Here is a 123,000-nt window from a genome sequence, read left to right as displayed (position 1 = left end):
ATTTAATTATTTTTTAGAATGAGGCTGTAACGTAACAAAACGTGGGAAAAGTCAAGGGGTCTAAATTCTTCCTGAATGGGAGAGGGGATACCTAGTCAGTTGTACAACTGAATGCATTCAACTGAAATGTGTCTTCCACATTTAACCCAAATCAAATATATTTATATAGCCCTTCTTACATCAGCTGATATCTCAAAGTGCTGTACAGAAACCCAGCCTAAAACCCCAAACAGCAAGTAATGCAGCCCCTCTGAATCAGAGAGGTGGAGGGGGGATGCCATAATCGACATTCACATCTTCGGTGCCCCGGGAACAGTGGCTTAACTGCCTTGCTCAGGGGCAGAATAACATTTTTACCTTGTCAGCTCGGGGATTCAATCCAGCAACCTTTCCTCCACTCACTATCACAAGGGTTAGTAACGACACAGACTCATTTCATAGAACTTTAAAACACTGCCAGTTTGACCCCTTCGCTTCTTTAGTCTCCTCTCTTAACACTCCAGACAGCCCAGTTAATAAAACAAATGCTGGCAATACTGGTGTCAAACCATGCAAGTGTCAGTAGTAGTGATGCACCGATATGACATTGTTTGCCCATTCCGATATTTTCCTTGACAAAAAAAACAGCTACCGATACCCGATAGACATTTTTTGCAGCCTTTTATGCATTTTAGTACAGTTAAATAGTTAACACACACACAAACACACACACATGGACGCAGCAGTCTCAGTGCAAGAGGCGTCACTACAGTCCCCGGTTCAAATTCTGGCTGGATCACATCCGGCCATGATTGGGCGGCGCACAACTGGCCCAGCGTCGTCCGGGTTTGGCCATCATTGTAAATAAGAATTTGTTATTAAATGACTTGCCTAGTTAAATAAAAGGTTACACAAACACACCAAAAAGTTATTTTGTTGGCATTTCCATATGTCCCCATTACCAGTAAAACATCATCAAAACCTATTTCCTCACTTACTTGCTGTGCTGTTTCCTTGTTCATTTGTTCCGTTGTTTCATTCTCAACCAGGATTTCTATGGAACGCCGTTTGGGTCTTTGCGTGTCAAAAAACAAGCTTGTTGACCAATCAGGACCTGAATATGACTGCCCGTCAAAATTTTACGCGTTCATATTTTTTTTACGTAGTTATTACACATTGATTACACAATCACTCGAATTTCATATGTCAACGATTCATCAAAACGGATGCTCTGATGCTGGTCATAAAAAAAGCTAGCTAACTCATGGATGCAAACAATGTTCTTCCCCAAAAACTTCGCAAACCGACATAATCTGTTTCAGTAGCTTTAGTCAGGTAGCTAACTATATAGCTAGGTATCATTATCTAAAATAGCCCTAATTTATAAGAAGGTTCTTATTTGATTAATGGTGGTTGGACCCATCTATGTGAAACTAGCAACAATAAGGATTAGCCACAATAGTGGAATTTGCAGTTAGCCTTCAAAGTAAAGGTAGGGCATAATTCTACTATTTGTAATCATTTGCATCACTATCAATGACATACCTTTATTTTGAAAACAGCCAATTCCACTTTTGTGCCAATCCTTATTGTGGCTAGCTTCACAACACATACCCTGGTCCGGTCGAGCCTCACTAACCAGATGAAGCTAGTTGGCTGCTTATAACAGAAGCTTTGGGCAACAGGGTTAAGTAGCTGGCTAACTGTTTATTTTCATGAACTGAAATTCAATTTCAATAGGCGAACAACAAGTGGCAACCTAGCTATTGTTTTCAGGCTGGTTGTATTGGTGCTAACGTAAACTCACGTAAACTCGTACATCGCCTTGGTCCGTACAATTACCCTTATTTTAGCGCCCCAAAAGCGTAATACTTCCAGATCAACTGTAATGTCAATACCATTGTAAAGCACAATTTCTCCCCTTTCCAACATTACCAATTACATGGCGTAAACGCTGCCCGTTTCTGCATAATTCAAGCAGGCAATGAGCCCTGTGGGGTCTTTTTTTAAATGGCGGGTGGGGAAGCAAAACTAATGCGTGATAGTGAGAAGGAGAGATGTTGTGTGGGAAAATTGCTTTTTTTTTTTCACTCGATCTGTCCAACTTATCGCCTCTAAAATGTCAATAAAACACAATAAAGAGTTTATATAAATGTTTTATTACATTCCTATTTGAAGGTTTGTGTCGAATTTGAATAGGGTTTTTAGGGCAGTGCTAAAGTGATCTTAGAAGTAAACAGCGCCTTTGAGAATGCTGATCGCATGCAATGATGACACAAAAAATGACTAGGTATCCCCTCCTTACCCCCATCACTGTCCATTTCTTGTTTTTAAAACGATGAGAGAAGTGCTACACCTGGTGGAGAGAGATTGTAAGACAAAATAGTTGCTTTATGCATGCTCTTCGTTACAGCATGACACATCACGATGTAACGGAGGGTCCGTTTTTTCAGCTTTTCTCCAATACTATGGAGCAATTACCATGTCTATCAACGCTTACATAGAAACGTAGTTCACACCCCAGAATTTGAAGTCAACACAGTCGCTACAGTCCCATTAGTTTTCTTTGCAGCCTCGTTTGAATGTTGCGGTTGCGCACATTTGTACGGAATGGGGCGAGTTTACATTAGTGTGTACTGGTGCTTGACCAGTCGGCGAAAGCCAACATCACCCACGACAGAGAACGGTTGATTGTCAAGGGCAACGAATTCCATTTCTTGGCTTTAACAGATTTTACCTTCGAGTTGTCTCAGCTGAAATGTTCTTACTCTTTCAAATAACTGCTCGATCCACACAGCAGACATGGTGGGCTAGGATGGGAATGCTGTGTCGCAAATGTTTACGCGAGTTCATTACGTCATGTACCTACGTTATATTGGTAGGTATTTACGTCAGCTTTGACATCGGTTTTGCACATCAGCGTTAAACTAGACACCTGATATGTTCACCGATATATTGTGTATCCCTAGTCAGTAGCATGAAACAACATCTACCTTTTCATTGAAACAGTTCATAATGAAACAGTTCTACCGCAACTTTTCATGCACAGTGGGAAGTTGACATAAACAACACACACTTAGAACCTGCTCTTACCATGAGAAACAGATTTCGCAATCTTCTCCTCCTCTTCTTAATCTTTAATGTTGGCATTCAGTTCCAGTGTTTGACTGCAGTCTTCCAGCTTCACTGATGCCATCTCTGGATCCTGCAATTCAAAATGGGCTCCACTGTCACAATCAGGACCCAGTGACTGTAGGTTTGGACTCAGTGTGGAAGGAGAGTGTCGTGGAAATACCGGAGCCTGTGAGTTCAAAAAGACTTTATTACAAAGTAATAGAACCCGAGCTGGTTCATGAAGCAAGTGTCTTTCCAGACTTGGCATACACTTGTTAGTTTTCCTCCTTACGTAACTCCTCTTTATGTTAATGATTCATCCCCTCGGCCATTTAGCCACCATTATCTTTTTGCCTTGCACTAACTTTAGCTTGGTTTCACATTAGGGCATAGATTCCATTCATAGCAATGGTACAAAAATAGACAGATATGCACACTCCCAAGACAGGTGCATGTAGGGCATAGATTCCATTCATAGCAATGGTACAAAAATAGACAGATATGCACACTCCCAAGACAGGTGCATGTTTAAAAGTGCCTAATGACCTAGACACACATATAGAGTGCACTTATTCTGCTGACTACTCTAAGATGTATAATGTGCACACATTTACTGGTAAATTCCCAATAAGAGGCAGGCTGGGTTTGTCCTCACTGTTGATGTTACCAGCCTCAGGCTTAATCTGAGTCGGCCAGCAGTAATAAATAGAAACGGATACAAAAGTTACTCTTGACAGTTCTGGCACTTTATTCTCTAGAAGAGGAACATGAGCTCAAGCGGTAGAAATTTGAGGTGCTGGTACTCAGCTCCTGTCCAATTCAAGCACTGATCTCATTTCAATAGATCTGGTAGCTAAGCATTGACAACAAAACACAAGTTCATTCACATTAGACAAAGTATGCACTTTATATTAGGCTACAGAACTTAAATCTATAGTAGATTTCTGAATTGACATAAATGACTCAAAAAACATTTAGTATAAGGTTGCAGTATGTTTCAGGCAGCACTATGTACTATTTTCCTGAATAACCTTGTCTTCACTGTATTATTTCAATCAAAAAACAATATTATTTCCGTTCACACCATAGTAACATTTATAGACGGACAGAAACAACTGAATGTCTCAATATTAGTACACGTGTAGAAAACTGATAATCATTACATTTATCTCCAAAACAGTAGTGGAACCGTAAAATGGTCTCTGCTGCACCCTCACTGCCTGAACTGAAGTCCGTTGATGCAGACCGAGAGGGAGCCGCCATTTTACCAGCTCGTGAATTTTAACGTTACACAAAACCAAAAACGACATGTTAAACGAACCCAGAAATCTCAAATTATTTGATCCTTAATGAGATTACCTTGACGAGATACATCCACTCAGACAAACCCAGAGTATCTATGTCAATTGTAAAAAAAAGTGATCACGTTCACTCACGCGGTTTGGCACATTTTTCTTCTTCTACCAAACGTGATAATAACTTGACGTATTTGTTACCTAGCATGTTATGACGTGTTCTTAAGATATTAAAACGTGCTATTACATACCAGTAGAAATACATTTGAAACGTACACAAAAGTTGTGGTCTCGACTGCACAATTCTGGCGTGTCCTTTATTGTGAAGAATGATGTGCGCCTGCGTGGAACTTACTGTTTCCCCACTACCAGTTTCTAAACCCAGAGACGCAAACAACGCGAGACTTCAGAGAACGCTTGTGAAGCGGACCAAGCCTGGGTTTGAGAAGTCAATGAGAGAAGTGGACAATTTTGATACTTTTGCAGTGGTTAAATGGGGATCCTAATAAATACCAAAAAATATTCCGTCGGTACACACTTGAAACATGGCCATTATTTTATCAATTTCATAACTGCAGTGGTTTATTCACAATCGCTCTCACTGCGTATCTTACATATCGCAGCATCACATGAGTAGGCAGACACTCTTCACTCTTCCACCGAAACTCCAGATATAACACATTTTATCGGTGCCCTGCTCCAAAAAACAATGCTCTCTCCTTCTGCTCTTCTGAGACGCATGAAATCAAAACCACTACTGGTCACTCTGACTGACTCTACCTTTCCTAATGCCTCCTTTACCATCTTCCTGACCTCAAATGATCTCCCAACAATACACACTTGTTGATGAATCGCACTCCATAAGAAACCGATGTTCATTTACAACTTTTGGCCCGTTTGATCCATTTTTCGTCGTCTCTGTCTTCCATTCAATTCATTCTTACCAATTTTACTCAACTTGGAGCCACCAGACTCGAACAGCACTTCGGCTTCGCCATATTTCCCTCCCCAAAACCAGACACACCACGCTACCGACTAACTCCTGCATGTAGAATCCTGCATTGAAAAAAGCCAACATCTACAGGTTAAATGGGAATTTCACGCTGGCTTTGCCATTTTCCGCGATATCAGGTCCATCCATCATGGACTTTATTTCGCCCAAAATTGTCCGTCTGTTTTGATCCAAATATAACTAATGTTTGTATACTCCATGTTTCATATGTTGGTCATTTTTGCTACCATTTTCTCTCCGCTTACTCTTGTAATTAGTATGTCCAGATGTCACAAATGTAATTATGACCTCAGCTAATGTAGTCATGTACATTAACTTAATGTAATCATTGGCATGTTGTTTTTCCCTGAAGAAACAAATACACTAGATTACATCATCTCTACATCCTGTTAATGTAATTATTGTTCCTATGTTTTCTCAGCATTACATGACATTAACTCCCGCTTTAGCGGGGTGCGCGCAGGCGACGCGAGCGGTTTAGCCAGCCTGTAATAACCCAGTAACTCCGTAGTGAGTTGTCATGTCTAAATGTTGATATTTAACCCGAACCCAGTAATAACCATAGTAAGTCACAGTAAGTCACATGAATAGACATCAAAATCACTCAACCATCCTAACATAATACATCATGTAATGGTCTTATTTAGTGTTCAATTTCAACTGAACCATGATCATATATGTCATTTGTTTGTCTTCTCAGGTCTTACAGGAAGTAAAAATGTATGAACTAAAACATTTAGTCATTACCACCAGATTCTGTCCTTACAATCACAGTTCATTATGTGGTAGTAATGACGCGGTGGGAATAACAATTTTACGACATTTGTTCATAAATAGCAGGGATTCTAGCATGCTAACTCCAGTTGAACAGCTAGCATACAATGTACCCTAAATACACATAATTAAAACAATTTCAAAAATTAACATAATTTGATGAAATTATAGCCTATTGGTAATGACCAAATAGACTCCATGACATCCATGTGCTCCACTGTCACTATTCATATAACCAAGTACAAACGTTTGAAAAAAAAGATTGTCATGTAATTTACTTGTCTACTTAGAGATGACTGTATTTTGTGTAAAGAAAGTATCAAATGGCTTATGCACATCTAATATATATATAGTTTCCATGTATTTGACTCTTTAAACAGGTGCATTAAATATTTTGTAATTATCAAGACTTTTTAAAAGTGTAATATAAAGAAGAATGTCAAAATGTGGTGTGAGACAGAACAAAAACAGACTTGACAAGCTGAAGAAAAAGAGTTGAAGGTTATTTTAGTATCTACTTAATGAATGTGAAATAAACAAATCTAAATTAGCATTTTATCTTAAAATCGAACCCTGAGACACAAAGGCACTACAGAGGGTTGTGCGTACGGCCCAGTACATCACTAGGGCCAAGCTTCCTGCCATCTAGGACCTCTATATCAGGCGGTGTCAGAGGAAGGCCCTAAAAATGGTCAAAGACTTGTGGGAGTTAATGTTACATAAAGGGACAGATGTACACATGTCCTTGCTAATCAGACCACAGGAGGAGAAGGCGCCACTTAAGTGCATTTGCTAATCTGGAAAGGGCAGCATACCAAAGATTAGATGGAACGGAACATACAGATGTACAATGGCCAAGGCCATAAGTGCTTAGGATAAGCTGTACATACAAATGTCAGAGGGACACACAATCTACTAGTCCTAATAAGGGCAACATACCAAAGAGCACACCAAGCTAAACATAAGTACAAAGGCCAAAGACATAGGCCCATAGGACAGCTGGACATATATTATTTTTAGGACATGAAAGGGTCCCGCCACCATTATAACCTAACCGAAAGCAGATATGGGCGTTATTGGGCGTGAACAAACAGGAAGCTTAAACTAAAAGGTAATGGTGGCAGATGGACTGAGGAAAGTAACTTCATTTGCATGTGGGATGGACTCATATGCTGTATGTGTATAAAAGCAGAGCCAGTGCTCAGGGAAGTTGGCTGTTCCGCGGACCAGCACGGCTTATTATATTTTGAATTAAAAGCCTTTATTGAATTCACAAGTTCTTGTAAGTGTTATATTTCTAAGACGATTTTCCACCACATACTCCAGCCACCCAAGTCATAGACTGTTCTCTCTGCTACCGCACGGCAAGCAGTACCGGAGCACCAAGTCTAGGTCCAAGAGGCTTCTAAACAGCTTCAATCCCCAAGGCATAAGACTCCTGAACAGCTAATCAAATGGCGACCCAGACTATTTGCATTGACCCCCCCCTTATTTTATGCTGCTGCTACTCTCTGTTATTATCTATGCATAGTCACTTTAATAACGCCACCTACATGTACATATTACCTCAATTACCTTGACTGGGAATGGCAGTCAAGTGCCCCTGCACATTGACTCTGTACCAGTACCCCCTGCATATAGCCTCGCTATTGTTATTTTACTGCTCTTTAATCATTTGTTACTTTTATTTATTATTTTTCTTCTTAAAACTGCATTGTTGGTTAAGGGCTTGTAAGTAAGCATTTCACTGTAAGGTCTACTACACCTGTTGGATTTGATCACCCATATTCATCGTACTTCTCCAATTTCAAACCAGTGTGTCTTCTTTGTAACGAGACTGTTGCTGTTTGCAAAGAGTTCAATCTGAGATGTCATGATGAATCTAACCATGGTACTTTCAGAAGTAGATGTTCCACTGCAGACATGAGGCTGGAGTCTGATTCAGAAAGGAAGGTGGGCCTAAAGAGAGAACACCCTGTGTGCTTTACAGTGGTGATTTTACCATGTACATATTCTATTGTTATTTAACCTTAATTTAACTAGGCGGTTCTTATCGACTTACACAAATCCACAAGGAGTCTGTAGAAACCATATTTGTTTAAGCAAGTCAGCCATATCAGATATGTTTTTTTAAAAGGCAGTAAATGAGGGCGAATTAGCTGCCAGACGAGGCTCCTGTGGCTGATAGCCAGGTGCAGCGTTAGTAAGGATTCACTCCAAGGTGCTGAAAGCAAAGCTCTATGCATAAAGCATTATGTTGGACTAACTAAAATTCTGTTACAAATGGTTTATTTGAGCTGTTCTTGCCATAATATGGACTTGGTATTTTACCAAATCTTCTGTATACCACCCAGTGGCGTAGCTTCAGCCGGTGTGGTTGCACCAGGGCCCGTGTCGTACATGAGCCCGGTGACGGGCCCGGATCTGCGGAGCCACAGGCCCCCTATGTAATTTTAATTCCACACTACCATACCACATTTATACGGAGACTTGATTACACACAGGTGGATTGTATTTATCATCATTAGTCATTTAGGTCAACATTGGATCATTCAGAGATCCTCACTGAACTTCTGGAGAGAGGTTGCTGCACTGAAAGTAAAGGGGCTGAATAATTTTGCACGCCCAATTTTTCCGTTTTTGATTTGTTAAAAATTTTTGAAATATCCAATAAATGTCTTTACACTTCATGATTGTGTCCCACTTGTTGTTGATTCTTCACAAAAAATACAGTTTTATATCTTTATGTTTGAAGCCTGAAATGTGGCAAAAGGTCGCAAAGTTCAAGGGGGCCGAATACTTTCGCAAGGCACTGTATATGTGGACGTAATGCAGCGCGTGGTCAACTTAGTCTGATATGTAAATTCTTAACTCATGTTTTATACCCTGGAGTAGAAAGGGGCGTTTCCATCTTTATGACACACTCTCTGGGTTCCCTGGGGCGTAGCTTGTTACAAGGTATTAGGATTCTCTATGATCTCGTTTAGACAACTAAAATCAGTCCTATCATCACCAAAACATTCTCTTTCATATGCATATTTTCTACACAAAGTATGTCAAATCACATTATGAAAACTCTTCAAGTTAATGTTTTCATTATAACATCCTCAACTAAACTTAAGAACATCATAGAATAGACATTCATTTTCATATTCCATCCATCATTGTTTCCACCATTTGGCTCATCAAATATACATGTCCATTTATTTGATGTTGTGTAGTTTTGGGCTGTAAACTCTTCCTAAGGCACACAGACATTCCAGTCTCACACATTAGAGAACAGAATGGAGTTGGGCTGTTGCATTATAATTTACGATGGGCGTGAGGTCATAAACCCCCCCCATCAATCCCTCTATACTTCTCCCCCTCTTCGGGAGGGAGGGAGAGATCTCTCTGTAGAACCGGGATCCACTGTAACCTGATCCTCACAGGACCGACATGACAGTCCCCCTCTGGTGGGTTCAACTTGGAAGGATCCTGCATCTTGCAACCCACCATAAGAATGACCATCGGACATCAACAATTATATGTACACAGTGTGGGCCATTTGTTTGTGAGAATGTGAATGGGATCAAATTTGGTTCATATATAGACACCATATAATTTAAAACAGTTTGTTTCATTTACAACTATACACAAGAGAAGATGTTGCCCAGAACAAATAAATGTACAAACATAGCATTCAAAAAGTATTCAACCCCCTCGACTTTTTCCACCTTTTGTTATGTTACAGCATTATTATAAAATGTATTAAATCGTTTTTTCCCTCATCAAATTGTTAGGCATTTTATGAATAATGACTAAACAATATCTACATTTAAATAAAACTAGAACTAATTAAACTCTACCATGTTTTACAATATGTGATTAATAACCTCTTTCTTTGGAACTAAAATTATGTAGCATGGGTAAGGGGTAATTGGAAATGATAACCATTGTGTAGGAAGGAATGTGTGTGTGTGTCTTAAGTAAGCAAAGAGGGTTATTAACCTTTGAACCGACTCAACTATAACTCTGTGGCGATCAAATAAGACAGCGAGAGCCTCTCCAGGTTTATCCGTTATCTGGAACTGTCAAGTAGTGATAGATAATGGTGAGACTTCGGAAGCTAATCTAGATATAGTGTGTGTCTTGAGTGTGCGCTTAGTAGGTTGGAATTAACTTTTGAACCTGCTTTGTCCTGGTCGAGAGGAGGAAAGACATTTGAAACCCTATGACGTCATAGGTTTATATAAGCTGTTATACATGGTTCTATGGACAGCACGCTCCGAGAATAAATGCTATTGGCTCATTTTTGATAAAATAGACAGGGACCAGTCTATGAAAATAAGGATCTTACAAATTCTTAGAAACCAACAGTGATTTTAATTGAATTGGTTAATGACATCAATCTACACAAAACACCCCAAAATTACAATGTAAAAACAGTTTTTTTTGCAAACATTGTCTTAGCTGTGTGCTTAGAGTCATTGTCTGTACTTTGCTCCGTTCAACTTTTCCCTCGATCCTGACTAGTCTCCCAGTTCCTGCCGTTGAAAAACATACCCACAGCATGATGCTGTCACCACCATGCTTCACTATGCTCTGAAATGCACTGTCAACTGTGGGACCTTATATAGACTGGTGTGTGCCTGTTTGAATTGAATTTACCAAGTGGACTCCAATCAAGTTGTTGAAACATCACAAGGATACTTAATGGAAACAGCATGCACCTGAGAACAATTGAGTCTCCATAGTAAATGGTATGAATACTTATTTATTATTTGCCCCCCAAAAATCAAACTGTTTTCAAATGTGTCATTATGGGCTTTGTGTGTAGATTGAGGAATTTTTGTAACAAAATGTGGAAAAAGTCCAGGGGTCTGAATAATTCTTTGTCACTGAGTATACAAAATATTAGGAACACCATCCTAATATCGAGTTGCAATCCCCTTTGTCCTTAGAACAGCCTCAATTCGTCAGGCCATGGACTCCACATGGTGTGGAAAGAAACCCACAGGGTTGCTGGGCCATGATGACTCCAATGCTTCCCACAGTTGTGTCGGGTTGGCTGGGAGTGGATATCTACTCCGAATAGCTCGTTCCATCTCCTCCCACAGATGCACAATTGGATTGAGATCTGGTGACTCGACAGGCCACTGCAGTAAACTGAATTCCCTGTCATGGTTCCCAAGGAACCATTCATGGACAAGCCTTGGGGCATAATCCTGCAGAAAACATTCATTTGCAGCTGGATACATTGCTGCCATAAAGGGATGGACCTGATTGGAAATGATGTTTAGATATCCTGTAGCATTCAAACATTGCTCCACAATTATCAAGGGGCCCAATGTGTGCCCTGAAAACACACCCCACAGCATCACTGCCAGCCTACAATGCTGACACATGGCATGGATGCATGTACTCATGGTTTTCTCCATACCCTAGTCTTCCCATCAGCATGACACAGCAGGAACTGGGATTATCTAGACCAGTGGTTCCCAAAATGTTTATAGTCCCATAACCCTTCAAAACATTCAACCTCCAGCTGCGTACCCCCTCTAGCAACAGGGTCAGCGCGCTCTCAAATATTGTAAGCCTGTCACACACACACACACACACACACACTATACAATACATTTATTAAACATAAGAATGAGTGTGAGTTTGTCACTTTACACAAGCCTGGTTGTGACAAAAAGCTCTTATAGGACTAGGGCACAAATAATAATAATAATAATCAATTTGTCTCTTTATTTAGCAATTTTACATATAAAACCTTACTTGCTCATTGAAAATTGTGAAAAACTCACCACAGGTTAATGAGAAGGGTTTGCTTGAAAGGATTCGCATAACTCTGCAATGTTGGGTTTTATTGGAGAGAGTCTCTGTCTTAAATCCTTTTCCACACACAGTCTGTGCCTGTATTTAGTTTTCATGCTATTGAGGGCCGAGAATCCACTCTCACATAGGTATGTGGTTCCAAAGGGCATCAGTGTCTTAACAGCGCAATTTGCCAAGGCAGGCTCCTCTGAGCACAGCCCAATCCAGAAATCTGGCAGTAGGTTCTGATTAAATTACATTTTCACAGAACCGCATGTTGCAATTTTGATGAGGCTCTCTTGTTCAGATATCGGTAAGTGGACTGGAGGCAGGGCATGAAAGGGATAACAAATTTAGTTTGTGTCATCCGTTTCAGGAAAGTACCTGCGTATTTGCACACCAAACTAAATCAGGTGCTTCGCTAGATCACATTCAACATTTTCCGTAAGCTTGAGTTCATTTGCACACAAAAAAAATCATACAATGATGAAAAGACCTGTGTGTGTCGTGGAAAATCGGTTCAAATATGACACTTGCAAGAACTTGTGAAATCAAATAGGCTTTTAATACAAAGTATAACAAGCCGGAATGGTCCGCGGAACACACACCGCTTCCCAGAGCCCCGGCTCCTGTCCAACCCATATGCAGATAAACATACTTCCCCTAATTCTTCTGCCTACCATTATCTTTTTAGTTCAGGCTTCCTGCTTGTTCACGCCCAATAACGCCCATATCTGCTTTTCGTCAGATTATAATGGTGGCAAGAACCTTGCTTTGTCCTAAAAATAATATACATTACTCTATTCTATAGGCTTGCTTTGTCCCTGCACTTAGCTTAATGCATTCTTTTGTATGCGTGTTCTTATCTAGGATCAGCAGACTGTCTCTTCTGTTTTTAGTGTGTCCGGCTGTACTAAAAATACTATACATTCCTCTATTCTATAGGCTTATGCTTTGGCCTCCTGTCCTATACAATAGACAATGCATTTTACCAGAATGGCAAATGCACTCTAAGTGTATCTTTCTCTTGTGTTACAGTATTATGTTCCTCCCTATATGTACATCTTTCTCCCACATGTGTTGTTCATGTTAACAAAAGGTCCCAATTTTCACTGTAGTAGTGTCGGGAGCAACAGGTTGCACGCACGTTACCACTCCACTATGTCTCCCTGTCATGGCTTTCGCGCCATCAGTACAGATACCAACACATCTTGACCACCTAAGTCCATTTGATGTCACAAAACTGTCCAGTACTTTTTTAAAGATATCCTGTTGTTCTGGTTTCCAGAAGAGGATGTCTTCCTTAATTGACCCGCCAAAAATGGAACAGACATACAGTGGGGAGAACAAGTATTTGATAACCTGCAAAATCAGCAGTGTTTCCTACTTAGAATGCATGTAGAGATCTGTATTTTTTATCATATGTACACTTCAACTGTGAGAGACGGAATCTAAAACAAAAATCCAGAAAATCACATTGTATGATTTTTAAGTAATTAATTAGCATTTTATTGCATGACATAAGTATTTGATCACCTACCAACCAGTAAGAATTCCGGCTCTCACAGACCTGTTAGTTTCTTTAAGAAGCTCTCCTGTTCTCCACTCATTACCTGTATTAACTGCACCTGTTTGAACTCGTTACATGTATAAAAGACACCTGTCCACACACTCAATCAAAACAGACTCCAACCTCTCCACAATGGCCAAGACCAGAGAGCTGTGTAAGGACATCAGGGATGAAATTGTAGACATGCACAAGGCTAGGATGGGCTACAAGACAATAGGCAACAGCTTGGTGAGAAGGCAACAACTGTTGGCGCAAATATTAGAAAATGGAAGAAGTTCAAGATGATGGTCAATCACCCTCGGTCTGGGGCTCCATGCAAGATCTCACCTCATGGGGCATCAATGATCATGAGGAAGGTGAGGGATCAGCCCAGAACTACAATGACCTGAAGAGAGCTGGGACCACAGTCTCAAAGAAAACCATTAGTAACACACTACACCGTCATGGATTAAAATCCTGCAGCGCACGCAAGGTCCCCCTGCTCAAGCCAGTGCATGTCCAGGCCTGTCTAAAGTTTGCCAATGACCATCTGGATGATCCAGAGGAGGAATGGGAGAAGGTCATGTGGTCTAAACTCCACTTGCCGTGTTTGGAGGAAGAAGGATGAGTACAACCCCAAGAACACCATCCTAACCGTGAAGCATGGAGGTGGAAACATCATTCTTCGGGGATGCTTTTCTGCAAAGGGGACAGGACGACTGCACCGTATTGAGGGGAGGATGGATGGGGCCGTGTATCGCGAGATCTTGGCCAACAACCTCCTTCCCTCAGTAAGAGCATTGAAGAATGGTCATGGCTGGGCCTTCCAGCATGACAACGACCCGAAACACACAGCCAGGGCAACGAAGGAGTGGCTCCGTAAGAAGCATCTCAAGGTCCTGGAGTGGCCTAGCCAGTCCAGACCTGAACCCAATAGAAAATCTTTGGAGGGAGCTGAAAGTCCATATTGCCCAGCGACAGCCCAGAAACCTGAAGGATCTGGAGAAGGTCTGTATGGAGGAGTGGGCCAAAATCCCTGCTGCAGTGTGTGCAAACCTGGTCAAGAACTACAGGACACGTATGATCTCTGCAATTGCAAACAAAGGTTTCTATAACAAACATTAAGTTCTGCTTTTCTGATGTATCAAATACTTATGTCATGCAATAAAATGCAAATTAATTACTTAAAAATAATACAATGCGATTTTCTGGATTTTTGTTTTAGATTCCATCTCTCACAGTTGAAGTGTACCCATGATAAAAATGACAGACCTCTCATTATTTGGAAGTAGGAAAATCTGCAAAATCGGTAGTGTATCAAATACTTGTTCTCCCCACTACACTGTATGTATATACTGTACTCTATACCATCTACTGCATCTCGCCTATGTCGTTCTGTATCATCACTCATTCATATATTTTTACGTACATATTCTTCATCCCTTTACACTTGTGTATGAGGTAGTTGTTGTGAAATTGTTAGGTTAGACTACTTGTTGGTTATTACTGCATTGTCGGAACTAGAAGCACAAGCATTTCGCTACACTCGCATTAACATCTGCTAACCATGTGTATGTGACAAATTCAATTTGATTGGCAATGATGTTTAGATATCCTGTGGTATTCAAACATTGGGCCCCTTGATAAAAGTTGAACAATGTGTGCCCTCAAAACACACCCCACACGCCTTCACACCACCACCCTGCAATGCTGACACACGGCATGGTGTTTTTGGGGTATCTGTACTTTACCATTTATATTTTTTGCCAATGTTTACTTTTATTTAACTAAATTCCTAAATAAAATGTACTTTTTCCTCCATATATTTTCCCAGACACCCAAAAATACTAGTTACATTTTATGATTACCAGGACAGAAAATGGTCCAATTCCCACACTCATCAAGATAACATCCCTGGTCATCCCTACTGCCTCTTATCTGGCGCACTCACTAAACATTAATGGTCCATTTGTAAATAGTGTTGGAGTGTGCCCCTGGCTAGCCGTAATTTAAAAAACAATTGTGTTATTTGGTTCACCTAAAAACCTTTTAAGGATCTTACCTTAAAATTTTTTTTTTTTTTTTTACATTTTCACCTAAAATGACATACCCAAATCTAGCTGCCTGTAGCTCAGCGCCTGACGCAAAGAGACAGCAGGGGTTCAAAATGTAGAACCCGGTACCTACATTTGAACATAAACTAATTTTATCAAACTAAACTATGCTACATTTTATCTCTAGGACCCTCTAGATGACAAATCAGAGCAACATTACTGAATGTAAGTATACTATTTACCTTCAGGGGTGATTGTATCAACCTCTCCTCAAACAATAGCCTGCTATTTTTTTCACTAATAGCTACTGTTAATTGGACAATGCAGATTAACAAGAATTTAAGCTTTCTGCCCATATAAAAGACATGTCTATGTCCTCGAAAATCTGTTGTTTACAACGTCATTATAGTCACAGTTTTAGGGACACCCAACCCGTAGAGGTTAATTTAAGAAAATTGAAATGATTCATACTTTTAGATTTAATACTTAAGTATATTTACAAGCAAAAACTTTTACTCAAGTAGTATTCTACTTGGTGACTTTCACTTGAGTTACTCTTGCCACATTAAGAGCAGAAGTAAGGATTCTCTCCTGTGTCTGTTCTCTGATGAACTTCTAGCTGACCTGATGTTGTGAAGCATTGTAATCAGTCAGAGCTGGATTATGTCTACACTCCTGTATGCATACGTTCATGTCTTTTTAAGGGGCCCGGTTGAGAGAAAATCCTTCCACAGTCAGAGCAGCAGTAAGGCTTCTCTCCCGTGTGTATACGTTCATGTTGTTTTAAGGTGCACCGTTGGGAGAACCTCACCCCACAGTCAAAGCAGGAGTAAGGCTTCTCTCCTGTGTGTGTTCTCTGGTGTACTTTTAGCTCAGTTGATGTCGTGAAGCATTTTACACATTCAGAGCAGGGGAATGGCTTCAGTCCTGTATGTCTACGTTTATGTGTTTTTAAGTTGCACAGTAGAGAGAAACTCTTTCCACAGTCAGAGCAGGAGTAAGGCTTCTCTCCCGTGTGTATACGTTCATGTTGTTTTAAGGTGCACCGTTGGGAGAACCTCACCCCACAGTCAAAGCAGGAGTAAGGCTTCTCTCCTGTGTGTGTTCTCTGATGAACTTCTAGATGTGTAGATGTTGTGAAGCATTTTACACAGTCAGAGCAGGAGTACGGCTTCTCTCCAGTGTGCAATCTCCGATGAACTGTCAGAGACCCTGCTGTTGTGAATCTCTTCCCACAGTCAGAGCAGGGATACAGATTATTTCCTGTGTGTATTTTCACGTGTATTTTTAGCTTTGATAGAATTGGGAAAAGCTCCTCACAATGTGGGCAGTGGTGAGACCTCTTAGCTCTGTGATCTTCCTGCTGCTGTTGCTCTCTGGATGTAGAGAATGTCTCAACATTGTCTCCTGTGCGAACAACATCAGAAGAACCAGTCAGTTGATGTGATATACATGTCAATAATATGTATTTTATGTAGCCATTATTACATCAGCAGTTATCACAAAGTGCTTAACAGAAACCCAGCCTCAATCCCCAAAGAGCAAGCAATGTAGATATAAAAAGCAAAGTGGCCACGAAAAACTCCCCAGAAAGCAGGAACCTAGGAAGAAACATAGAGAGGAACCAGGCTCAAAGGGGTGGCCAGTCCTCTTCTGTTTGTACCGGGTGACATACACGACTCAAAAAAATAACATACACGGCTCAAAAAAATAAAGGGAACACTTAAACAACACAATGTCAATCACACTTCTGTGAAATCAAACTGTCCACTTAGGAAGCAACACTGATTGACAAGGAGGAGGAGATCCCTCAGGAGACCATCCGCCACCTCATCAGGAGCATGCCCAGGTGTTGTAGGGAGGTCATACACACTACTGAGCCTCATTTGGACTTGTTTTAAGGACATTACATCAAAGTTGGATCAGCCTGTAGTGTGGTTTTCCACTTTAATTTTGAGTGTGACCCCGAATCCAGACCGCCATGGGTTGATACATTTGATTTCCATTGATGATTCTGTTGTCAGCACATTCAACTATGTAAAGAAAAAAGTATTTAATAAAAATATTTCATTCATTCAGATCTAGGATGTGTTATTTTAGTGTTCCCTTTATTTTTTTGAGCAGTGTATGTATTCATATCAGTAGGCTGTACAATACAGGGGAGTATTATTATTATAGTACAACTATTCTAAAAGTGGGTAAGAGTTGAAAGCTAAAAAGGGGCTTGTCATCCTCCACTCACTATCACAAGGGTTAGTAACCACAGACTAATTTCATATCATCCTCCACTCACTATCACAAGGGTTAGTAACTACAGACTCATTTCATATCATCCTCCACTCACTATCACAAGGGTTAGTAACTACAGACTAATTTCATATCATCCTCCACTCACTATCACAAGGGTTAGTAACTACAGACTAATTTCATATCATTCTCCACTCACTATCACAAGGGTTAGTAACCACAGACTAATTTCATATCATCCTCCACTCACTATCACAAGGGTTAGTAACTACACAGACTAATTTCATATCATACTCCACTCACTATCACAAGGGTTAGTAACTACACAGACTCATTTCATATCATCCTCCACTCACTATCACAAGGGTTAGTAACTACACAGACTCATTTCATAGAACTTTAAAACAATGGCAGTTTGTCTACTTTACTTCTTTAGTCTCCTCTCTGATCACTCCAGATAACCCAGTGAATAAAACAAATGCTGGCAATACTGGTGTCAAACCATGCAAGTCTCAGTAGCATGAAATAACATCTACCTTCTCAATGAAACAGTTCATCATGAAACAGTTCTACAGCAACTTTTCAGACACAGTGGGAAGTTGGAATGAACAACAAACTTACAACCTGGTCTTACCATGAGAAACAGATTTCCCAATCTTCTCCTCCTCTTCTTCATCTTTAATGATGACATTCAGCTCCAGTGTTTGACTGCAGTCTTCCAGCTTCACTGATGTCATCTCTGGATCCTGCTGTAAAAACTGGGCTCTACTGACACAATCAGGACCCAGTGACTGTAGGTTTGGATTCAGTGTGGAAGTAGAAAGGCAGGCTGGGTTTGTCCTCACTGTTGATGTTTCCGGCCTCAGACCTGAGTCGGCAAGTAGTAGAATAAAAACAGACACAAAATATATCAAATCAAATGTTATTTGTCACATACACATGGTTAGCAGATGTTGATGCGAGTGTAGCGAAATGCATGTGCTTCTAGTTCCGACAATGCAGTAATAACCAACGAGTAATCTAACAATTCCAAAAGTACTACCTTATACACACACAAGTGTAAAGGGATAAAGAATATGTACATAAAGATATATGAATGAGTGATGGTACAGAACGGCATAGGCAAGATGCAGTAGATGGTATCGAAGTACAGTATATACATATGAGATGAGTAATGTAGGGTATGTAAACAAAGTGGCATAGTTTAAAGTGGCTAGTGATACATGTATTACATAAGGATGCAGTAGATGATAGAGTACAGTACATACATATACAAATGAGATGAGATGAGTAATGTAAACATTATATTAAGTAGCATTATTTAAAGTGGCTAGTGATATATTTTACATCAATTCCCATTATTAAAGTGGTGTGTTGACAGCAGCCACTCATTGTTAGTGGTGGCTGTTTAACAGTCTGATGGCCTTGAGATAGATGTTTTTCAGTCTCTCGGTCCCTGCTTTGATGCACCTGTACTGACCTCGCCTTTTGGATGATTGCGGGGTGAACAGGCAGTGGCTCGGGTGGTTGTTGTCCTTGAGGATCTTTATGGCCTTCCTGTGACATCGGGTGGTGTAGGTGTCCTGGAGGGCAGGTAGTTTGCCCCCGGTGATGCGTTGTGCAGACCTCACTACCCTCTGGAGAGCCTTACGGTTGTGGGTGGAGCAGTTGCCGTACCAGGCGGTGATACAGCCAGACAGGATGCTCTCGATTGTGCATCTGTAGAAGTTTGTGAGTGCTTTTGGTGACAAGCCAAATTTTTTCAGCCTCCTGAGGTTGAAGAGGCGCCTTCTTCTCGACGCTGTCTGTGTGGGTGGACCAATTCAGTTTGTCCGTGATGTGTACACTCCTCTAGGCATTCCTCTTGGGTTAGGGAAGTGTGCTTGCGATTGCGTCGTCTGTGGACCAATTTGGGCGGTAAGCAAATTGGAGTGGGTCTAGGGTGTCAGGTAGGGTGGAGGTGATATGGTCCTTGACTAGTCTCTCAAAGCACTTCGTGACATTACGTCACATGAGCAAGGAGCAATTGAAATGTAAAATGTTGAAAAATTCATGTAAAACCATGTGAGATGAAAATGGACAAACTAAAGGGTGTGCAATGTGTGTATATATAACATCGGGTTTGCTACAACCCGTTTTGAAAATGTTAGGAGTATTAGTTAAAGAGCTGTTGAAATTTGAACATTTTGATTTGTCACTATGTTGACGGTCCCTAACTGCTGTTGGTGGACTAAGGAAAACTACAGGCGAATATCCGACCCGAAACTGTCTTTACCTCGGTGTGCATACATGACTCAAAAACCATTTAGTACAAGGTTACAGTTTGTTTTAGGCAGCACTATGTACTATTTTTCTTAATAAACTTGTCTTCACTGTATTACTTCAATCAAAAACCAAAAGTATTTACTGTTCACACCATAATAACATTTACAGATAAAGACAGTAACAACTGAATGTGTCTGAATATTAGTACACATGCAACGTTAGAAAACCGATAGTCATTACATTCAATGCGTAAACAGTCCGTTGACTCCGACAGACTGGGGACCGCCATTTTACCAGCTTGTGAATTTTACAGAAAACCAATAATATGCTAAACGATCTCAGAAATCTCAAATAAATGGACTATGTGAAATTTCCTTGATAAAATGTACATCCATTCAGACAAACCCAGAGTCCCTAGCTATGTGACTTGTAAAATGGTTTTTAATCACGTTCTTCCCTCGGTTTGACACAAAAATAACACATCAAACCTTAACCAAACGTGATAATACCTTAATGGATTTGTTACCTAGCATGGTATGACATATTCTTTCGACACTAGAAAGTCTAAACGTGTTACTACATACCTGTAGTGATAAATTGAAACGGACACAAAGGTTATCTTCTTGACTGCACAGTTCTGGCGCTTTCTTTAAACCGAAGACTGGTGCACGCCCGGAACTTCCTGTTCCCCCACTAACACAGTGCAACAGTACTGCATTCCAGGATCCTTGGCATGACCCTACCCCATTACATGAGAAAGGGGTAGCTGCCGCTGCCTCCTCCTCCCGGACCCTTCTCCTTTACATAGAGTTGATCAAGCTGTTGATTATGGCCTGTGGAATGTTGTCCCATTCCTCTTTAGTGTGCTATTTTTCTTTTTCTTACGAGGTATCTTATATGTAACGGTTTTATAACCGTGTAAATCTCTCTAGAACAAGGTGACTGATCAATATATTCGCCTGTATTTACCCCCCCAAAATAAAATGCGAATTAGCTGCTAATGTGGCTATCCTAAAGAACTACAAATACCATGACGATCTGGACAAGACTGCCGAATCCAGTCAAAGGTCAGGATCTCAGAATTAACTATATAATGTTAGCTAAATGTAGTAATGAATAAGTAGACTACATTTATTTAAATGGACAATTCTGTTAACTGTCTTGTGCAAGTTTTAAATTGACACAATACCTATTAGCAAAGGTGTCAGCTAGAGATGATGTGCAGGAGCTTGCAGGGATTTGTTGTTTGTACATAAATGTTTGATGCTAATTAGTGTTTTATAACGTGAGATGAAATAAAGCCGAGTATATTGATAAAAGTCACCTTGTCCGAGAAAAATGTACATGGTTATCAAATCGTCACGCCAGTGTAACCATACACAAAACATAGCCCTTATTTTAAAATGAAAAATGATTGGAACCATTTCCCTTTTGACCGCTAGATTTTATGACACCGTTTTTGCAAATTTAATAAAGTGAAATATCACATTTTTTAAATTATTCAGACCCTTTACTCCGGACTTTGTTGAAGAACATTTAGCAGTTATTACAGCCTTGTCTTCTTGGGTGTGATGCTACAAGGTTGCAACACCTGTATTTGGGGAGTTTCTCCCATTTTTCTCCGCAGATCCATAGAACTTTTGATATAGAGATATTTAATCTAAACGATTTGGTGGTAAATTTATCACATTTTTGAGATGTAATTTTTGAGATGTAAATATTTTTTATATATATATTCCAATGAAGTTAGATCTATAATTGTTTTTTACAGTCTTAAGATAAATAGTAACTTGTTTAGAGAGAAACATTTGGATAGTTTTTGAGTAAAGTAGTAATATGTTGGATGAGTGTGTTGGGGGCAACTCGCCCTACTTGGGGGTAACTGGCCCCTGGGGGCTAATTACCCCCGACGTGCTTTCACGTCAGAGTCGACAAAAGTCTCCAATAACACCAGAAAAAGTTAATGGTTTAATGTGTTTCGACCTGTCATTTAGACAATGACTAGCCCAGTTAGCTAGTTTATGCTAACTTGCTAGCTAACAACTTCACTACCGGTAAAACCAGCTAGCTAGTTAGCATAAGCCTTACTTCCAGATCGTCTGAGGTAAAATACATTAAAAAGATAACGTAACTTAATTGCAGTTGTAAATATTTCCACTAGTGACTGAAAGCTTTACAGTTAATGTCACGTTATAGCCTTTTAGCTTTTATGTCATATAACTAGATAGCTAGCTAAGTGTTTAATAATATAATATAATAATAATATATGCCATTTAGCTGACGCTTTTATCCAAAGCGACTTACAGTCATGTGTGCATACATTCTACGTATGGGTGGTCCCGGAATCGAACCCACTACCCTGGCGTTACAAGCGCCGTGCTCTACCAACTGAGCCACAGAAGGACCACTAAGAGAGGGATTATAAATTGGAATCTCTCCCACTGTTTTCAGTCACATGTGGGGACTGGATTAGATGGGAGCAGTGTAGGAGTGGAACTCATGAGTGAATGGTGACCACAGCCCTTCCAACAATACATTTAAATCATGTTTTACTGTGATTGAAAACATTCAGCAGGGTGGAAACAATGTATTCCATTTCAAATGTGTCTCCCAGTGCAGCTTTACTTCCAGGCTATTATGACACATCTGGCAGTTTCTTCTATGTTCCTGGGTCCAGTACAATGGAAAACATGTTTTTTTGGTCACTACCATTGCAGGAAAAAAACCATGCTACTGGTGCAAATACCAAAACTAACAACATGATAGTACATACATCTACTATCATCTATTTTTTTTAGTCACTACAGTGTCATGATAGTACCATGGTATGTATTGGTTTTCTCAATGTACTACAATCGTACATTTTTGTAAGGGCTGTTCTTCACATCAGGGTGCTGCTGCAGGTTCTCTGCGTCTCTTGACCATGTAAGGGCACAAAGCTCAAGACACTGTCACAATCAGGACCCAGTGACTGTAGGTTTCTACTCAGTGTGGAAGGAGAAAGGCAGGCTGGGTTTGTCCTCACTGTTGATGTTACCGGCCTCAGACTTAATCTGAGTCGGCCAGTAGCAATTAAGAGAAACGGACACAAACGTTAGTCTTGACAGTTATGGCACTTTATTCTCTAAAACTATATTAGATCAGGTCGCTAAACATTGACAACAAACCATTTTTAAAATGTCCCATTAGACAAAGTACACACTTTAAATTACACAACGTAAGTACACAGAACCTATAGTAGATTTCCCGAATTCACATAAATGACTCAAAAACCATTTAGTACAAGGTTGCAGTTGTTTTAGGCAGCACTATTCACCTGAATAATCTAGATGGTGGGATTAAAGACATTTACAAACCATAGAACCCAATTTGAAGAAGGCAATGCTCTGATTGGCTGATTGCTGCTAACCCATAGGAAACCCCATGTAACAGGGTTATATTGGTGATTCCCCTTGCCACTTTATTGTTAAGCCAATGGGTTTTTGGTTTTAGGTTTTAGTTTTGTCTTGCCTTCGCCTACTCAACATGGCATCTTATTGGCTGGTTTGCGTAGCTTGCTTACGAGGGGGGATGTTCCAGTTAGAATCGTCCCAGTGAACAAGCACCAAACCAGCGGTAAGTTGTTGGTTGCAAAGCACTGTACATCAAAAGTGATTTTATACTCCCAAGTGATGATTTAAATGTACAATTTATATCAATTTGTTTGTAAATGTTATTTGAACATCACACATAAGATGCAGCGTTTTTGGTGCATATTTGTTATGCATTTTGTTGTAGAGAATTCCAGCTAATACTAGTTAGGAACTTACTGTGTCTGGAGGGGGTTGTATATTTTGTACAGTGCGTGAGTGCAGAGTTGGATGGTGAGCTGTGCATTGCATGACGTGCAATTTTGTGCTGTTTCTATCAGAATAAAGCTCCCTGACTGGTGCTGTTGGAGCTCGTGTCGATGATTGATTGTACACAACACAAGAAGAGTACTGTTACACCCACACAGTTGACTACTTTAAAATGGTAGAAGCCCTCAGTGGCAATGCCCATCCTAAAACGAGGAATCGTTGTCCCAAAGGTGGGAAGGCAGGGGACAAGCTTAGGTCCAAAACAAGCCAATAGAAAAGCATTGGCATTTTCCTCTAGGATTTACACACACCAAGCACCTCCCCCTACCTCTCTGGCAAGCGGTTTCAACTAGCTATTTACATGTGTGGTTTGGTCCAAAATAATGGTTCATATTGACACCAAAACACATTGAAACATTATTTTACTGTAATAGAGAAGTTACCTTTTCTTTCAATGCCCTTTTTATGTCTCAACTACTCAGATTGAGAGCAGAGTTACACTACTAAACGGGAGTATCAATGAACATTTATTCTGGATAATGAATGCTAGAATTAGTACTGCTAGCAGTATTTTAGCCAAATACTATTATAATAGTTCTCTAGTCTGTTTTATAAATGTGCAATAAGCATAAAACAATTATACAAAAGCTATTGGCAACTCGTTCTCATTTTGAGCTACAAGGTTGGCCACTTGATTTAACATCTGAACAAAGTGGACAGGCTAACATGCTTTTCAAACACTTGGAGACTGTCGACAGAATGGTGTGTTCATAACAATTCAACTGTTCAACCTTGTTAGCAAATAGATCCAAGTTGACTAAACTTGTTATATAAAGATTAGCTGGCTAATCACTAGCACGTGGGCTTGAGAGACTGTTGATGAGACAGACCTGTGTTCATTTTCTATAGGCTAATGCCTGCTACAATAAGTTAGTACATTTTTAACAAAGAGTCATTTTCATAGACAGAATTGAAAGCCAGATCAGTGATTATTGCAACAACAAAAAAGGTTCAACTATTTTGATAGCTTCGATCACGTGGACTGGGATATGTTCCGCATTGCTTCCAACAACAACATTGACGAATACGCTGATTCTGTGAGCGCGTTCATTAGAAAGTGCATTGACAATGTCGTTTCCATAGCAACGATTACAACATTCCCAAACCAGAATCTGTCGATTGATGGCAGAATTCGCGTGAAACTGAAAGCACGAACCACTGCTTTTAACCAGGGCAAGGTGCCCGGAAACATGACCGAATACAAACAGTGTAACTATTCCCTCCGCAAGGCAATCAAACAAGCTAAGCGTCAGTATAGAGACAAAGTAGAGTCACAATTCAATGGCTAAAACAAGAGTTATGTGGCAGGGTCTACAGTCACAGATAACAAAAAGAAAACCGGCCCCGCCACGGACCAGGATGTCTTGCTCCCAGGCAGACTAAATAACTTTTTGCGCCCGCAACCAAAACCTGCAGACACTCCTTCACTGCAGCCGATGTGAGCAAAACATTTAAACGTGTTAACCCTCGCAAGGCTGCAGGCCCAGACGGCATCCCCAGCCGCGTCCTCAGAGCATGCGCAGACCAGCTGACTGGTGTGTTTACGGACATATTCAATCAATCCTTATCCCAGTCTGCTGTTCCCACATGTTTCAAGAGGGCCACCATCGTCCCTATTCCCAAGAAAGCTAACGTAACTGAGCTAAATGACTACCGCCCCGTAGCACTCACTTCCGTCATCATGAAGTGCTTTGAGAGACTAGTCAAGGACCATATCACCTCCACCCTACCTGACACCCTAGACCCACTCCAATTTGCTTACCACCCAAATAGGTCCACAGACGACGCAAATCTCTACCTGCCCTCCAGGACACCCACACCACCCGATGTCACAGGAAGGCCATAAAGATCATCAAGGACAACAACCACCCGAGCCACTGCCTGTTCATCCCGCTATCATCCAGAAGGCGAGGTCAGTACAGGTGCATCAAAGCTGGGACCGAGAGACTGAAAAACAGCTTCTATCTCAAGGCCATCAGACTGTTAAACAGCCACCACTAACATTGAGTGGCTGCTGCCAACACACTGACTCAACTCCAGCCACTTTAATAATGGGAATTGATGGAAATTGATGTAAAATATATCACCAGCCACTTTAAACAATGCTACTTAATATAATGTTTACATACCCTACATTACCCATCTCATATGTATATACTGTACTCTATATCATCTACTGCATCTTATGTAATACATGTATCACTAGCCACTTTAAACTATGCCACTTTGTTTACATACCCTACATTACTCATCTCATATGTATATACTGTACTCTATATCATCTACTGTATCTTGCCTATGCTGCTCTGTACCATCACTCATTCATATATCTTTATGTACATATTCTTTATCCCTTTACATTTGTGTGTATAAGGTAGTAGTTTTGGAATTGTTAGATTACTCGTTGGTTATTACTGCATTGTCGGAACTAGAAGCACAAGCATTTTGCTACACTCACATTAACATCTGCTAACCATGTGTATGTGACAAATACATTTGATTTGATTTAAATGATTAGTGGGTGTTATGGTTGTGGAAGGCTTATATTTAGCCTCTGTATAACTTCACAAGCCCTGAATTCATTAGATTATTGACTGTTTGAAATGCAGTGTTTTCAACCTTTAATTGTACAAGGCTCATTTATAGAGAAACTAAACTGAGATATTTATGGTGAATCACCTAGAAGTTTGAAAACTCAAGATAAAGCTGTATGATTTTTTGGTCCATATCGTCCAGCCCCAATGGAGAACATTAGAGTAAAGTACAATACTTTATACTGTACTATACTCTGTACTGTTGTACTCTACTGTACTGAATTAAACTTTACTTTCCTGTACTCTGCTGTAGTGCTTTCAAATCTTGTGAAATTAGCTGATTTTTTTGGTCGCCATTTAGAAAAAGTAAATACAAAATAGATCCAACAATTTCCCGCTCGGGTTTGTTAACATTTAACTAAGTTGTGACGATAAAAAACAGCTGTGCGTAATGACGCACCGGGTATTCAGCAATCATCAATTATTCAAAAAACACTTCCTATCCTCACTTTTCGGGACTAAAGAAACTTTGACAAAAACATCTTTGGTCAGATGCGCCTGGATCAATGGAAACCTGTCTAATGAGGTCTGAGTGATTGGTTCAGATGTGGTGTATCCTACAATGACGTCGACGTCGGTCCGTGTTTACTGGGGTGTATCCTACAGCGTCGGCCTATAACTATATTTTATGAATGTCCATCCATGTGGAAGGCCTAGCGTTTGTAAAACAGCCAGTTGCATTGGCTTTATTCGTCCTGGTTCCTGTGACTAATTATTTAGTCTATTTAAGCACTGAATAGGCCCATCAGCTACCCAACTTTATTAGGAGTTATCCTGAGCCTTTTGGCAATGAGAATCAATGCAGTAACACAGCGGGAAATGCAAAAATATGTAATTTTCACTATGATCATCTCGTCAAAAATGTACAGAGAAACTTCAAACCACTGATGATCACGGCAATTTAGCTGACGGGGTTCAACTCCCGGACAACAGAGGTTTCAGAGTCCTGCAATAGAGCTGAGATGCTAATATTTGTGTAAACTCTACATAGTTGTGTTCTGTGGGTGTCACTGAGTAGGCTGAACAATCCATAGGTAAGACTGTAGAGTGCAATATAATATAAAAATATATGCCATTTAGCAGACGCTTTTATGAATGTCCAACACAAACAAAAGACCCTCCATACTCAACTGGTGGACCTCGGGCCGGATCGAGAGTGGGTCAATACGGACCTCGGTCTAGATCCAGAGCGGGTCAATACGGACCTCGTCCGGATCCAGAACGGGTCAATACGGACCTCGATCCAGAACGGGTCAATACGGACCTCGGTCCAGATCCAGAGTCGGTCAATACGGACCACGGTCCGGATCCAGATCGGGTCAATACGGACCTCGGTCCAGATCCAGAACAAGTCAATACGGACCACGGGCCAGATCCAGAACGGGTCAATACGGACCACGGGCCAGATCCAGAACGGGTCAATACGGACCACGGACCGGATCCAGAGGGGGTCAATACGGACCACGGTCCAGATCGGGTCAATACGGACCACGGTCCAGATCCAGATCGGGTCAATACGGACCACGGTCCAGATCCAGATCGGGTCAATACGGACCTCGGTCCAGATCCAGATCGGGTCAATACGGACCTCGGTCCAGATCCAGAACAAGTCAATACGGACCACAGAACCCAGAATATATATAATAATACTTTTTGGTTGGGCTTCGACCCCTGGTATCATATAAACACACATAAGAAATGGAAACGTGTAGAATTGCTTAAAAACAGCAACAACAAAACATCTCAGCCCCGTCGTAACGTGTAGAATTGTGGGATATTAGCTTTTAAACTGCTTAATGTTCTCTCCGCCAACAAGAGGGTTGTTTAGATTTTGGTATTGCAAGTTAGGGGTTTGTTACAACGCCAACAACTGACAATATCCATCCGGACCTTTGCCACCTAAGGATATGTGTGTGACTGGACCTTCTCAAAAAGTACTGGAGTACCCCTGTAATAGACTGACTGGGAAGGTGATTTTTCACAGAAAGTCCTGCAATAAGAGCTAAGAAGCTAATATTTGTGTTAATTCTTGATAATAGTTTTCTGTTGGTGTTAACTGTTTCATGGGTGCACAATCCAACTCATTTCATAAAGTCATATAAGAATACAATGATGTGGTCTAATACTTTTTTTCCTGTTTACTTTCTAAATAATTCGTTATTGTAATTGAATGTAAATTAAGTAACAACATTCCAACCATGTTTAGCGTTATCTTGTCCAAATATGACATGACTCCACTATTTTGAAATCAGTTTATTACTTTCAAAGAGGGACTTTTATTTTGAGTGCGAACCACAAATTCCACTATTGTGGCTAGCTTCACAAGCGGGTACCAGGCCTATGTCCAGCTGGAGGACGGAGATGTTGGCCACATTCAGATAGAAATTAATTATGTTGAACAAACATAAATATGAATGTCAGTTCTATTCAGAGGATTTCTATCTGCAACTTCCCACAACGTTTTTGTTCTGAACATCCCCAGGCGAAACCCACTGAGCTAACGAACCTGTAAAGCCTAACAAATTAACTTGTTGTGGACCCCGCGCCGTGTGCTTTTTTAAAATCACATTCTTCACTCACTCGGTTTGACACAAAACCTTTCCCAAACGTCATAATACCTTTAATGGTTTGTTATCTAACATGTCATGACGTTATTTCGATATTAAGACTTTTAAAAGTGATATTACATACCTGTGAAGATAAAGAGAAAAGGACAGTACAGCTCAGGCGTTTTGTTTACTCAAAAGAATGGTGTGCGTCTACCGGAACTTCCGGTTCCCCCCACTACCACAGTGCAACAGCGACATCTATTGGACTGATGGACTAACTACTGCTAAAGCATGTAGAATATAAGTGATATTGATTAGCTAGACAAAAAAAAATGGTTTTAAAAAACTAAAGCGGTGCCTGTTTTCGTGTCTACGTTTTTCAACTCATTACATATGCATTGTAGATGATCTCTGTGTAAGGCCAAGAAGATCATCAAGAACCTCAGCCACCAGAGACACGGCCTGTTCACCCTACTACCATCTATCAGGCGGAGACAGTACAGGTGCATCAAAGCTGGGGTAAGAGAATGAAACCCCTTCTATCTCCAGGCCATAAGACTGTTAAACAGTCATCACTGATTTGATTTAGAGAATATTGGTGACGTGCAACTTGGCTTGTCCCAATGTGTGACATGTACTGAGTAGATAAATACATATATATATTATTTTTAAATAAAATGTGATAAACACATGTACTTTTGTTTATTGATGTACAGATTATGTAGTAAAAAAGGTCCCTCCCCCAAACGAATGGTAATAACTGATAATCCCACCATCTCTATCTGATACTACATGCAGTGTCTGTCTGCTGCTCATTACCACAGAAAACTGCAGACGGAAAAGGCAATTGAAACCTCTTTGCAATAAGGAATTGAGACCAAAAGCTTGAGAAGTCTAAGAGAGTGTTTAATATCAAGGATACAGTCAGCTGAGTGGATGCATTTAGAAAGCTCACAACACATTTTATACTCTTCCCTTATGGGGTCACCTCCCCAGCTATACATTTATACTGATAACACTCTTATCCCTTGCCTGCTAGCTAGCCAACTACTATTAACAGTCACATCAAACCATGCAGCTAGAATAACAGCAAAGTAACTACTTTTAATTTCCTTTGACCTGGTTTTAAATTGACATTTCTTTGTATATATCCATAATGATTTTGCAGATTCATGAATTCAACTGGCTGAGACAAGATGTCAGTCTTGTCCTGACACGTTCATTCTCAATAGGATAGTGCATATCGAATTTCAATATTGAAACGATGTTGCAAATGTTGAGAGAAAGACAGCAACGTTTGTACAACACCCCCCATTGATGCAAACAAAAATGTTAGGCTAGAAGCAAGGGGAAATAATGTCTAGATGCCTTTTACAGTGGAGATCAAGTTAATTAATTGGCTGGCTGGGCTGATGGGCCAGTGGATGAGCAGGGATCTGTCAGACAGAACAGAAAACAAGATTCCCATTTTTGCATCATCTGTGCTAAACAGTGTTTTTTGAATGGCTTAGAACACGTCTCAACCAATCACAAAGCTTGTTTTGACCAACCCGTTGTAGAATATTTTTTAACAATAGCCTGTATAGAAATCAAAAGGTATTGGGTGCTGCAGTATGCCTCATTCATTATCATGCACTGTTCTGAAATAAAAAATTATATTCGGTGTTCTGGGAATCCACAACCTTTGACATGTGACGCTTACAAAAATAATAACTGTTTGTAAAACTGCGTATCTAAGGCTCTGGTCTGTTCTAGGAGTGAGGGTAAACAATAGGCATGTTCTCTGCTATCCACTTTATATTTCATTATTATTATGGAAAGAGGGGAGAGTCACTTGTTTTTCCTCAAGCGTTCAGGGAGGGTCTGATGAACATTTAGCGCAGATGATGTTGGGAAGTATTTTCCACAGTCAGAGCAAGAGTAAGGCTTCTCTCCTGTGTGTGTTCTGTTCTCTGGTGAACTGTTAGGTCAGATGATGTTATTAAGCATTTTCCACAGTCAGAGCAAGAGTAAGGCTTCTCTCCTGTGTGTATGCATTGGTGTGATTTTAAGTTGCTTCATCGAGAGAATCTCCACCCACAGTAAGAACAGGAGTAAGGTTTCTCTCGTGTGTGTATTTTTTGGTGTATTTTTAGCTTTGAAAGATTTGGGAAAATCTCTTTACAATGTGGGCAGTGGTGAGACCTCTTAGAACTGTGATCTTCCTGCTGCTACTCTCCGGATATAGAGAATGTCTCAATGTGACCTGTGTGAACAGCATCAGAAATAAAAGTCAGTGTGATAAACAGTGATTATACAAAATATTATGAACACCTGCTACTTCCATGACATAGACTGACCAGGTGAAAGCTATGATCCCTTATTGATGTCACTTGTTAAATCACTGTAGATGAAGGGGTATAGACAGGTTAAATAAGGATTTTTAAATATTGAGATAATTTAGACATGGATTGTGTATGTGTGCCATTCAGAGGGTGAATCAGCAAGACAAAAGATTGAAGTGTCTTTGAACGGGGTGTTGGTAATAGGTGTCAGGCCCACCGGTTTGTGTCAAGAACTGCAATGCTGCTGGGTTTTTCACTGAACTTTCCCTTATGTATCAAGAATGGTCCACCACCCAAAGGACATCCAGCCAACTTGACACAACTGTTGGAAGCATTTGAGTCCACAGGGGCCAGCCTCCCTTGTACAGTCCATTAGGGCTGTCCCTGACACCAAGAGTAATCTGTTCTTCCCACCAATCGATTGGTTTAAATTTTTAAACATGCGTTTGATGCGATTGTGCTCAGACAAAACAAAATGACGAGCACCTGTTGTCTCTCTCTCTTCCCTGCTGCAGCGACCACCACAGAACATCACGCTGTCCATCGTCCTGAAGCTGCAACATAATCACAGCCATTTCTGACTGAAAAGTTCTGTTGCTAAAAAGTTTATCGATAGCCTAGCATAGCATTTTGTCCAGCTAGCAGCAGGTAAATTGGTCACGGAAATCAGAAAAGCAATCAAATTAAATCGTTTACCAAGACTCCCAGTTAGATATCCAATGTTCCTTTTTTCCCTAAATATTATTTTTGTAGGCGAAATAGCTCCGTTTGTTCTTCACGTTTGGCTGAGAAATCGCCCAGAAATTGCAGTCACGAAAACACCGAAAAATATTCAAAATTATCTCCATAATATCGACAGAAACATGGCAAACGTTGTTTATAATCAATCCTCAAGGTGTTTTTCAAATATCTATTGGATAATATATCCACAGGGACAATTGGTTTTTCAGTATGACCGATTGGAATAATGGCTACCTCTGTATTTTACGCAATAATCACTCTGGGAGCCATCAGGTGACCAGTTGCGCAATGTAGCCGCTTCCGGGTATTCTTCAACATAAATGCGTAAAATCACGTCACAATGCTGGGGAATACGGAAAAAAGTAATCTGGTTGATAGCCCATTCACTGCTCAATAGGGACGCATTGGAACGCAGAGCTTTCAAAAGATGAGTCACTTCCGGATTGGATTTTTCACAGGCTGCAATATCAGTTCTGTTATACTCACAGACAATATTTTTACAGTTTTGGAAACTTTAGTGTTTTCTATCCTAAGCTGTCAATTATATGCATATTCTAGCATGTTGTCCTGACAAAATATCCCGTTTACTACGGGAACATTATTTTTCCAAAAATGAAAATACTGCCCCCTAGTCACAAAAGGCAGCTTCTACCCCCAAGCCATAAGTTTGCTGAACAATTCATCAAATGGCCACCTGGACCATTTGCGTTGTATTTGAATGTGATTGCTTTTATCAAATATGTTTATTTTGTTGTCTGCTGAATTATATTGTTTTGTACACATACAGTACCAGTCAAAAGTTTGGACACACTTCCTCAATCAAGGGTTTTACTTTATTTGTTCTATTTTCTACATTGTATAATAATAGTTAAGACACCAACACTATGAAATAACACATGGAATCATGTAGTAACCCAGAAAGTGTTAAAAATATCTATATTTGTTATATTTCAGATTCTTCAAAGTAACCACCCTTTGACTTGATGACAGTTTTGCACACTCTTGGCATTGGCTACTAACAACAGCAACTGCATAATCTATTTTACTATGACGCCCTACCAAGTAAAAAGGCAGTAACTGAGAAAAATTTATTTTATTTACCTTGTTTTCACGGGAACTTTATGCAGTTACTGCTAACATGACCCCCATTTTCTCCGAAACACAAGAGGCAAGACACTTGTTCACATGATTAAGCATGTATTTAATGTAGCAAAAATGACTAACTCATTTTCTACCAAATTAGCAGTTACTGCTGTCAGGAGTTCACCTAGGGGTCATGATTGGGGCTGTATTAGAATAATTGATTATGCTTATGTTGTATTGATAGAAGGGGAGGGGTAATAAGACCCCACCCTCTTTACATTTATAGAGTCCTAGACTACAGATTTACAATATATATACACATGAGGTTTGAATATTATTCCACAGTGGTTTTCTAGTTCTCTCCCCCTTATAAAGAGACCCCTCTGAGAAATGTGTGACTGAGACAGAACTCTGCAGGGGAGTGTAGGAGATAAGACAGGTCAGACATTCCACTATAAATCAACTTGGACATTTTACTGCTAAGCTTTTAGATAACACACTAAGAGCCTTGTTTATATAGCTGTGTAGGCATTGTTTTGGTATCATGAGTAAAAGATAACGACAAAAGGCAGTGACATCACTTCGGGTTCGATAAAATAACACGGGACCTTTTCTTTGATGCAGAACTTACTGGGAAACATGCGTGCTATGTTCCTGATTGTCAACTTCTGTCTGCAATTGCATTAATAAAGGTTTTTGAATAACAATTTTTCATGACATTTTTGTAATTTAGCAGTCCTCCCATCAGCATGACACAGCAGGACCAGTGTTTTCATTCCTTAGCTCACTGCAACCGCACTTTGTTTTTTTGCTGGAACCTAATGAGGATCTATAATAAATACACAAAAACTACATCACTGAGGAACAGAGCTTTCACCTGAGTTCACCTGGTCAGTCTACATCATGAAAATAACAGGTGTCCTTAATGTGTCTACCAGCTCATTCCCACAGAAAACTGCAGATGGAAGCAGTACCACCCAGTCAAGCATCAGGCTCCATTGTGAGACGTCTCACCGAGGATACTGATGAAGCTTCTCTCCTTTATGTATACATTGGTGTCTTTTTTCTTGTTTCAAATATTTTTATTAAAACACACACAAGAATGGTGTATAGGTATACAAGACAGGTATACAATTCTTATCTAAACATAAAAGAGCAGACAGGAACAACAAGAACCAGAGTTCTGGGTGCAGAACAAATAATACAAAACACAACATACAAAACAAGGACACGTAGAAAGAAAGAGGGAAGATGTCCCCCTTATTCACCCCCCACACACACACACACACAAAAAAACCCTCCCAACTGCTCAGGTGGCAGGGCCAGCACATGCTGCCCAAAGGTAGATTAAAATATTACAATTGAGAGTGCGTTAATAAGTACAAATTCACAGCGCCGACTCGTCCAAGTAGGAGAGGAAAGGCTGCCAGATTTGATCAAATGTTGATAATTTATTGTTCAGAATATATCTAATTCTTTCTAAGTGTACAGTGTTTGCCAGTTCACTGAGCCATAATTTGGTAGAGGGCGCTTCCCTCCTTTTCCAAAACAACAAGATTAGTTTTTTTGCCGAGATGAGACCGTACGAGATTAGTTGTTTTTGGGGGTTGGTTAATCCGTTTTGGGACTCAGATACTCCCAGGATTATCAGAAACGGGTCTGGATCTATTGAAGTCTCCAAAACTTCAGAGAGGATCCCAAAAATTCCACACCAATAACCATGCAAGCTAGAGCATAGGGCAAAGCAGTGGAGTAGTGTACCCTGCGTAGCCTGACATTTATCACAAGTAGGGGATGTGTAAGGAAATATCCTATGCAGTTTAGTTTTGGAATAGTGTAATCTGTGTAATACCTTGAATTGTATGAGACAATGTCTGGAATTAATGGAGCATGTGTGGATATACTCCAAGCTCTCTTCCCAGTCTGCCACCGAGATGTCAGTCCCTAGTTCTTCCTCCCATTTTGCCTTGATGGCATCTGTAGAAGGTGTGCTAACAGATTGAAAAGCATCATATAGACGCGATATCAGTTTATCTGAGGTGAGGCATATTTTTATGCATCCGTCAAACATGGAAGGTTTAGCATTCTCAAATGTTGGGAGGTGTTTTCTAACATAGTCTCTAATTTGTAGGTATCTGAAAAAATTACTTCTGGGAAGATTATAAGTTTCCCTCAGCAACTCAAAGGAAGCAAAGGTCCCTTCTATGTATAAATCCCCCATGGTACTTATCCCCAACTCTCCCCATCGCTCAAAGGTGTTATCAAGGTTAGAAGGGGCAAAGGAGGGATTCCTGGCGACAGGGAGCATGAATGACATTGGTCTAAGCTCAAAGTGGACTTTAATTTGCTTCCAGATTCGGACTGTGCTATGTGAAATAGGATTGTTACAATAAAGTGACATCTCCAGATTGACAGATGACAAAATCACAGCGCCAATAGAGAAGGGGTGACACTCCTCACGCTCCATACTAAGCCAGCTGGATGCCGGGAGTACGTCATCCAACAGAAACGTAACAACGCGGAGGTTAGCGGCCCAGTAATAAAATATAAGATTTGGGAGAGACAATCCTCCTTCCATCTTGGATTTACAGAGGTGTTTTTTACCTATCCTGTGTGTTTTATAATCCCAGATGAAAGGATTGATAATTGAGTCCAGTTGTTTATGAAAGGATTTAGGTATGAATACTGGGATGTTCTGATATAGGTAGAGCAGTTGTGGGAGGAAGACCATTTTAATGGCATTAATTCTTCCGAGCAGAGAAATTGGGAGAGTTCTCCGAAATAGTATGTTTGCTTTGAGTTTTTGTATCAGAGAGGGGAAATTCTCTTTAAATAGTAAGGAGTATTGTTTGGTAACTACAATTCCTAGGTAGGTAAATTTTTCTGAAGATAACTTAAATGGGAGATGTTCTAGCCAGGAGGTATTTTGCGACCGTATGGGCATTAATTCACTCTTGTTCCAATTGATTCTGTATCCCGAGAAGGTACCAAACAAATTGATCACATCAAGAATAGCTGGGATACTAGCCTGGGGTTCTGTTACATAGAGGAGGATGTCATCTGCGTATAGGGAGATCTTATTTAGAGTATCTTTAGTATTATAGCCGTGTATTGCTGCATGAGATCTAATCGTCTGAGTGAGCGGTTCGATAATTAGGGCGAAGAGCATAGGCGAAAGCGCACAATGATTGGTTAGTGAGTATTCTGGCACAGGGGTTCCTATATAAAAGCTGGATCCAATTTATGAACCTATCTCCAATATTACATTTCTGTAGGACCTTGAATAGATAGGGCCACTCAACTTGGTCAAATGCCTTTTCGGCGTCAAGAGATATGACGGCAAGGTCCACGTTGGGTAACCTCTGAGAATACATAATATTGAAGAGGTGCCTGAGATTGAAGAATGAGTTTCTGTTTGGGATAAAGTCGGTCTGATCCGAATGGACCAATTTGCCAATTAAAGTGCTAAGCCTGTTAGCCAGAGTTTTTGCTAGAATCTTTTGGTCTGTATTAAGGAGAGATATTGGTCTGTATGACCCTACCTCTTCTGGATCTTTACCCTTCTTATGTATAACTGTAATCAACGCTTCGTCCAAAGTAGAAGGGAGAGCTCCATCCTCATTGGCCTGAACCAACATTTTGTGCAGGTAGGGAGAGAGCATGTTGCTGAATGTTTTATAGAATTCACCAGGGTATCCATCTGGGCCCGGGGTCTTGCCACTCTTTAGAGATTTAATTGTTTCTCGAATTTCATCAAGAGATATTTCCTTATTCAGGAAGTTAGAATCTTCCTGGTTCAGGGCAGGAAGATTACAGTCCTCCAAAAATGTTTGCATAATTAAGGGGTTAGGATCCGCTTTAGATGTATATAGAGTCTCATAAAACTGCCGGAATCTGTCATTGATGTCTTTGGGGGAAGAGAGTAATTCCCCAGATGTAGATTTAACCCTGTGAATCATTCGGTCACTCACATTTTTTCGAAGTTGTCTGGCGAGTAATTTGTGTGGTTTGCCACCAAACTCAAAATATTTTTGCTTGGCATAGAGAAAAGATTTAGCAATTTTAGCTGAGAGAATCTGATTATATTCAAATTTTAAAGAGGTAATTTTTTTTATGTTTCTCCATAGATGGGTGGCTAGCATTCTCCCTATCCAGTAAGTGATTTTGTCCCTCCAGTTTTCCTCTGTTTTGCCTACTCCTGGCAGCCTGAAAGGAGATGATACAGCCTCTCAGATAAGCCTTCAGTGCTTCCCACAATAATGCTGGGGAGGTCTCTGTGTTGTCGATGGTATCAAAGAAAAATGTAATTTGGTCTTTAAGATATTCACAGAATGTTGGTTCTGTGAGGAGCTGAGGATTCAACCTCCAGACCCTCTCGTTTGGTACAATGTCACCCAATCTCTGGGAGAAGGTGAGTGGACTGTGGTCTGAGATTATAATATCATGATACCTCACATTACAGGTATAGGGGAGTAGTCTAGCATCCAACAAAAAGTAGTCAATTCGAGTGTAAACCTTGTGAACATGAGAGTAAAAGGAGTACTCCCTACCTGTAGGGTTAGCGATCCTCCATATATCAAATAAGTTTGAATTTTTTATGTAGGTATTCAAGAATTCGCTTGAATAGGAGGTAGGGGTTCGCCGGGTAGAGGATCTATCCAAATATTGGTCTAGCACACAGTTAAGGTCCCCTCCAATGACCAGGTTAGTATGGGAGATATCTGGAATCAGGGCAAGGACTCTTTTGAAAAAAAGAGGGGTTGTCAATGTTTGGCCCACAGATATTTAGTAGAGTTACTGAGGTAGAGTGGATTTCTCCTATTGCAATCACATACCGACGCTCTTTATCCGCAATAGTGGTTTTATGTAGAAAGGGAAATACTTTCCGTACCAGAATCGCTGTGCCTCTCGTTTTGGCAGAGAAGTTAGTGATACACTTGCCCCACCCACCTACACTTAAGTCTGCTATGAGAGTTATTCTTCAGATGAGTTTCTTGCAAAAATATAATGTCAGACGAGAGTGCTTTCAAGTGGGCTAGGACCTTGCCCCTCTTAATTGGTTCGTTTAAACCCTTGACATTCCAGGAAGTGAATGTTAGCCCCGCCCTCTCGTTTGTAGTTCCTATGGTAGCCTGCATACCATGTAACTTGATAAAAAAGGTAAGAAAGCACACCAAACCATCACGATCAGCATATGTAGCACCTACACCCGAGCAGTATCCAACCCACCCCTCCCCCTGCAAGCACCTTTACCCCCCCATCAACCCACATTTAACAGGCATGTACAAAGAGAGAAAAAAAGGAAAAATAAAAATAATAAACACATTGTCTGGCCGATGCCAAAAAAGCACGGCGCGACCTCGAACAAGAGGTAAAACAAAAATAAAATCCCAACTATACGTTCACCTCTCACTATCCTAGAACTTCTACTAACATATGAACTGAGGAGGCTCCCGCGAGTTAAGTGTTCAGTTAGCATCTAATAAACCTAAACCGAATAAGTTGCAATTTAAACATATTGCGCATTTAAGCGTCATCCTGGGTCAATCCCAGAGATAAGCAAGATATAGCCTCAAGATTATATTGCTAAGCACTGCCGGTCAAAAAAATAAACCATCCGCAACCGACATAGTCAGCCGTACCTTTACATACTGTGGGTCAGGAGATGGGAACAAGGTTGAATTAAACGTTCCCCCCATAAAAAAAAAAAAGTTTAATAAAAAAAAATATATGTATGTATGTATGTATGTATGTATGTATGTATATATATATATACACATACATACATACACACACACACACACACATATATACATATATACACACATATACATACACATACCTATATATACACATATATAAACATACACACACACATATACATGTATGTATACATATCCACACAAAGAAATCATATATAAACAAATCTATTTAAAGAATATGTATATACATCCATATGCACATGTACACATACCAACATTCATACCCCAGAATAACAATCTACACTGATTTAAAATATACACATACATAATACTAAAATGCTAAGAGAAAATAGTAATAAAGTACAAATAGTAATTATATGTACGCACACCTACATGGACATAAGCACTGCAGAGGGCCGGGAGAGAGGCCCACGGCCAGACAAAGGCAGAACGGCACAAAACATCAACCTGCCAACCAGGTGTCTGCCCCCTCCCACCCATCACCCCCAGTCCCCTGCAAGCAATATATACATGGTATGGTAGTAAGAATAATATAAGGATTGTGAAATAAATAACGAAACAAAACAAAAGTGGGGGAATATAAGTATATCCATCCGAAGGTGTCAGTGATCAAACCTGGAAGTAAAAAATATGCATCGCTCTGAGCACAGCCGGGATGAAAGTGAATTTAACGTTAAATGAGAGCTCTGACCGCCATTCATTGGTCTGATCAGCGTCTTACATGTTCGGTAGCCCTTGTTGAGCCCGTTTAATACGTTTTCACCCAATATGGTATAGTATGGATTTGAGTCCATGAGCAGACCCTAACACGCAATGACAAGGCACTCTAACCTGTACGGGGGATTGGTGTATATCCCCGGATAAACTTCTCTGCGTCCAAAACCGGGGAGAGCCAAAAAATTCTCACCGGAAGGTTTTGGATAAAAGCGGGGTAATTTTATAAACTTAGTCTTGTAGGGAAGAGCAAGGCTGGGTCTTGAAGATGGAGTTTGTAGAGTTTGGTCATGACATCTCTGTAGTCGGCGCGATGCTTTGCCACATCGGGCGCATAATCCTCATAGACACGGAATGGATGCCCTTTATGTGACAGGTTGCCCCTCATTCGAGCTTCACGCAGGATAAGATCCTTGGTCTTGAAACTGTGACAGATGATTACTGGGCGAGGACGTTGGCCTGGTCCAGGCACTGGGACAAGGGAGCGATGTGCGCGGTCCAGTTGGGGATCCGAATCCAAAACATCCGATCCCATTGCATCCTTCAATAGCTTGGCGAAGAAGTCGGTAGAGCGAGAGCCCGCCTCTACTCCCTCTGCCAGACCAACAACGCGAAGGTTATTACGTCTGGATCGGCCCTCCAGGTCCACCACTTTCACAGAAAGCCTCTGCACAGTATCCTGCAATGACGTGCATAGCTTCTCTAACTCGTCGATCCTACCAACGTTGAATTCAGAAGCTTTCTCAAGGTCCACAATACTCTGGCTATGCGAAGCGACCGTTCGAATGATGCTCTCGATTTTGGTGTCCAGTTCAGCAATAGTGACCTTACGATCCTCAGCTATAGCAACACGTAGCTCCCCCAAAGCCCGGGTAAGTTCTATAAGTGTCACGTTGTTGCATGTGCCTCCCGCCATGTCTGTCTTGTTGTTTAGTGGGGAGGAGGCCTCCGTTGTGGATTTATTGTCCTTTGGTTGCTTATTACTCTGCATTTTCATATAAAAAGTTACAATCTTGTATTAGAAAGAAACGTTTGTTGTACAAAGTGCCATAAAGTAGGTTAAATTAGATTATTTCGCAAAAAAGTTGCAGGAGCCTCTCACGCACAGCCGTTCACTCCAACATGCTAGCTCCCCCCCCCCCCCATTGGTGTCTTTTTAAATGGCCCATTTGAGAAAAACGCTCCAGTCAGAGCAGGAGTAAGGCTTCACTCAAGTATTTAACTAGGGAAGGGGGATACCTAATCAGTTGTACAACTGAACGCATTCAACTGAAATGTGTCTCCATAATTTAACACAACCCCTCTGAATTAGATGTGTGGGGAGTGCCATAATTGACATCCACGTCTTTGGCGCCCGGTGAACAGTGGGTTAACTGCCTTGTACTGGGGCAGACTGACAGATTGTTACCTTGACAGCTCGGAGATTCGATCCAGCAACTTTTCAGTTAATGGCCCAATGTGCTAACCACTAGGCTACCTATGTACATGTATGTATATGTTCATGAGTTTTCAGGTAGTCCAGTCGAGAAAACCCTTTCCACAGTCAGAGCAGGAATAAGGCCTCTCTCCTGTGTGTGTTCTCTGATGACCTTTTAGCTGAGATGCTGTTGTGAAGCATTTTACACAGTCAGAGCAGGAGTAAGGCTTCTCTCCTGTATGTATACGCTCATGTGTTTTTAAGGTGCCCAGTTGAGAGAAAGTCGCCCCACAGTCAGAGCAAGAATACGGCTTCTCTCCTGTGTGTGTTCTATGATGAACTTTTAGCTGAGATGCTGTTGTGAAGCGTTTTACACAGTCAGAGCAGGAGTAAGGCTTCTCTCCTGTATGTATACGTTCATGTGTTTTTAAGTGGCCCAGTTGAGAGAAACTCTTTCCACAGTCAGAGCAGGAGTAAAGCTTCACTCCTGTATGGACACATTCATGTGTTTTTAAGTAGCCCAGTTGAGAAAAACTCTTTCCACAGTCAGAGCCTTTGTGAAAACGTTCATGTTGTTTTAAGGTGCCCAGTTGAGAGAAACTCGCCCCACAGTCAGAGCAGGAGTAAGGCTTCTCTCCTGTGTGCACTCTCTGATGACCTGTCAAAGCCTTTGATGTTGTGAAATTCTTCCCACAGTCAGTACAGGAATACAGATTCTCAACTGTGTGAATTTTTAGGTGTATTTTTAGCTTTGAAAGAATTGGGAAAATCTCTTTACAATGTGGGCAGTGGTGAGACCTCTTAGGTCTGTGATCTTCCTGCTGTTGCTCTCTGGATGAAGAGAATGTCTCAACATGGTCTCCTGTGTGAACAACATCAGAAGAACCAGTCAGTTGGTGTGATATACAGTGGGGAGAACAAGTATTTGATAACCTGCAAAATCTGCAGTGTTTCCTACTTACAAAGCATGTAGAATTCTGTCATTTTTATCATAGGAATCTGAAACAAAAATCCATTAAATCACATGATTTTTAAGTAATTGATTTGCATTAATATTTGATCACCTACCAACCAGTAAGAATTCCGGCTTTCACAGACCTGTTAGTTTTTCTTTAAGAAGCCCTCCTGTTCTCCACTCATTACCTGTATTAACTGCACCTGTTTGAACTCGTTACCTGTATAAAAGACACCTGTCCACACACTCAATCAAACAGGCTCCAACCTCTCCACAATGGCCAATACCAGAGAGCTGTGTAAGGACATCAGGGATGAAATTGTAGACCTGCACAAGGCTAGGATGGGCTACAAGACAATAGGCAAGCAGGTTGGTGAGAAGGCAACAACTGTTGGCGCAAATATTAGAAAATGGAAGATGTTCAAGATGATGGTCAATCACCCTCGGTCTGGGGCTAAATGCAAGATCTCACCTTGTGGGGCATCAATGATCATTAAGGAAGGTGAGGGATCAGCCCAGAATTACACGGCATGACCTGTTCAATGACCTGAAGAGAGCTGGGACCACAGTCTCAAAAAAAAAACATTAGTAACACACTACTCCTTCATGGATTAAAATCCTGCAGCGCACGCAAGGTCCCCCTGCTCAAGCTAACGCATGTCCAGGCCCGTCTGAAGTTTGCCAATGACCATCTGGATGATCCAGAGGAGGAATGGGAGAAGGTCATGTGGTCTGATGAGACAAAAATAGAGCTTTTTGGTCTAAACTCCACTCGCCGTGTTTGGAGGAAGAGGAAGGATGAGTACAACCCCAAGAACACCATCCCAACTGTGCAGCATGGAGGTGGAAACATAATTCTTCGGGGATGCTTTTCTGCAAAGGGGACAGGACGACCACCGTATTGAGGGGAGGATGGATGGGGCCATGTATCGCGAGATCTTGGCCAACAACCTCCTTCCCTCAGTAAGAGCATTGAAGATGGGTCGTGGCTGGGTCTTCCAGCATGACAACGACCCAAAACACACAGCCAGGGCAACTAAGGAGTGGCTCCGTAAGAAGCATCTCAAGGTCCTAGAGTGGCCTAGCCAGTCTCCAGACATGAACCCGATGGAACATCTTTGGAGGGAGCTGAAAGTCCGTATTGCCCAGCGACAGCCCCGAAACCTGAAGGATCTGGAGAAGGTCTGAATGGAGGACTGGGCCAAAATCCCTGCTGCAGTGTGTGCAAACCTGATCAAGAACTACAGGAAACGTATGATCTCTGTAATTGCAAACAAAAGTTTCTGTACCAAATATTAAGTTCTGCTTTTCTGGTGTATCAAATACTTATGTCATGCAATAAAATGCAAATGATTTACTTAAAAAAATAAAAAATAATCATACAATGTGATTTTCTGGATTGTTGTTTTAGATTCAGTCTCTCACAGTTGAAGTGTACCTATGATAAAAATTACAGACCTCTACATGCTTTGTAAGTAGGAAAACCTGCAAAATCGGCAGTGTGTCAAATACTTGTTCTCCCCACTGTACATGTCAATCAAATGTATTTTATGAAGCCCTATTACATCCAAAGTTGTCAAACAGCTTTACAGAAACCCAGCCTAAAATCCTAAAGAGCAAGTAATGCAGATGTTGAAGCAGTGGGCCCAAAACAACTCCCTAGAAAGCAGAAACCTAGGAAGAAACGTAGAGAGGAACCAGGCTCAGAGGGGTGGCCAGTCTTCTTCTTGCTGTGCCAGGTGAAATATGTATTTATATCAGTAGGTTGTACAATCAAAGGGGGAATAAAACTATTCTACAAGTGGGTAAAAGTTTAAAGCTAAAAAAGTGGTAATGGTTGTGAAAATTATGAGCCACTTCACTACTTCACTTCTTTAGTCGACACCGATATCCCAGTGAATTAAACAAATGCTGAAAATACTGGTGTCAAACCATGAAAGTGTCAGTAGCATGAAATAATATTTACCTTCTCATTGAAACAGTTCATCATGAAACAGTTCTACTGCAACTTTTCATACACAGTGGGAAGTTGGAATGAACAAACTTAGTTAGATAGAACCTGCTCTTACCATGAGAAACACATGTCCCAATCTTCTTCTCCTCCTCTTCTTCATCTTTAATGTTGACATTCAGCTCCAGTGTTTGACTGCAGTCTTCCAGCTTCACTGATGCCATCTCTGGATCCTGCAGTGCAAACTGGGCTCCACTGTAACAATCAGGACCCAGTGACTGTGGGTTTGGACTCAGTGTGGAAGTAGAAAGGCAGGCTGGGTTTGTCCTCACTATTGATGTTACCGGCCTCAGACTTAATTCTAGTCCTGTAGTAACAATGAACAACAGACAAAAAGTTATTTTCTAAGACAGTTCTGGCACTTTCTTTATTCTCTTAAAACATATTATATTAGTTATTGTTAATTGATCTAATTCAGTGCTTGACTTGGACTGAAATAGATACCGGTACTGTTTATATTTAGGTGCAGCAGCTCCACAATACTGTTGAGCTAATATTCTATAAGAGGAACATGAGCTCAAACAGTAGACATTTGAGGTGAACTGTCCAAGTCAAGCACTGATCCCATTTCAATAGATCTGGTAGCTAAGCATTGACAACAAAACATGGATTCCTTCACATTAGACAAAGTATACACTCTTAAATCAGGCTACACAACTTAAGTGTACATAATCTATAGTAGATTTCCTCAATTCACATAAATGCATAAATTACCATTTAGTACAAGGTTGCAGTATGTATTGGGCAGAACGATGTACTATTTTCCTGAATAACCGTGTCTTCACTGTATTATTGTATCAAAAACCAATAGTAAAAATAAAAATACCAAACGTGATATTACCTGAATGGATTTGTTACCTAGCATGGTATTACATGTTCTTTTGATATTAGACAGTATAAACATGTTATTACATACCAGTAGTAAAAAATAGAGACACAAATATTGTCTTCTTAACATCACAGTTCTGCCCATAACTTTATTCTGAAGGTTGCGTGCCTGCCCAGAACTTTCCACTCACCAACTATGGTAGTGAGTACCTCAACTATGGTAGTGAGTACACCAACTATGGTAGTGAGTACACCAACTATGGTAGTGAGTACACCAACTATGGTAGTGAGTATACCAACTATGGTAATGAGTATACCAACTATGGTAGTATACCAACTATGGTAATGAGTATACCAACTATGGTAATGAGTATACCAACTATGGTAATGAGTATGCCAACTATGGTAATGTATACCAACTATGGTAATGAGTATACCAACTATGGTAATGAGTATACCAACTATGGTAATGAGTATACCAACTATGGTAATGAGTATACCAACTATGGTAATGAGTATACCAACTATGGTAATGAGTATACCAACTATGGTAATGAGTATACCAACTATGGTAATGAGTATACCAACTATGGTAGTGAGAGGAAGCCCACTGGCCGGCAGTGGGAGAAGATGGCACGAGAAGGACTTTGGCCGACATTCAGCAAATGTTCTGGTCAATGAAACATCCGATACAGTTTTCTGTTCCCAGAACTAAAATCTGTTATAAACAAGAGTGGACTAAGTTTTGTAGACTTTACCCTGAGCAAAAAAAAAATCTTCGGTGCAATCGTCCGTGCATTCAGAGATCCTTGAGATGGCCTTTCCCATTATATGAGTGGCATTTTTGTATTTATTAGGGATCCCCATTAGCTGCTGCCAAGGCAGCCCCTACTCAGCTACTATTGTCCCCAGCACAAGGTGCGTCTGTGTAATGATGATCATGCCATTTAATCAGCTTCTTGATATGCCACACCTGTCAGGTGGAAGGATTATCTTGGCAAAGGAGAAAATCTCGCTAAAAAGGGATGTACACAAATTTGTGTACAAGATTTGAGCGCAATAATGTTCCATTTCTGCAGTGCAATTGACAACCGTGGCTATAAATGATAAAAAGCGGCTATAAATGATAAAAAGCCCACCTTAATGAAGCATTTTACCACGTGCCTCAGCTCATCCACACCCCACTAGCTTCGGGTAGCTGTATACCAATCGAGTACCACAGTATAAATCCTAATTCGCAAAACACATAGCAGTCAAATAGGAAAATGGTTCCAATAATTTCTCTCATAGGGGATTTTAGAAACACTTAAACAAGGGCTGTGTTTCATGTAGGCCTACCCTGGTGTTTTGATAACCATGTAAATCTCTCTAGGACAAAATGATCAATATATTTGCCTGTACTTACCCCTACAAAAATTACATGTAATTAGCTGCTAATGTGGCTATAATAAACAACTACAAAATTCTGATGGTCTAGACAAGACTGCCAAATCAAGACAAAAGGTAAGGATCTCTGGATTAAATAATGTTAACCAAATTTAGTAATGAATAAATAGGCTAAATGTATTGAAATTGACAATTCTCTGAACTGTCTTGTGCAAGTTTTAAATTGACACAATACCTGTTAGCAAAGGTGTCAGCTAGAGATGATGTGCAGGAGCTTGCAGGGATTTGTAGTTTAGCATGACGTCTACTTTGACACTAATCACCGTTTTCAAATCTGAGAAGAAATACAGTCTAATATATTGATAAGTCACCTTGTCCAAGAGAAATGTACACAGTTATCAAAACGTCACGCCAGGGTAAGCCTACACGAAACACAGCCCTTATGTTAAGTGCTTCTAAAAGTAACTTAAATGAACTATTTGAACCATATGATACAAACAAAAATGGAAATATCACACTTACATAAGAATTCAGACCCTTTACTCCGTACTTTGGATTTATTATTTAATATTGGAAATGTGAGGACTTTTGTTGTTAGTGTTTGGTTATGTTTTTGTCTATTTTCGGGTTGGGGGGTGTGTGTGTGTGTGGGGGGGATTGTGATTGTTGATTGCTCTATTTGGAACTAATGAATGTGTAAAATATATATATATAAATAAGAACGATGGAGGCCACTGTGTTCTTGGGGACCTTCAACGCTGCATAAATGTATTGGTTCCCTTCCCCAGATCTGTGCCTCGACACAACCCTTTTCATGGAGCTCTACAGGCAATTCCTTCAACCTCATGGCTTGGATTTTGCTCTGACACACGGGATCTTATATAGACAGGTGTGTGCCTTTCCAAATCATGTTCAATCAATTTCATTTATAACCGGTGGACTCCAACAAAGTTGTAGAAGCGTCTCTAGGATGATCAATGGAAACAGGATGCACCTGAGCTCAACGTCAAGTCTCATAGCAAAGGGTCTGAATTCTTACACTACTGGTCAAACGTTTTAGAACACCTACTCATTCAAGGGTTTTTCTTTATTTTTACTATTTTCTACATTGTAGAACAATAGTGAATACATCACAACTATGAAATTACACATTTGGAATCATGTAGTAAATTTAAAAAAAATCAAGTCAAGGTATATTTTATATTTGAGATTCTTCAAATAGTCACCCTTTGCCTTGATGACAGCTTTTCATTCTCTCAACCAGCTTCATGAGGAATGCTTTTCCAACTGTCTTGAAGGAGTTCCCACATATGCTGAGCACTTGTGGGCTGCTTATCCTTCATTCATAGAACTTTTAAAACACTGGCAGTTTGTCTACTTCACTTCTTTAAATCTACTACCACCTGGCTACCCCTACCCCAGTCAACAGCCCTGCACCACCCACAGCAACTTGATCAAGCCTCCCCCATTTCTCCTTCCCCCAAATCCAGATAGCTGATGTTCTAAAAGAGCTGCAAAATCTGGACACCTACAAATCAGCTGGGCTTGACAATCTGGACCCTCTCTTTCTAAAATGATCCACCGCAATTGTTGCAACCCCTATTACTAGCCTGTTCAACCTCTTTCGTATCGTCTGAGATCTCCAAAGATTGGAAAGCTGCCAAGGTCATCCCCCTCTTCAAAGGGGGAGTCACTCTAGATCCAACGGTTACAGACCTACATCTATCCTGCCCTGCCTTTCTCGGTCTTTGAAAGGCAAGTTAAAAAACAGATCACCGACTATTTCAAATCCCACCGTACCTTCTCCGCTATGCGATCTGATTTACGAGCTGGTCATGGGTGCACCTCAGCCACGCTCAAGGTCCTAAACGATATCATAACAGCCATCGATAAGAGACAATACTGTGCAGCCGTATTCATCGACCTGGCCAAGGCTTTCGACTGTCAATCACCACATTCTTATCGGCAGACTCAACAGCCTTGGTTTCTCAAATGACTGCCTCGCCTGGTTCACCAACTACTTCTCTGATAGAATTCAGTATGTCAAATCGGAGGGCCTGTTGTCCGGACCTCTGGCAGTTTCTATGGGGGTGCCACATGGTTCAATACTCAGGCCGACTCTCTTCTCTGTATACATCAATGATGTCGCTCTTGCTGCTGGTGATTCTCTGATCCACCTCTACGCAAACGACACCATTCTGTATACTTCTGGCCCTTCTTTGGACACTTAACTAACCTCCAGACAAGCTTCAATGCCATACAACTCTCCTTCTGTGGCCTCCCAACTGCTCTTAAATGCAAGTAAAACTAAATGCATGCTCTTCAGCCGATCACTGCCCTCACCTGCCCAGCATCACTACTCTGGATGGTTCTGACTTAGTGGACCATTGTAATGTGGGCCATTACAAATACCTAGGTGTCTGGTTAGACTATAAACCGTCCTTCCAGACTCACATTAAGCATCTCCAATCTAAAACTAAATCTAGAATCAGCTTCCTATTTCGCAACAAAGCCTCCTTCACTCATGCTGCCAAACATACCCTCATAACACTGACTATCCTACCGATTTTTGACTTCCGCAATGTAATTGACAAAATAGCCTCCAGCACTCTATCACAGTGCCATCCATTTTGTCACCAAAGCCCCATATACTACCCACCACTGCGACCTGTATGCTCTCGTTGGCTGGCCCTAGCTTCATATTTGTCGCCAAACCCACTTGCTCCAGGTCGTCTATAAGTCTTTGCTAGGTAAAGCCCAACTTATCTCAGCTCACGGGTCACCATAGCAGCACGAGCTCCAGCAGGTATATTTCACTGGTCACCCTCAAAGCCAATTCCTCCTTCGGCAACAGAGAACTGGAAGGAAAGGCGACCAATGACTGGAACGAATTGCAAAAATCAATGAAGCTGGAGACTCATATTTCCCTCACTAACTTTAAGCACCAGCTGTCAGAGCAGCTCACAGATCACTGCACCTGTACATAGCCCATCTGTAAAAAGCCCATCCAACTACCACATCCCCAGACTGTTATTTATTTTTTGCTCCATTTCACACCACTCCAGTGTTGAATTGCTAAATTGTAATTACTTCGCCACTATGGCCTATTTGTTAACTTACCTCATTTGCACACACTGCATACAGATTTTTCTATTGTGTTATTGACTGTACGTTTGTTTATTCCATGTGCAACTCTGTGTTGTTGTTTGTGTCGCACTGCTTTGTTTTATCTTGGCCAGATCGCAGTTGTAAATGAGAACATGTTTTCAACTGGCCGACCTGGTTAAATAAAAGGTTACCTTGAAGAAATGTAATACTCTGATCACTCCAGATGTCCCTGTGAATAAAACAAATGCTGACAATACTGGTGTCAAACCATGCAGGTCTCAGTAGCATGAAATAACATCTACCTTCTCATTGAAACAGTTCATCATGAAACAGGTCTACTGCAACTTTTAATGCACAGTGGGAAGTTGGAATGAACAACAAACTTCTTACCATGAGAAACCTCTTCTTCATCTTTAATGTTGACATTCAGCTCCAGTGTTTGACTGCAGTCTTCCAGCTTCACTGATGCCATCTCTGGATCCTGCAGCGCAAACTGGGTTCCACTGTCACAATCAGGACCCAGTGACTGTAGGTTTGTACTCAGTGTGGAAGGAGAGAGGCAGGCTGGGTTTGTCCTCACTGTTGACATTAACGGACTCAGACTTAATCTGAGTCGGTCTGTAGTAATAAAGACAAACACAAGAGTTATTTTCTTGACAGTTCTGGCACTTTATTCCCTAAAATATATATTATATTTCTTCTTGTTCAATTATCTAATTCAGTGCTTGACTTGGACTGAAATAGGTGCCCATGCTCATTTTGGGTGCCGGTAATGTTTATATTTAGGAGCAGGAGCTACACATGACTTTTGAGCTAATATTCTATAAGAGGAACATGATCTCAAGCAGTAGAAATGTAAGTATTCTGCTCCGGTGAGCTCCTGTCCAAATTAAGCACGGATCTCATTTCAGGTAGCTAAACATTGACAACAAATACAGGACTAACATTAGGACTAAGATCGAATCGTACTACACCGGGGCTGTAGTGGAGCAGGTTGAAGTTCCGTGGAGTCCACATCACCAACAAACTAACATTTTTTTTTTTCAATTTAATTTTACCTTTATTTAACTAGGCAAGTCAGTTAAGAAAAATTCTTATTTTCAATGACGGCCTAGGAACAGTGGGTTAACTGCCTGTTCAGGGGCAGAACGACAGATTTGTACCTTGTCAGCTCGGGGATTTGAACTTGTAACGCTTTAACCACTAGGCTACCCTGCCGCCCAAGCACGCCATTGTGAAGAGGGCATGACAAATCCTATTCCCCCTCAGGAGACTGAAAAGATTTGGCATTGGTTCTCAGATTCTCAAAAGGTTCTAGAGCTGCACCATCGAGAGCATCCTGATTGGTTGCATCACTGCTTGGTATGGCAACTGCTTGGCCTCTGACTGCAAGGCACTACAGAGGGTAGTATGTACAGCCCAGTACATCACCGGGGCCAAGCTTCCTGCCATCCAGGACCTCAAAACCAGGCGGTGTTGGAGGAAGGCCCTAAAATTGTCCAAGACTCCAGCCACCCTAAGTCATAGACTGTTCTCTCTGCTACCGGACAGCAAGCGGTACCAGAGCACCAAGTTTAGGACCAAGAGGCTTCTAAACAGCTTCTACCCCCAAGCCACAAGACTCCTGAACAGCTAATCAAATGGCTACCGAGACTATTTGCATTTGCGCCCACCCACGCTGCTGCTACTCTCTTATCTATGCATAGCCACTTTAATAACTCTACCTACATGTACATAATTACCTCGACACCGGTGCCCCCACACATTGACTGTACCCCTGTATATTGCTCTGCTATTGTTATTTAATGCTGCTCTTTAATTATTCTTCTCTTACTTTTTCTAAGGTATTTTCTTAAAAATGCATTGTTGGTTAAGGGCTTGTAAGTAAGCATTTCACTTTAAGGTCTACACCTGTTGTATTCAGCATTTCACTTTAAGGTCTACACCTGTTGTATTCAGCATTTCACTTTAAGGTCTACACCTGTTGTATTCAGCATTTCACTTTACTACACCTGTTGTATTCAGCATTTCACTTTAAGGTCTACACCTGTTGTATTCAGCATTTCACTTTAAGGTCTACACCTGTTGTATTCGGCTCATGTGGCAAATAAAATGTGATTTGAAAACATTAATTCATTCACATTAGACACACAACGTAAGAGCACTTTATAGTAGATTTCATAAATTCACATAAAATGACTCCAAAACCATGTAGTACATTACAAGGTCACGGTTTGTTTTAGGCAGCACAGTTACTATTTTCCTGAACAACCGCGTCTTCATTGTATTATTTCAATCAAAAAAAATTGTATTACCGGTTCACACTACAGTAACAGACCGAGAGGGGGCCGCCATTTTACCAGCTTGTTAATTTTACACAAAACCAATAACATGCAACAACAAAAAAATCTCAAATAAATGGATTCTTTATGAAATTACCTTGAGAAAAATGTACATCAACTCAGACAAACCCAACGTCTCTAGCTATGTGACTTGTAAAATAGTTAACCACATTCTTCACTCGGTTTGACAAAAATTACACATCAAACGTGACAATACCTTAATGTATTTGTTACCTAGCATGGAATGACATGTTCTTTCGATATTGTAAAGTTTAAACGCGCTATTACATACCTGTAGTAGTAAATTGAAACGGACACATACAAAGGTTATCTTCTTGACTGCATCGTTCTGGGGCTTTCGTTATTCTGAAGAATGGTGCCCGCGTGCCGGGAACTTCCTGTTCCCCACTACCACAGTGCAACCTTCCGTGCATTCCGGGATCCTTGGGATGGCCCTATCCCATGCCACAAGAAGGCGGTAGATGCTACTACTAATGCCGCCGCCACCTCCTCAGTGGTGTAAACTAAAGAACTTAAGTAAAAAAAAGTCTTTAAGAGATGACAAAAGCAGTTTTCTTTGAAAAATAAATGAATATTTATTTATAGGACATGCTTAGAGCAAATGCACCTCTAACTAAATGTAACTCCAAAGGAACTGTAATTTAAGGAATAGTTCAATCAAATTACAAATGTCCACCTTGGTTTCTTCACCCTGTATACAATCCCAATAATGTGCACTTCAACAGTGAAGTTCTGAAGATGGAGGACTTTCAGTACAGCAGTGTTCCCCAATCCTGGTCCCAAAGGGTGTACATGTATGTTTTTGCCCTCACACTCACATACCTTATTCAGTTCAAAGGCTTGAGTTGATTAGTTGAATCCAGTGTGTGAGTATAGTCCCTCAGTATAGTCCCAGTAGTACAGTATAGAAGGGGCAGGCGGAGCGGTCTTCTGGTCACGCACCGATCCCAAACATACTACTCGCTAATATCCAGTCTCTTGACAACAAGGTAGACAACATCCGAGCAAGGGTTGCCTTCCAGAGAGACATCAGAGATTGTAACATTCTTTGTTTCACGGAAACATGGCTCACTCGGGATACGTCATCAGAGTCGGTACGGCCACCTGGCTTCTTCACGCATCGCGCCGACAGAAACAAACATCTCTCTGGTAAGAACAAGGGCGGGGTGTATGCCTTATGATTAACGAGACGGGGTGCGATTTTAACAAAGTAGAGGAATTCAAGTCCTTTTGTTCACCTGACCTAGAATTCCTTACAATCAAATGTCGACCGTATTATCTACCAAGAGAATTCTCTTCGATCATAATCACAGTCGTGTATATTCCCCCACAAGCAGACACATTGACGGCCCTAAAATAACTTAATTTGACTCTATGTAAACTGTAAACCACATATCCTGAGGCTGAATTTATTGTAGCTGGGGATTTTAACCAGGCTAATCTGAAAACAAGGCTCCCTAAATTCTATCAGTATATCGAATGCGCGACCCAGGCTGGCAAAACCCTGGATCATTGTTATTCTAACTTCCACGACCCATATAAAGTCCTCCCCCGCCACCCTTTCGGCAAATTTGACCACGACTCCATTTTGTTGCTCCCAGTCTACAGACAGCAACTAAAACAGGAAGCGCCTGTGCTCAGGTCTGTTCAACGCTGGTCCGACCAATCGGATTCCACACTTCAAGATTGCGTCGATCACTGTGTCGATCACGTGGACTGGGATATGTTCCACATATCGTCGGAAAATAACATTGATGAATACGCTGATTCGGTGAGTGAGTTTATTAGCAAGTGCATCGGTGATGTTGTACCCACAGCGTCTATTAAAACATTCCCCAACCAGAAACCGTGGATGATGGCAGCATTCGCGCAAAACTGAAAGTGTGAACCACTGCTTTTAAATCAGGGCAAGGTGACCGGAAACATTACCGAATACAAACAGTGTAGCTATTCCCTCCGCAAGGCAATCAGCTCAGTTGGTAGAGCATGGCGCTTGTAACGCCAGGGTAGTGGGTTCGATCCCCAGGACCACCCATACGTAGAATGTATGCACACATGACTGTAAGTCGCTTTGGATAAAAGCGTCTGCTAAATGGCATATATTATTATTTATTATTACTAAGTGTCAATACAGAGACAAAGTAGTCGCAATTCAACGGCTCAGACATGAGAGGTATGTGGCAGAGTCTACAGTCAATCACGGACTACAAAAGGAAAACCAGCCCCGTCGCGGACCACAACGTCTTGCTCCCAGACAAACTAAACAACTTCTTTGCTCGCTTTGAGGACAATACAGTGCCACTGACACGGCCCGCTACCAAAACCTGCGGGCTCTCCTTCACTGCAGCCAACATGAGTAAAACATTTAAACATGTTAACCCTCACAAGGCTGCTGGCCCAGATGGCATCCCCAGCCGCATCCTCAGAGCATGCGCAGACCAGCTAGCTGGTGTGTTTACGGACATATTCAATCAATCCTTATCCCAGTCTGCTGTTCCCACATGCTTCAAGAGGGCCACCATTGTTTCTGTTCCAAGAAAAAATGACTATCGCCCCATTGCACTCACTTCTGTCATCATGAAGTGCTTTGAGAGACTAGTCAAGGACCATTTCACCTCCACCATACCTGACACCCTAGACCCACTCCAATTTGCATACAGCCCCAATAGGTCCACAGACGATGCAATCGCAATCACACTGCCCTAACCACGCTGGACAAGAGGAATACCTATGTAAGAATGCTGCTCATCAACTACAGCGCAGAATTTAACACCATAGTACACTCCAAACTCGTCATTAAGCTCGAGACCCTGGGTCTCAACCCCACCCTGTGCAACTGGGTCCTGGACTTCCTGACAGGCCGCCCCCAGGTGATGAGGGTAGGTAACAACATCTCCACCCCTGCTGATCTTCAACACTGGGGCCCCACAAGGGTGCGTTCTCAACCCTTTCCTGTACTCCCTGCTCACCCATGACTGCGTGGCCATGCACGCCTCCAACTCAATCATCAAGTTTGCAGACGACACAACAGTGGAAGGCTTGATTACCAACAACAACGAGACTACAGGGAGGAGGTGAAGGCCCTCAGAGTGTGGTGTCAGGAAAATAACCTCACACTCAATGTCAACAAAACAAAGGAGATGATCGTGGACTTCAGGAAACAGCAGAGGGAGCAGCCCCCTATTCACGTCGACCGGACAGTAGTGGAGAAGGTGGAAAGTTTTAAGTTCCTTGGCGTACTCATCACGGACAAACTGAAATGGTCCACCCACACAGACAGTGTGGTGTTTGAGGCACAGCAGCGCCTCTTCAACCTCAGGAGGCTGAAGAAATTTGGCTTGTAACCAAAAACATTCACAAACTTTTACAGATGCACAATCGAGAGCATCCTGTCGGGCTGTATCACCGCCTGGTACGGCAACTGCTCAGCCCACAACCATAAGGCTCTCCAGAGAGTAGTGAGGTCTGCACAACGCATCACCGGGGGCAAACTACCTGCCCTCCAGGACACCTACGCCACCTGATGTCACAGTAAGGCCAAAAAGATCATCAAGGACAACAACCACCCGAGCCACTGCCTGTTCACCCTGCTGTCATCCAGAAGGCGAAGTACAGGTGCATCAAAGCGGGGACCGAGAGACTGAAAAACAGCTTCTATCTCAAGGCCATCAGACTGTTAAACAGCCATCACTAACATTGAGTGGCTGACTTACAAACAGAGACCTGGAGGTGAAAGAAGCGCACTCCTGTTGAGTTGAGGTGCTGGCTAGCGGAGTAGAACACCTGTTGAGTTGAGGTGCTGGCTAGCGGAGTAGAACACCTGTTGAGTTGAGTGCTGAGGTGCACCTGTTGAGTTGAGGTGCTGGCTAGCGGAGTAGAACACCTGTTGAGTTGAGGATGAGTTGAGGTGCTGGCTGCGGAGTAGAACACCTGTTGAGTTGAGGTGCTGGCTAGCGGAGTAGAACACCTGATGAGTTGAGAACACCTGTTGAGTTGAGGTGCTGGCTAGCTGATGAGTTGAGGTGCTGGAGTGAGAACACCTGATGAGTTGAGGTGCTGTCTAGCGGAGTAGAACACCTGATGAGTTGAGGTGCTGTCTAGCTAGAACACCTGATGAGTTGAGGTGCTGGCTATGAGTGAGTTGAGGTGCTGTCTAGCGGAGTAGAACACCTGATGAGTTGAGTTGAGGAACACCTGCTGTCTAGCGGAGTAGAACACTTGAAAAGGAAAGGAGAGAGACCCTTTAGAAGCTCAGACGCAATAATTTAATAACCTAATATCCAACGTTTCGACAGACAAGCGGTCTTCATCAGGGTATAATGAGAAACACTGTGGGTCACTAGTTTATATAGTGTTAAAGGACACACAGGTGTCTGTAATCATGGCCGGGTGTGCCCTGATATCATTGGTTAATTCTCAGATGAAAATAACATATCAAAAACATGAATGAGAGCATACGATCATAGATACAATGTTCTTACATAGGCCAACAAACATTTACAATGAATAGCAACATCACAACAATGGCTTCAGATCAAAGTCTACGCTGAGACCGAAGAGAGCAAGGGTCTTTAAATGAAAGATCCAGGTAGCCTCTCGTTTTAATAAATTGTCGAGGTCACCTCTTCTCATAGGGAGGGTGGGTTGACATGTTCGATGCCGATATAACGTAGGGACGAAATCGAGTGGTTCGCTTCCAAAAAGTGGGCCGCAACTGGGTAAGTGGATTTCCTGCACTTAATGGTGCTACGATGTTCCGAGATTCACACTTTTTATTCACACTTTGTTTTACCCACATCATTTTTACCACAAGGAAAAGTTAAGGGACACAAGCAAAAACTCTTACAAAAATGTAGCAGCCTGTACATCTAATCATTAGTGATCTGACATGCTGTATTGCATGGAAACTGTAGGCTACTAACAACAGCAGCTGCAAAGTCTAGCTGACTATGACCCTGGCCAGAGGGACACGGTCAACAAAGTGGTAATGTTGTGTATATACAGTATTTCACATCAAACAGTTTATTTAATTTAATTATACACAAGAGAGGAGGTTGCCCAGCAGAAATTCACGTACAAACATTTTTCATTACATTTGTGTCATTTAGCAGATCTCTGGATAAGAGCGACTTACAGGACAAATAAGAGTTAATTGCCTTGCTTAAGGGCACAATGACATTTTTCACCTAGTCGGCTCGGGATTCAAACCAGCAACCTTTCAGTTACTGGCTGTTAGGAATTTTACGTATAATGACTAAATGATGTTTACATTTAAAAGTAATGATAGGACTGTAACGAACTGAATTCTACCCTGACTGATGAAGAATGTTTGTACATAGGCAAAGAGGAAGTGTTAACAGACAACTTGTGACCACTGTGAAACTAACAACATGAAAGATGTCTGGTCCCCACCCAGGGAGGGGAGAAACCGTTGGGCTTGCAGTAGACTGTGTAACATGTTGTAGCATATGATAAGCCTTGTATGCATAGGAGAAGACTTGTAAAACAGCATTGTCATCGTCTGAGAGGAGGAGGGACATTTATGACGAAATGAGAGGTATATAAACCAATGTACATAAAATGATGGGCAGAGCTCTTGTAAATAAACTTTGCTGACTATTGTAGACTGGCCTCTGTCCGTTTCATTTCAATAAGAACCTTACAAATTATTGGTAACAGACAGAGTATTTGAATTGAAGTTCAGTTTATGAACATTGAGAACAAAATTCTCTTAACACTGACCCAACACTCTTAACCACTAGGCTACCTGCCGCCAGATCAATTAACTTCAATACAGTTATTCAAATACATTCATCATCAATGACTAAAATAATGAATCTAGTATTAAAAGACAATTTAATAAATACAAGTAGTCGATTCATAGCCTGTTTATCATTAAACAAAAAGTTATATAGTAATATAAAATAATCCACCAAAACTAAATGCTGAAAACTGATCATCATCAGCTCGTTCAATCTCCTCCCAGAGATGAACAATTGGATTGAGATCTGATGACTCGTCAGGCCACTGCAGTAAACTGAATTCACTGTCATGTTCTTGGAACCATTCCTGGACAAGCCTTGTGGCGTAATCCTGCTGAAGAAATCTATTTGCAGATGGATACACTGCTGCAGTGAAGGGAGGCACCTGATTGGCAATAATGTTTAGATATCTTGTGGCATTCAAACATTGCTCAACTTTGATCAAGAGGCCCAATGTGTGGCCTGAAAACACACCCCAACCATCACACCACCAGCCTGCAATGCTGACACACGGCATGGATGCATGCAGTGGTGTAAAGTACTTAAGTAAAAATGATTTAAATAACTACTTTAGTAGTTTTTGGTGGCACCTGTACTTTACTATTTATATTGTTGGCAACTTTTATTTCACTACATTCCTAAAGAAAATGTACTTTTTACTACACACATTTTCCCTGACACCCAAAAGTACTTGTTACATTTTTTATGATTAGCAGGACAGAAAATGGTCCAATTCACACACTTATCAAGATAACATCCCTGGTCCTCCCCACTACCTCTAATCTGGAAGACTCACTAAACACAAATGCTTTGTTAGTAAATTATGTCTGAGTGTTGGAGTGAGTCCCTGACTATCCATAATATAAAAAACAATACAATTGTACCATCTGGTTTTCTTAATTTCAGGAATTTGAAATGATTCATAAATTTACTTTTGATACTTAAGTATATTTACAACCAAATACTTTTACTCAAGTAGTATTTTAATGGGTGAGTCATTTTACTTGAGTCATTTTCTATTAAGGTTTCATAACTTTCACTCAGTCTGACAGTTAGGTACTTTTTCCACCACTGGATGTATGTCCTCGTGGTTTCCTCCCCCAGTCCTCCCATCAGCATGAAACAGCAGGAACAGGGATTCATCAGACCAGGCAATGTTTTTAAAATTCTCCAGTGTTTTCATTTCTTAGCCCACTGCAACTGCAGTATCTTGTTTTTTGCTGAAAGCTAAATGGGGATCCATAATAAATACACAAAAACTACCTTATTAACGATCATAGCGATCATCATTCCCCTGGTCAGTTTATGTCATGAAAAGAGCAGGTGTCGTTAATGTTTGGTACACTCAGAGTATGTTGTGTCTACTAGCTCATTCCCACAGAAAACTGCAGAGGGAAGCAGTACCACCCAGTCAACCATCAGACTCCATTGTGAGACGTCTCACAGAAAATATTCAACCGTAAATAAATCTCAATATCTTTACAGTAGAAACTAACAAAACTCACCAAAACTGACAAGGTGCACACTGATCAGTAAAGTAAAGAGAGGCTAACATTCTATAACGCTCCCTTTCCTCTGCACAGTTCTCTCAAAGTGAGAAACTATAGGATTACAAAAGTGTTCTACGCTTTTTCATTTGATCCAATTCATCCTTGCCAATTATTTAATGACATGAGAATGAAGTCCAATCTCAGCTGGATTGAGAGAACTGATGAGGCTTCTCTCCTTTATGTACACATTGGTGTCTTTTTAAATGGCCCAATCTGTAGAATCTCTTCTCACAGTCAGTGCAGTGATAAGGCTTCTCTCCTGTGTGTATACGTTCATGTCGCTTTAAGTTGCACAGTAAGGAGAAACTCGCTGCACAGTCAGAGCAGGAGTAAGGCTTCTCCCCTGTGTGTATACTTTCATGTCGCTTTAAGTTGCACAGTAAAGAGAAACTCGCTGCACAGTCAGAGCAGATGAAAGGCTTCTCTCCTGTGTGTGTTCTCTGATGAAATTTTAACCTAGTTGATGTTGGGAAGCATTTTACACAGTCAGAGCAGGAGTACGGCTTCTCTCCTGTGTGTGTTCTTTGATGAACCTTTAGCTCAGTTGATGTTGTGAAGCATTTTACACAGTCAGAACAGGAGAAAGGCTTCTCTCCTGTATGTTTTTGTTCGTGTGTTTTTAAGTGGCCCGGTCGAGAGAAACTCTTTCCACAGTCAGAGCAGGAGTATGGCTTCTCTCCCGTATGTATGTATTGGTGAATTTTTAAGTGGGCCAGTAGAGAGAAACTCTTTCCACAGTCGGAGCAGGAGTAAGGCTTCTCTCCTGTATGTTTTTGTTCATGTGTTTTTAAGTGGCCCAGTCGAGAGAAACTCTTTCCACAGTCAGAGCAGGAGTAAGGCTTCTCTCCTGTGTGTATACATTCATGTCGTTTTAATTTGCACAGTAGAGAGAAACTCGCCGCACAGTTAGAGCAGGAGTAAATCTTCTCTTTGTGTATACGTTCATGTCTTTTTAAGTTGCACATATGAGAGAAACTCGCCGAACAGGCAGAGCAGAAGTAAGGCTTCTCTCCTGTGTGTGTTCTCTTATGAACTTTTAGCTTAGCTGATGTTGTGAAGCATTTTATACAATCAGAGCAGGAATAGGGCTTCTCTCCTGTGTGTGTTCTCTGATGAACTTTTAGCCAAGTTGATGTTGTGAAGCATTTTACACAGTCAGAGCAGGAGTAAGTCTTCTCTCTTGTGTGCACTCTTTGATGAACTGTCAGAGCCTTGGATGTTGTAAAATTCTTCCCACCGTCAGTATAGGAATACCGATTCTCTCCAGTGTGTATTTTTAGATGTATTTTTAGCTTTGATAGAAATGGGAAAATCTTCTCACAATGTGGGCAGTGGTGAGACCTCTTCACTCTGTGATCTTCCTGCTGTTGCTCTCTGGATGTAGAGAATGTCTCAACATGGTCTCCTGTATGAACAACATCAGAATAACCAGTCAGTTGATGTGATATACATGTCAATCACATGTATTTTATGTAGCCCTTATTACATCAGAAGTTGTCACAAAGTGCTTTACAGAAACCCAGCCTCAATCCCCAAAGAGCAAGCAATGCAGATGTAGAAGCAAAGTGGCTACGAAAAAACTCCCCAGCAAGATGGAACCAAGGAAGAAACGTAGAGAGGAACCAGGACCAAAGGGGTGGCCAGTCCTCTTCTGGCTGTACCGGGTGACATATGTATTCATACCAGTAGGCTGTACAATACAGGGGAATAAAACGATTCTAAAAGGGGGTAAAAGTCGTGAAAATTATGAGCCACATCATCCTCCCCTCATCCTCACAAGGGTTAGTAACCAGGCTGTATCACATCCGACCGTGATTAAGAGTCCCATAGGGTGGCGATAAATTGGACCAGCATCGTCCGGGTTTGGCCCGGGAGGTAGGCCGTCAATGTAAATAATTTGTTCTTAATTGACTTGCCTAGTTAAATAAAGGTTAAGTCATTTACATTTAAAAAGACTAATTTCATGGAACTGTAAAACACTGGCAGTTTGTCTACTTCACTTCTTTAGTCTCCTCTCTGATCACTCCAGATATCCCAGTGAATAAAACAAATGCTGACAATACTGGTGTCAAACCATGCAAGTCTCAGTAGCATAAAATAACATCTACCTTCTCAATGAAACAGTTCAATATGATACAGTTCTACTGCAACTTTTCATACACAGTGAAAAGTTGGAATGAACAACAAACTTAGTTAGATAGAACCTGCTCTTACCATGAGAAACAGATGTCCCAATCTTCTCCTCCTCTTCTTCTTCTTCATCTTTAATGATGACATTCAGCTCCAGTGCTTGACTGCAGTCTTCCAGCTTCACTGATGCCATCTCTGGATCCTGCAGTGCAAACTGGGCTCCACTGTCACAATCAGGACCCAGTGACTGTAGGTTTGGACTCAGTGTGGAAGGAGAGAGGCAGGCTGGGTTTGTCGTCACTGTTGATGTTACCGGCCTCAGACTTAATTCTCGTCCTGTAGTAACAATGACAAACAGAAACAAAGTTATTGTGTTGACATTTCTGGCACGTTCTTTATTCTCTATTAAAATATATTATATTTTTCTTTTTCAATTATCTCGACTGGGCAACTTAAAAACACACGAACAAAAACATACAGGAGAGAAGCCTTACTCCTGCTCGGACTGTGGAAAGAGTTTCTCTCTTCTGGCCCACTTATCTAATTCAGTGCTTAACTTGGACTGAAATAGGTGCCAGTACTGTTTATATTTAGATGCAGGAGCTCCACAATACTGTTGAGGTAATATTCTATAAGAGGAACATGAGCTCAAGCAGTAGAACATTGAGGTTCTGGTCCTCAGCTCCAGTGACCTCTTGTCCATTTCATTTCAATAGATCAGTTAAGTAAGCATTGACAACAAAACATGAATTATTTCAAAATTAGACAAAGTACACGCTACACAAAGTAACTAAACTTAACCTATAGTAGATTTCTTGGATTTACATGAATAAATGACTCAAAAACCATTTAGTACAAGGTTGCAGTATGTTTTAGGCAGCACTATGTACTATTTTATGAATAACCTTTTCTTCGTTGTATTATTTCAATTCAAAACCAATAGTATTTCCGTTCACACCATATTAACATTTATAGACAAAGAAACTGAATGTGTCTGAATATGACTACATAAAATTGTCTCTCTTTGACGCAGACAGAGTGGGCGCGGTGGTTTTCCCAGCTTGTGAATTTTACACAAAACCAATAACACGCAAAGCGAACCTAAAAATCTAAAATAGATTATGAAATTACCTTGAGAAAATGATGTACATACTCTCAGACAATCCCAAAGTCTCTTGCTATGTAGCTTGTAAAATAGTTGTCATGTTCTTCACTTGGTTTGACACAAAAATAACACATGAAACCTTTACCAAATGTGATAATACCTTGTTACCTAGCATGGTATGACATGTTTTGATATTAGGAAGTTTAAACCTGCTACTACATACCTGTAGTAATACACAAGGGTTATCTACTTAACATGACAGTTCTGGAGATAAATATTTATTATGAAGAATGGTGGGTACCTGCCCCGAACTTCCTGTTCCCCCACGACCACAGTGCAGCCAGACAGAACAATGAGACAGATATTTCACCAGATGTATAAATGTGAAGGATCTGCTTAGCGTTTCCACTCACTACCAAATATGGTAGTGAGAGGAAGCTCACTGACAGGCAGTGGGAGAAGATGGAACGAGATGGATATTGTCCGACATTCTGCAAATGTTCTAATCAATGAAACATCTGATCTTAATACAGTTCTGTTCAAAATCTGTTATGACCAGAGTGGACTAAGTTTTGTAGACTTTTCCCTTTGCAAAAGTTTTTTTTTTTTTTTTTTTTAAATGTCTTTGTTGAGAAGGAATGTAAAGGCGGGTTGAGTTATAGCACATTCACGCTTCAGAGGCTGCATTGACTAACAGAAATATAAAGAAATACGCACCAATAGGATCTCGGTAGCTCGTGCTTGGCACTGCCCAGTATGACTCATCTGTTCCCCATCAGAAACGACTAGTTGTAGTCCATCTTGGTTTAGTTATAAAAAAATATTTGTTGCAACCGTCCGTGCATTCAGGGATCCTTGGGATGGCCCTACCCCATTATATGAGAAGGGTGGTGCTTCATTTGAACCAGATGCTCCGGTACCTCTCATCAGGTAGCCTACCTCTTCTGGCATGAACAATTATTTCTACTGTTTGCAATGTAAAAATCCTAATTACATTTTGGATTCCTCTGCAATTATCGTGCCCCTAAAAAACATAAAGTGAAAACGTGATGTTCTAAGAATGTATTAATGTTGGGCCGAACCAGGTTTATGGTTTGTGCAACATTGTAGCCTATTTAGACCAAGGCGTGGCCATTGCTGTGGTGAGAGAGAAGCACATCTGTATCTCTCACAGAACTAAAATGAGATTCACATTCTATGATCTCTCTCCCTCTCTGTGCTGTTATAGACGTGAGACGGAAACTCATCTCTCCAGCATTGCACTTCTTCATTTATTTCCTGATAGAATAGCAGCTGTGGGAAGTGTGTTGAGATGTTGCAGGACTCTGCAGTCTGCCCATAGGGCGGCGCACAATTGTCCCAGCATTGTCCGGGTTCGGTACGGTTAGGCCATAATTGTAAATAAGTTCTTAACTGACTTGTTAAATAAAGATTAAATAAAATAAATATAATATGCAATGGTTTATTGTAAAGGTATTTATTTAAATGTATTCTGGTACCTCAGAGACCCCCAGGTCACCCCCCGGAACATCACGAACATGCTCAAAGGTGACATGTCTGGTGAATATGCAGGCCATGGAATTGGGACATTTTCAATTGTGTACAGAGTCTTGCGATGTGGGGCTGCGCATTGTCATGATGAAACATGAGGTGATGGCGGCGAATGAATGGCAGGACAATGGGCCTCAGGATCTTATCATGTATCTCTGTGCATTCAAATTGCCATTGATAAAATGCAGTTGTGTTTGTTGTCTGTAGCTTATGCCTGCCCATACCATAACCCCACCATGGGGCACTCTGTTCACAATGTTGACATCAGGGATCCCCGTTAGCTGCTGCCAAGGTACCTACTCAGCTTCTCTTTTCCCCAGCACAAGGTGCACCTGTGTAATGATGATCATGCTATTTAATCAGCTTCTTGATGTCTCACTTGTCAGGTGGATGGATTATCTTAGCAAAGGAGAGGCTCACTAACAGGGATGTAAACACATTTGTGCACAACATTTGTGAGAAATAAGTTTGTCTGTCGGGAACATTTCTGGGATATTTTATTTCACCTCGTTAAACATGGGACCAACACTTTACATGTTGCGGTTGTTTGTTAAGTGTACACAGTATTTTTTTGTAAAAATCATACAAACTATCAATAACAACATTTAAATAAAATCAGCCTGCTATTCTGTTCTAACCAGGTCAGTAGTCCTTGTAGTCTTGGAGGCCCAAAAACATCTCAGCTGCAGATATAATGATGTCCAGCTTCTTGAACTTCATGTGCAGTACAATGAATAACTCTGGCTATAAATACTAAAATACCCACCTTCACAATAAGTGTATCCAGATCACTTGATTGACGTAAAACATTTACAACTGGTTGAGGTGCATCCACCACCATATCTTCTATAGAACTGTGGCCTCTTGCCCTTATAACTCTATTCACCACCTCCACATAGGACATGATCCTTGACACCTCAACCTCTTTCACCCTAACAGAGCACTCTGGGAATTCAGGAACATGACCCCCTCCACAGATGCAACATTTTACATTCACAAACTCTTCAATAAAAATGTCTGTCTGCAAACATTTGACATGTGACCAAACCCTTAATATTTCTTACATGCATCAGGTTTTACACAAACTCTCTTATGGGGTATCTTATATATCCCAGCTTTACATAGGTGGTAGATACTCTTCATCAAACATCAATAATAGAGAGAAACAACGCTCCTTTTTCACATTCTCCATACGGGTCAAAGGACGTGCATTCACATCCTTCTTCTTTGGGATGTGGTTGGTCGTATATAAATACAAAACAAATGTCCACCAGATCACTTGATTGAGGTACATCATTTTCAACTGGTTACGTTTCATCCACCATCATATCTTCTCCTGTAACGCTCTTCACCGCCTCCTTGCATCGGGTTTTACACCAACTCCCCAATGGGGTCTTATATTTCCCAGCTTTACATAGGGTGGTAGATACTCTTCATCAATAGTAGAGATAAAGTTTGCTCCTTTTTGTGTCCTTCTTTGGGATTTGGTTGGAGGATCGCATCAAACTTTTAGCTGCATACACCTCCACCTACTGTACTGGTGTGAGGGATTCCACAGCCTACATACATTCAATTCACTGATACATAATTAATACACAGAATTGCCCTGCCAACTATTAGTCCTCTAAATATATATATATAAATGTTCTTAGTTCATGCAGGTCACTGATCTCCTCAGACCAATTGGCAGTACACCCTGAACATCGTTCTGGTTACCAAAAGGGATATCTCGGTTTCAAGGTCTCAGCTTGGAGAAAAAGAAGCCTTGTGAGGTACTGGTCGGTCACATGCAGGAACCAAACGTTAATTATGAATAAGGAATAAGCTAAATCATGCAAATATAAGTGTTTAGGAGAACTAACAGGACTGCCCTGGCAGAGCTCCCGACCGACATGTACTATGGTGCTTTAGGTTTGTTGGAATCTCTCCAGCTTGCTGATAATAAAGAATGATTAATTTAAGTTTGACTAAGTCCCTTTGTGGTGATTTTCCACAATAAAAACCCACCACCCCATTCCACTATTTAACCCTATCTAGTCCTGCACCAGACCACTAAACATCCTCTGCAGTAAATCCTCACAATCCCACAATGTCTATTTTATGCGACTTTCTATCCATTTCTGCAGTACAATTAACAAACATGGCTATAAATACTAAAAAGCCCACCTTGTGGAAGCACATATTATTCCCATCACTCTCTCTTGGTCTCTGCCTCCTCACAGGAATCCTCTCAAGATCCCTCACCCTGTTCCCATCTTCCTCTACCACTCTCTTCACTGCTTCGCCATACTACACTTTCTGTACTACACATTCCTTCATCTCATGCCCTGCCCTCCTGCAGGCTTCTCACATCTAGGGCATCTCATGCCCTCCTGCACACTTCTCACATCTAGGGCATCTCATGCCTACATTCTGCTGTAACAGGCCCATTAACCTGACACCTAAAACACTGTAGTATTTACAGAACAAAAGCACCCACAGGATAACTGACACTTCCTACCTTGACCTTATCTGGCAGAGACTCTGCATCAAAACTCTACATCACAGACAATGTATTCTCTGTTTCCCAACGCTTTGCACAGGATCCATGTCTCACCTAATTGCGGGCAGCACAGACACCTGGAATCTTCCATTTCAACTGCTCCTCCTTAACACTTAAACCTAAACCCATTATCACTCCTTTCAATGCCGCCCTGTTCCGGAGAGCAATTTGAGTCACAATTCTTGTCCCAAATCGTGAAATCCGGAGCGCCCGCTCCCTCTGGATATAAGAGAAACAATAAATCATTATGAGTCCACTCCGAGTTACCTTCACCAATCTTGTTGCTCATGTTCTGAGAGTCCTTTAGGAGCCTTTTGGCAAACTCAAACTGGCTGTCATATGCCCTTTACTGAGAAGAGGCTTCCATCTGGCCACTCTACCATATAGGCCTGATTGGTAGAGTTCTGCAGAGATTGTTGTCCTTCTGGAAGGTTCTCCCATCACCACAGAGGAACTCTGGATCTCTGTCACAGTGACCATTGGGTTCTTGGTCATCTCACAGACCAAGGCTCTTGGAGGATTTTTGATCATATCATTGGACTAAAATGATTGACACTCAAATGCAAGCCTAACACCATGTGCAAAGGGCCTTTGGGTAATGTAGCACATATTCAATGGTATCTCTTTTTCACTTTTCACTGTCAACTGTGGTTATTTTCAGCAAACTTAACATGTGTAAATACAGTTGAAGTCAGAGGTTTACATACACCTTAAACAAACACATTTCAACTCGGTTTTTCACAATTCCTGACATTTAATCCTGGTAAAAATTCCCTGTCTTATGTCAGTTAGGATCACCACTTTATTTTAAGAATGTGAAATGTCAGAATAAAAGTAGAGAATCATCACATTTCCTGTGGGTCAGAAGTTTACATTCACTCAATTCATATTTGGTAGCATTGCTTTTAAATTGTTTAACTTGGGTCAAACGTTTCAGGTAGCCTTCCACAAGCTTCCCACAATAGGGTGGGTGAATTTTGGCCAATTCCTCCTGACCAAGCTGGTGTAACCGAGTCAGGTTTGTAGGCCTCCTTGCTCGCACACGCTTTTTCAGTTCTGCCCACACATTTTCTATAGGATTGAGGTCAGGGCTTTGTGATGGCCACTCCTATACCTTTACTTTTTTGTCCTTAATAAGCAATTTTTCCACAACTTTGGAAGTATGCTTTGGGTCATTGTCCATTTGGAAGACCCATTTGCGACCAAGCTTTAACTCCCTGACTGATGTCTTGAGATGTTGCTTCAAAAAAAATCCATGTAATTTTCCTCCCTCATGATGCTACATATTTTGTAAAGTGCACCAGTCCCTCCTGCAGCAAAGCACCCCCACAACATGATGCTGCCACCCCCGTGCTTCACGGTTGGGATGGTGTTCTTCGGCTTATAAGCCTCCACCCTTTTCCTCCAAACATAACAAACATAACGATGGTCATTACGGCCAAACAGTTATATATATATATATATATATATATTTATTTTATTTTTTCCAGACCAGAGGACATTTCTCCAAAAAGTACGATCTTTGTCTCCAGATGCAATTGTAAACCGTAATCTGGCTTGTATGGCAGTTTTGGAGCAGTGGTTCCTTCCTTGCCGAGCAGCCTTTCAGGTTATGTTGATATAGGACTCGATTTACTGTCGATATTGACACTTTTGTACCCGTTTCCTCAAGCCTCTTCACTGTTGTTGTGGGAATGATTTGCACTTTTCACACCAAAGTACGTTCATCTCTAGGAGACTGGTTCTGTCTCCTTCCTGAGCATTATGACGACTGCGTAGTCCCATGGTGTTTATACTTGCGTACTATTGTTTGTACAGATGAAGGTGGTACCCTCAGGCATTTGGAAATTGCTCCCAAGGATGAACCAGAGGAATACAATTTTTTTCTGAGGTCTTGGCTGATTTCTTTTGATTTTTTCATGATGTCAAGCAAAGAGGCACTGAGTTTGAAGGTAGGCCTTGAAATAAATCCACAGGTACACCTCCAATTGACTAAAATGATGTCAATTAGCCTATCAGAAGCTTCCAAAGCCATGACATCATTTTCTAGAATTTTCCAAGCTGTTTAAAAGGCAAAGTCAACTTAGTGTATTTCAAAAAAGGCAAAGTCAACTTAGTGTATGTAAACTTCTGACCCACTGGAATTGTGATATAGTGAATGATAAGTGAAATCTGTCTGTAAACAATTGTTGGAAAAATTAATTGTGTCATACACAAAGTAGATGCCCTAACAGACTTGCCAAAACTATAGTTTGTCAACAAGAAATTTGTGGAGTGGTTGAAAAACAAGTTTTAATGACTTTTAATGACTTGCAGGTGCCTTGGTGGAAGAGTGGGGTAACATCTCACAGCAAGAACTGGCAAATCTGGTGCAGCTGGTGCCACACCAGATACTGACTGTTACTTTTGATTTTGACCCCCCTTTGTTCAGGACAAATTATTCCAATTTCTGTTAGTCACATGTCTGTGGGACTTGTTCAGCTTATGTCTCAATTGTTGAATGTTGTTATGTTCCTACAATTATTTACACATGTTAAGTTTTCTGAATAAAAACACAGTTGACAGTGAGAGGACGTTTCTTTTTTGATGCGTTTATGCTTTACCTCGTCAGCTCAGGGATTCGATCCAGCAACCTTTCGATTACATGCCCAACTCTCCAACCACTAGGATACCTGTACGTATTCATATCAGTAGGCTGCGCAATACAAAAAGATAATACAACCATTCTAAAATAATCTCATAAGTCATGAAAATTATGACCTATATCATCCTCCACTCACTATCACAAGGGTTAGTAACTATACTGACTAATTTCATAGAATTACAAAACACTGGCAGTTTGTCTACTTCACTTCTTTAGTCTACACTCTGATCACTCCAGACAGACCAGTGAATAAAACAAATGCTGGCAATACTGGTGTCAAACCACCAAGTCTCAGTAGCATGAAATAACATCTACCTTCTCATTGAAACAGTTCATCATGAAACAGTTCTACAGCAACTTTTCAGACACAGTGGAGAAGTTGTAACAAACAACAAAAGTAGATAGAACCTGGTCTTACCATGAGAAACAGATTTCCCAATCTCCTCCTCCTCTTCTTCATCTTTAATGTTGACATTCAGCTCCAGTGTTTGACTGCAGTCTTCCAGCTTCACTGATGCCATCTCTGGATCCTGCAGTGCAAACTGGGCTCCACTGTCACAATCAGGACCCAGTGACTGTAGGTTTCTACTCGGTGTGGAAGGAGAGAGGCAGACTGGGTTTGTCCTCACTGTTGATGTTAGATGTTACTGGCCTCAGACTTAATCTGAGTCGGTCTGTAGTAATAAAAGAGAAGCAGACACAAAAGTTAGTGCCAGAACTGTCAAGACTTTATTAATTCTCTAAAAAATATTGATTATATTTAGGTGCAGGAGCTCCACAATACTGTTGAGCTAATATTCTATAAGAGGAACATGAGTTCCTGTCCAAGTCAAGAACCGATCTCATTTCAATAGATCTGGTAGCTAAGCATTGACAAAACATTAATTAATTCATTAATTTATTAAATTACACAACTTAAATGCACTTAATCTATAGTAGATTTCCTGAATTCGCTTAAATGACTCAAAAAACAGTTAGTACAAGGTTGCAGTATGTTTCAGGCAGCACTATGTACTATTTTCCTGAATAACCTTTTCTTCACTGTATTATTCCAATCAAAAAACAATCGTTTTTCCGTTCACACCAGAGTAACATTTATAGACAGAAACAACTGAATATCTCTGAATATTAGTACACATGTAGAAAACTGATAATCATTAAAAATTAGCTCCAAAACAGTAGTGGAACCGTAAAATGTCTCTCTGCTGCACCCTCACTGCCTGCACTGAAGTATGTTGAAGCAGACCGAGGGGGATCCGCCATTTTACCATCTCCCGAATTTTACAAAACCAAAAATGACATGTAAAGCGAACCCAGAAATCTCAGATAAATGTATCCTTTATGAAATTACCTTGACGAAATGATATACATCCACTCAGACTAACCCAACGTCTCTATGTGATATGTAAAAAAATGTGATCACATTCAATCACGCGGTTTGACACAAAAATAGCAGATAAAACCTTTAACAAACGTGATAATAGCTTGACGTATTTGTTACCTAGCATGTTATGTATGACATGTTATTTCGATATTATAACGTGCTATTACATACCAGTAGTAATACATTTGAAACGGACACAGAAGTGGTCTCGACTGCACTATTCTGGCGTATCCTTTATTCTGAAGAATGATGCGCGCCTGCGCGGGACTTCCTGTTCCCCCACGACCAGTTTCTAAACCCAGATACGTAAAAACGCGAGACTTCAGAGAACGCTTGTGAAGCAGTCCAAACCGGGGTTTGACAAATCAATGAGAGAAGTGAACAATTCTGATACTTTTGCAGCGGCTAATGGGGATCCTAATAAATACACAAAAGATTCCGTTGGCACACTTGAAACATGGCCATTCTTTTATCAATTTCATAACTGCAATAGCTCTCACTGCGTGTCTTACATATTGCAGAATCACATGAGTAGGTAGTCACTCTTCCAACGAAACTCCAGAGATCAGTGGTGGGCCGTCAGGGCCAGCAAGGCCTTCTCTGCTGGCCTAAACATCATCGCAATATATATATTTTTATTAAATATATTTTCCCACAAATATGTATTAAATTATTCCCCAGAGTAAGAGTTATACTCTTAATTTCATAGCTTTCCTCTTGGTTGCACTGCTTCCAGCCCCAGGTTGAGATTTGGAGGGCTGGTCTTTATGTTAGATCTTTTATCCAATCATATTCAGCCATCATGTGTTGCCAGGGGTCTAAAATCTGCCCTCGGGCCTTCAGAATCAACAGTGCGGGCGCTTGTAGCTTAAAGTGAATGGAAATGAAAATGTAGTGTCAACCAATCAGCTTTAGAGTTGGCTATTGTACGCCTTGCTGGCTGGCTCCAGTGTTACACAGGAGCCAGCTAGCAGACGTAGTGAGTGTGTAACGGATGTGAAACGGCTAGCTTAGTTAGCTGTGTGCGCTAAATAACGTTTCAATCGGTTACGTCACTTGCTCTGAGACCTTGAAGTAGTAGTTCCCCTTGCTCTGCAAGAGCCGCGGCTTTTGTGGAGCGATGGGTAACGATGCTTCGAGGGTGACTGTTGTCGTTGTGTGCAGAAGGTCCCTGGTTCGCGCCCGAGTATGGGCGAGGGACGGTTTAAAATTATACTGTTACACGTGCACGTCTTTTGATTGGATTACCAATATCGAGAGGCAGGTCCTATGTGGGCAGGTCTATGCAAACCTCAGAACTAGGAAAGTGAATTTGATAAACTAATTAATTTGCGTACTACTAAGCTGTTTTTTTAGCCCACAATGGCGGAAGGAGGAAAATATATCGATTTGGTCGAGGATATAATTATAACGCCATTCTCAAGACAAACTTTTCAAGAAAAGTTAGACATTGTCAGGAGAGGTCGCCCGACGCCGGCGCTACAAAGCCTGTCACAGGCGGGAAAGGGGTTCGTTCGCCACTTTCAAAGTTCCAACTACGAGCGCTATCAATGGCTCACAGGCTCCGAGAAGCACTGCAAACTGTACTGCTGGGAATGCCTATTATTACAATTGAGCGAGAGAGGCGCAGGTTCAGTCAAATCTACGATGACACAAGCGCGCATCTCAAGTTCACCCAGAGGCCCAGCACAAGGAGACCCTCACACATACTACCAACAACTCCACAGCAATATTCTGGACAACATTCTTTGCCAGATACGACACAGGTTTCAAGACCACGAAAAATATATGTTTCTCTCCCTCCTGGACCCCCAGCACTTTCAGACCTACCAGAAAAAAATCCATAAACAGCCTTCTCCAGCTTAACAGAGAGTCACGGAACACTGTTCGACCTATCCAAGCTAAAAACAAAACAGAACTGACTGTAATGTATGCTATGACTGATTTTGAAGGGAAAAGTCCCTCTGATCTCCTTGATTTCCTTAAGCAGAAAAATCTGAATGAGGACATGGGGCAACTTTACACATTGGCATGTGTGACAGTGACTATCCTTGTGTCCACGGCTTCTGTCAAGCGGTCATTCTCGGCCTTAAAGCGAATCAAAACGTATTCCAGAAATGCTACTGGACAGACTCGGCTTTCAGCATTAGCCTCCATGTCGATAGAAAATGACTTATTGGTGGAAGTAAAACGCACAGATAGACTGTACAACAATTGCTCACAGGCTCCGAGAAGCACTGCAAACTGTACTGCTGGGAATGCCTATTATTTGCAAGTGATAGATTTGGTGTTTGGAGCCACACTGGCTTTGCAAGCTTGAGTTGTCTAACCAAGGCAGCAATGAGACATGGCTGGGCACTTACAAGCAATGGTGCTTTTGAAAACTTTTGGGGACACCCGAGTGGATCTACAGCTCAACAAACAAGCGCGCAGGGCAACGGGAGCTGCACAATGAAAAGGTATTGTACTCTTCCCCTGCAATTCTATGAATAAAAATGTCAATTTCAAGGTGACTTAACGCCTGGTTTTATACTGCGTTTGTCTAAATGTATAGTGTCTAGAGCCATGGCATCATAATGATGGTAATAAGAGGTGGATTAATTCGGGTGGGACTGTGTAGGACCTCACTGAAGGCCCAGCCCCCAGGCCCACGGCACGCCACTGCCAGAGATAACACCCGTTAATGGTTGCCCTGCTACGAAAAACAATGCTCTCTCCTTCTTCTGTTCTGAGACGCAAGAAATCAAAACAAAACCATTACTGGTCACTGACTGGCTCTACCTTTCCTAATGCCTCCTTTACCATCTCCCTGACCTCAAATGATCTCCCAAAAATACTTAATTGTTGATGAATCGCACTCCAAAAGAAACCGATGCCTCAGGACTACCTGGCCTTATGACTCCTTGCTGTCCCCAGTCCAACTGGCCATGCTGCTGCTCCAGTTTCAACTGTTCTGCTATAGAATCCTGACCTGTTCACCGGACGTGCTACCTGTCCCAGACCTGCTGTTTTCAACTCTCTAGAGACAGTATGAGCGGTACAGATACTCTGAATGATCGGCTATAAAAAGCCAACTGACATTTACTCCTGAGGTGCTGACATGTTGCACCCTCGACAACCACTGTGATTATTATTATTTGACCCTGCTGGTCATCTATGAACATTTGAACATCTTGGCCATGTTCAGTTATAATCTCCCCCGGCACAGCCAGAAGAGGACTGGTAACCCCTCATAACCTGGTTCCATGATGACTCCTTGCTGTCCCCAGTCCACCTGACTGCTGCTGCTCCAGTTTCAACTGTTCTGCCTTATTATTATTCTACCATGCTGGTCATTTATGAAAACATGAACATAGCCTGGTTCCTCTCTCGGTTTCTTCCTAGGTTCTGGCCTTTCTATGGAGTTTTTCCTAGCCACCGTGCTTCTACACCTGCATTTCTTGCTGTTTGGATTTTTAGGCTGGGGTTCTGTACACCACTTTGAGATATCAGCTGATGTAAGAAGGGCTTTATAAATCTATTTGTTTTGGTGTTCGTTTACAACTTTTGGTCTGTTTGCTCCATTTTTCGTTGTCTCCGTCTTCCATTCCTTCTGACCAACTTTACTCAACTGGGAGATATCAGACTCGAACAGCACATCCGCTTCGCCATATTTCCCTACCCAAAACCAGACACATACCGCATTGAATCCTGCATTGAAAAAAACCCAAAACTTCAGGTGAAAGGGGAATTTCACCGTGGCTTTGCCATAGCATCAGTGGCGACGTCCACGGACAGCGAATTTCGGCTCTATCAGGTCCATCCATCATTGACTTTATTTCGCCCAAAATTGTCCGTCTGTTTTGATCCAAATATAGCTGAAGGTCAGCCTCATCAGCTTGTACTCATTGAAATGCATGAGATACACGAATACAACTATACAATATTGCATATAGTATAAGTTTGATTATCTTTTTTATATACACAATATCATGAAATATATTGATATAAATTTTTAAAATCTAATTGAATAGCTTGTTAGATGTTCTGATAGACAGAATGACTGAAAATTACCTGTAATTTAAAATCATTAGTTTACAATATTTACAATATCACAACAGAATTTATTACAATTTATAACCGTCATGTCTCAAAACTGGGAGAAGCAGAAAGAGCAAGTCATTCACCCAACATTTGTTCCTCAGGACGGTAACACAACGACACACGGATAATTTCAAGCAACAACATTTCTGAAAACGTTTGGAATTTGATAAAGTTGTTATATTAATTATCAGTTTCTGTCCCAAACTATTATTTTCTCTAGGCTAAAGTTAGCAAGTCTGCTTGGATACTTGCATGCTAGTTAACACTAACTTAGTTGCTAGCTAATTAGATAGTAAGGCGGGAAAGCAGGGTTAACATATTTGATAGTTGTACTGTCAGCTAGTTTACTGTATCGGTCTAGCTAACTACGGTTAGCTATGTTTTCTGGTAACGGGTGTGGAGTAATTGTTTTTTGACAGAACTTTATTTTTATTAACTAGCTAGAGTCCAACATCAACTTTACTCTCTGGGTACCTACTGTGAAGCTGGTTGGTTTGCTAACTAACTGTAGTATGGGTTAGCTATCTAGCTAGCTAATAACGTTAGCTCACAGTAGATAGGGCATTAATATGTTACAATTAAGAGGAGAATGTGCTAAATGCAGTGACCAAAATTAACTAGCTAAGAAGCCTGTCAAAATGTAGTTCAAACTTGCTCTCAGTGTATTCATTACAACAGTTTGTTTACTATTTACCTTCATAAACTTTTTTCAGAAAATGAAAAAGAGTGAAGATTATAATTATACATCCACAACTGATCAAGACCAGAGCAGTTTCCCATGAATTATGCCAGGAAGTGGATTGTTCCACAAAATGTGTGTATTTTTATTCCCTCTGATATTTTATGTATAAATTATGCACTAATTCAAAAAGGCACCTATTTTGGGGAATGACTCAAAATGTACTACAAAATTTAAACTTGTGTTAATTAAAGTTGAACGTCGATCCATTAGAATATTATTGAAATGTTGAACAATATGTATTATTCTAAGTAAAATGTCACTTTTATTTGCAATCAACTTGTCTGTCAGGATCCTCTTGTGTGTAACGGATGTGAAACGGATAGTTTAGTTAGCGGTGTTTGCGCTAAATAGCGTTTCAATCGGTGACGTCACTTGCTCTGAGTCCTTAAAACAACAACCTGAAAAATACTTATTTTCAACTTTCAACCAAAACCTAACAAGCATAGTCGTCTTTTCAACATCTTTTTTAAAGACTGTTTGCTGGGTGGGCAACTGGCTCCGATTATGATTAAAATTTGTGTCCGTTTCTTTCTCACTGGCAAAATAAGTGAGCTAGACTTTGTTTGGTCCTACGTCGATAACATCGTTTGTTTGTCACTGGTATGGGCTAAATATCCTAAACCTCGACTGTGATGGCAGCAAGCTAAAACCAGGGGGAGATCATTCAGGTTCTGTTTCATCTGCTGCTGGCTTAACGGTTTTTTTCACATGTAATTGATTAAATGAGATTTGTATTCTCTAAAGATTGTAATTGTGTTAATTTTTGTTGAATATTGAAGAACAATCCTATCAGCCGTTTTCCACACCAAAATGTGAACTACAATTTGGTGCGCACAATTTTACTATGTACAGTAAGGTCCCCATGTGTCATCAAAATTACGATTTTGTGTTAGTGGTTTATATATGCGGAGAGTATAAACTGTACAATTGTAAACGAATAAATAATGGTTCAAGATAGTACCCATGTATATTAGTTAATATACTGCACCAACTACATAAATATATTATCGGGTCCATTGTCTTCTATTTGGACTGTAAAACGCAGACAGCGGGCGCCGCCATTTTACCAGCTCGTGAGATTTTTGTTTGACACACAAAACCAATAATATATTAAACGAACTCAGAAATCTCAAATAAATTGCATTTTTAATATTACCTTGACGAAATGGTGTACATTAAGTCAGACAAACCCAAAATCTCAAGCTATATGACTTGTAAAATCGTTTTTAACATAATAAACCTGGCAATCCCTTGACGGATTTGTAACCTATCATGTTATGATATGTTCTTTCGATTTTAGATAGCACGTTTAAACTATTACCTACCTGTAGTAATAACTAAAAACGGAGACAAAAAGCACCGTCTTCACAGCACAGATTCTGAACAATGGTGTGCGGCCATAGAGATAGATAGAGGACTCATCTTTGTATCTGTGTCGTTGTAGCGTCTGTGATAGAATGCGCAGCGGCGCTGAGGGGGATTCGATTAATCTGGCCCCCGGATAGGCGTGTTTTGCACGGATTCGTTTTGGTTTTGGACAGGTGCCACATTCAAAGCCCACAGGGAAGTCAAGCTACAAACAAAAGTGATGTAATTAAGTACTTGGAGTAATGAGTAGGATTCTGTGTTTTCACATGAAAAAGTTATTGATTTTGATAAAGATAGCTTTATCTGCCTTCCCAATTAAACCTGGTTTTAAAAATTAGAACAAATATTTTATGGAAAATAGATTTTTTTCTGGATGATGCACCATGCTGCCTTGTTGACAAAATGACCGAAAGCCGCAGATTACTGTTGCTATTTGAGAAGGGCACTAATCCCTTGCCACATTTGCCTGTTCACCGTTTACATCACGGGCCATAGACCGGTGCCCCGTGGCTCAGCATAATCCCTACTGACGAGCCAGCTGGAGATGACTCCAACAGAGTCAGGAGGGATCAGCCAATGAAGTTGGAAGTACCACCCAGTTGAATACATTAAAATGGTGGAAGCCAGCAATGCATTGAGTTATATTAACAACGAGAGACAGCCTCCAAGATGGCCGACATAATCTACTCACGGTCAGATACGCCTATTCAAGGAGGCTGACATCTTGCTAGTTCCGGTTTCAGGAGCCAATTAGTAAATGCCCGTGAAGGTCTGTGCCGTTTAAGATAAGGGAGGATAGTTATTTTTGAATGAGCATGGCCTTATTTCTATAACAGCATATTGGATGACTATCATTCATATGCCATTCACCAGCACCGCCTTGCACACTCTTGCCTGTATCTATCTGATCTGGGGTGTAATCATTAGTCCAACAGTTGCAAACAAGAGTTGGACAAAATTGGACAAATTCCGGTATGTTTATCTTTCTTTTGTTTGGTTCCATTTAAGGAAAGTTTTTCAACAGAATCGGTGGAATAAATACACCCTGATCGCACACAAACACAGTTCACTTTCAAAGCAGCCACATACAAACAGCAGATCCTGGACTATCAATTTACTTCAGTCAGTCTGTCTCATCTTCCAATGTCAGGAATCCATCACATTGAATGAGCAGGTCCTGGACAAGAGCGCGTGAGAAATGTCCATTGTTTTTCCTTCTGTATGCAGGACAAGCTCTTCCATGTAATGGCATGAATATACAAAGTTAATAACTTTAGCTGTGATTTGTGGGGAAATCGGCCTTTAAGACAATTCATGGACAAATTCCATTGATATGTTTGGCACAAAGGTTATAACGAAACTGTCTTGAGTTCTTCAATAAGGCCATTCTACTGCCAACGTTTGTCTATGGAGATTGCATGGTTGTGTGCCTCGATTTTATACACCTGTCAGCAACGGGTGTGGCTGAAGGGGTGTCCACATTTGAAGGGGTGTCCACATACTTTGGGCAATATTGTGTGTAAACAGTGGCCTATGGAATCAAGTGAGTTCTGTTTTGCTACTTGTCGGCTACTTTCTGTAATGTGTCACAATAGACACTGAGTGTATAAAACATTAGAAACACCTCAATACTGAGTTGCACCCCTTTACTCTCAGAACAGCCTCAATTTATCGGGGCATGTACTCTACAAGGTGTCCAAAGTGTTCTACAGGGATGCTGGTCCTTATTGACTCCAATGCTTCCCACACTTGTGTCAATTTGGCTGGTAGTTGACTGAATTCACTAATGTTCATGTAACCATTCCTGGACAATCCCAGCCTTGTGGCATGGGGCATTATCCTGCTGTTAAAAATCACGAGAACACGAAACAAAATAAGAAAGGAGAATGAACGAAACAGTCCTGTCTGGTGTAGACACAAAACAATCACCCACGCAAGACAATAGAAAACCGGCTTCTTATATATGGTTCTCAATCAGGGACAATGAATGACAGCTGCCTCTGATTGAGAACCATACCAGAACAAATACAGAAATAGAAAATCATAGAAAAACTAACATAGACAACCCACCCAACTCACGCCCTGACCATACTAAAACAAAGACATAACAAAGGAACTAAGGTCAGAACGTGACTATTACCTACGGCTGAAAGTAACTTTTGGTTACTGGATCGGCAGTCACTCACCAGCATTCCTACCTGAAATACAACTTTCCTGAATTGGATCCTTGGTTTGTACCCCATGAGGCAATTCAACTGCTCCCTGGTGCTGCTCCCAGGCGCTGCTCCCAGGTGCTGCTCCCTGGTGCTGCTCCCAGGCGCTGATCCCGGGCGCCGCTCCCAGGTGCTGCTCCAGGGCGCCGCAGACTGAGAAGAGGTGTGCGGTGTGGACTTTTGGTTCGACTCACGGTAGGTTTTGACCAGAAGCAGAACCTATTCAAGTAAGTCAGGCCACTGTGTGTTGGCTGATGAGCTGCTAGCTAGCAATTTTACATACTAGAGTTAAGTTAAATATCAGCTGGCTAACACCATATTAGCTTGTTATCTTAATGTTCACCTATTTATCATTGTAAATTAAAAATTCATTACCCAGATGCGTTTGTAGATATCAGCAATGGAAGAGGGTGAAAGGATTTTCTGCTCCAGCTGTCAGAAAAGGACAACTATGAAGACAGACAGAGATAAGTCAGGGCTGTCTAATTGGAATATAATGAAGCTTGTTTCTTTGCGATGTCTGTCCTCAGATATGGAGAGCTGTGAAAGCCTGTCTACAGATGAAGAGGTCCCAGTGAAGATGAAGAGGTCCCAAGAGACTGTCTGCAGATGGAGAGGTCCCAGTGAAGGTCCCAAGAGACTGCAGCCACATTCTTGTATGCCATAGGATTTGTGTGTACTTATGTTAGCACATGTTGTACTCAACAATACAGTACAAATTCACACACAATGTAGGCTACAAACGTATTAAATCAAATCAAAAGTTTATTTGTCACGTGCGCTGAATACAACAGGACCTTACAGTGAAATGCTTACTTACAGGCTCTAACCAATAGTGCGAAAAAAAGGACGTGTGTGTGTGTGTAGGTAAGTAAAGAAATAAAACAACAGTAAAAAGACATTTGAAAATAAGAGTAGCAAGGCTATATACAGACACCTGTTAGTCAGGCTTATTGAGGTAGTATGTACATGTAGGGATGGTTAAAGTGACTATGCATATATGATGAACAGAGTGTAGCAGTAGCGTAAAAAGAGGGCTTGGCGGATGGTGGGACACAATACAGATAGCCCTGTTAGCCAATGTGTGGGAGCACTGCTTGGTCGGGCCAATTGAGGGAGTATGCACATGAATGTATAGTTAAAGTGACTATGCATATAAGATAAACAGAGAGTAGCAGCAGTGTAAAAGAGGGGTTGGGGGGGCACACAATGCAAATAGTCCGGGTAACCATTTGGTTACCTGTTCATGAGTCTTATGGCTTGGGGCTATTACAACTGTAGCAGGCCAATCCTGCTCCTGGAGGTCTGCTGGGTGTGCAGGCGTCTCTTCCCACCCTGCACTAACACACCTTATACAAACGTATCAATCCTAATGACTTGATAATAATGTGTATTATTGTTGGGCTGGAATAGAAGTCTGCTCACCCAGTAGATCAGGAAGTGGATCAAGGTTGGCCACCTCTGGTATGGATATTTTAGTTTTTCTAAAATTGATGCTTTAGTAATAATAGCATACTTACTAAGATGTCTAACATTTACAAACAAGGTAGCTTATTTCTACATTGAAATTATATGTTGATTCATTACATTTTTATTAATTGTTTAAACTTGTTTTAATTGTAACGTAAAAATATCGTAACGACCCTGGGTTTATAAGCGCGGAAATCGACTCTGCCGCTGGAGCGAGCATGCTTTTGTGGCAGTTGACAGCGCGCCGGACCTCGGGCTCGAAGGTCGACAGCGCGCCGGACCACGGGCTCGAAGGTTCGAAGGTCGACAGCGCGCCGGACCTCGGGCTCGAAGGTCGAGGGTTCGAGACCTGCTCCCTGCCGTTTCATTACAATAGTATCCAAGATGAACTAGTGTCAATGTTCATTCATTACAGATCAATCAAAAAGGTGTGAAGGGGATCTGTCTCTAACTTGTCTGTGTCTCTGTGTTGCTGTCTCAAATGAACACGACCTTTTTGTCCAGTTGTAATCTCTCTGAGCGGTTTTATTTGATTGTCATGCTGTCTCAGGATATCATCCATTTAGCTGCTTATCATAATGGCATGCATTACCAATGCAACCATATGTCTACAGTATGATGGCATTACTGGTCTAACGGACATGTGCAATCAATGTGCCCCTTGTCATTATACATCAGCAGCAGACAATAGCTGAACTCATATTGTTGAGCTAGCTATATGTTCTACATTTGAAATAGATCATGTATATGAGGTTAACCATAAGCCAGATTTGTGACATGATTTATCTGACATTAATTTGTTTAGTGCAAATTCAACCCTTGTATTCTAGGTACATGATATTTTATTTCAGCTCATGAAACATGGGACCAACAGTTGACATTTTGCATTTATATATTTTTCAGTGTATCTTCACTGAGTGAACAAAACATTAAGGACACCTATTCAGTTAAAACCTTTTGCCCTCAGAACAGCCTGAATTCGTCAGGGCATGGACTGGGAATGATGGTGTTGATGTGAGCCATGACCAGCCTTTCAAAGCACTTCATAGCTACAGACCAACAGAGTCCAACGGGTCGGTTGTCATTTAGGCAGGTTACCTTGGTGTTCTTGGGCACAGGGACTATGGTGGTCTGCTTCTCTACCTGCACTTGCCCGCCTGTCCAACATCACTACTCTGGACGGCTCTGACTTAGAATACGTGGACAACTACAAATACCTAGGTGTCTGGTTAGACTGTAAACTCTCCTTCCAGACCCATATCAAACATCCCCAATCCAAAGTTAAATCTAGAATTGGCTTCCTATTTCACACAAAGCATCCTTCACTCATGCTGCCAAACATACCCTTGTAAAACTGACCATCCTACCAATCCTCGACTTTGGCGATGTCATTTACAAAATAGCCTCCAATACCCTACTCAACAAATTGGATGCAGTCTATCACAGTTTAATCCGTTTTGTCACCAAAGCCCCATATACTACCCACCATTGCGACCTGTACGCTCTCGTTGGCTGGCCCTCGCTTCATACTCGTCGCCAAACCCACTGGCTCCATGTCATCTACAAGACCCTGCTAGGTAAAGTCCCCCTTATCTCAGCTTGCTGGTCACCATAGAATCTCCCACCTGTAGCACACGCTCCAGCAGGTATATCTCTCTAGTCACCCCCAAAACCAATTCTTTCTTTGGCCGCCTCTCCTTCCAGTGCTCTGCTGCCAATGACTGGAACGAACTACAACAATCTCTGAAACTGTAAACACTTATCTTCCTCACTAGCTTTAAGCACCAACTGTCAGAGCAGCTGCACCTGTACATAGCCCACCTATAATTTAGCCCAAACAACTACCTCTTTCCCTACTGTATTTAATTTATTTATTTATTTTGCACCCCATTATTTTTATTTGTACTTTGCACATTCTTCCATTGCAAATCTACCATTCCAGTGTTTTACTTGCTATATTGTATTTACTTTGCCACCATGGCATTTTTTTGCCTTTACCTCCCTTATCTCACCTCATTTGCTCACATCATATTTAGACTTTTTTATACTGTATTATTGACTGTATGTTTGTTTTACTCCATGTGTAACTCTGTGTTGTTGTATGTGTCGAACTGCTTTGCTTTATCTTGGCCAGGTCGCAATTGTAAATGAGAACTTGTTCTCAACTTGCCTACCTGGTGAAATAAAGGTGTTCTCAACTGGCCTACCTGGTTAAATAAAGGTGTTCTCAACTTGCCTACCTGGTTAAATAAATGTGTTCTCAACTTGCCTACCTGGTTAAATAAAGGTGTTCTCAACTTGCCTACCTGGTTAAATAAAGGTGTTCTCAACTAGCCTACCTGGTTAAATAAAGGTGTTCTCAACTTGCCTACCTGGTTAAATAAAGGTGTTCTCAACTTGCCTACCTGGTTAAATAAAGGTGTTCTCAACTGGCCTACCTGGTTAAATAAAGGTGTTCTCAACTGGCCTACCTGGTTAAATAAAGGTGTTCTCAACTTGCCTACCTGGTTAAATAAAGGTGTTCTCAACTGGCCTACCTGGTTAAATAAAGGTGTTCTCAACTTGCCTACCTGGTTAAATAAAGGTGTTCTCAACTTGCCTACCTGGTTAAATAAAGGTGTTCTCAACTGGCCTACCTGGTTAAATAAAGGTGTTCTCAACTGGCCTCCCTGGTTAAATAAAGGTGTTCTCAACTGGCCTCCCTGGTTAAATAAAGGTGTTCTCAACTGGCCTCCTGGTTAAATAAAGGTGTTCTCAACTGGCCTACCTGGTTAAATAAAGGTGTTCTCAACTGGCCTCCCTGGTTAAATAAAGGTGTTCTCAACTGGCCTACCTGGTTAAATAAAGGTGTTCTCAACTGGCCTACCTGGTTAAATAAAGGTGTTCTCAACTAGCCTACCTGGTTAAATAAAGGTGTTCTCAACTAGCCTATCTGGTTAAATAAAGGTGTTCTCAACTTGCCTACCTGGTTAAATAAAGGTGTTCTCAACTGGCCTACCTGGTTAAATAAAGGTGTTCTCAACTAGCCTACCTGGTTAAATAAAGGTGTTCTCAACTTGCCTACCTGGTTAAATAAAGGTGTTCTCAACTTGCCTACCTGGTTAAATAAAGGTGTTCTCAACTTGCCTACCTGGTTAAATAAAGGTGTTCTCAACTAGCCTACCTGGTTAAATAAAGGTGTTCTCAACTAGCCTACCTGGTTAAATAAAGGTGAAATAAAAATACATTTAAAAAACATGTAGGTATTACAGACTCAGTCAGGGACAGGTTGAAAATGTCAGTGAAGACACCTGCCAGTTGGTCAGGACATGCTCTGAGTACACATCCAGGTAATCTGTCTGGCCCTACGGCCTTGTTAATGTTGACCTGTTTAAAGATCTTACTTAACAGGGACTGTCTAATTTGTATTTTTTTTTACTATATTGCAGATATTCAGAGATGCAGAGAATGAAGTTGTGTTCCCCTGTCATCATCTCCATGTGACAGTTGAGGCCTATACATTCATATCAGTTGTTTCCCCTGTTGTAAATTAAGTTTTCCTTATTTCTATTGTGGATTGTGTTTCTGTAGGCCAATGGAAAGTCTACAAAACTATGAGCAAAGCAGCCTATGTATTGAATACATGGAATTGGATTGTGATGATACCGATGATTGAATCGTACACACAATGTGCAAATATTAATATGTTTCATTTATCAGTAATTAAATGTGATGTGTATGAAGTTGTTTGGTGAAATATGCATAAAAGGAGAGTAATTACCCATAATTCTGCACCTTTGTATCGTTGTACTTCCAGTTTTGATCATCATGATTTAGGGACTGCTGTAATATTTGTGTTGTGGAGAAATGACCAGGCAGGAGACGGGAGTATAGTTAGTTTTCGTTTAGTCAAAAGTAGTAGTAGTAGTAACACTGCCGTAATACATTACTGCTTAGTAACAGCATAGTAACTAATATAAACAGATGTAGATCCCAGATACTACAACTGAAAAGAACATTTATGATCTACTGGGATTTTTAAAAGACAGACTAACTTTCTGTTTTGTCGGCTTGCATTCAATAAATAAGTATAGTTGTGTCAATCTTTTTGCTGGCAGTCGTGCTCTTTTGATGAACGGATTTGCAATTTTGATGGTATTATATTTTTTATGAATGTTTGTTTTTTAAAAAGACAAGTACATTTTCAAAAAGCATTTACTGTTTTGCAAAAGTTGTTTTGTGTTCCAAAAAATAATTGTAGGCGATTATGAGAAACTGTAATACATGAAGACGGTTGCTCCCTGATTAAATAGTACACCCTGCTGGACAAACGAGCTTACTGCACCTGGTATTCCCAGGCAGCGTACCATACAAGTACTAACCAGGCCCGACCCTGCTTAGCTTCCGAGACCAGGCGTATTGAGACTGATATGGTCGTAAGCCAGGGACTGTATTGTGTATATATGATCTGTAATAATGCCGTAAGCGAAGGAATAACTCTTGCTACACTATATCAAGTTTTTGTCACTTGAAAAAGTGCAGTGTAAGATCATAGAAATATAAATAATGGGATAAACAGACAGTTACTTTAACACAGGCAGATGAGTTACAAACCTTGTATACATTTAACGACATATATTTGAGTCTTGTGAAAATAGCAGGCCTATCAAATATTAACTTCAGACAAATACATCAGATAACGTTACCGGTATGTGAGGCAGTCCATGTTACCAGAACATGACTTTAGTACATTTCATAGTTTATATTGTATAGTCTTCTTGTGTATATATATCCAAATCATAAGTGTTTTTGACTACTTTAGTACTTTGTGTATATGTTTGATCGTGTGTATTGCGCTGTTGAGGAGAGCTTGCAAGTAAGCATTTTACTGTACCGTTTACACCCTGTCTAGCTACGTGACGAAAACTTTTTTTTAAAGATTAACGCACCATTCACATCTGCTCAATATAACGGTGACCGACTTGACCAGCACTGTCTTGCCACCACTGACACTAAGATGAACTGTGTGTGTGACAATACAATATAGACTAAAACGAAACCATGCTTGATTTATATTTACAACGACAGGGGGTGCACCGTTCCTAGAGGTACTGCAATACCAGGTCGATGCGTGGAGTGGACGGAGCAAGCCCCTATTCCATCTCCCTATTCCAAAAATCAATTTAATATATGGTCCCCAGATAGGGGACGTATCAGATATTAAACTGATAAGAACAGATTTTTTTTTTTTTAATAATAATTTTTATTTTAATTTCACATTCAAATACAATTACAAATTTAGTGCATAACGTTGTACATAACATGGATACTTACAAACAGTATCAAAAAGTACCATAACAATATAAGAATATCTAAACTCTTAAAAGAAGTGCTGTTCTTCAGAACCTGACCAGTATTATTGGCCTATATTCAAGATTAACATGCCTCTAACAATCTCCAAAAACAATACAAACAATTCTATAAATAAAAATATATACATATGCCAAAATGCACTCTGGATAAACCTCCGTGTATATAAAATATCTACAAAGGCCTAGTTTACATTCCAATTGTACTTATGTAATACACTTATATATCGGTTATAAAACCATTTACAATGACGGGTAAATCCCTTTCCATCTCTGTTTTACTGATGCAATGCCCCCCTTATCTATTTCGAATTGTATTCTTTTCCAAACTTCCTGTTTTATAAATTGAACCAATCCCGTCGGTGACCACTTGAGGGTGTCATTGACTGCACCACATCTGGCCTCCCAAAGTTTGGTCTTGATAAGGGACACCAGAGTCACTAATGCTAATAATTGCACCCTTTCCACATTTTTTATTTCAAGTTTGGCAACCCCTTCATAATCAATGTTTTTTAAAATCTCAAAAAATTGTTTACTTTTTCCCCACACTAATTGAGCAAAAGAACATTCCCATAAAACATGGAGAATTGTTTCAATTGCGAAACAGTTGTCCCTGGGACAGAATTTATTCAGAGTCAAATTATGATCGTATAAAGTTGAACGGACCGGAAGACGTCTGTGTAAAACAAGCCAATTAAAATCTTTCAGTCTGTTATCTAACCCTTTTAATTGTGTCCGTATCCAGGTGGAAGGCGATATTGGTAATCTGTCTCTTGGACGACAATTTTCTATTCATTTTGCGTATAGCAATCTGTGGTTGATTACATTTTCTTTTACTTTGCAGACAGGGGTTTTCCTTGCCCATTCCACTATTTTCTTAAAATGTAACGGGATAATTTCAGCTTTTGGCTTACTATTATCCCACTTCACCATGAACCTTAACGGTACAGACAGCCAGAATTTGATTAAAATGTGACATTTGTGTACAGAAGACGACAAAAGACAACAAATGTTTGAGTAGAACAACGCATCTAGTTTGAGAGGAATGTGAGGGAAATCCCTTCCGATCTCTACGGAAGTACTCATATCCCCCCCAACAGAAATTAAACAGTACCCGTATGAACGTTTTTCGAAGGGACACCGGCATGGGAAACACATAGGCAAAGTGAAGTAATGAAGGCAGAATGTCCGCCTTCAGCACTAGCACCTTCCCACTAAAAGATAGTCGCCTCACTTACCACAGTCCCAATCTTTTATGAATTGATAATAGTTTTTTCTTTCCAATTAAACATGTCATCTTTAATTTCATTTCCGAAAGATATACCGAGCACTACCATTGGTCCTGTGCACACAGTCAAACCACATAACTGATCTGTTCTCCATTTCCACTGGCCGAGAAGCGATACCCACAATGGTTTCGGGAGGAAGTAGCCGTTCTCCGACACGTCAAATTTGACGATGGTTACACCAAAATGAGCTCTGTATACTATTTTCCCCCATAAAAAAAGATTATGCTTTAAAAAAAATGGCGGCATGGATTGCGAGTGATCAACGTCAGGAATCACCAGGTTTGACTGTTACAAAGTAACACAGTTGAAGGTTCTAAAGTCATGTGGTCATCCGCCCTCCAATCAGAAATGAGAGAATGCGTTGTTAAATTAAAACCATATTAACAGCTAAATTGGAATAATAATATATCACGGGTGGGGGTGAAGGGAAACAATTTGGAGATAATATAGACACAAAATTAGATCTTGTATCAAATATCTCTGGTAGCGTTTCTGCCACAACGGAACTGAAGCAATTGTCCACTTGATGGCGCCAGAGTTCCACCGACCGCTGCTTTTTCCAAGCTGTCCCGTGTGGTACATAAAACTGCATGACTTCAATACATCATCAACGCAAGAAATGTGAACAATAAAAATAGCCTATGTATTTTTTTTTCTGTTGAGCGTTGTATGTTAAGGCCATTGTGAGGAGGCCTTCATAAAGTTGCCCTCATAAATTACTAGAGGACAAACGTCAAAGATCCTATGGTCCTGGCTGCCTAAATGTTTCCTCCTCATAATAAAGGTGGCAGTTTTGAAATGGTTGTGCTTTTTGTATTGCTCTGACTTCATGGGGCCTACTGGAATGAATGGGCTGCTTATTTATTTATTTATTTTACCTTTATTTAACCAGGCAAGTCAGTTAAGAACAAATTCTTATTTTCAATGACGGCCTAGGAACAGTGGGCTAACTGCCTGTTCAGGGGCAGAACGACAGATTTGTACATTGTCAGCTCGGGGATTTGAGCTTGCAACCTTTCGGTTACTAGTCCAATGCTCTAACCACTAGGCTACCCTGCCTCATCATGAAGTGCTTTGAGAGACTAGTCAAGGACCACCTCCACCCTACCTGACACCCTAGACCCACTCCAATTTGCTTACCGCCCAAATAGGTCCACAGACGATGCAATCTCAACCACACTGCCCTAACCCATCTGGACAAGAGGAATACCTATGTGAGAATGCTGTTCATAGACTACAGCTCGGCATTTAACACCATAGTACCCTCCAAGCTCGTCATCAAGCTTGAGACCCTGGGTCTCGACCCCGCCCTGTACAACTGGGTACTGGACTTCCTGAAGGGCCGCCCCCAGGTGGTGAGGGTGGGCAACAACATCTCCACCCCGCTGATCCTCAACACTGGGGCCCCACAAGGGTGCGTTCTGAGCCCTCTCCTGTACTCCCTGTTCACCCACGACTGCGTGGCCATGCACACCTCCAACTCAATCATCAAGTTTGTTGACGACACTACAGTGGTAGGCTTGATTACCAACAACAACGAGACGGCCTACAGGGAGGAGGTGAGGGGCCTCGGAGTGTGGTGTCAGGAAAATAACCTCACACTCAACGTCAACAAAACTAAGGAGATGATTGTGGACTTCAGGAAACAGCAGAGGGAACACCCCCCTATCCACATCGATGGAACAGTAGTGGAGAGGGTAGTAAGTTTTAAGTTCCTCAGCGTACACATCACAGACAAACTGAATTGGTCCACCCACACAGACAGCATCGTGAAGAAGGCGCAGCAGTGCCTCTTCTACCTCAGGAGGCTGAAGAAGAAGAAGAAGTCTCGTTCCTCACCCCCAGCCCCTCTCCAAACACATAGGTGAAATATTTAAGTTAATGGCCAAGTTAGCAGCCAACACTGGTCTAATTTCATAAGGTAACACACAAACAAAGTTGACTTTTAAAAATTAAAATAACAAAATGTACACATTATTTACAATGACTGTACTTACAACACGCCCTAAACACAACATTGTGCTGCTGGTCCCAAGTCTCTTTCTGCTGTAAAGCACTTCTATCTACTTGTAGGCTGGCTGGGTATTCAAACCTCTTGATGGCCGGGTGGGGGTTTGTTGTGGAGCCAGAGAGAGCAGCAGTCACTCTAAGTGGGGGATGGAGGACTTGAATGTTGTCTCTTTGTAGTCAGTCTTATCACTAAAGCAAAATCTGTAAGAACTCAAGTTCATTACTTATTATATTGAACCTTTATTTTAGCAATACATCAAATATACGACAGCACATCTATAAACATATATTATATTGAGTGGAGAACACTGTGGTTAAGGTTGTGTACAAATTTATTTACTTTTAAAATGAACCTTTATTTAAATTAGGCAAGTCAGTACAAATAATTATTTACAATGATGCCTAACCCGGCCAAACCCGGTCGACGCTGGGACAATTGTGCACCACCCTATGGGACTTCCAATCACGGCCGGATGTGATGCAGCCTGGAATCGAACCAGGTACTGCAGTGTGTTAGACGACCCGTGCCAGTCGGGTGCCCAACGTGTTTTATATGTTGACTTTGATATGTTGTGGCTTTCGGATTTACAATATAAAAGAATATAAATAGAAATTCTTGTATTTCACTTACCAGTCTAATGTAACGTCAGCATCCTCTCCTTTAGCTGTTGTCTATTACATTTTTCTGCAAGAATATCAGCCAAAATCTGTATACTTGGACTTTGATTGAGCTTTTCCAGTATTAGTAGCCATATTGTAAGTTCAACATTTGCAAAACACACAGTTTTCATAATTTCATAACTCACAGATCTGCGTAACGCGTCAGAAATTGTGCGACAGATACAGGGTTTCCTCATACTACTGTAAAGCCCAGCTCATTGGCTATCAAGCCCGATTGGTGCTCAACGTGACAACGTTACAGTCAATCAAGTGAAATGACAGATTTTTTTATGGAATGTCTTCATAGGCCTACAGATGCCCATTATCAGCAAACATCACTCCTGTGTTCCAGCGGCACGTTGTGTTAGCTACTCCAGGTTTATCATTTTAAAAAGCTAATTGATCATTAGAAAATCATTTTGCAATTATGTTAACACAGCTGAAAACTGTTGTTCTGATTAAAGAAGCAATAAAATTGTCCTTCGGACCAGTTGAGTATCTGGAGCATCAGCATTTGTGGGTTCGATTATAGGCTCAAAATGGCTAGAAACAAATAACTTTCTTCTGAAACATGTCACTCTATTCTTGTTCTGAGAAATGAAGGCTATTCCATGTGAGAAATTGCCAAGAAACTGAAGATCTCATACAACGATCTCGTACTACTCCCTTCACAGAACAGTGTTGCACTGGCTCTAACCAGAAAAGAAAGACTAGTGGGAGGCCCCGGTGCACAACTGAGCAAGTGGACACGTACACTAGTGTCTAGTTTGAGAAACAGACGCCTCACAAGTCCTCAACTGACAGCTTCATTAAATAGTACCCGCAAAACACCAGTCTCAACGTCAACAGTGAAGAGGCGACTCTGGTATGCTGGCTTTCTAGGCAGAATTGCAAAGAAAAAGCCATATCTCAGACTGGCCAATAAAAGATTAAGATGGGCAAAAGAAAACAGACATTGGACAGAGGAACTCTGCCTAGAAGGACAGCATCCCGGAGTCGCCTCTTCACTGTTTAGACTCATGTTTTGCGGGTACTATTTAATGAAGCTGCCAGTTGAGGATGTGAGGCGTCTGTTGACCTGAACTCAAACAAGGTTCAGAATGTCCGCTGACTACCCTTCTATATAGTAAACCCTTAAGTTATTCCATTTTCATCTCACATGATTTTACATACATTGTTCAATGTTTATCATTTCAATAGCTCCTTGGTAATGTGACCTACTGGCCTCAAACTACTTTCAGAATGTCCACTGACTGGCCGAGACGGGCACCGCGAAGGCATCCAGTGCGTTAACGCCACTGATCCCGGAGAAGCTGGCTGGAGCCCCGGGGAGAGTTCTCTTTTCTTTGTGAAGGCCTAGAGGCTAGGAGTCAGAGGTCACCAGGTCAATGGGGGCCTGTCTGGAGGTCAGGAAGGCCCCAAGGAGAAGGCCCAAGTGAATTGGTGTGTAAGTGACACTGTCCTTCAGGGGGGCAGGGGTGGCCGGACTCAGGTGCTGGGGGCAGCACTCAGTCTGTGGAGGTTGGGTTGGAGATTTGGTCTCTGAGCTGATAAAAGCGGGAGGGTCACCAAGTGCACAGAGCTTGTTTCAGGTTACCAGGTGCATACGGAGACCTCCATCAAGGTGTGGGGCACTTCGAGTCCAAGTAGGGGCGGCCGGACTCTGGGGCTAGGGGCAGCACTCAGGCCATGGAAGTTGGAGTGAGGACTGAGCAGATAAAAGCAGGTGGGTCACCAGGAGCACAGAGCCTGTTTCGGGTTACCAGGTGCACGTGGTTCCTGACAGCGGGACTATAGAGATAGAGGTCTTTCCAGGGAGTAAGCTATACTCTAAGGCCAAAGGAGAGGGTTGTTGACCAGGTAAGGAGAGTAGGTGTGGAGGCCTGGAGGTCTGTAGTTCCGGGGAATAAGCTATACATTCTTAGGCCCAGGGAGAGGGTAGGCAGGCAGGGAGTGTAGGCCTAGAGGCTAGGAGTCAGAGGTCACCAGGTCAATGTGGGCCTGTCTGGAGGTCAGGAAGGCCCCAAGGAGAAGGCCCAAGTGAATTGGTGTGTGAGTGACGCTGTCCTTCAGGGGGGCAGAGCAGGCAAATGAATGTAACATTGTGTGAGATGAAAATGGACAAACAAAAGGATGTGTAATGTGTAGGCCCACTGAGTGGATATTCTGAAACTTGTTTGAAGTCAGTAGGTCACATGACCATGGAGCTATTGAAATTCAAATGTAAAAAAATTCTGTACTTTGTTTACGCTGACTAACTAATTCAACTATAGGAATACAAAATGCAGCTCACATTTCCACGTTTATTAGCTTTGAAAAAAATTGTGAAAATAAAACCTGTGCAATGTTGTGCGCAATTATTCCAACTTCATGACACTTATTTGGAGTCTGTGGCAAGTGGTTTGAAAGCTCGAATATCCAACCTGAAACTGGCTTTACCCCGGTCTCCGTAAGTAGGGTTTTCAGCTGTTACATTTGCCCATATTTGGCTCTGTGTAAACTACAATTCCGACGCTGTGTTTTAACGTTGAGAAATGTAAATAATCATCGCTTTCAAAACAGCATCCTCACGTTCAATATGACAGTCTGGTATGGTAATCTGAGCTGGTAGAGAGCATCCTCACGTTCAATATGACAGTCCGGTATGGTAATCTGAGCTGGTAGAGAGCATCCTCACGTTCAATATGACAGTCCGGTATGGTAATCTGAGCTGGTAGAGAGCATCCTCAAATTCAATATGACAGTACGGTATGGTAATCTGAGTGTGAGGCGCAAAAGCAAACTGACCAGAATAGTAAACACAGCCAGCAAAGCAATTGGTCGCACAGGCACATTTGAGCAGTCTGTTCCACAACGCAACCAAAAAGGCGGCACAGGCTGTCATTGGGGACCCCTCCCACCGTCTACACCCGCAGTTCCAGAGGTTTCCCTTCTGTTTGACGCTTAAGAACGCCCATCACCAAGAAGAACGTGTTCAAACATTCATTCGTTCCTTGTGTAACCGATGTGAAATGGTTAGCTAGTCAGCGGGGTGCGCGCTAATAGCGTTTCAATTGGTGACGTCACTCGCTCTGAGATCTTGAAGTAGTTGTTTCCCTTGCTCTGCAAGGGCCACGGCTTTTGTGGAGCAATGCTTCGTGGGAGGTAGTTGTAGATGTGTGCAGAGGATCCCTGGTTCGAGCCCAGGTAGGGACGAGGAGAGGGACAGAAGCAATACTGTTACACTTGTGCTGACTACTAAATGCAAAGTAAATTGTATCGATATATTGTAAATGAGAACTTGTTCTCAACTTGCCTACCTGGTTAAATAAAGGTGAAATAAATAAAAATAAAATAAATAAATGTACTTATTTATCTAGTGCAGTTGGAACAGTAGTCGTCGTGAGTGAATGTATGTCCTCTAAGTTGATAGTGTATGCAACATGATGGACTGTTTAAATATGATGTATGCGATTATTTATGAAGGTGATGTCAAAGACAAATTGGACAATAAAGTGTTATTCTATTCTAATAGTGTGTTGGGCCACCGCGAGCCACCAGAACAGCTTCAATGCGCTTTGGCAGAGATTCAACAAGTGTCTGGAACTTCACATGTTTTTTGGGGGGCCCCACACTGCTAAGCAAGGACGAGGAAGTGATCCCCACACTGCTAAGCAAGGACGAGGAAGTGATCCCCACACTGCTAAGCAAGGACGAGGAAGTGATCCCCACACTGCTAAGCAAGGACGAGGAAGTGATCCCCACACTGCTAAGCAAGGACGAGGAAGTGATCCCCACACTGCTAAGCAAGGACGAGGAAGTGATCCCCACACTGCTAAGCAAGGACGAGGACGTGATCCCCACACTGCTAAGCAAGGACGAGGAAGTGATCCCCACACTGCTAAGCAAGGACGAGGAAGTGATCCCCACACTGCTAAGCAAGGACGAGGAAGTGATCCCCACACTGCTAAGCAAGGACGAGGAAGTGATCCCCACACTGCTAAGCAAGGACGAGGAAGTGATCCCCACACTGCTAAGCAAGGACGAAGGAAGTGATCCCCACACTGCTAAGCAAGGACGAGGAAGTGATCCCCACACTGCTAAGCAAGGACGAGGAAGTGATCCCCACACTGCTAAGCAAGCAAGGACGAGGAAGTGATCCCCACACTGCTAAGCAAGGACGAGGAAGTGATCCCCACACTGCTAAGCAAGGACGAGGAAGTGATCCCCACACTGCTAAGCAAGGACGAGGAAGTGATCCCCACACTGCTAAGCAAGGACGAGGAAGTGATCCCCACACTGCTAAGCAAGGACGAGGAAGTGATCCCCACACTGCTAAGCAAGGACGAGGAAGTGATCCCCACACTGCTAAGCAAGGACGAGGAAGTGATCCCCACACTGCTAAGCAAGGACGAGGAAGTGATCCCCACACTGCTAAGCAAGGACGAGGAAGTGATCCCCACACTGCTAAGCAAGGACGAGGAAGTGATCCCCACACTGCTAAGCAAGGACGAGGAAGTGATCCCCACACTGCTAAGCAAGGACGAGGAAGTGATCCCCACACTGCTAAGCAAGGACGAGGAAGTGATCCCCACACTGCTAAGCAAGGACGAGGAAGTGATCCCCACACTGCTAAGCAAGGACGAGGAAGTGATCCCCACACTGCTAAGCAAGGACGAGGAAGTGATCCCCACACTGCTAAGCAAGGACGAGGAAGTGATCCCCACACTGCTAAGCAAGGACGAGGAAGTGATCCCCACACTGCTAAGCAAGGACGAGGAAGTGATCCCCACACTGCTAAGCAAGGACGAGGAAGTGATCCCCACACTGCTAAGCAAGGACGAGGAAGTGATCCCCACACTGCTAAGCAAGGACGAGGAAGTGATCCCCACACTGCTAAGCAAGGACGAGGAAGTGATCCCCACACTGCTAAGCAAGGACGAGGAAGTGATCCCCACACTGCTAAGCAAGGACGAGGAAGTGATCCCCACACTGCTAAGCAAGGACGAGGAAGTGATCCCCACACTGCTAAGCAAGGACGAGGAAGTGATCCCCACACTGCTAAGCAAGGACGAGGAAGTGATTCCCATACTGCTAAGCAAGGACGAGGAAGTGATTCCCATACTGCTAAGCAAGGACGAGGAAGTGATTCCCATACTGCTAAGCAAGGACGAGGAAGTGATTCCCATACTGCTAAGCAAGGACGAGGAAGTGATTCCCATACTGCTAAGCAAGGACGAGGAAGTGATTCCCATACTGCTAAGCAAGGACGAGGAAGTGATTCCCATACTGCTAAGCAAGGACGAGGAAGTGATTCGCTGGTTGGGGTAAGGTTCTCAAAAACATGTGAAATCACAAAAAGTGTTTAAACCCTTTTATAAAATTACATTTACATCAAAAATAGTTTAATAGGACACTTCTCCTTTAATGGGAGGCAGACTGGGCATGGTTTTACATGTCTTTTTTATTTATATGTTTTATTTGACCTTTATTTAACCTTCATTTAACTAGGCAAGTCAGTTAAGAACAAATTCTTATTTTCAATGATGGCCTGGGAACAGTGGGTTAACTGCCTGTTCAGGGGCAGAACGACAGATTTGTACCTTGTCAGCTCGGGGGTTTCTATAGTCCAACACTCTAACCACTAGGCTACCCTGCTGCCAACCAGAGATTGTTTGAGCTACTACATTCAAAATGTGATAGGAACAACTGTCTGCGACAAATTAGTATTGGTATTATATCTCTAAATCAAACAGGCAAGGTGTGACTGAGTTGTTGTAAAACAGGAAACTTCTCCTTTAACTTAGAACTACCCCTCCCAGATCCGGGAGAATTGTAATCAACTGACACTAATTAGCATAACGCAATGGACAACAAAATATTACTAGAAAATATTCAGAAAATCACAAGTGAAATATATTGAAACACATCTTAGCCTTTTGTTAAATCACCCTGTCATCTCAGGTTTTACAGCCAAAGCTAGACAAGCATTTGTGTAAGTTTATCGATAGCCTAGCATAGCATTATGTCCAGCTAGCAGCAGGTAACTTGGTCACGAAAATCAGAAAAGCAATCAAATAAATCGTTTACCTTTGATGAACTTCGGATGTTTTCACTCACAAGACTCCCAGTTAGACAGCAAATGTTCATTTTGTCCCATAAAGATGATTTTTTATAGCCGAAATACCTCATTTTGTTCTTCACGTTTGGTTGAGAAATCCACCGGAAACTGCGGTCACGGACAAAGCCGAAAAATATTCCAAATTAGATCCATAATCTCGACAGAAACATGGCAAATGTTTTTTATAATCAATCCTCAAGGTGTTTTTCAAATATCTATTCGATAATATATCAACCCGGGCAGTTGGCTTCCCAGTAGGAGCAAGAGGCACAAGGGCCGCCTTTGTCGCTGACGCAATGTTGTCGTTCACGCTCAATTTTCAAAATAAAAAGCCTGAAACTATGTCTTGTGACACTAGACACATTAGGGAAGCCATAGAAAAAGGAATCTGGTTGATATCCCATTCACTGCTCAATAGGGACGCATAGGAACGCAGAAGTTTCTAAATAAGAGTGGCCCAATGGCCCAATTAACACGTTGTCATTTCTACTGCCTCTGAACTGGCGGGCTCACTAAACATAAATACTACATTTGTAAATTATGCCTGAGTGTTGGAAGGTGTCCCTGAAAACCGTAAATAAAAATACATTAAATAAAAATAAAAAATGGAAAATCATGCCGTCTGGTTTGCTTAAAGATGCACTATGGAAACAAATCCTAAATTTCCTGGTTGCAAAATGTTCCGTTTGTGGCAAAACAAGCAATCATTGTGTAGAGAATCATTGTACCATCTAAACCGCTGTGAAATATATTTTCCATAACCAACTGGGGTATCTGGAGTGATCAGAGAGTAGACTAAAGAAGTGAAGTAGACAAATTGCCAGTGAAGAAGTTCTATGAAATGAGTCTGTGTAGTTACTAGGTTTGGGCGTAATTCCGTAGATACCAGAATACTTGGGAAAAAGCCATAGGATGGTTTTTCAATACCGTTGAAACTATTTTCTTCGAAGTCAAATATTTGTAGCTACTTTTTAAGTAAATGCCTGCAGTTAACTTGTGCAATACGTTAGGAGATAAAGAACAGCGTTCTTATTTGCCTCTGTCACATTATTATGTAGTTTACGGTAGTCCCCCAGTCACGTGGTGTTTGATGACAACGAGAAGAGACCTGAGTGTTCCCGCAAAATGGCGGTCAGGTTGCGTAGATACGGTTTTTTTTAAGCTAAAGGAATTATTGGATTTCCTCTCCCAAACCCCGACCAGTCATAAAACAACATTGATTAAAACGTTGTTCGGAACGACACAATGTCATGTGTACAACATCTAAAGACCCGCATCACTATCATGGGAGCTTTGCCGTTTCTAAAAGGACGTATTTCGGGGGTTTTGGAGACTTGTTTTTTTTCCCACGCCCATACTGCTAAACAAGGATGAGGGCACGATTTGCTGGTTGTGGTAAGGTTCTCAAAAGTATGTGAAATCACAAAAATACTGTCTGGACCCTTCTATAAAAAATTGATTTACATAAAAATGAGTGATTTAGTGTAGAGGATATAGGGGATGGTTGCATTTTTAATCTACATCTCAGATCATTTTGAGCTAGTACATTCAAAATGTGAATAGGAACATCTGTCTGTTACAAAGTAGTATTGGTTTTATCTCTCTAAATCAAACAGACAATGTGTGACTGTCTCAAACACAAGGAGTGACATGTTCCAAATTCCCCTACCTCCCGGCTCAGTTGTAACAGGCTTTGGGGTAATATATTCCAAATTCCCCCACCTCCCGGGTCAGTTGTAACAATTCCCCTACCTCCCGGGTCAGTTGTAACAATTCCCCTACCTCCCGGGTCAGTTGTAACAATTCCCATACCTCCCGGGTCAGTTGTAACAATTCCCCTACCTCCCGGGTCAGTTGTAACAATTCCCCTACCTCCCGGGTCAGTTGTAACAATTCCCCTACCTCCCGGGTCAGTTGTAACAATTCCCCTACCTCCCGGGTCAGTTGTAACAATTCCCATACCTCCCGGGTCAGTTGTAACAATACCTCCCGGGTCAGTTGTAACCCCTACCTCCCGGTCAGTTGTAACAATTCCCATACCTCCCGGGTCAGTTGTAACAATTCCCATACCTCCCGGGTCAGTTGTAACAATTCCCATACCTCCCGGGTCAGTTGTAACAATTCCCATACCTCCGGGGTCAGTTGTAACAATTCCCATACCTCCCGGGTCAGTTGTAACAATTCCCCTACCTCCCGGGTCAGTTGTAACAATTCCCCTACCTCCCGGGTCAGTTGTAACAGGCATTGGAGTGACATGTAACAGTTTGACATAATGCTAAAATCATAACATGCAACAAGATATTGAAAGCCTTTATTGGGAACCTGAGAACAACATGTTTAACGTTTTGTGTAGCAGAAATAATAGTCAAAATTCAAATCAGAATGTTTCTTATTTTGACACTATTAACTGGCCCTTCTCAACTAAACAACATCTGACAATTTAACATCTGAATGTGAGTGAATTTGAGAGAGAGGAGGGGTGTGTGTGTGAGTGAATGTTGGACATGTTAACTCAGAGTCACAGTTTCGACAGTGGTATGGTAGTCCCGGGGTATAGGCTTGGTGGGCCCATCAGTTTAGACAGTGGTACGGTAGTCCCGGGGTACAGGCTTGGTGGGCCCATCAGTTTAGACAGTGGTACGGTAGTCCCGGGGTACAGGCTTGGTGGGCCCATCAGTTTAGACAGTGGTACGGTAGTCCCGGGGTACAGGCTTGGTGGGTCCATCAGTTTAGACAGTGGTACGGTAGTCCCGGGGTACAGGCTTGGTGGGCCCATCAGTTTAGACAGTGGTATGTTAGTCCCGGAGTACAGGCTTGGTGGGCCCATCATTTGTATTCCCAGCACTGCACCCAGACCTCATTAGGCTTGTTATAACTAACCCTGATGCTTGCAGCCATTAGTTAGCTCCAACTTTAGCTACATGTTTAAACTTTAGCATTGCTAACTTGCATCAAATCAATATTTATTTATTTTTATTTAACTACGCAAGTCAGTTAAGAACAAATTCTTATTTTCAATGACGTCATAGGAAGAGTGGGTTAACTGCATTGTTCAGGGGCAGAACGAGACTTTTACCTTGTCAGCTCGGGGATTAGATCTTGCAACCTTTTGGTTACTAGTCCAATGCTCTAATCACTAGGCTACTTGCCGCCCCATATCTACACAAACTGGTTATGAACCTGAAATAAGTTTGGTGAATCTAACTACAAAGCAGGTGATGCCGTCACAAAAACACATTTGGCCCCAAATATGTCTTTCTTACTTCAAACTTTCAATAAGGGTCTTGCTTCTTCACATGAGGGTTGAGGACCAAACTGAGCATGTGCACAGTGAATCACATGATTTTAGCTTGTTCCTGCCTGACGATAGTAAGTGTCACAGTTATCCTGTGTTACAACCATCCCGGTCTCCCCTAAAATAGGAAACTTCTCCTTTTAACTAAACTCAGCAAAAAAAAAGAAAGTCCGCTCACTGTCAACTGCGTTTATTTTCAGCAAACTTAACGTGTAAATAATTGTATGAACATAAGATTCAACAGCTGAGACAAGTTCCACAGACGTGACGAACAGAAATGTAATAATGTGCCCCTGAACAAAGGAGGTCAAAATCAAAAGTAACAGTCAGTCTCTGGTGCATTAAGTACTGCAGTGCATATCCTCCTCATGGACTGCACCAGATTTGCCAGTTCTTGCTGTGAGATGTTACCCCACTCTTCCGCCAAGGCACCTGCAAGTTCCCGGACATTTCTGGGGGGAATGGCCCTAGCCTTCACCCTCTGATGAGGGAGGAGGATGTCTTCCCTGTAACGCACAGCGTTGAGATTGGCTGCAAAGACAACGATCTCAGTCCGATGATGCTGTGACACACCGCCCCAGACCATGATGGACCCACCACCTCAAAATCGATCCCGCTCCAGAGTACAGGCCTCGGTGTAACGCTCATTCCTTCGACCATAAACACGAATCCGACCATCACCCCTGGTGAGACAAAACCGCGACTCGTCAGTGAAGAGCACTTTTTGCCGGTCCTGTCTGGTCCAGCGACAGTGGATTTGTGCCCATAGGCAACGTTCTTGCCGATGATGTCTGGTGAGGACCTGCCTTACAACAGGCCTTACAAGCCCTCAGTCCAGCCTCTCTCAGCCTATTGCGGACAGTCTGAGCACTGATGGAGGGATTGTGCGTTCCTGGTGTAACTCGGGCAGTTATTGTTGCCATCCTGTACCTGTCCCGCAGGTGTGATGTTCGGACGTACCGATCCTGTGCAGGTGTTGTTACACGTGGTCTGCCACTGCAAGGACGATCAACTGTCCATCCTGTCTCCCTGTAGAGCCGCCTTAGGCATCTCACAGTACGGACATTGCAATTTATTGCCTTGGCCACATCTGCAGTCCTCATGCCTCCTTGCAGCATGCCTAAGGCACGTTCACACAGATGAGCAGGGACCCTGGGCATCTTTCCTTTGGTGTTTTTCAGTCAGTGGAAAGGCCTCTTTAGTGTCCTAAGTTTTCATAACTGTAACCTTAATTGCCTACCGTCTGTAAGCTGTTAGTGTCTTAATGACTGTTCCACAGGTGCATGTTCATTCATTGTTTATGGTTCATTGAACAAGCATGGGAAACAGTGTTTAAACCCTTTACAATGAAGATCTGTGAAGTTATTTGGATTTTTACGAATGATCTTTGAAAGACAGAGTCCTTTTTTTGTTGTTGCTGAGTTTAGTTTACTATTGATATTTCCTGGCAACTTTTACTCCTCTACATTCCTAAAGAACATATGTACTTTTTACTCCCATACATTTTAACTGACTCCCAAAAGTTCTTGTTACATATCGAATGCTCAGGCAGAGGAGAGCAATATGGTCCAATTCACGCGTTGTCATCCCTGCTGCCTCTGATCTGTCAGACTCACTAAACGCAAATATTGCGTTTGTAAATGATGCCTGAGTGTTGGAGTGTGCCCCTGGCCGTCCATAAATACATCAAAACAGTCTGGTTTGCTTAAAGATGCATTATGCAGAAATCCCTCTTCCAGTTCCTGGTTGCATGAATTTGAATAATACGGATAATTTCAGTTTGTGACAAAAGAATCATTGGAGAATCATTGTACCATCTAAACCGCTGTGAGGACGTTTCTATGACCACATATTGTACAGTGCATTCGGAAAGTGTTCAGACTCCTTTACTTTTTCCACATTTTATTACGTTTCAGCCTTATTTTAAAATGGATTCAATTGTTTTTTCCCCCTCATCAATCTACACACAATATCCCATAATGACAAAGTAAAAACTGAAATACCACATTTACATAAATATTCTGACCCTTTACGCAGTACTTGGTTGAAGCAACTTTGGCAGCGATTACAGCCTTGATTCTTCTTGGGTATGACGCTACAAGCTTGGCACACCTGTATTTGGGGAGTTTCTCCCATCGCCACAGAGGAATTCTGGAGCTCTGTCAGATTGAATACTTATGTAAAATGTTAGTTTGTTTTTAATACATTTGCAAAAATGTCTAAACCTGTTTTTGCTTTTTAATATTGGGTATTGTGTGTAGATTGATGAGGAAAACATTTTTATGTCATCCATTTTAGAATAAGGCTGTAACATAACAATGTGGAAAAAGTCAAGGGGTCTGAATACTTTCCGAGTGCGCTGTAGTTATTTATCCTCTATTCAGGTGTACAAAAGTAAAAGACAACAACTAAACTTAGGAAGGGGAAGCATAGAAATATCACACACAGAACAGATCTACCGCTTCTTAGACTTGCTTTCAATGAGACTGACAGATCGATAACTCACATTTCTATGTGCATTTGGTTGGGTTGCCTAAAAAGTTACATATTGTAGCTTTTAATAAAAGGAATTTGATGTACTTTTACTCAAATATAACAATTTAGTACTTTTTTCCACCACTAACCATTGGTTGTGAGTGAAATAATACAGTGAAGACAAGGTTATTCAGGAAAATAGTACATAGTGCTGCCTAAAACATACTGCAACCTTGTACTAAATGTTTTATTGAGTCATGTATATTAATTTAGGAAATCTACTATAGGTTAAGTGCACTTACGTTGTGTAATTGTGTGTGTCTATTCTGAATTCATGTTTTGTTTTCAATGTTTAGCTACCTGATCTGTTGAAATATGATAATTGAACAAGAAAAATTGAATATATATTTAGAGAATAAAGAAAGCGCCAGAACTGTCAAGAAAATAACTTTTTTGTCCATTTCTCTTTATTACTACAGACTGACTTAGATAAAGTCTGAGGCCGGTAACATCAACAGTGAGGACAAACCCAGCCTGCCTCTCTCCTTCCACACTGAGTAGAAACCTACAGTCACTAGGTCCTGATTGTGACAGTGGAGCCCAGTTTGCTCTGCAGGATCTAGAGATGGCATCAGTGAAGCTAGAAGACTGCAGTCAAACACTGGAGCTGAATGTCAACATTAAAGGTGAAGAAGAGGCGGAGAAGATTGGGACATCTGTTAATCATGGTAACAGCAGGTTCTATCTATAAGTTATCTTCATAAATTAGACCTCCATAAGTTATGATAGGTTGAAGTCTAACTCTGACATCACACATCCCTGAGAAACTCCAGACTGCACAACAAAGCTTGTTATTCATTCCAACTTCTCCACTGTGTATGAAAAGTTACTGTAGAACTGTTTCATGATGAACTGTTTAAATAAGAAAGTAATGTTATTTCATGCCACTGAGTCTTGTATGGTTTGATACCAGGATTGTCAGCATTTAGAAAAAAATGCAATTCCAGTTAATTGAACACTAAAATGACAGTTATAGTCAATACTTTGAAAAGAGAAACATTTCGAATTGGAATTTGGTTTGCTTTCTGAATTAACTCGAATAGAAATGGAATTGACCCCAACCCTGGTGGTTGCTAACTTGTGATAGTGAGTGGAGGATGATATGAAATGAGTCTGTAGTTACTAACCCTTGTGATAGTGAGTGGAGGATGATATGAAACAAGTCTGTAGTTACTAACCCTTGTGATAGTGAGTGGAGGATGATATGAAATATGATGATATGGCTCCTAATTTTCAATTTTCTCCTTTTACCCCTTTTTGCCTTCTCCACTTTTAGAATTTGTTTTATTCCCTTTGTATTGAACAGCCTACTGACATGAAGTCATATGTATAACTCTTCAACTGACTGGTTGTTCTGATGTTGTTCACACAGGAGACCATGTTGAGACATTCTCTACATCCAGAGAGCAACAGCAGGAAGATCACAGAGCTAAGAGGTCTCACCACTGCCCACATTGTGAGGAGATTTTCCCATTTCTATCAAAGCTAGAAATGCACCTAAAAATACACACAGGAGAGAGTCTGTATTCCTGTTCCGACTGTGGAAAAAGCTTCAAAACATCAAGGTCTCTTACAGTTCATCAGAGAACACACACAGGAAAGACACCTTACTCCTGCTCGGAATGTGGAAAAAGTTTCTCTCAACAGAGCAATTTAAAAACACACCAACGTATACATAAAGGAGAGAAGCCTTACTCCTGCTCTGACTGTGGGGTCAGTTTCTCCGGATTGGATACCTTAAAAACACACAAACGTATACATACAGGAGAAAAGCCATATTCCTGCTCTGACTGTGGGAAGACATTTTCTCAACTGGTCCATTTAAATGCACACCGACGTATACACACAGGAGAGAAGCCTTACTTCTGCTCTGACTGTGGAAAGAGTTTCTCTCAACAGAGCAGCTTAAAATCACACCAGCGTACACATACAGGAGAGAAGCCGTACTCCTGCTCTGACTGTGGGAAGTGCTTCACAACATCATCTGCAATAAACGTTCATCAGAGAACACACACAGGAGAGAAGCCTTACTTCTGCTCTGACTGTGGAATGAGTTTTCCCGGTTGAATACCTTAAACTGTCACCAGTTAATACATACAGGACAGAAGCCTTACTTCTGCTCTGACTGTGGGAAGAATTTCTCTCTACAGAGCAGCTTAAAATCACACCAACCTATACACACAGGAGAAAAGCCTTACTCCTGCTCTGACTGTGGAAAGTATTTCTCTCGACAGGGCAGCTTAAAATCACACCAACGGATACACACAATAGAGAAGCCTTTTTCAGAATAAAACTGTACATTTTTGGGTGGATTGACAATGGACCCCTGCTTAAAGTATCCTCCTTTTTAAACGAAGTCTTACAGAGTTGGCTACAATGTCATCCTCCAGACAAGGCAGATCTAATATTACAGCAAATAATATGGCTCAGCTCCAATGTACTGAGAGATAAAACAAGAACTTTTATTGTAAAAAAATGTGTATAATATCTATGAAGGACATACATTTTCAACATTTTACAACATACAACATTTTCAGACAAGATAGAAAGGCCAACGAGGGTGGTGTTGCAATCTACTGCAGAGTTCTGTCCTACTATCCAGGTCTGTTCCCAAACATTTAACATTTACATTTAAGTCATTTAGCAGACGCTCTTATCCAGAGCGACTTACAAATTGGTGCAAACACCTATGACACCCAGTGGAACAGCCACTTGCATCTAAATCTTGTTGGGGGGGATGAGAAGGATTACTTACCCTATCCTAGGTATTCCTTGAAGAGGTGGGGTTTCAGGTGTCTCCGGAAGGTGGTGATTGACTCCGCTGTCCTGGCGTCGTGAGGGAGTTTGTTCCACCATTGGGGGCCAGAGCAGCGAACAGTTTTGACTGGGCTGAGCGGGAACTGTACTTCCTCAGTGGTAGGGAGGCGAGCAGGCCAGAGGTGGATGAACGCAGTGCCCTTGTTTGGGTGTAGGGCCTGATCAGAGCCTGGAGGTACTGAGGTGCCGTTCCCCTCACAGCTCCGTAGGCGAGCACCATGGTCTTGTAGCGGATGCGAGCTTCAACTGGAAGCCAGTGGAGAGAGCGGAGGAGCGGGGTGACGTGAGAGAACTTGGGAAGGTTGAACACCAGACGGGCTGCGGCGTTTATTAACCCTTGGAGGATGGAGGATGATATGAAACTGGATGAGTTGTAGGGGTTTAATGGCACAGGCAGGGAGCCCAGCCAACAGCGAGTTGCAGTAATCAAGACGGGGAGATGACAAGTGCCTGGATTAGGACCTGCGCCGCTTCCTGTGTGAGGCAGGGTCGTACTCTGCGGATGTTGTAGAGCATGAACCTACAGGAACGGGACACCGCCTTGATGTTAGTTGAGAACGTCAGGGTGTTGTCCAGGATCACGCCAAGGTTCTTAGCGCTCTGGGAGGAGGACACAATGGAGTTGTCAACCGTGATGGCGAGATCATGGAACGGGCAGTCCTTCCCGGGAGGAAGAGGAGCTCCGTCTTGCTGAGGTTCAGCTTGAGGTGGTGATCCGTCATCCACACTGATATGTCTGCCAGACATGCAGAGATGCGATTCGCCACCTGGTCATCAGAAGGGGAAAGGGGAAGATTAATTGTGTGTCGTCTGCATAGCAATGATAGGAGAGACCATGTGAGGTTATGACAGAGCCAAGTGACTTGGTGTATAGCGAGAATAAGAGAGGGCCTAGAACAGAGCCCTGGGGACACCAGTGGTGAGAGCGTGTGGTGAGGAGACAGATTCTCGCCACGCCACCTGGTAGGAGCGACCTGTCAGGTAGGACGCAATCAAGCGTGGGCCGCGCCGGAGATGCCCAACTCGGAGAGGGTGGAGAGGAGGATCTGATGGTTCACAGTATCGAAGGCAGCCGATAGGTCTAGAAGGATGAGAGCAGAGGAGAGAGAGTTAGCTTTAGCAGTGCGGAGCGCCTCCGTGATACAGAGAAGAGCAGTCTCAGTTGAATGACTAGTCTTGAAACCTGACTGATTTGGATCAAGAAGGTCATTCTGAGAGAGATAGCGGTAGAGCTGGCCAAGGACGGCAGAAGGGGTGCAACTCTCGCTCTCTTGAAGACGGGAGGGACGTAGCCAGCGGTCAGGGATGAGTTGATGAGCGAGGTGAGGTAAGGGAGAAGGTCTCCGGAAATGGTCTGGAGAAGAGAGGAGGGGATAGGGTCAAGCGGGCAGGTTGTTGGGCGGCCGGCCGTCACAAGACGCGAGATTTCATCTGGAGAGAGAGGGGAGAAAGAGGTCAGAGCATAGGGTAGGGCAGTGTGAGCAGAACCAGCGGTGTCGTTTGACTTAGCAAACGAGGATCGGATGTCATCGACCTTCTTTTCAAAATGGTTGACGAAGTCATCTGCAGAGAGGGAAAAAGCCATTTCTCTAAAAACAAGTCTCGTTGCTGCCTGCTACAGACTTAAAAATCATACAATGTGATTTTCTGGATTTTTGTTTTAGATTCCGTCTCTCACAGTTGAAGTGTACCTATGATAAAAATTACAGACCTCTACATGCTTTGTAAGTAGGAAACACTGCCGATTTTGCAGGATATCAAATACTTGTTCTCCCCACTGTATATCTCTCTGGTCACCCACAAAACCAATTCTTCCTTTGGCCGCCTCTCCTTACAGTTCTCTGCTGCCAATGACTGGAACGAACTACAAAAATCTCTGAAACTGGAAACACTTATCTCCCTCACAAGCTTCTCCCTCACTAGCTTTAAGCACCAGCTGTCAGAGCAGCTCACATATTACTGCACCTGTACATAGCCCATGTATAATTTAGCCCAAACTACCTCTTTCGCTACTGTATTTATTTATTTATTTTGCTCCTTTGCACCCCATTATTTCTCTCTACTTTGCACATTCTTCCACTGCAAATCTACCATTCCAGTGTTTTACTTGCTATATTGTATTTACCTCTCTTATCTCACCTCATTTGCTCACATTGTATATAGTACAATATGTACTTGTTTCTACTCTATTATTGACTGTATGTTTGTTTTACTCCATATGTAACTCTGTATTGTTGTATGTGTCCAACTGCTTTGCTTTATCTTGGCCAGGTCGCAGTTGTAAATGAGAACTTGTTCTCAACTGGCCTACCTGGTTAAATAAAGGTGAAATAAAAAAGACTGCCTGATGCTTTCACATCAGCATGGACCAACAACCCTGTGGAACCTTTACAACATGCATAATCCATGTCCCGAAGAATTCAGGCTGTTCTGCAGGAAAAATAGGTGTAACTAATAAACTGTCCGGTGAGTAAATGAGCATACTGGGATAAAAGTGTTGGTTAACAGCATACATGACTGGTTCCCCAGGCACAAAACCCTCGAACAGGCTCTCAATTTAGCATATTTAACAGGCTGCTGATGGGCCATCAACTGCGTCCTATTGTAACTACACTGGTTGGGTGGGTTAAGCCCACAGAACAATGACACTTGCCCCAATAGCCAATCAGCAAGCAGTTGTCTGGACTTCACAAAGCTGTGGAAATATGTCCAGACAGTCAAAATTGTTATTTATTCAATAAATAGACATCAGTTTGACAAATTACAGTTGAACTCATATTGATTAACTAGATTTTCCATATCAGTGGCCATTACTAAAACAATGTAGTCTGATGGTTGACTGGATGGCACTGCTTCCCTCTGCAGTTTTCTGTGGGAATGAGTTAGTAGAAAACATGTATGGAGATGGTGTGATGATCCGTTTTTAATACTAAACAACTATTTAACGATACACAATCTTAGAAATGACTTCATGTATTTATTAAATTGGTATTTTAGTCATTGATGAGAAAAGTGTTTTGGATTAATGCATTGAACTGAATCGATCTGCCAATAAATAAAGTTTGTACATTTTTGCTGGTCAAACTCATTTTTTTATATAATTACATCGGGCCATGTCTCTCACCTGAAATCTGCTCCTGCATTCATCCCAGTCATCAGCAACAGAGCATTGGGGTAGGTCCATGTCTGACATCAATGTGTGCGCAATTACAATAATAATTTAACATGTTCAATAAATAAAAAAAGAGAGATAACAAACATACTGTTGACACACAGGCTATGGTGTAATGGAATGTTTTGCCATGTGTGGCTGGTTTTGTGGATTTTGACACTTATGTAGATGTCATAACCAGTCATAAAATAATGCAATATGTCTAAACAGGTCATGACAGTGTTATAACACGTTCTATCAGTGTTACATTATGACATGGTTATGACTGTGTCATGTGTTATGACGCTGGGTGTAAAGTAGTGTTCGCGATTATTCTAATTCTATAGTTAAAATATGATAATGACAACAAATTAAAATGCCAGGGAGCAGTTGTTGTGACAGAGTAGGAACCAGTGTTTTCTCTTAGCTACTTCATGTAGCTAACATTCTTGCTTCACATATTCCTCTTTGGGTTTTGAAGATACTGTTGCCCAAACAACATGCTGATTCAGGTCTACAGCATCACTGTTATTATGAGGCTGAATAGCTAATTACGTTTGCTCTGACTCAGTACATTTATTAGATTGCTAGCTAGCGATTAGCATTAGCGGCTAACAATATTTAGGCCCAACTTGCAGTGTAATTTTAGAACGCTAGTGGTTTATATTAAGAAGTAATGAGAAAACAGCATCGGTGTCATCAACATTGCTGCATTGACCCTGCAGACGGAACATAAATGTCTCATGGTCCAGGAACCACAAATGCCTCCTCGAGTGACAGGGGGCGGGGCTAGGTCTGTGTGGAAAGCGGCATGGAGAGAAGCGAAGTAAAATAGAAAAAATGGATGTTACACAGGGCGTATCCCATTTAACAAATCAAACATTAACATACTGTTATAGGAAAAGGAAAAACTCAAACGGGTCCGTGCAACAATACCAGTACGTCTAAAATACGGTATACGGCCCAGCCCTACTTACAAAAATGTATAATCTTTATCCCACTGGAAGGGTGGGTTCAAAGAGGTGAAAGGCACTACAACTACAACTAAGAACTGGGGTGTATTCATTACGCCTCGCAACGGTAACCGTTTACCATTTAAAAAGCAAACAGAGCAAATGGAGCGAAATTGGGAGGGACCTACCTGAATTCGTCCAATAGAAACTCTCCTTGTCATTGCAAAACTTTTTCAATTTGAAGTAAAGGGTCTCTGATGCAAAACGTTTTCCAACAGAATCGGCGTAATGAATCCACCCATTAGGAGGTTGAAGAAAACCCACATATCTGAAAACCTAAGGTTCATCATGTTACATTATAGGTATGTGGTCAGGTGTTACATTGACAATTACAGGCTCTATTATTCACTCATCGGTTTCTCTCAATAGTTACTATTGGGGAATGGAACCTTGTGTTACCTTCCTCACACCACTACAGTATTCATTTCAACAGACCTTTTCCATGGTCCATTGTTACAGCTCAGTAAATGCCCAAGACTATATTGAGGGTCAAACTGTTGAAATGTCCATTATGTAAATAGTCTTGTAGAAGTCTGGTGTGGGGAAAGGGAAATGCATTTATCCAAAATGTGTCTTCCACATTTAACCCAACCCCTCTGAATCAGAGAGGTTTGTGTGTGTGTCTTGTAGCTAAAAAAATATATATTTTTGTTTTGGTTGTATTGATGGAATGTTTGTCCTCAGGGCACCATAGCAACTGAGACCTGAATAAAAAACAAGTAAAAACAGTAAAACTGTAGAGAAACTCTCCCAAACAGACACAGAGTCAGACCAGACTGAGAGGGAAGCAGTAACACCCAGTCAACTGGCAGACTATAGCTGTGTTCGAATACCCATACTAACATACTGTATACTAAATGAGTATATACTACAAACTAGAGTTAATTTTAGTATACTGTAAACGAACGGTATCGTTTCAGTTGAGCGTACTAGAGCTTTAACTGTCTTCCGGATGCTGTTGCTATGCAACCTCTTGCTAGCTTTTTAGCATATCAAATGACTAGCTAAACATTTTAAGATTTCGGGTGTGTGTTCGTAAATTCAATCTGGAGTGCCAGAGGGCGCTCTGGGCGTTCGTAAATTCATACTGCTGTAATGCTATGCAGTTTCTAAGGATATCGTAGCTAACATACCAGTACATACTGCTGTAATGATATGCAGTTCCTAAGGATAGCGTAGCTAACATACCAGTACATGCTGCTGTAATGCTATGCAGTTCCTAAAGATAGCGTAGCTAACATACCAGTACATACTGCTGCAATGCTATGCAGTTTCTAAGGATATCGTAGCTAACATACCAGTACATACTGCTGTAATGCTATGCAGTTCCTAAGGATAGCGTAGCTAACATACCAGTACATACTGCTGTAATGCGATGCAGTTCCTAAGGATAGCGTAGCTAGCATACCAGTACATGCTGATGTAATGCTATGCAGTTCCTAAGGATAGCGTAGCTAACATACCAGTACATACTGCTGCAATGCTATGCAGTTTCTAAGGATATCGTAGCTAACATACCAGTACATACTGCTGTAATGCTATGCAGTTCCTAAGGATAGCGTAGCTAACATACCAGTGCATACTGCTGCAATGCTATGCAGTTTAAGGATATCGTAGCTAACATACCAGTACATACTGCTGTAATGATATGCAGTTCCTAAGGATAGCGTAGCTAACATACCAGTACATATTGATGTAATGCTATGCAGTTCCTAAGGATAGCGTAGCTAACATACCAGTACATACTGCTGTAATGCGATGTAGTTCCTAAGGATAGCGTAGCTAACATACCAGTACATACTGCTGTAATGCTATGCAGTTCCTAAGGATAGCGTAGCTAACATACCAGTACATGCTGCTGTAATGCTATGCAGTTCCTAAGGATAGCGTAGCTAACAAATTGTGTAACGTAACTTATTTGAAAAGTCATAACTTAATTACATTGCTCAACATTTTCTTAACATTTGTAATAATTAGTTAAAGAAATTAATTTGTATTCGCTCTCATTGGACTTCGGCTGCATATTTTACCCCATTTTCTTGAAATCTGAACACGTTGTGAAGCCATGCCCCTTTTTTTGAAGAATTTCATTATGGGCCCTAAAAGTACAGAAATAGTGTCCTCTGTGTGTATACTTCGTATTTTGGCGAATTGCATGCTAACCATATCCATACTATGACCAATAAGCATACTATATACTCCACATCACAAATAGTACAGTCAGTGCGGTTAGTATGAGTATTCAAACACAGCCTGTTTGTTTTTAAAATGAGAAGCCTCACAGAGGGTATTCAACACTATTGGCAAATTCAAGGTCATCTCAATATGTTTACAGTAGAATCTAACAAAGCACACCAAAACTAAAGGAGCACACTAATCAGTAAAGTAAAGAGGCTAACATTCTAGAACTCTTCCTTTCCACTGGACAGTTCCCTCACAGTGAGAAACAATAAGATTACAATAGTGTTCTAAGCTTCATTCAACGTTACCATTTCCTTTATGAGATGAGAATGAAGTGATGGAGTGACTTTAATCATAGCTGGTCTGAGAGAACTGATGTGGTTTTTCTCCTTAATGTATACGTTGGTGAGTTTTTAAGTTGCTCTGGTGAGAAAAACTCTTTCAACAGCCAGAGCAGAAGTAAGGCTTCTCTCCTGTATGTATACGTTCATGTGATTTTAAGGTATCCAATCGGGCGAAACACTCTCCACAGTCAGAGCAGTAGTAAGGCTTCTCTCAAATCCAATCAAATGTATTTATATAGCCTTTCTTACATCAGCTGATATCTCAAAGTGCTGTACAGAAACCCAGCCTAAAACCCCAAACAGCAAGCAATGCAGGTGTAGAAGCACCTCTCCTGTATGTATTTGTTGGTGTACTTTTAAGCTGCTCTTTTGCGTGAAACTCTCCCAACAGTCAGAGTAGTAGTAAGGCTTCTCTCCTGTATGTATACGTTCATGGGATTTTAAGCTATCCAACCGGGAGAAACTCTTCCCATAGTCAGAGCAGGAGTAAGGCTTCTCTCCTGTGTGTGTTCTCTGATGAACTGTCAGAGATTGTGAAGTTCTTCCCACAGTCAGTAAAATAATACGGATTCTCTCCTTGGCGTATTTTTAGGTGTATTTTGAGCTTTGATAGAATTTGTCAAATCTCCTCACAATGTGGGCAGTGGTGAGACCTCTTGGCTCTGTGATCTTCCTGCTGTTGCTCTCTGGATGTAGAGAATGTCTCAACATGGTCTCCTGTGTGAACAACATCAGAAGAACCAGTCAGTTGGTGAGATATACATGACTTCATATCAGTAGGCTGTACCATACAAAATGGGAATAAAACTATGCTAAAAGTGGGTAAGAGTCAGAAGTTCAAAATGGGCCAAAAGGAGTGAAAATTATGAGCCATATCATCCTCCACTCACTATCACAAGGGTTAGTAACTACACAGACTCATTTCATATCATCCTCCACTCACTATCACAAGGGTTAGTCACTACACAGACTCATTTCATATCATCCTCCACTCACTATCACAAGGGTTAGTCACTACACAGACTCATTTCATATCATCCTCCACTCACTATCACAAGGGTTAGTAACTACACAGACTCATTTCATATCATCCTCCACTCACTATCACAAGGGTTAGTAACTACACAGACTCATTTCATATCATCCTCCACTCACTATCACAAGGGTTAGTCACTACACAGACTCATTTCATATCATCCTCCACTCACTATCACAAGGGTTAGTCACTACACAGACTCATTTCATATCATCCTCCACTCACTATCACAAGGATTAGTAACTACACAGACTCATTTCATATCATCCTCCACTCACTATCACAAGGGTTAGTAACTACACAGACTCATTTCATATCATCCTCCACTCACTATCACAAGGGTTAGTCACTACACAGACTCATTTCATATCATCCTCCACTCACTATCACAAGGGTTAGTAACTACACAGACTCATTTCATATCATCCTCCACTCACTATCACAAGGGTTAGTCACTACACAGACTCATTTCATATCATCCTCCACTCACTATCACAAGGGTTAGTAACTACACAGACTCATTTCATAGAACTTTAAAACACTGGCAGTTTGTCTACTTCACTTCTTTAGTCTCCTCTCTGATCACTCCAGACAGACCAGTTAATACAACATGCTGGCAATACTGGTGTCAAACCATATAAGTGTCAGTAGCATAAAATAACATCTACCTTCTCATTGAAACAGTTCCTCATGAAACAGTTCTACTGCAACTTTTCATGCACAGTGGAAAGTTGGAACAAGGAGTTATTGTCTTGACAGTTCTGGAACTTTCTTTGAGTCTAAAAATATATTCTATTTTTTTATTGTACAATAATCTAATTTCAACAGATCAGGCAGCTAAACATTGAAGGTAAAATATTAATTCAATCACAGACACATGCACACTTTAAATTACACAATGTAAGTGCACTTAAATTGACATAAATTAATAAACGACTCAAAAACCATTTCGTACCAGGTTGCAGTATGTTTTAGGCAGCACTATGTACTATTTTCCTGAATGACCTTGTCTTCACTGTATTATTTATCGATTAACCAACATTTCCAATTTTTGGGGGTTATTAAAACAACTAATTGACTGACGTCGTTTGAATTCGATTTAGTTCCATTTTTTTCCCTCTGAGCCCAACGGCCATTTCTCTAGAGATAAATCAAATCTTTAACGAGTGAAATCAAGTCAGGAACTACAATATGTGGTACGTGTGATCTCTAGATGGATACTTTTACATCTGCTACGTTACTACGTTAGAGGACTTTAAGGAATTTAAAAAATGATCAAGTAATCAAATAGGAACTAAGTATTGTGGTAGATATTTTAAATAATATAAAATGAGAGAAACTTATCACACAAGTCAGAATTATACTTAAACTAAATCTTTATTAATTTATTAATAATCAAACACAAAAATGGACAGAGTGAGTTATCACTGAGTGGAGTGAGCCTCTAGGTTATCTACTATCTCAGGATAGGTGCAACCTCCGAGATGACATACAATGGTTCCAGACACTAACCCCACACATCCTGTTCCAGACACTAACCCCACACATCCTGTTCCAGACACTAACCCCACACATCCTGTTCCAGACACTAACCTCACACATCCTGTTCCAGACACTAACCCCACACATCCTGTTCCAGACACTAACCCCACACATCCTGTTCCAGACACTAACCCCACACATCCTGTTCCAGACACTAACCTCACACATCCTGTTCCAGACACTAACCCCACACATCCTGTTCCAGACACTAACCCCACACATCCTGTTCCAGACACTAACCCCACACATCCTGTTCCAGACACTAACCCCACCCATCCTGTTCCAGACACTAACCCCACACATCAGGCCCCAAATACAAGGAACTTGTTGTTTTGTTCAGTACTAAGAACTTAAGGACACTTGTTGTTACTTAGTTTCCACCTTGCTAGGAGGGTGTGACTGACGCACAGACACTTGTTGTTACTTAGTTTCCACCTTGCTAGGAGGGTGTGACTGACGCACAGACACTTGTTGTTACTTAGTTTCCACCTTGCTAGGAGGGTGTGACTGACGCACAGACACTTGTTGTTACTTAGTTTCCACCTTGCTAGGAGGGTGTGACTGATGCACAGACACTTGTTGTTACTTAGTTTCCACCTTGCTAGGAGGGGGTGTCTGACGCACAGACATTGTGGAGACAAGTGCTTGGTTCCCATTACTCATCCCTTCACATGGTTCGCAATAGGTAAAAACATTCCACATTCACATATAGAAATAATGTTTCCTTCTGACCTCCTTTTACCTATTATCTTTCTGATATTCTGCATAGCAACAGGGACATGTGATAGACAAACCTGACCTCAGGTGACTGGGGCCCATATGAGGGAGGAAGTGCAGTTGCCAACACCAGACTCCCAAAGGAGTCATTCTAATAACAAGAGTTAACAGTTTAAGCATATTCTGCAGATAAGTCATCTTCATTTATCTACGTTACTTAGCCAATTCTGATTTCACCACAGTACACTGAACAAAAATATAAATGCAACATGCAACAATTTGACTGAGTTACAGTTCGTATAAGGAAATAAATTCATTAGGGCCAAATCAAATGAATGTCACATGACTCGGCAGGGGTGCAGACATGGGTGCAGGCAGGGGTGCAGGCAGGGGTGCAGGCAGGGGTGGGCCTGGGAGGGAACAACCACTGAGGAGCCAGACCCAGCAAAATCAGAATGAGTTGTTCCCACAAAAAGGGCTTTAGTACAGACAGAAGTACTCCTCACTTTCATCAGCTGTCATGGGTGGATGGTCTCAGACGATCCCGTAGGTGAAGAAGCCAGATGTGGAGGCCCTGTATTGGGGTGGTTGTAAGGCCAGTTGAACACACTGGCAAATGTGGCTGCTTATGGTAGAGAAATGAACCCTAAATTCTCTAGCAACAGCTCTGGTGGACATTCCTGCAGTCAACATGCTAATTGCGCGCACGCTCAAAACTTGAGACATCTGTAGCATTTGGTTGTGTGACAAAACGTCACATTTTAGAGCAGCCTTTTGTTGTCCCCAGCACAAAGTACACCTGTTTAATGATCATGCTGTTTAATCAGCTTCGTGATATGCCACACCTGTCAGGGAAATTGATTATCTTGGCAAAGGAGAAATGCTCACTAACAGGGCTGTAAGCACATTTTTTGTACAACATTTGAGAGAAATAAACTTTTTGTGCAAATGGAACATTTCTGGGATCTTTTATTTCAGCTCATGAAACATGGGACCAACACTTTAGATTTATTTTACCTTTATTTAACTAGGCAAGTCAGTTAAGAACAAATTCTTATTTTCAATGACGGCCTAGGAACAGTGGGTTAACTGCCTTGTTCAGGGGCAGAACGACAGATTTTTTTTACCTTGACAGCTCGGGGATTCGATCTGGCAACATTTTGGTTACTAGTCCAACGCTCTAACCACTAGGCTACTTTTCGCCCCCATATGTTGATTTTAGATTTTTATTCAGTTTAATATACACAACTGTCTATTTTATTATTTCATAGTAATTTACTACTTTTCTATTAATGTCTACCGAATGTGGACCTGACAGATACAATGGAATATTTTCAATGTTTTGGCAATTTAATTTCCATTAAAAAGCTCTAAAATTATTGTTGTCAGTCATTATTTATTTAATTTAATGTTTAATTTGTATATTTTTTAAACCAAACCGACCTTCGAGGTAGGCAACACTGAACCATGCGTGAAAGCTCCAGCTGTTCAGGAGAACTATATGATCACGTGTCAAACAAACCACCATAGTCCCTGTGCCCATGAACGCCAAGATAACCTGTCTAAATGACTATCGCCCCGTAGCACTCACATCTGTAGGCATGAAATGCTTTCAAACGCTGGTCATGGCTCACACCATCACCCCAGAAACCCTGAATCCCTCCAACTTGTCTACTGCCCCAACAGGGGAATCTCTATTGCACTCAACACTGCCCTTTCGCATCTGGATAAAAGGAACACCTACGTAAGAATGATGTTCATAAGGAGCTTATCGAGGACCAAAGGAAAGGGCGGGCTGAACACGCCCCCCATTCACATTTTACAGGGACATAGTGGAGCGGGTCGAGAGCATCCAATTCCTCGATGGCCACGTCACTAAGGACCTATCATGGTCCAAACACACCAACAGTCGTGAAGAGGGCACGACAACGCCTTTTCCCCCTCAGGAGGCTGAACATTTGCGGCATGGGCCCTCTGATCTCTCAAAAGGTTCTACAGCTACACCATTGAGAGGATCTTGACTGGCTGCATCACTGCCTAGTATGGCAACTGCTCTGCATGGCGCTACAGAGGGTAGTGCGTAGGGCCCAGTACATCAGTGGTGCCGAAGTCCCTGCCATCCAGCAACTCGACACCAGGTGGTTTCAGAGGAAGGCACAAAAAAACGGTCAAACAAGGGCCTTCTGAGTGGCGCAGAGGTCTACGGCACTGTAGTGTTGCAGCGTCACTACAGCCTGGGGTTCGATCGAGCTGTGACAGGGAGTCCCGTAGTGCGGCGCACAATTGTCCCAGCATCGTCCGGGTTATGGGAGGGTTTGGCCGGGTGGGCTTTACTTGCCTCATCGAGCTCTAGCCCCTAGTGGCAGGCCGGGCGCCTGCAGGCTGACTTCGGTCGTCAGTTGAACTGTGTTTCTCAGACACATTGGTGCAGCTGGCTTCCGGGTTAAGTGAGAGGATGTTAAGAAGCGTGGCTTGGCGGATCATGTTTTGGAGGACACATGACTCGACCTTTGCCTCTCCAGAGCCCGCTGGGGAGACAAGATCGTAATCACGAAATTGGGGAGAAAAGTGGGGGGTAACAATTAGCCCTCTACCCAAAAAAGTCAAATACTCCAGCCAACCAAGTCATAGACTGCTCTCTCTGTTACCGCAAGGCAAGTGGTACCGGAGCGCTAGGTCTGGGACCAAGAGGCTCCTGAAAAGCTTCTACCCACAAGCCATAGGACAGCTTTATAGTTCATCAAATGGCTAACCAGACTATTTACATTGATCCCCTTTATTAGTTATGTCTCAATTACAACTAATTATTTTGCACACATAAACTACACTGACACTCCACACATACAAACACATATTGACTCCACACATGAACACACAGCTGCTACTCGGATTATTATATATCCTGATTGCCTAGTCACTTTTACTCCTACCTACATGTACATACTGTATTGACTCGGCACTGGTACTCCTTGTACATATACTCGTTGTTTTTATTGTGCTACTTCTACTTTATTTAGAAAATATTCGCCTTAAATTGTATTACTATGCATTGTTGGGAATGGGCTTGTAAGTAGGTATTTCACTGTAAAGTAAATGCAGTGAAACATTTGAAATGAAAACATTTCAGTTGAAGGTGTTCAGTTGTTCAACTGACTAGGTATCGCCCTTTCCCTAAAGTCTACTAGTTGTATTTGGCCAATGTGACCAGTAAAATGTGATTTCGCTAGCATAAAACAATTGTATTTCCCATTCACACCATAGTAACAAATATAGATAAGATAGAAACAACTGAATGTGTCTGAAAATTACTACACATGTTTATTTTTAATAGGCAAGTCAGTTAAGAACAAATTCTTATTTTCAATGACGGCCTAGGAACAGTGGGTTAACTGCCTGTTCAGGGGCAGAACGGCAGATTTTGTACCTTGTCAGCTCGGGGTTTTGAACTTGCAACCTTTCGGTTACTAGTCCAATGCACTAATCACTAGGCTACCCTGCCGCCCCAGGGTAGCCTGATAAGCATTACATCCAGCTTCAAAACAGAAAAGCAACTGTGAAATTGTCTCTGATGCAACCGCAATGCCTGCACTGAAGTCCGTTGACTCAGAGTGGACGTCGCCATTTTACAAGCTGTCACGAGAATTTTAAATTCCAATGATAATAACTGACAATCAATAACTCTGACCAATCCCCGAGATCTGTAAGACCTCGGGTTTAATAATAATTAGTCAAAGACTCAGCTTATGCAAAAAGATACTACAGTTTATTCAGAGAACGTTCTAAAGTCCATTATACAAAGACATCCATTTTATTGCACATACTTCCACACAAACAGTAGGTATCCTACGCACATACTTCCACACAAACAGTAGGTATCCTACGCACATACTTCCACACAAACAGTAGGTATCCTACGCACATACTTCCACACAAACAGTAGGTATCCTACGCACATACTTCCACACAAACAGTAGGTATCCTACGCACATACTTCCACACAAACAGTAGGTATCCTACGCACATGCTTCCACACAAACAGTAGGTATCCTACGCACATACTTCCACACAAACAGTAGGTATCCTACGCACATACTTCCACACAAACAGTAGGTATCCTACGCACATACTTCCACACAAACAGTAGGTATCCTACGCACATACTTCCACACAAACAGTAGGTATCCTACGCACATACTTCCACACAAACCTACGCACATACTTCCACACAAACAGCAGGTATCCTACGCACATACTTCCACACAAACAGTAGGTATCCTACGCACATACTTCCACACAAACAGTAGGTATCCTAGGTATCGCACATACTTCCACACAAACAGTATCCTACATACTTCCACACAAACAGGTATCCTACGCACATACTTCCACACAAACAGCAGGTATCCTACGCTACATACTTCCACACAAACAGTAGGTATCCTACGCACATACTTCCACACAAACAGTAGGTATCCTACGCACATACTTCCACACAAACAGTAGGTATCCTACGCACATACTTCCACACAAACAGTAGGTATCCTACGCACATACTTCCACACAAACAGCAGGTATCCTACATACTTCCACACAAACAGTAGGTATCCTACGCACATACTTCCACACAAACAGTAGGTATCCTACGCACATACTTCCACACAAACAGTAGGTATCCTACGCACATACTTCCACACAAACAGTAGGTATCCCACGCACATACTTCCACACAAACAGTAGGTATCCTACGCACATACTTCCACACAAACAGTAGGTATCCTACTTCCACACAAACAGTAGGTGGTATCCTACGCACATACTTCCACACAAACAGCAGGTATCCTACATCTTCCACACAAACAGTAGGCATCTCACTTCCACACAAACAGTAGGTATCCTACCCACATACAGTTCCATTCCCAGATTAGGGAATCCTACATACTTCCATGCTATCATAAATTCCTCAGAGGCCTAGCCAGGTCGGTTCCAAACACAGTTTTAATTGTTCTTCAGTATTTTCCTGGGCACACACACACAAACAGCAGTTCAAATCTTAAACTAGCCTTGCTCAGACAGTCTGTGTTTTTCCACTAAACAGATACATTGTTTAACACAATTCCACACAAAAGTAGGTATCCTACACACATCAAACAGATAATAATTTTAGGTGATTCTAATCAATTTCATACAGTTATAAGGTTTTCAGAGTGGAAACCTTATACTTATCTATAATCTTCAGAGTGGTTCTGTAAACTCAGTTTTAATTGTTCTTCAGAGCATGGGCACACACACACAAGTTCAAATCTTAAACTAGCCTTGCTCAGGCAGTCTGTGTTTTTCCACTATACAGATACATTGTTTAACACAATTCCGACTAAACCTACACACATCATCAGATAATAATTTTATGATTCTAATCAATTTCATACAGTTATAAGGTTTCAGAGTGGAATTATGTTATCATTATCTTTCAACATATACATTATTCTATCACAAGCTAATACCATTTTTTTTAAAACACGTAAAACAAACTCAGAAATGTTCATGAAATCTTGATGAAATAATGTAGATTAATTCACTCAAACTCTGTCGTCTCTAACTATGTAATTTATCACGTCCTTTGCTCCGTTTGACACAAACATAACAAAATCTTCACCAAAGTGATAATACCTTGACGGATTTTCAACCTAGCATGTTATTTCGATATTAGTCAATTGAAACGTGCTATTACATACCTGTAGTAATGCATTTGAAACGGACACGAAACCTTTTGTTTTCACAGCACAGACCTAGTGCTTAGTGGTGGGAGTCGATTCCTTTCGTTTTCACAGCACAGATCTAGTGCTTAGTGGTGGGAGTCGATTCCTTTCGTTTTCACAGCACAGATCTAGTGCTTAGTGGTGGGAGTCGATTCCTTTCGTTTTCACAGCACAGACCTAGTGCTTAGTGGTGGGAGTCGATTCCTTTCGTTTTCACAGCACAGATCGATTCCTTTCGTTTTCAGTGTGCTTAGTGGTGGGAGTCGATTCCTTTCGTTTTCACAGCACAGATCTAGTGCTTAGTGGTGGGAGTCGATTCCTTTCGTTTTCGTTTTCACAGCACAGATCTAGTGCTTAGTGGTGGGAGTCGATTCCCATTTCTGGGTAAGATTCTGTATTTTTGCATGCGGAGGAAACTATTTTCCGTACAGTCTATTGCTTAGTGGTGAGAACAAAAACTGTAGCATCTTTCACAGCAAATAAGAACAAAAACTGTAGCATCTTTCAGCGAGGAGATATATATATATATATATTTTTTTCTCACCTTTATTTAACCAGGTAGGCAAGTTGAGAACAAGTTCTCATTTACAATTGCGACCTGGCCAAGATAAAGCAAAGCAGTTCGACACATACAACGACAGAGTTACACATGGAGTAAAACAAACATACAGTCAATAATACAGTATAAACAAGTCTATATACAATGTGAGCAAATGAGGTGAGAAGGGAGGTAAAGGCAAAAAAGGCCATGGTGGCAAAGTAAATACAATATAGCAAGTAAAACACTGGAATGGTAGTTTTGCAATGGAAGAGTGTGCAAAGTAGAAATAAAAATAATGGGGTGCAAAGGAGCAAAATTAATTAATTAAATACAGTTGGGAAAGAGGTAGTTGTTTGGGCTAAATTATAGGTGGGCTATGTACAGGTGCAGTAATCTGTGAGCTGCTCTGACAGTTGGTGCTTAAAGCTAGTGAGGGAGATAAGTGTTTCCAGTTTCAGTTTGTAGTTCGTTCCAGTCATTGGCAGCAGAGAACTGGAAGGAGAGGCGCCAAAGAAAGAATTGGTTTTGGGGGTGACTAGAGAGATATACCTGCTGGAGTGTGTGCTACAGGTGGGAGATGCTATGGTGACCAGCGAGCTGAGATAAGGGGGACTTTACCTAGCAGGGTCTTGTAGATGACATGGAGCCAGTGGGTTTGGCGACAAGTATGAAGCGAGGGCCAGCCAACTAGAGCGTGCAGGTCGCAATGGTGGGTAGTATATGGGGCTTTGGTGACAAAACGGATTGCACTGTGATAGACTTCATCCAATTTGTTGAGTAGGGTATTGGAGGCTATTTTGTAAATGACATCGCCAAAGTCGAGGATTGGTAGGATGGTATGTTTAGCAGCATGAGTGAAGGATGCTTTGTTGCGAAATAGGAAGCTAATTCTAGATTTAACTTTGGATTGGAGATGTTTGATATGGGTCTGGAAGGAGAGTTTACAGTCTAACCAGACACCTAAGTATTTGTAGTTGTCAGAGCCATCCAGAGTAGTGATGTTAGACAGGCGGGTAGGTGCAGGTAGCGATCGGTTGAAGAGCATGCATTTAGTTTTACTTGTATTTAAGAGCAATTGGAGGCCACGGAAGGAGAGTTGTATGGCATTGAAGCTTGCCTGGAGGGTTGTTAACACAGTGTCCAAAGAAGGGCCGGAAGTATACAGAATGGTGTCGTCTGCGTAGAGGTGGATCAGAGACTCACCAGCAGCAAGAGCGACCTCGTTGATGTATACAGAGAAGAGAGAAGAATTGAACCCTGTGGCACCCCCATAGAGACTGCCAGAGGTCCGGACAGCAGACCCTCCGATTTGACACACTGAACTCTATCAGAGAAGTAGTTGGTGAACCAGGCGAGGCAATCATTTGAGAAACTAAGGCTGTCGAGTCTGCCGATGAGGATGTGGTGATTGACAGAGTCGAAAGCCTTGGCCAGATCAATGAATACGGCTGCACAGTAATGTTTCTTATCGATGGCGGTTAAGATATCGTTTAGGACCTTGAGCGTGGCTGAGGTGCACCCATGACCAGCTCTGAAACCAGATTGCATAGCAGAGAAGGTATGGTGAGATTCGAAATGGTCGGTAATCTGTTTGTTGACTTGGCTTTCGAAGACTTTAGAAAGGCATGGTAGGATAGATATAGGTCTGTAGCAGTTTGGGTCAAGAGTGTCCCCCCTTTGAAGAGGAGGATGACCGCAGCTGCTTTCCAATCTTTGGGAATCTCAGACGACACAAAAGAGAGGTTGAACAGGCTAGTAATAGGGGTGGCAACAATTTCGGCAGATCATTTTAGAAAGAAAGGGTCCAGATTGTCTAGCCCGGCTGATTTGTAGGGGTCCAGATTTTGCAGCTCTTTCAGAACATCAGCTGAATGGATTTGGGAGAAGGAGAAATGGGGAAGCCTTGGGCGAGTTGCTGTTGGGAGGGGCACAGGCAGACAGTCAGAACCAAGCATCGGGCTTCTGTCATAAAACGGTCAATAAAAACAAATCTTGTGGGTCAATTTGGAAAATTACAAATCTTGTGCCTGAATCGTCCTCTGGAATAACACACATGCTTGGTTAATAATTACAAAATTCAAAGAACGTCTCTAATAATGCCTGAAAGTCTCTAGAAACGCCTGTGCCGAATGAGGGCTATAACATGGCAAAGAACATGTTTATCATTTATCCAGACTTAGAAGATGAAGTCTCCATGGTGATTTGGAGTAAATCCAAGATCCATCTTTAGATACCAGGGAGATGGGAGATCCGTTTGAAGTCTCCATGGTGATGTGTAGGATCCATCTAGATCCATCTAGATACCTGGGAGATCCATTTGAAGTCTCCATGAAAA

At 41.5% G+C, this 123,000-nt stretch overlaps 1 protein-coding gene, 3 long non-coding RNA genes, 1 other non-coding gene and 1 pseudogene across 14 annotated transcripts; 3 read left to right on the top strand and 3 right to left on the bottom strand.

Annotated features, from left to right (window-relative positions):
* Window positions 1–2,119: 2,119 nt before the first annotated feature.
* On the bottom strand, window positions 2,120–4,751 carry LOC118370526 (uncharacterized). Its single transcript, XR_004822811.2, has 3 exons — window positions 4,640–4,751; window positions 3,073–3,280; window positions 2,120–2,335 (listed from the first exon to the last, which is right to left on the bottom strand). It is a non-coding gene; the product is annotated as an uncharacterized LOC118370526 (long non-coding RNA).
* Window positions 4,752–11,892: 7,141 nt separating this feature from the next.
* LOC118370515 (zinc finger protein 239-like) lies at window positions 11,893–69,749 on the bottom strand. 9 transcript variants are annotated; one of them, XM_052505256.1, is made up of 7 exons: window positions 69,489–69,749; window positions 61,313–61,564; window positions 60,420–60,503; window positions 49,814–50,041; window positions 44,160–44,408; window positions 41,934–41,997; window positions 30,023–31,317 (listed from the first exon to the last, which is right to left on the bottom strand). In XM_052505256.1, exons 1-7 carry the CDS (start codon window positions 69,589–69,591, stop codon window positions 31,191–31,193), a joined length of 1,107 nt encoding a protein of 368 aa, XP_052361216.1. In that variant the 5' UTR covers window positions 69,592–69,749; the 3' UTR covers window positions 30,023–31,190. The 9 variants fall into 9 exon arrangements, 6 of the variants coding, with proteins under 6 accessions (XP_052361213.1, XP_052361217.1, XP_052361216.1 ...); XM_052505253.1 differs by lacking the exons at window positions 30,023–31,317; window positions 41,934–41,997; window positions 44,160–44,408 and adding exons at window positions 11,893–16,986; window positions 18,461–18,491 and having other exon boundaries at window positions 49,824–50,041; XR_008109228.1 differs by lacking the exons at window positions 30,023–31,317; window positions 41,934–41,997; window positions 44,160–44,408; ... (2 more) ...; window positions 61,313–61,564; window positions 69,489–69,749 and adding exons at window positions 11,893–16,986; window positions 18,461–18,694; window positions 22,953–23,144; window positions 29,276–29,359.
* A 7,624-nt stretch (window positions 69,750–77,373) lies between these two features.
* Window positions 77,374–81,304, top strand: LOC127921661 (uncharacterized). Its single transcript, XR_008109233.1, has 3 exons — window positions 77,374–77,619; window positions 78,894–79,055; window positions 79,391–81,304. It is a non-coding gene; the product is annotated as an uncharacterized LOC127921661 (long non-coding RNA).
* Window positions 81,305–85,395: 4,091 nt separating this feature from the next.
* LOC127921662 (U2 spliceosomal RNA) lies at window positions 85,396–85,581 on the bottom strand. The gene has a single exon (XR_008109234.1). It is a non-coding gene; the product is annotated as a U2 spliceosomal RNA (small nuclear RNA).
* An 11,259-nt stretch (window positions 85,582–96,840) lies between these two features.
* On the top strand, window positions 96,841–104,181 carry LOC118370531 (gastrula zinc finger protein XlCGF17.1-like; annotated as a pseudogene).
* Window positions 104,182–117,956: 13,775 nt separating this feature from the next.
* Window positions 117,957–119,114, top strand: LOC127921660 (uncharacterized). Of its 2 annotated transcripts, none has more exons than XR_008109232.1 (3): window positions 117,957–118,376; window positions 118,804–119,037; window positions 119,072–119,114. It is a non-coding gene; the product is annotated as an uncharacterized LOC127921660 (long non-coding RNA). The 2 variants fall into 2 exon arrangements; XR_008109231.1 differs by lacking the exon at window positions 119,072–119,114 and adding an exon at window positions 118,605–118,672 and having other exon boundaries at window positions 118,804–118,928.
* The last annotated feature ends 3,886 nt before the right edge of the window (window positions 119,115–123,000 follow it).

This window comes from Oncorhynchus keta, unplaced genomic scaffold (assembly GCF_023373465.1).
Source record: "Oncorhynchus keta strain PuntledgeMale-10-30-2019 unplaced genomic scaffold, Oket_V2 Un_contig_229_pilon_pilon, whole genome shotgun sequence".
Classification (NCBI taxonomy): Eukaryota; Metazoa; Chordata; class Actinopteri; order Salmoniformes; family Salmonidae; genus Oncorhynchus; species Oncorhynchus keta.
The sequence above is the reverse complement of the archived record's forward strand: the minus strand, read 5'-3'. Positions and strand labels throughout refer to the sequence as shown.

Coding starts and splice junctions, on each gene's coding strand:
- LOC118370515 (XM_052505252.1), bottom strand. CDS start 69,591: ATGGCATCAGTGAAGCTGGAAGACTGCAGTCAAACACTGGAGCTGAAT. Junction 61,565..69,488: donor TGGGAAATCTGTTTCTCATG/GTAAGACCAGGT, acceptor TTGTTACTACAG/GACGAGAATTAAGTCTGAGG. Junction 60,504..61,312: donor TGGGACATCTGTTTCTCATG/GTAAGAGCAGGT, acceptor TTGTTCATACAG/GAGACCATGTTGAGACATTC.